Source organism: Echeneis naucrates, chromosome 10 (assembly GCF_900963305.1).
Source record: "Echeneis naucrates chromosome 10, fEcheNa1.1, whole genome shotgun sequence".
In the NCBI taxonomy this organism is placed as follows: Eukaryota; Metazoa; Chordata; class Actinopteri; order Carangiformes; family Echeneidae; genus Echeneis; species Echeneis naucrates.
The window spans coordinates 16,845,407-16,949,971 of record NC_042520.1 but is presented as its reverse complement, the minus strand read 5'-3'; the positions used below and the strand labels follow the sequence as shown (position 1 = coordinate 16,949,971).

General features: G+C 41.8%; 3 protein-coding genes across 15 annotated transcripts in view; 2 read left to right on the top strand and 1 right to left on the bottom strand.

The window, feature by feature from the left end:
- adrb2a (adrenoceptor beta 2, surface a) overlaps window positions 1–1,653 on the bottom strand; it is a 5,211-nt gene extending 3,558 nt beyond the window's left edge. For both annotated transcript variants that reach the window (XR_003841188.1, XM_029513120.1), the window contains exons 1-2: window positions 1,504–1,653; window positions 1–1,284 (exon numbers count right to left, since the gene is read on the bottom strand). The exon at window positions 1–1,284 is cut by the window's left edge. Coding sequence is in view for 1 of the 2 variants with exons in the window: in XM_029513120.1 (XP_029368980.1) it covers window positions 28–1,284 (1,257 nt within the window). In the remaining variant the exon portion in view is untranslated. The remainder of the gene's footprint in view (window positions 1,285–1,503) is intronic.
- A 38,029-nt stretch (window positions 1,654–39,682) lies between these two features.
- Window positions 39,683–43,281, top strand: il12ba (interleukin 12Ba). Of its 2 annotated transcripts, XM_029512775.1 has the most exons (9): window positions 39,683–39,818; window positions 40,034–40,413; window positions 41,000–41,096; window positions 41,192–41,470; window positions 41,630–41,735; window positions 42,075–42,316; window positions 42,431–42,600; window positions 42,778–42,899; window positions 43,213–43,281. In XM_029512775.1, the coding sequence occupies exons 3-9, from the start codon at window positions 41,000–41,002 to the stop codon at window positions 43,253–43,255; spliced, it is 1,059 nt and encodes a 352-aa protein (XP_029368635.1). In that variant the 5' UTR covers window positions 39,683–39,818; window positions 40,034–40,413; the 3' UTR covers window positions 43,256–43,281. The 2 variants fall into 2 exon arrangements, with proteins under 2 accessions (XP_029368635.1, XP_029368634.1); XM_029512774.1 differs by having other exon boundaries at window positions 39,691–40,413.
- A 7,825-nt stretch (window positions 43,282–51,106) lies between these two features.
- Window positions 51,107–104,181, top strand: ebf1a (EBF transcription factor 1a). Of its 11 annotated transcripts, none has more exons than XM_029512086.1 (17): window positions 51,107–51,240; window positions 52,168–52,324; window positions 53,379–53,442; window positions 54,118–54,173; window positions 55,431–55,504; window positions 57,006–57,074; window positions 79,616–79,697; window positions 80,243–80,384; window positions 82,783–82,913; window positions 84,431–84,557; window positions 91,787–91,875; window positions 95,270–95,335; window positions 95,916–96,078; window positions 97,285–97,464; window positions 99,454–99,651; window positions 99,866–99,929; window positions 101,152–104,181. In XM_029512086.1, the coding sequence occupies exons 1-16, from the start codon at window positions 51,107–51,109 to the stop codon at window positions 99,880–99,882; spliced, it is 1,749 nt and encodes a 582-aa protein (XP_029367946.1). In that variant the 3' UTR covers window positions 99,883–99,929; window positions 101,152–104,181. The 11 variants fall into 11 exon arrangements, with proteins under 11 accessions (XP_029367946.1, XP_029367940.1, XP_029367951.1 ...); XM_029512080.1 differs by having other exon boundaries at window positions 99,861–99,929; XM_029512091.1 differs by lacking the exon at window positions 99,866–99,929 and adding an exon at window positions 96,407–96,409 and having other exon boundaries at window positions 80,243–80,369; window positions 82,792–82,913; window positions 99,541–99,651; window positions 101,152–101,183.
- The last annotated feature ends 384 nt before the right edge of the window (window positions 104,182–104,565 follow it).

Genomic DNA, 104,565 nt, shown 5'->3' with positions numbered 1-104,565 from the left:
CAGATGGATTATCTCAGGGCTCCAAGTTTAAAGGTCAGATGTAACAGTCATTAAGCCTTTGTTGCAGTTTCCGTTAGGATCCGCTGCTCTGTCCACCACAGTGCAGACCCCAGCTTCTTTCCTCAGGCACCCTTCATTGGCATCCATTTCATTGGAGCTGTCTTTACTCCTTCCTTGCTGCTCACTCTGCCAGCTGTTCCTGCTGTAGACGTATCCATTCATGGGCCCCGCATTACTGAGGCGGCTCTTCTTCATGCAAAGGATTTCCTTGAATGCATACCTGAATTCAGGACTCCGGCAGTAAATGAGTGGGTTGAAGGCAGAGTTTGCGTAACCTATCCAGTTGAGTATCCTGAACGTGATTTCAATGTCCTCCACCTTCCATATGGCTACCACAACGTTGAGCAGAAAGAAAGGCAGCCAGCACAGAGTGAAGATCCCCATGATGATGCCCAGTGTCTTTAGCGCTTTGTGTTCACGCAGGCAAATCTTTGCTTTCTTTTGGGCACGCCCGTTATTGGCCTCCAGAGTTTTGAGGGTGCTGTTGTCATTATTATGAAAACGTCCAACACTTTGGTCTATTTTCTTCAGCTGGCGCTTGGCCTCCTGGAAAACTCGGCTGTAGACAAAAACCATGATGACTAAAGGGATGTAGAAGGAGACGATGGAGGAGGTGATGGCATAAGCCATGTTGGTGTAGAACTCGCAGCAACTACTGTTCTGGATACAATCCTTAGCTTCCTTATCATCTGATATCCACCACTTCATGTGGATGGGCAGGAATGATATCAAGGCTGCGATCACCCACACCAGCACAACCACTAAGCGAGCCTTGCACTTGGTCAGTATCGACTGGTAGTGGAAGGGTGATGTGATGGCTAAATAACGGTCTATAGCTATGACACACAAGGTCTCGATGCTTGCAGTCACACAGAGCACATCAGTCGCCGTCCAGAACTCACACCAGAAGCTACCAAAATGCCACGTCTTAAAGATAATATAACAGGCACCGAAAGGAACCACAATGAGACCCATGACCAGGTCAGCACAGGCAAGGGATGTGATGAAACAGTTGGTTACATTTTGCAGGCGCTGAAAACGGGCGATTGCTGTGATGACCAGGATGTTTCCAAAGACAATGCACAGGACGAGTAAGGACATGATCATGCCCAGCAGGATCATTACTGAGTCACTGAAACCCTCGTCATGTTTAGTTGGCTCTGATGTCAAGTTGTTTAAGTTGGCGCTTGCATTGAGGTACACTGGGGGGATTGTGCTTCCCATCTAAAGAGACCATATGTGGACAACACACAGTTGGAGATTTGAGAGGAAAACAATTTAAATACAAAAATGGCATGATTAAAAACAGAAGAAAACTAATGCTCTTTGCAAATAATAAAAGCAGCACTACCAACGATTACACAACCAACAACACAACAGGCTTCAGAAAGCACAGCTCAAAAAAACATGTGAAACAAGCCAAACAAACATAAAAGTACAAACCTTCACGGGTAGCTCTTTCCTACCTCCCCTATAAAACAGAAATGTGACTGTTCAGGTAGTTCCTGCAAAGTATTCAGTGTCACATGTCCCTCTTCTCTGTTTTCTAAATCGCCGTCTGCCTCACTCACTCAGTGCCTTGATTGAGCAGTGTTTCCTCTAATGTGTCTCCCAGGCTATTTGTCAGAGCCCTTATAATGTGCAGTGATGACATCATGCTCAGTGCTCAGCCAATCACACAGTCAGCCTGCGGAGGGTGCTGAGAGCTCCTGAGAGTTTGAACTCACAGTCCCTGTGGTTGCTGCTGCCGGGCTGCACTGAGAGACTGACACCTTTGGTCTTTCTTATCTTTTAAAAGCATACGGGAAATTATCTTCAGTATCTTGTCTACATACGCACAATCATTTTGGAGAATATGTTTTATCTTGTGTGAAATCCAAGCATTGAGGGAGTTAGGGTCAGGGTTAGGGTTAGTAACCCTAACCCTGACAGCTTTAGCTTGTTAGCATGGATCATATTAAAAACAGGTGAATCTTTCTCTGGCTCAGTGAGTAGTGAGGAGACAGTTGGAAGCAAAAATGATCCAACTGGAAAAATAAATCAAATTCAGTCTATTTGATCTCAGCTACTGGAAAGTTTAACAACTTCTATTTCCCTTGGCCTGACAAAACATCAGTGGTGTGGTTTTTCTATTATGATGCTTTAGTTGTTGAATATAAAAATGTTTCTGTTCTTGAAATTTATGTCTACCCTCCGCTCTGACAGTATGCCCTGTAGGAAGGAAACACAAATTCAACACTGCTTTAAAATAGAAAGGAGTTGTTTCTAGGATTAAGGACAAATTTACATTTTGTAAAACTTCCAATGTCCATGCAAAATCACTGATGTGCGGCTGTTCATGTTTCAGTTTATCTGAAATCTTATTCAAATTCTCTCAGACAGAATTATCTTTATCATCTGTGCCTTTATGAAGCAAATAAAGAGCCCCATAGGTACTGAAACAAAAGTATTGGTCAGAGTAGATTTCTATGCAAGCATAACTGACCATACATTTAAAGAGTTTGCACGTGAAGAAATCCATCTTCTTCAAAAGTGACACAACTTTCAGAGCATTTGGACCAGCCTAGAATACTTAACTGCCTTTGGAAATATTGCACCTCACACACTCATAGATTTACTCTGTAGGCCAACAGGTTAACCATTACTTGAGTTCTCACACCATGTTACTCAACACAGTCTAACAGGTGTGTGTTGTGGGTTTGTGGGTCTCAAACGTCATCATCTCAAGGACTGCAGACCTCACTCAAATCAGACGACAGGCGTACATTTAACATTTAATCAAATGTTGTCCCTCTGATGAGCCTCGTGCAGAGAGCTTTGTACTCATGGCTGGATTTATATGCCTTTAGCTAGCTCGAAATCACAATTTTATCTCATCCATGTTTACAACAGATTACTGCAGTAGAAGATCAATACTGTGCCAGACATCTGCCATCAATAGACAAACACTTCTGGTGTAAAAGTTTTGTTGGACTTCTCATAGTCTTACCGTCTCCAAACAGTTGTTCAAACGACATTTAGCTGAAACACAGTTTGTAGGAGGTAAAAGCTGTGAATAATACTGCCATTGTTATAGAGAGTGGTGGATAAAAAAAGCCTTCGAGATAAGTAGGTGTTGTCCGTTCTCTCGCTCTGTATGTGTGTGCTAACCTTTCTGAGAGAAGGGATGATAGTTTCCAGAGATCTGGCATCCAATGACTGGAAACACCACAGGCGCCGTGCTTCATCTGTGTGCTTCACAATGAGCTCTCACACTGCCCATATGACTGCTGACGCAACAACAAACTCAAAGAGTAGATCTATATGTTCTGATCTCAATGCTCAGCATTCAAGCACATGTTGTAGACTGTTTTTCTATATGCCTCTAGAAAGTTAAACTTGTCTCAACCCTCTCCTGGAGATGCATCCCACTACTCAGTCAAACACTCACTGGGCATGGATTTCTAATGATGGTGACTGATGGGTGACCTTTTCAATCTTCTGTGTAGTTACAAATGTTCCATGTGAGCTTATCTTGGCCGGTTTCCAAGAACATGGATATTCATGATCCCAGAATTAATTCAAATATTTTTATGACTTTGTGACCTTTTCTATTTGCAAAATTTGCACTTGTGAAATATCAAAATATTATCTATAAGTTTCCCTGAAATTCAGAGAAACCACCACTTTTCCGTAATTTGGGGCCGGTACCATTTTGCAACAGTGAGACTAAGATGAAGATGAAAATTGCCGTGTCATTTTAAGGCCTCTGGCCTTATCTTGTGTGCAACCTACTAGACAAACGAAACATGCTAAGCCTCAGTCTTGATAAAGTGCTAAGAATAGAAAACGGTCATCATGTTGTCCACACCCCTCAATGGACTGGGCACCTTTTGCAGGTTCAGCTGGACTTTGCAACCCAGAGACTAAATTTAAACATTTTCTTAATAATGAAAATGCTGTAGATTGACTGATTCTTTCTTAATTTGTCTAATTGATTAATCATAGTATCTGGTAAGGGTACAGTACTATACTAATCTAATGCTGCGTTCTTAAAATACACCTCAGTTAACTACTGTCCTTCTTAAACATCTCAATGGATAATTCTGACTAAGAGCTATAGATGTACCTTCAAGACAACATAAATGTAATATCTGGTGAGTGTCCTGTTTTGGAAAGTAGGAGGGTGCATGTTCGATTAATCATGACTGGTTTCCTCAGTCTGTGACATCTGTCTTCCTGTATCCTGTCAGTCCCAGGCAGAGCCAGTTCACATTTGAATAACACTCACTGCCTTGGATCATGTCTGCGCTGCAAGATATTGTACATAGCTCTTTTTTGTCAATCACAGTCACAATAAATCTATCTCCTCTCCTCACTACCTGCTCTTGAACTAACTTGCATGTCTTCATAGAAAGTTGTGATGTTGTTCATGCTGGCCCAGCCAATACCTCCCACTTTTGTCCCCTTATATTTTTCCTGTAATCCGAAAGAAACAATACCTGGAGGCATTGTTTGTCCAGGGAAAGTTTTCAGGATCGTGACAGGAAAGGAGGACCTAAGTACTCTCTTTCTATCTCACTAGTTTTCCCTAAATGTCAGTTCACTTTGCTGGCATTAGGTTGGCTTATTGCTGCATTATTGCATGGCTTTCACACTTACAGCTGCCATATCTAAATGCTAAGAGCTTCAGCTATTTTGTTTACAAGGCAAGAGGTTATAATGTGTCCTTTGAGCACAGTGAAGCAACTTCATCAGGGCAGACTGGAAATTACAGTGATAAATGGAGGGCAGACCTTTGCCAGTGCACGAGTAAAGAACTGATATTAAGTTAATCCAACCAAAAGTTAACAAACCATGAGTTTAGCTGTTTTTTTGGCTGAAGACAGCAGCTCTTCCAGGCCTTTAGCCAACAGCTATTAATGCATTAACATTTAGCATTAGCAAAAACTTCCAACTAGGTCCTTTAAATCACAAATCAAAAATCATTTATTTGTATATCATATCATAACAAAGTTACATCAAGGCACTACATGAAGAGCAGATCTAGAACAAACTCTTTATAAAATTGCTTCAGCCATTTTGTTTATTTGTTATTGATTGTGCCAGACAATGTAGATGTAGATACATTTTGATTAATGGGCAGTGTTACTTCACAAACCAAGTGTAAATCATTGACACCAGTTTTATTTCGTAATCAATCAATCAATCAATCAATCGACTAATAACACTGCTGTTAAATGTATACTTAACTAGTATTTACTGTGCTGCTGATACAGCATATATGGACCACTGGTACTAACAGTTAAAATGTACATGAAATAATCACTTCAAAAATGGCTGTATCAAATACATTTGTTTTCCATTAACAATGAAAATAACTGATGGCCTGAGCTGCACTGATCTTTTGTGTTGTGTTTTTAGCGGGCCGACGTGGCAGGATATGCAGGAGTAACAAGAGATGCCATGTCCCTGTCGCACTCTTTAAAAAGAAAAGAAATTTGTGTGTGGTATAATTTCTTTAATTTCAAAACTATGGAGAATTACATCATACTCTTACTTGACTGCAACTTTTAGCTACTAAACCCACATCTAGGTGTTCTAAATAGACAACATTAATTGCATAAGCAAAAGAATAACATGTACATCGGTGCTGCATTAAAATACATAATGATCATAGAAATTGTAGAAAATTTAATCAGAACGATAATATTTATTTCCATTTAACCAACGAGCTCACCTCCAGCTGTTTGCTAATGACTCCCGATGCCCGCGTGGTTCTTTTAACTGGACTCAAACAGCTTCAGAGTTATACTAGTTTACATTCCCATTTATTTACCGTGTACAAAGACTTAACCAACCCCTACGTTAGCATGAAACGACAAGTGCATGTCTGCTTAGCCTGCATGTACGGTAATTTGTTTCTAAGACAACAATATATTCCTGTATTTTAAATATCAAGCCAACACAAACACATTTTGTGCAAAATATCAATCAAACAGTGAGCTATATCGGCATGATACTCACCCATCATTTGCGTGGTATCGTCTCGTTGTGTGGAAAAGAAAATGGCTTCGTTCTGATTTCTAACTGAAGCGTGCCTCGCCAGGTGCCCGGATGTGAAAACAACACCCGCAGGTGTTGGATACCATTAACTCTGTAGTTCCCTCCACATGGATATGTTTTCTCAAAAGCACGGAGTTCATTGTATCAGAATCAACACCACATCCTCAACACTTCACTCTAAAATGGCCTAACACTAGGATTTTGAATCCAGTGATTTTGCTGTGCTGTATTTGCCTGCTGCTAACTAATCTTCTCATGTCCAATTTAATTTTAGTCCAGGCGAATCATGACCCTACTTAATTCATCAGAACAAAGCCTGTTCTCTTGGGATTAATCCAGAGAATGGACCACTAATTGGTTCTGTGGTAAAGGCCCCTTGAGGATTGTGGGTGAAGTCAGCCCAAACACAAATGGCTGTATGACCATCAAAGACCAAAAATGCTAAGCTTGCAATTGTTCTTGCTGCAGATGGAAATTATCCAAATTGGTATTACATTGGTTCAGGCATTGGGACAAATGACATAACACACTTTCAAACATGCAAACATTTCAATTAAATGGGACTATATATAACCTCAGCAGTTTAGGAAGTGGTATACAAGTTATTGTTCGCTCATTTTCTCCCTGGTAAAGTTCAGACGGAGGAAGAGGTTGCAAAAACACTTACTATACTGTTCAACGTTGTTTAAATTGTGGTCTCTACTCTGACCAATGTAACACACGTATTACACAAGAGCCTGCCATGTTATGATGTGTGAACACACTAAAAACACTGTAAATGAAATGTGCAAGACATGAATTTCCTCTTCTGCTCTCTCCTAATAGGGACCCTTCACCATTTACCTGTACGGCATTAAGATAATGAAAATAAAATCAATGCCAAAGTTCATTAAAGTCTAATGTAGTGCGCTGAAGAATGCAAAATCCAAAAGTCTTTCCATGCTCGGCAGACAAATGGCTCGTCTCATGAGAATGACTTCATTGCCTTGTGTTATTGATTGTGCCAGACAAAGGGAATCAGTCACAGATAGTACCATGTTTATTATTCGACATGTCTGAAAAGGTTAAAGGTTGAACACTGGGATTGACCCAATGACCTACTTGAATTACCTGAATTTCCTGTTGGAAGAAAGTGATTTGAGGATTCGCAAACAGGATTATTAGTGTGAATTAGGCAGTCAAGGCCTGAGCTGAATTATTACCTTTGCTTAACTCTTAAAGGAAGAAAAGTAATGCATTGCTGTGCTTGTGAGGATTTAATTAATGCATCTGTACAATTCAGCAAAAAAAAAAAAAGAAAAAAAAAGTCCCTTTAGACCTCTGGTCAGCAGTAACAGGAATAATAATCTGAAACACCAGTGATTCAGCCCTGGAATACTTTAATCCAAATAAAAATAAAGAAATAAACTTTTTTTTTTGTATAGCAGTGGTCCACGGTCATTTGGTTCCAGGCCGCACAAAAAGACTGAATCGAAAAAATATCTGAAAAGTCTGAGTCTGAAAGATGCTTTATTTTGAAAAAAAGACTAGATACAGCCGTTTGTGCCTCTGGACACATGACCGTGACTCTCCATTTGGTCACGTGATACAGTACAGCTAAAATTAAGAAAAAAAAAGACCTTCTGAAGAGCTTCTTTGGAAGGGGGGAGAAGGGGGGGGGTGACTCATTTTCTGTTAATGGTGGAAAGTAGTGATGGTCTGATGATATCAGAACAGTAAATAGAGATATGAATAAAAGAACAGCTGCTCTTATATAAACCTCTTTTATAAAACCAGTATATATTCATAGTATGTAAATAAGTATACTTCACCTTTCACTCTTTCCACACGACTTTGTATGTCACTGCATACTTTATACTTTATATGCTTTATTCCACAAAGAGTGATGTTATCATTTTTGATGTGTTAAAGTGCACTAATTTTACCTTTTGATTTTAAAATTTGTTTTCATATGGCAGTGGCATCACCTATAGTATCAAACTGGCTAACCGAGACAACAGAGAATGAGATTTCACACATGGAGATCTTTTTAATCTTCCCAGTTCTACGGTGTTTTTTTTCACTGGCGCCTTCAAACTTACTGTGGTTACTGTGATCAAATACAGAATAATGTGAACTTTTGGCCTTTGGGGGCTTTTTGAGAAAGGCATGTTAATCTTGTTACAGTATCTCTGGTTTTCTTTCTCACTGTAACTTTGGCTGGTACCCAAAGGTGGAAAAAGTACTCATATTCTGTACTTAAATAGAAATAGAGATACATGTGTAAAAAAAATACTCTTGTATTAAAGGGTAAAAGTAGAAGTACTGATTCAACTCCTTTACTCAAGTAAAAGAAGAAAGTAAAGGCTCTGAAATATACTTTCAAAGTAAAAGTAAAAAGTAAAAATACATTTTTGCAATTTATGAAACAAAATACATCTTTTGATAATTTCTGCTCCACTACATGTTCTCAGTTCTCTCTCTACCATCCCCTCACTCACTCGGCTTCTTCCCGCGGTTATCTGTCCCCCCCCATTCTTCTCCCTTTTTCCCTCTCTAGTTCGTCACGTCTTTTACGCATGCTTTTACATCGTGTCATCCGTGGAGGTTTAAAGAAAGAGAGAAATAACGAGCCTGTTTTTACAATGTAAGGAGTAGAAAGTACATATTTTTGTGTATAAATGTAAGGAGTAAAAGTAAAAAGTCGTCAGAAAAATAATTACTCAAGTAAAGTACAGATACCTGAAAAATCTACTTAAGTACAGTAACGAAGTACGTATACTTTGCTGAGTGTCACCTCTGCTGGTACCCAGCTTATATAAACAGTTGCCGCATTGAACAGTTTCTGTCCACTGAAGCCATGAGCTGGGAATCAGACATTCACAGCGAGCTCTTGGTGTGACAGAGACAGGAACAGAGCAGATCAGCTGTTATTTGATCTGTGCGTTTCGTTGGCAATATTTAAGCGGATGGATTTTTCTTGCTTTGACAGTTTTTGAATGAAAAATGATGCTCAGTAATTTATGAGTTGTTCATCATTCATTTATCACTGTGGGGTTAGAGTTACCCTTAGAATGTAGCACCCTCCTGTCGGACTCTGATGTGCAAAGGACAGCGTCAGTATCTGTGGGATAAAAGTTAAGATGCCACCATCGGTCTCGCTGGCCCACAGTCTAGTGTTTACAGCTTCAGATTATTAAAATTGACCTGCAGGAAGAAATGAAAAAGCCACATTTGAATTAACTTTGAAAGACTTCATGTCATAGTACCATCCACATGGCCCAACATTATCTTCTGATACTGCTTATAGTTAGTCTGTGTGTGTGTGTGTGTGTGTGTGCACATGCACAAGTCATTAAAGTGCCATGGTGTTTTTGCAGTGCTTTGCACAAAATTAATCTAAACTTTACAAACCCTGACCTTAAAGCTGTCCCATTATCTGATAGCTATTTAGATTTTTGTTTTTGGGTTGCTTTTTTTTGCAGCTCAGCAAGACTTACGTCGTGCAGAGACTTATTACCCTTACCCTAACCTTCCAAAGCCCCAGATTTACTGCAGCTCAACCATTATCAGACTCCAGACAGTTAAGAATAGTCTGTCCCGGCAGGTCAGGCCAGGCCACATATCAAATTAAAAGGTTGTACATCACAAAGGACTCCTGTTCTACACAATTAAGGGACATTTTCCAGCATATGACCAACTAAATGGTGATGAGGAAACATGAAGATCGAAAACATTATCTCACACACTCCATCTATTCACTCTTTTGAAGTCTTTTCTTTTTTTTTTTCCACAGTTGGTAACCAATGTGACTCCATTTAATATCAGTGTAGCATGTAATTGGCCACAGACTGCAGTCAGTGTGCTTATTTGATTCAAATGAAAAATAATGTGTCAAAAGAAGCATGACATGACATTAATCAAGTGAACTGGGAATATAACAAAAGTTAAGCGTTCTAAGAGAAGCCAAATGTTTAATATTGCTTTAAACATCTTGAATCCCTCACACTGTCATGTCACCTAAAGAAAATGGAGGGGATATTGTTTTGCTATAAAACCATTTCCCCCAGTGCTACATACATTGTGTGTCTTTATTACATAAAGCCTTTTCATTTCAACAGCTGTGGTGACAGCTCTTGACACACTGATGCAGCTGTCTTGGACGAGTCACAGCGCGCCGCACATTGAAGAACATCTGTGACATCCAAATGTGATTTACTAACCGGATTTAAACTGTTAAACTAAAGAACACTTCACTTGTGTTTCCAGGAGGATACATATTTTTACTCTAACATTCAAAAGAGAAAATAATCATATACTTAAGGCACCAGAATAAAGCAAATGATGTTGTTGAATGTGGAATGTGAATAGGATGAAAATAAGTATACAGTTGAGAATAACTTTGAATAAAGAGGAGAGAACTATTACATAATGGACATAATATTTTTCTTTCAAACTCCTGACATCTGCTTTAAGAACACAGCGAAGGAGATTGGCCATATGACAATAGATGTTTGCTCCCTTTCGCACACAGATTGAACTGCGTCGTGGGGATAGATGACACCTGAAACACAAACACATAAGACCCACACAAACTAATTTCTTTCCTCTATAGTATTGAAGAAATTGTCCATGTTGTTGCAATGATGTTGCAGTTCAATGTTTTATGGAAGAATAAGCCTGAACTTTGATCTTAAGGTGGAAAAAAAAAAACCTCAATCTATACCGAGGGGAATATCTTCAGTGTCCCATGAGGTGGCCTCCTTCTTTATCTAATCCGTGGTCATTACTGACAACTCTGCCTTTAGAGTGCTGTCTCCATGATCTTTTCACAGTGAGGTGCCACTGCCACTGAATCACTTTCCTGTCAAACATTTAGATCAAAATGAAGCACCAGGTCCTTCCATCCAAAAAAATATACGTTAACAAGAGCTGCAGAAGAAATTAAAAAACTTCATCGCAGTTTCCTATTTGCAAGTTATGTGCCGTGAAGCCTGCAGCAGCCTGAAACCTGAAAGTACATCAATGCAAATGAAATGGCTGCCGATGCCAAATGTCACTAACAGAACACAAGTTTGTGATGAGTGAAAAGGAGGATGTGCAAAGGGTGAGAGGAATGTCACCAAATATCCTTTTTCAGGGTCAAGAAAGGGACTGTGTGCAGATTGTTGAAGTGGACAGGGAACTCTATGTTCTACTTCATGTATTTGTGATTTTTTTTTTTCCCATACACAAGAGAACAATTGCAATTTGGTGGTTGAAAGCAATTTCCATTCAGACTAGCAGGAAAGTCCCTCTCCTCATTCTGCTCCTAAGCTTCTGTTAAGTCAATTTATACCAGTTCACATTCATATTATGCATACTGCAAGTCACATAAGGAAGACACATCAATATATTCCTAACTTTCTAATAATTCTGAGATCATTTATATGCTTTAATTTGAGCACACACATCTTAAATTACTTAAAGTTATCTTTTAATTGGTTTATTGTTGGTTTCACCTTGTGGCTCTACCCTCGTCATCTTGTCGGTCTGCTCACCTGGAGCTGCCTTCCACCTTGCTGAAGAGGCAAAGAGGGACTGTACTCCATATCCAGGAAGATTGGCAGGGGGGGAGCAAAGATTGGGTGGGTCATTAAAGGATATTAATTTTAAATGTTAGAATAGGGTTAGCGTTTGTTCAAATAACAAATAAATACATGTTGTAATTTACAAATAAGTTAATGATTTCTGTTTAAAAATAATCTGTAAAAATTATGTTTGTTTAATCTTAATTAAGTAATTAGTATTTTCTGTTTTATTGTACAGACCTATATACTAAAGCTTCAGTTGTTAAGTTTATTTGCTAGTTTTACTTGCTTTTCTGTTAAGTTGTTGGCCTTGTGTTATTCTTTTGGACCCATCTAATTTTTTTCTGTCAAGCACAAAGTTTGGAGTTTGCTTTCTCCATATTTCTTTATGTAGTATAACATTCACATTATGTCTTGGCGTCATTGGTCCATCATATGCAACAGTCAAAATATGACAAATCTTTACTACACTACACACTAATTTCACCATTATGCATAAATACTAACTCATGAAGTGGAAATAGCACATAAACAGACCCCCCCCCCCCCCCCTTTCAGCCCTTGAGGAAACTGTTGAACAGCTGATAAAAGCTGTTTCACTTCACTGACCCTGTCTGAGTAAAGTAAAGTAAGATAAATGAAACATATTTGTTCTCCTAGTGATGAACCCCTGTAATTTTTGCCTGAGAAGGATGGGGCAAGCCTACAGGGGGAAGCTAATTGTAGGCCATTATCTCACTAATGACTTTATGGCACAATAACACACCGTTACAATTGTACTATAGCAATAATTGGTTAAGCTAGACAGGACCTGTACCAATGGCTCTGCTTACATATCTGAGTGAACCCAACCATGGTGGTAAATTCCTTCTCATACTTCCTGTCTTAAAGAACACAGGTTTTTAATTTCCCTGTCAGGTTATGCAACTGTGCAAACCGAGAAAACAACTATGAAATCATTTTTTTAATTAGAGATGCCATCAATTAACCATTGACCATTCTGACCTGACACACAGACTAATACAGGGATTAGGGGTTAGGGTTAGGAAAACCGGGTTTTAAAAAGGTGAAACCTCAGCCAGGCAGCATATGGGCTCTGTGGGTCTGTGCACAAGATTTAAAAACCTTTATTGACTCTAAGTAGCTATTGTATAGCTGACCACCAGTGGGGAGATTCGGAGTCTGGCTTTTCTGTAACAATCTCAGCAGATTAATTTTGCAAGCCTCCTAAAACTCACTATCCAACAGAAAACAGAGAAGACAATAGGACAATCAACTTTGTATGAGCGCATTTTAACTAAAAAGAGCTTCAATCAGCCACATAGCCTACTTTGGCACAGGAAGACACCACCTTTTCTGCTATGTTCCACAGAAGAGAAATCAGTCTGCTAGACAGTCACAAACTAACAGGCAGCTGCCTTGTCATCTCTGTATTCAACATTAACTGTATCATGTGAAAATTTTGAGAAATGTTTGTAATGCATGCATGCAAAAATGCAAATAAAGGCCTCCAATGTATTCATTCATTTTCTACAGTTTCTACATCTGTTTCCGGGTTGCTGGAGCCAGTCCTAGCTTGCATTGGGCTGCAAATGACAACATTGTCCTAATATCTTGCTGGCTAGTGTTGTTTACCAAAACTGGAGATATGCCATACAGAATCACAGAGGAGCTGTAGAAAAAGGGGCTGCATGATGTGCAAATGTCCAAATTCTCCTGATTGTATCTTTAACTTTTGCATTAAAGGAGAGTGCAACTGAAATTTTCTACATTTGATATATATTTTCAAGCTTCTGTTGTTTTGATGCAGAGGCAGATATACAATTTTACGTTCACCTTTTTGGTATATCTGGTAACAAAGACGTCTATACCAAACTCAAATGACAAATGACAAATGACTGAAAAAAGAGCCCATGATTTGAAGAAATTGTTTCCTCCAAAAGCACACAGGAAGTGTTGATTGCTAATCTTAGGCTGCTAAACTATGTCACTGGGAGTGTTCTTTATTTTTTCCACTTCGCCCTCAGTTCTAGTTCCTCTTTTCTGCTGCCAGGAGACACACTGTTCAGCACTTATCAGATACCACCCAGAGGAAGAAGCAAATTGAGGTTGCATAACCACTAAGGAGCCATTGAGGTCAGTGACTTCAGTGAATTACAGCCACAGCTTGGCTGGTGTCAATCACCCTTGTTTTGTTGGTCACTGTAAATCCCAGTCCATCACTTCATAAACAGGTATACTAAAGACCTCACTGTTTAGTATATGTTTAGTGTATTTAGTCTGATACGCATCGCTCTGTGTGTTGATGCCCGGCACAGGGGCATCCTGAGGTAACTGAGTGATGGATGTTAGAAACCTGAACCTATGGACTAAGTGCACTTCACCCCAGATAAACATGTCAGTTTCTGAGCAGGCTACTGCTTGTTAAAGAACAAGAATGGAATAACATAGTAACAAGCTGGCCTCATCCGCAGACGTTTTTCTTCTTCAATAATACTCAGAGATTTATTGGGGAGTACTACAAAACAAAAGCACAATTTATAGTTAATACCATCGATCTAAGTCTCTTGTTTACTGAACGTCAAAGATTTGTAACATGCACTTTTTATTTACAACATGGAAATGTTTACTTGGGTGTTCGCTCAATGCTTCCCTCTTACATTGTGTTGTAATGACCTTTTACTTTCCGTGCTGTAGTTAAAACCAGCATAATGGATATTTTTACATTACCTACCGCATACAGATTCCAATGCCCAGTCCAATCAATTCTGCTCCCATAATTAATGGGGCTGCTTGAGCTGCTTCTCTTCTTATATAAAGATGCTCCTCAACAGTAATCTTATTGAATGTGCTTTAAAATTCCCTCACCCTTGCACAATATTTAATTATTTTGTTACACTCTGTTGATCCCATGAAAGCATCCCCTCTCATCATTTGCGTGGTCAAAGACCACAGTCAGAGACTGAAATGTGTCTGCATAGGTGATGAAGATTTAACACATTGCTCATGGACACTTCCAGAATGCAATTTAGGCACATGGTCTTAAGGGTAGATTGGCCCACCCATGACGCACACGTCCCTTCTTCATTACAAAAAGTGAGTGGACAGTAACATCAAGAAATGTACTTTCCATAATGATTCATAATATGTGATAAGGTTATATTTCTTGATGATGAGTCCACATTTGTATTGAGGGCAGTGAGGGCCACAATATGTTGGTACTTCTAAATATTCCCACAGCCAGTAATTGGCTCTGTGTGGATGTCTAAGTTACAGTAAGAATGAGGCTAATAGGAATGTAACTTGATTTGAAAGTCATACACCAGATTACTGGAAAAATACTAAATTTTACAGCTGCTGCAAGGTTTAGGAATCACTAAAATTATACAAGTTCATTCAGAAGTGAATGAACTGAATGAATCAGCAATATTCAGCTCATGGTGACAGAAAAATAAACCAAGGTCAGTCAGACTCATTAGCAATGGATTATGAGTGAGAACAGACACACACAGGATGCGCTTTCTAACGAAAACTACCACACCAGTGTGATGTAGGAAGGAAGCATCACACAGTGACATGACAGATAAGAACCACAGGGAAACCGTGTTTGAAGTGAAAAAAGCATTAAATTTGAACGGAGCTGAAAAGAAAACAGCCAACTGAGGAAATGCTGAGGAAATGTGAGCACATGTCAAGGGTTTCTTCAGTCTTAGATGAAGTACGAGTTACTTGTTCAGAGTTTTCCTTTATCATATATCACCATGTCAACTTATATTCATGCTCCATCACTTTGAATAACAAAATCTCATTTCCTCGTCTCTGCACCATTGCTCCCCTCGCCAGCTGATTGTCCCTGACATTAGGAAACAAAGCTGAGGACTCTTAAAACTCTTGGCTTTGGGCCAGGGTGACAATGTGTGTGTGTACATGAAAAACGTGTAGACGAAAGGTGAGTGTGAGAATGAGAAAAAAATCCAGGAGTTTGTTTTTTGCTTTCAGCTCTCAGGTAAACAAACATGTTTCAATAATTTTTTCATTCCTTGGGAAAGGAGATGAATACCCGTGGCTGCACGTTCGTACTACTTGAAGCTGTATTTGTCCGTTGCACGGTCTCATCTGGTTTGCACACTGATCATGGCATTGATTATTCTCCTTGTTTGGGGAGAGATAGGGTATGCTAGAAGCCTCACGTTAAAGTGACTGTAGCCAACAGTCTGGGTTATTGGAAACCTCATTTAGCAGAATGATGACGTACAACAGTTAGTACAAACGTTGATGTGCCTAAGAGTCGGAAATATTCACACGTGGGCATGCATATGCCAAGACACACACACGTCATAAATCTTCCCCTTAAGATCCCAGTTACCAGCTAATGTTAGCTCTGGAGAGGAGAATGGCAGTGGAACATTACATTAACCAGAGCCCAAGACAAGTTTTTAAAGTGGCCACTTCCCCATTGTCGGTCTATTCCATACACATACCGCAAAAAAATATAGTTTCACTATCATTGTGATATAATTTATTTATCTGGTACATTTCATCATTAGCAAACATCAAGTGCTTCACAAAAAAAAAAAAGGGCAAATCATTGATATAGTAAATCATCCAATAGATAGGAAACAAGGCTCAATAGCATACCTGGAAAATAACTGCTTCCTTCTGTCATAGGACATCAATTACCTGGGAGCATATTTCAAATAAGAAAGATTACTGCTGTGTGAAAAGACCTACGGGTCATGTTGTGTGTCACACATCTATCATTAATATAGTAATTCACACTTCAAGTTGCTTTAAGGGAAACCCTGCAACAGGTGTATCATAACTGTTCCAACATGTTGATTTAAAGTCTAGTCATCTCTCTTTGGGCTGAGTATTTAGGACAAGGTCTGAGTCAGAACTGACTTTGGACACTGGAAATACATTAAAAACCATAAAATATTAATAGTTAAAGTATCACAGCTTCCAAACCAAATACACACGGTGTTCAAATTATTAGGGGGTGAGCATATTGGCATTCATTTTCAGAAAAGCATCAGGCGTTAGTGTGAGTATTAAGTGCTACATTTATTGAGTCCTTATTCCAGGACAGGAGAGGAGCATATTAGAAACCGCAACACAGTCCTTCACAGGTAGTGGCAATTAGACATGTTAGGATTTCTAAGGAGGGGAGATGCCCTCAGAGGAAATAAGTCTTGAGAGACGCCCCTGCTCTGATTGTATCATGTTCCTCCATCTGGGAACCTCAGATGACAACAGTCTGGACTGCAATTGCCTTGTTTGCATGGATGGCAATGTCAAATGACATTCCTTGGGGAAAGCCAGGGCCAAGAAGCATAAGGCCGCATGATTGAGTACACAGTAATAAAAACACAACATGAGCACGACTAACAAAAATGCCTGTAAGAATGGCCATAATCACGGCTGGGTGATACAACAAAAAGAATACTCAGGCAGGATCGTTGAGCGTCACTGATGAGGTCTTTTATTGTTAAATCTCCAGCTCATGGCGAGCCTCCTCCACATCAACCAGCAGCAACCACCACTGATGACAAAATGAGGTCTTATAGCCAAATGAATAGGGAACAATCCATTTACCATTCTGACATGCTCACATTCTCCTGACAGACATTGTCTCTTTCCTAGTTACCCACATAATCTTACTGCTATATGCATATCGATGGTAACAACTACACCCTCATCCACAATCCCAGTACATGACAATAATAAAACACCCCGCACTAATTACCACTTGGGGCCCCCAGAACTATAAAAATGGTGCCTGTTGCCCAAACAGCCTGTTGAAAAAGAGACTGGTGAGTAACATTTCACTCACACTTACACACACGCACACACACACACACACACAAACACGAACACATCCTAATGTATTCCCAATGTACTGACACTTATGGTACAACATACATATTAGATTGCCACATTACTTCACATTACTTCTTCTTAGCGCTTCAATCACCACACAAACGCACATTAAATCTCATGTCCCTCTCTTGCAGGTGGAACCACCTACCAGCACATTTAAGATTTTAAAAGAAGCACCATAGATATAACTATATCTGTACCAAGTGTGCAAAAATGCAATCTGCAAACTGTCTTGTGGAAATGCAGTAAAGTGTAAATGCTTTAACCATATTGCCAGTTAAAATGCATGGTGCCACATCTATACCACCCTGCCCTAAACTCCAGGAGCAAAGTGCTCCTCGTTACAATGCCACTGCAGTGTCCAAATAATAAAAGCCAGACATAAGCTATCCTGTCTGTGGTTGAGAGAAGTGTGAAGATGGCACAAATTGTAAGAAAAAGCTGTTTTCCACAGTGATTTTCAAATTTTCTCATTAAGGCAGACAAATTGAGGTTTTGAGTAATTTTGTTATTTCTATGGTGCTATTACCAATTGCCTGTAACATATTGAAGAGGAGAAAGATAAGTCTTACCTTACCTCAGGTCATCTGGCTCTCCACAACTAAATACAACAAACATTAGGTGTTTTTAAGGCTTAACAGGCTCAGCCTCAGCCAACTAACATTCAGTCCCTCAAAAACTGCTTTGTGCCCTGCATTCTTTTTAAGGTGAGTCATTGACTACAATGAATGCATTGCAGAATGCTGCACAGTGAAAGCTGGAGACAAGAGCAACACTGTCTTAGAGCTTATTCTTGCAGGAAACAACTGCAGAGCCCTTTAGGTTGACACACTGTGGGGGAACACTATCATTTATACCACACTGATATGGTCAATACTGCTCTATGAAACAGCACTTTAATACTAATCGTAACCACACATCAGAAGGTGTGGCCTTTCCTCTTCCCCTCTCCCATTTCAAGATTCATCTCTCATCATTACAAACCCTGTCTGCACCCTGTCTGAGTTCTGACTTTTCAGGTCTGAGCATCGTTCCTAATCTAAAACAAACTGTTTTACTAATGAGCAGCTAGTTCTTTAAGATTTATGAGCACTAGGAGCCAGATGGGTTTTTTTGGTCTTTTTTTTTTTTTTTTTTTACAAACAGATGTTAGCTGCTTTAGATGTTAGCATAAATATGAGACACAAGCATTGCCAACATCCATGCTTCTTATGGGAACTTTGAATAAAGAAACAAAACAATCCATATTCATGAGGAGATTTAAGTCATTACTTGACTGTACATAGATGTTCTCAAAAGCACCCACAATAAATAATTGGTTTGCTATATAAATGTGGAGAATTCTAAGAATAATGGCACAGTAGTGCAGGAGACAGATGTATTTGTTTATTACACAACTTAGATCAATGGCTAATTGAAACAGGTTCTTTGAGTACAAATTTATACTCTGACTGTCAATCAGACTGTGAACAAGGTGTGGACAGTAGCACCTAGACCAAATGTGTGGAATGTCAAAACTATGAGAAAAAAGACACGTCTACTAAAAAAACTGTACTGATCACTGATCACTAATTATTACCAACAAAAACATCCTTTTAGTTACAAGCACCTTTTGTGCATCACTAAGTCTGAGACTGTTGGTTCACTGTGATTGACTGATGGCAGTTTCAGTCTTTTTTTTTTCTTTTTTCTTCAACAACTATTTAGCAATGGATGTTTCTTTTCTTTTAGATCTTAAGCGCAAGATATTTAAAGGTTACTGCTGGTGTACTTTGCCATGATCAACTTGTCTCTCACACATTCTTGAATTGTGAAAGCAGGTACCTGTCAACACGCCTCAGCTGCATATTCAGCATCAGTGAGCGGTGGCTAGATTTATGCGATTCCGGTATTTTCCCAAGTTGGTGTTTGTCATTCCGGAATGAAGTTGAGTTTTATGTAGAAGGACATCATAACTAAAAATTTAAATTAAATGCTTTTTATATCAATAAAAACAAAGAAATAAAGGCCTTACAATTAAGGTAGGTAATGAATATCACTATAACTGACTGTTTATCATATCTGGTAAATAATAAAATAATAATTAAGGGGATGAAATGGTAGCCATGAGGCATTTCGAAGCTTTAATACACCAAGCTAGGGTTACTATGAGGCCAGCGTTGTATTGTTATGTGTGCCATAACAGATCGTGTGAATGGTGTTCACCCTTTTGTTCAGCCATCATGTTCTCATTAATTTTTTCAAACCCATATTTCCTTTTGGCCATGGTCAGTTCCTCGACCCACCCTCTTTTCTGGCTGTCGTCATTCACATCCCCAACCAGGCCACAGTTCCTCTCTGGTGCAACCTTGTGAATGGTAAATACAATTTGAGCCTCTACAGTACTTACTCTGTATAACACACAAATGTGTCAAACGGTAACTAATTGTAAATCGTGACACATTTGGTTGTGTTAATCCTAAAACAATCCATACTGGTTTCACTCCATCCTTTTCTTGAACACTTGCACAAAAACAAAACAGACCTCATGGTACACGCCGCACCAAGTCAGCTAATTAGCAATTCAAAATGTGTGAACATGATGTACTGATAAAGGTCTTGGGTTTCAGGAAGCCTGTTAGCCAGGTGCAAAGTCCACACTGTCCTTTTCCGCAGGCCTGATCACATCATATCCTGCATAAAGTTGCCTAACAAAACTTAGAATTAGCTCATAATAATTAACTATCACTACTTGGAACTTTGCATCAGCTCATGGATGGATTACTGAAAGGGCCATAGCAGGCACAGGCCTGAACGAAACACAAAACTGTAGAGTAAAAAAAGACAAGAGGAATAAATTAAATGACTTGGGATGCAAAATTGTCACTGTGTATGAGGAGGGACCCTTTCCTTGTCTATAGTTGGGCGCCCCGTGTTTATCCATTCATCAATCTATGTATATATATATATATATATATATATATATATATATATATAGCTTTTCACCAATAATGCAGTTGTGGTATGGACAGTAAGCTCCTCAATCTTTGATATTCACAGACCTTTATCATATCCTCACTATCATCAAGGATAACATTTCATTACCTTCTTGCACCCAAATGAAGCATCTGTATTACCTTATAAATCAGAAAGACTAATTGTATCAGAGGAGCAGCAGATCAAATGACCTCTCTTCCTCAGGTACTGTACAATCTGTTTCATATATCGTTAACCTTTTCACTAGCTTCCTGGTAAATGTCACAGAGTGGAAATTGACAGTGATGTAGGAAACATTTGGTCAATACGAAGAACAATAGCTCTTTAACTGCGAATATAAACAGTTCTTACTAGTCAAAGCATCTTTAAGTATCTTTCAAAGTGCTGTACAAACACACTTCATTGTCATAAGATGACCAAACGTTTATTACAGCCATCAGAAATGCTGAAGGATGTATGATTTTGAATCTTGTGTTGTCTTTTGTCTTTTTTACATTATACTATAAATACCAATATCATATATATTATTCTGGTTAGTATTTGAAAACACAGACCAAAGTATTTCTATACTGTATCACATTTATGAATTGCAGCTATTAAGTTATGATTGGACAGACACCATTCAAAGCAGAGGTTTAGTAAACTATTCAGTAAATGTAAGTATTTCATTACATAGTAAGTGAAATCCATCAATTAATAATAATAACTAATAATAAACCCCTAAACTGATTCATAGATCTTCTTCTATGCCACTTTGTCACTCACTATCCCTTTACCATTTCTCAAGCCTACACTCATGCCTTTCAACAGATGGAAAAAACCTTTCCAGACTGTCCCCATTGGTGATTTAATTATCACAGCAACCCTGGCTGTTAGTGGAAGTACTCAGCTGGCACCCAAATAGTGTGCCAAATTCCTCTGTGGTGCTGGCTCCCCATGGCCCACCGTCCTTTCAACAACACGCAAAACTTGAACAGGAAAGAGAAGCAATATAGCTTTTGGTCGCATCTGTGCAGGAAGTGAGCACAAGTATAAGATCTGCCAGTGACGAGGTCTTGCTTACAGGACTGAATTACTCTGCCTCTCCTGATATGTGATAAGACTAATTTACAGCTATGATACTCAATTTGACCTCTAACTTTCCAAATGATGAAAAGTACATGGTCAGTTGCCAAACAAAAAATTCAATTTACAGAAAAAGAAATGTGGTTTTCTGCCATTTCTCTGACATTGTATGCTTAAACTCAAGGTAAAGTGTTGGTGACAGCAGTGTGTGTGAAAGTTTACCCAAAAACACAGACCAATGAATGTTCAGCTTTTAATGAGCTCTCAGCTCGTAGGGGTCCTGGGGGGCTTTGAGAGAGGAATTCATCGGTAGTGAGTTTGAGTGAGAGATAAAGGGGCCTGTTTTAGAGTGAAAAGTTCATCTACTGTGGAAAGAAGCACTGTTAAGGGAGATAGCAGAAAGAGAGAGAGAGATATGCATACTATGTACTCATTGCATAGATGTAGCCTGAACATGAGGTGACAACCAGCTGGTTCCTAAATTGAGTTCATGTGGAAAGTAACACTTGGCTTGTGTAGGTCAGCTGATGTACAAAGAACATCAAGTTCATAAGGAACATGAATACGTTTTTATAGTTTTGTTTGTGGGGCAGCACAGGGGCATAGTGGTTAGCGCTGTTGCCCCACAGCAAGAAGGTCATGGGTTCGGTTCACAGGCCTGAGGCTTTTCTGTGGGAAGTTTGCATGTTCTCCCTGTGCCTGTGTGGGTTTCCTCCCACCGTCCAAAGACATAATTTTTGGGTTAACTGGTGACTCTAAACTGTCTGTAGGTCTGAGTGTGAGTGGTTGTTGGTCTCTGTCTGTCTCTGTGTGTTGGCCCTGTGATGGACTGGTGACCTGTCCAGGGTGACCCCGCCCTCACCCAGTGAGAGCTGGGATTGGCCCCGGCACCCCCTGTGACTCAGAAACAAATAAGTGGTAGAAGATTAATGAATGAATTTGTGCTTTGTATGTACCTACAGAGATTATTATGTATAACCCACATCAAGTGTATGATACAATATTGGTACTGTTCAAAGTTCCTTGCTTGGAATCAATTCACATTGGAACAGTAGATTTTCAGTTTCTAACCTGCAAGCCCTGTGTACAAACAACATAAAGAATTTATTTCTCTCACAAAAAGAAGACTCTTGAATGAGCTTACAGAATGTCTACATTAATGCAAGCTCTTATTTAACGCTTGCTGATCCCATGTGACTCAAAGCCAGAAGGGGGGATGCTGGGGGTGTTGCACTGCCAACTACAAATACAAAAAGAATATCTAATAAACATTTCTATAAAACCTCTATTTACTATCTCACCAGGGGTTACACAACTCCAAATAGAGCAGATCTAGACCTTGCCTTTCTAATATTATCTACAGAGAACCAACAATTCCCACCAAGGAAAGCACTTGGCAAAAAGAAAGCAAAGCAAAGAAAAACTTTTTCAGAGGCAGGAACCGATAGCAGAACTGGACAGTGCATCTGTGAATCTGTGAATAGCTGTACAGAGAATCTGTACTTAGCTGTAGCCTGTCACGTGTCAAAGATGTTCTCCAAATTCCATTTGTGTAAATTTCCAAAAAAATGCTGCCATGGCATGGCCACGCCCACAAGAATGAGAAAAACTAAAGAGTCAATGGCTAGTGATCTACTTAGTTTCCAGAGATGATACTTAAGATGAGAAGATGATAAACTACAAAATGAAAACAAACAAACAATGTCAGACGGAGTCCTATTCCGAGATGTTAGAAGAAAAATCCTTTTAATTGATGTCTTGAGCTGGAACTGCTCAATCACTGCAGACCCTCCTGAAGGCACACCACTACTTCAACAAAGGTGCAACCTCAACTTTTGCACTGTAGTCACAGGTTTCTGAATGTTGATGCAACGCTGAGCCTATTCGAGCCTTTATATGTGTAGATAGATGGATAGATAGATAGATGAATAGATACAGTGCACAGTGAATGAAATCATGCTGCACTGACTCTGTGGTAGCATTAAAAGTAGACGTGCAAGTATTTACTAAAGGAAAAAGATAGCAGCAAATTTAAGTAGTGCAAATATTTCAAAAAGAGGCTGTAAATACATAAATGAGTGTCTGTGTGTAAGCGTGTCTGCCAGCTGATGCAAATTCTGCTCACATTCGTGCCCCCTGTTTTGGTGTTGGCATATCTATCTCTTTAGATGCCTCCATTTGAGTGGTGAATAGAGCTTAGCTCGCCGTTCCTGCGCACATGATGCTAGTCCATCGCCAGTGGACACCATGTTTCAATTAAATGAAACCTCGCACCCCAAGTCCTCCTGAGAGCTGGTGATTCAGACCAGCACAGCAAAGGGTCAAAATGATTCCCAGACAGACAGTATTTATACAATGGCTTCCTTTCCTCCTAAATACAGGAGGGCGTACTTGAGAAATTACACACAGTTTAGAGTTTAAAACCTGGACATCTGTGTATGTACATTTCTGATTTTACATTATCTTTTTAAATAGATATATAGTTACATAAGAATGAATTGGTCAGATGATTTTAGATTCACGTTTATGATCTACAGCTTCCATGAAAAAATACAACAAGAGTCTCAATGGAATGTCTTTTGTCCTTTCTGAATCATTACTCAAAGTAATTCATTGGTTCAGGGTTTGTATTAATTCAATGACAACAAAAGCAAGATTGAAAGGGCCAAGAAATGGCAATCTGAAACTTGGCACACATACAGCACAATGGTGTTTTTATGACTAAATGTTAATAATATTTTCCGCTGCAATCAAGTGACCTGAAACAAAGGCAGATCCCATCAGTTTGTCTCAGAGCTAATCGCCCCGCATTTGACCCTCCACATTATGTTTATTTTGGTTTGATTGGAAATGGTTTGATTTCAGAAGTCTTACATCAGTGGACTATTGATAAAAATATACCTGTTAGTCACCACCTCTTCCTGAAGGCTGGTTCAGAACACTATGTGAGCAGCCAGCTGGCAGGAACGGATAGCTGCAAACAGGTCTGGCTGGTCCGCTAAGTTCTTGCTCTCTGAAAACTGTGTACAACTAAAACAAAGCTTTTAGGAACGTTGCACCTCTGAAATATAAGAGCTCATATACACATTTCCATGCATGTACGTGCTATTTTAACTGTGGTGAATGTGACATAGTTTTCCAATTCATAAACAGCTGCAGATGCTAAGATGCAAATTTGAGTTTAAGGAAACACTGCATTGGAAGGCTGGATTTAATGAACCCACCTATTAACACATGCCTGAATGAAGTGCTCAAATTAGAGAGTGCTTCGGTAATTGCGATGCTCTTTTACCACATGCCGTCTTCCTTCACGTGTCAGGAATTGCTCAACGTCTATTCAACGTGAAGTTTCTTTCAATAACAAGTGGAGCCAAGAAGTTTTCCAAATTAGATCTGGAAAAAAACCTCAACCTTAGATTTGTGTGAGAGGGTTATCCTAACAGGTATGCTCATCTTTACAGATATGAATCATGAAAAGAAAGTTGGTTTAATGTGGATGTTTTAATCGCTAATAGCCAAGAGTACCCTTTGGTGTTTGTACAAGATGCTTAGTGATTCTATTCAGCTGCTGGCAATTTTGTGCCTCTGCGCACATTGTTATTGACGTAGTACAAACAGTACAGTAATGAGTGGAAACAGATCAGCTGTTTGGAAAAAATAAAATAAATACGCAGTGTGAGTGAGATTCCTTTTTGAGAGAATTTAGAGTATACTGCTGCTCTCCTTCATTCGGGCCATAATAATAAATAACATTTAGTGTCTGAAAAGTGCATGCCTGACCGGGTGATGGGATCCAGCAAAAAGTTTTTTCTTCAAATTGATATGCACAGTTGGATGTGGATGACGATGACTCATGGCTTTCTTTTTCACTCACCTTTATGGCTGCTTTGCCAGGTTGCTGTGCCTACATAACACACAGAAAAGGGGGAGGGAGGAGGAGGAGGCAGCTCAAACCTTGTCATTCTTCAGTTAGCGTGGGAGGCCAAAAGGGAAAATTACAAAAGAGAGATTCCCTGGGCAGACTCTCCGTGAAGAAGGTGTGGCCACTCCTTGTATTCCAGGGAAATACTCTTTTAGAGAAGCAGGACAAGAAACAAGGCATGATTAATGACTCTCCACCTGCCTGACTGCTGTATTGATGTTGCATTGTACACTGTCTCTTAAATAAGTTGCTGTGTCAAGCTATAAAACTAGTGAATGAGTCCATCTTTTTTTCTTGCCATAAACCCAGGATAGTAGCAATTAGCCAATTCCTGACAGGTTTTTTCAACTGAGTTTTTTTTTTTTTTTTCTTCAATGAAGAAATCAAAAGAAGCGGGACACTGAACAGTTACAATATTACGATCACTGACACGTGAGATGAGTAACATTGAGTACCGCATTACTGTGGTACCTGTCAGTGGGTGGGATATATTGTGCAGCAACATTTTGTCCTCACACCTGTCTGTGTGTGGTTGGCTGTGTTTGAAACAGGAAAAACTGTCAAACGGGAAGATGTAAGCAATTTTAACCAGGGCGAAACTGTGATAGTTCTGGTTTTGATTGTAAGAATAAACAGTGCATCACAGTCTGCTGTGTATAAGGCTGTGTAGCTGGCTGCAGACCAGTCAGGGTGTCCATGCTGACTGCTGTTCACCACCAAAACCATGTATTGCATTGCTGCAAACCGCCAAAAGGATATGAAATTATTAATCATTTCATCACCAAGGGCATATTCATAGCTTGTTTTGAAAGTCTGAATATTATTGAGTGTTTTGCTGTTCCACTTTGAAACGTTGCATAACACATTTCTACACAGACTTGACGTCATGAGAGCTCTGAAAAATCACAGTAGGTGCAAACTTATCATAGAGGCCATGCTCCTATCTGTCTGATGAATAGGAAGAACAGAAACGTGGGAGTAGTAACATTTAAACAACAGGTAGGCTGACAGTTACAGTTGCTGCTCAATTTCACAGCCATCGCATTTAAGTACAAAACCCAAACAATAGAAAATGTGTAACTGTCCTATGCTGCGCTGTTGATTCACTCTGTGGATGTTTTAACCCACACTGTTGACGGACACAGGGGGAAGCAACACTTTGTTTCCACAAAACTTTAGATTCATTACATTCTGGAAGACACATAGCTTTGAGTTTTGACATCTTCCCCTTATAATAATAATAGTAGTAATAATAATAGCATTCTAATGTGAGGTAGCTAAAAAAGTATGAAAGGACACAAAGGACACAAACAGTGAGAGACTCGGACAGGTTTTAAAGAAAGCACCTAGTCACATTTAGTTGGAAGACAAAGCAAAAGCACAAAGTTCCAATTTCCCCAACTGCTTGTTCCTTTCATCACAGTTTACAGACAAAATGTACGTGGCAGATCAAATAATCTGGATTGTCTCTTGGAATCTTCAAAATTTGTAACAATCAGACTTTGTTGTGTAAATAACTGCAATACTGGCTAAAACTAGATATAAAAAAACCTAGATTACCATGAAGTGGATGATTGTTTTATTGTTATTGCTCCAAGTGTTGGCTAACGTAGAACCCATCTATGTACTGCCCAGTGATAAACATTCAAAGAGCGAACATTTTTATCAATTAAGTGATTCTCTCATCTTCAACCGCTTATCCGGGGCCCAGGCCAGAGTGGAGATATAATCTCCCCACCTGGTCCTCGGCCTGCCCCGTGGTCTCCTCCCAGCTGGACATGCCAGGAACATCCCGGTGACATCCTTAACAGATGCCGGAACCACCTCAACTGGCTCCTTTCCACGCGAAGGAGCAGCGGCTCTACTCCGAGTTCCCGAACTTCTCACCCTATCTCTAAGGGAGACTCCAGCCACCCTCCTGAAGAAACCCATTTCAGCCGTTTGTAACCGCAATCTCATTCTTTCTGTCATGACCCATCGCTCATGACCATAGGTGGGGTAGGAACAAAGGTCGACCAGTAGATGGAGAGCCTTGCCTTCTGGCTCAGTTCCCTCTTCATCACAACAGTATGGTATAGCGAATGCATCCACCCCTGCTGCTCCGATTCTCCGGCTGATCTCATGCTCCATCTTACCCTCACTCGTGAACAAGACCCTGAGATACTTAAACTCCTTCACTTGAGGACTCATTTCCTACCCGGAGTTTGCATGCCACCAGTTTCCTGCTGAGAACCATGGCCTCCGATTTAGAGATGCTGATCATCCCAGCCGCTTCACACTCGGCTGCGAACTTGTCCAGTGACAGCTGGAGGTCATAGACCGATGGAGCCAATAGGACCACATCATCCGCAAAAAGCAGCGAAGCAAACCCAGCTCCCCGAACTGCAACCCTCACACCTCGATATCCTGTCCATGAAAATCACAAACAGGATTGGTGACAAAGCGCAGCCCTGGCGGAGGCCAACCCCCACCTGAAACAAGCCCGACTTATTGCCGAGAACTCGGACACAGCTCTCGCTTTGGGAATACAGAGATTGGATGGCCCTCAACAAGGCCCCACTCGCCCCATACTTTCACAGCACCTTCCACAACATATCCCGAGGAACCCAGTCATACGCCTTCTCCAAGTCCACAAAACACATGTAGACTGGATAGGCATACTCCCAGGCCCCCTCCAGGATACGTCCAAGAGTAAAGATCTGGTCTGTTGTTCCACGACCAGGACGGTCCCGCTCTGACCCTAAGAACTGAAGAAGCCTTTTGAATGAGAGGCCACACACCTTCAACCAAGATAAGAAGTCCAGTTGCTTCCTACTAAACACTCCAAGACTAAGATGACCTGGATAACCGAGAACCTTCATGGACATACTGCTTTTGTATATCAAGAGGACTGTTCTTATAAATGTATTTTCCAAAATTTGTAAAGCTAATATTCAGGTAAACATACAATTGTGTTTAACAATGTACCTGCCGCTTCTGTCAATCATTTTCTCTTTGAGTAAATTAATTCACTATTAATGAGTTTAATACAATGGCAGTCAAGCTTTTGCAAAGTTGTTTGTTAGATGACATGGTTACATTCGATTGCTGCTCAACCATCCCGGGAAATCCTTTGCTGAACTAATGAAGCAAAGCAACATTAGCACAGCATCAATGAATAGGTGACAGCTGTGAGAAAGCAGCTGTTAACTCTGTTCAACAGCGACAGATTGCCATGTCTTATAAAATAGCTACATTCCTACAGAAACTCTTTAATTTACTTGAAAATATAATCTGGTATTTAAAAATGTGGCTGTCCATCTTTTTATACAACTTGAAAAAAAAAAAAAAAAACTATAAACATTTTATGGCCACATTTCAACACATTTCATTCCAACATCTGGCGATCATTTGCTGCTGGTTTCTGAGGAGAATTTCACTTCTTCAATTTGTGGCTATAATCTCATTGCTTAAAAAAAATATGTTGGGTGGGTCACAAAAGCAGCTGACTGATGGTATTTCTCACATTTTACGCCATTCCTTATGTTTACAATATAATGGCGGACATGTAAATGCCTCATAAGAAACAGTGCAATCCTTAAAAATTGTTAAGAAGTTTCTTTTTCAAGAACTATAATTCCTATAAAAGCAATGTATATGAGGGGCGGCTGTACAAAAGGAAGGTTTATTTCCCACAAACTTATCCTAATTGAAAACTACACCACAACTGAAGAAAAGATAAACGTGGCCCACGAGCTGAATCTATCAGTGCAATTTTTGTATATAATGCTAATGAGCATGAACATTAGCTATAGCTTGCTGTTACAAATATATACACCTCTTAATTTCAAGCTAAGTGGTAGAAGGTGAAGTTGACTTTTTGCTTTTTTTCATATTTTGAGGCTTTTGCCACAGAAGTTTTCCCAATGAAGAAGGTGAACACTACACCATATATTCAACCCACTTATTAAGCACAGGTATTTCTATTTTTCCAGGATACATCCAGAGGCACACCTCGTTACAGTATGTGTGAAACCCTCTTTACTAGCCACTAGACCTATGGCTACTTACCTATCAAGCAGTGAACGAGAAGCCTCAGTTTTCCAAGTTTCCTTGCCAAGATTGAAGTTGATGAATAATGCAGCCTTTTAATTCTAAATTTTACTGGAAGGTGCATTAGCCGAACCTCTAATATTAGCATTGTGTTCCAGGGGAGAGCTCATATAATTATAGAATCTGATTGCTCTCCATCTCCACCATCATCTCTGACGTGTTGTTTACGAAATAGAAATCAAAGAGATAATAGACTACCATGCACCTGCTCACACACCTGCATATAAATGGGAATATTTAGCAAAATCAAAAATTGCATCCTAAAGAGCCTGTGAGTAGGGGAGACAACAAAGAGGTTGCTGCTTTCCATGCTTTCTTTCTTCATGTCACCATTCATCCTTCTATTTCCACAGCACATCTAATTAATGCAACAGCTAAATGGACTGATGCTAACTTTGTCAGCATATGACCTGGAACAAGAGTGAATTTATCATAAAAGCAGTCCCCTCTGAAGGCCAATATGCCAACCAGAGGTGGTTTTCATATTCAAAGTTTTATAGATCTGTGTAATGAAATACAGAGTTACAGCAAATTACTGTTTCTTATGATCAGCTTACAAAAATGGGCATAAATATCTAAACGAACAACAGAGCATGTGGAGAGTTTTACTGGGATGGCTTATTAGTGTTTTCTTTGTTTTTAATTATCATTATTAAGCTCATCTAGTCTGGTATGCAGATGATTGCACACCGTACATACATTTCTTTTGGCAAATGATGACGTAAGTAGGAGGTCTCAATATGTAATGCGTGAGTTCACTTTGGGAACTCAACAGTACACAGATGTTATTCTGTTGTAAGTGTATACTGTTCCCTGCAAAACTACAGTATAAAGAAAATGGAATGACTATTATGAGTCCATCTGAGTGTGAGATAGATTTCATTCGCTGCCTCGTCTCTGAGCTGAGCCACTCATCTGATACAGGATGTGTGCAGCAATTCTTCAAATTTGAGTTTTTATTTCCTGAGACTGATCTTGAAACTTGAGGTCAAATATAAAGTGTAAAGTGTGTTATATGTGGCCATATAAGTTATTTCTACAAATATAGTACATATGCCAGTTTATATCAAGTTCTCTGTGAATGTGAAGACCTTGACTTGGCCGACAACTGGACAAGTGGCAGCTTCTTTTTCAACAACAAGAACTGACTTGCAAAAAGCCTCAGAATGGACCTAATCAGTCCAGGTAAGAAACTCTGACATGATTAGTGGCCAGCATTACACATGTGTAAGCATGTGTGGGTTGGAGAGAATGGTAAGGCAAGGCTAAGGGCAAGGCAACCGGTCTTGAAGGAGGTTACAGTCCACAAAAGCCTCAGGTTTTCTGACAGTTTGTTCCACAGGTGAGGGACCTAAACACTAAAAGCTGCTACACCCTGTTTGGTTCTGGTTCTGCAAACAGTGAGTAAACTTATCCCAGAAGAAATGAGGAGTCTGGATGCCTTGTAGGGGACTAGGAGGCCCAAGACCATGAAGTGCTGTAAACACCAGCAGTAGGATTTTAACCATCCTTTGACTTACAGCAAGGCAGTGTAGTGATTTAAGAAGAGGTGTAATGTGTTCAAATGATACACGAGCAGTTCACCCTGAGAGGAAAAAACATCTGCAAGATAGTGTTATCATCTGATCCGGCAGTGAGTGATTTCATCAGTGTGCTAAGGCAGAGCATTGTAGGGGAAACCCCACCACTTGAGATTAAAGCTTCCAAAATATTCTTATTTCAACTGATTCATGTATTTTGAGACACGTTTGGGTGAATAACAATTGCAAAAAGTGCAGTAGGAAAAGGGATCAAATTAATTAATTAATTAATTAATAGAAATAATGACACAGAAATCAGCTGAAAAAGCAAACAGCAGAGTCCATGTAAGGCGAGAAAAATAAGTTCCCTTGAACTTGCATGAGTGATGACCATGGGAACATTTTTTCTTTGTTGTCGCTTGGCCTAAATATCCTAATTGTGGGAATTTTTTTTTTTTTATATGTTTACTTGTTCACCCTTAGTTTTACTTCCAAATTAAGTCAAAGTAAAAACCTGATAAAACATAAACATGTGAAATCATAAAATAAGCCCTTATGTAAATATCATTCTTTTGAAACCCCAGTGTGACAACTGCACAGTGCCTGGAAATAAAGGTGCAGAAAAACTATATTTAGGGACCTGGAACAGCCCTGGAAGGCTCTTTACAGAGATGCTTTATGGTCTTAATGTTCTTAATGTGTTCTTAAGGGGAGCAATTGGTATTGATGTCACTTGACAGATGCATAATTTCCTTGAAATTACATGTGTATACTATTAATTAGTTGTGCCTTTACAGAACCATTGAAATTTTTAATTATGCTTTGGTTAGCATAAACGGCGCTTATATTTAATTGGAAGGCTGGATATTTCAGAGGTTGACATGAAAATTCTGTGTTCTGGGCCTGTGCGTGTGGAGCAGCGTGTCCTCTCGTCTAAAGACATGCAGGTTTGGGTTAATTGGTGACTCCTAATTTCCTGTAGGCCTGAGTATGAGCATACATGGTTGTTTCTCTCTGTTTTACAGCTCTGTGGTAAAATGGCAACCTGTGTTAGATAATGGAATGGATGGAGCGATGGCAAACAATGAAATATTTTGTTGATGTACATTTACTAGAATTGAGATCTTGGGAGTTTTCTCTTCTGAATGTTCTTTTCTGTTGAATAGTAAAAACTTTACCACAACATTGCTACCAATGGCGTCAAAGTCTAGAAAACCATTTCAACACTGATCTGCTGCATCTGATCAGGTAGGAGCTAAAAATAGTCCAGTGTATGACAGGGAAACTTGAAACCACCAGAACACACACGCACACTGACACACAGTGACCTCAGTGATGCAGGAGTCTTACAGTAAAACTTTTAAAATGATTATTCACTTATTCACTTTCACTGATTCTGGATTATCATGAGGGAGGAAAGATTTTTTAAGAATTTTTTATAAATTCATTGAACCTTTTTGCTGCACTGGAACTGTAACAACAGGGCCAATCCTGTAATCCACAGGGTCACAGAATTATTCAAAAGGAGGGAGATCTCAAGATCTCAAGATCTTGAATCAACAACAAGTTCTTAAGATAAAAAAAAAGTAACATGAGGCTGGCGTTTTATATTTCTTTCAAAAAGCATTTTCTGTTGCAAATTAGTGATTTCTAGTTATTGGTGTTGCCTAGCTACTGATGTTTGGCGTGGGTAAACAAAAGCAGAATATATTCTCCACTCCTTAATGGCAAATTGTCTGTTTGTTTTGATGTCCTAAATTGTGCTTTTATATTTGCCACACCCATGGTTTACCATCATGACCTATTTGTTGCAAGTTGAATGAAAGGTTTAATAAAACAAAACCTCTCTCTCTTTACAAACTTATTCTAGATGAAATCAAAGAAGTTGCAAAAAAAAAAAGTAAGCTGCACATGTCACATGCAACAATTAATTCTTTCCTGGAAAGGCCTGAGTTTTCAAATAGTTTGGACATTATTCCATGTGAGTGTAGCATATAAGCTGTTGAACAGGCAAGAGAGATAAAACAATGCCATGGCCTACCGCTGCCTTTGAAGAGGCTTCCATGTTGGACATTAGGCATTCCACTGGCACGGCATCACAGGTCTACTTCTCACGTAACAGATAAAGTATGAACGGGACCGAAATAGCCCATTACCTTGATTGTGGTGGGCTTCACTACCGCCAATTATGTACCCCGTCTTTGATCACAAACGACTCCTGAATGTTTCTGAGATATGATAATCAAATGAAGAGTCTACCTGATCCTGCAGATTTATGTTACTGTCCTTCCCTCTGGCTGTCATACAAACCAAACTGTGGCATCGCTTTCAGATGTTTCGTAGATGACTACATTCACAGTTGCATATATACTGACTACAATGTTTGCCAAAGTTACACATCAGAGAGTTTTAATTTCATACTCAAAGTGCTTCATCTTTGTGTGTGTGTGTGTGTGTGTGTGTGTATGTCAGAGCTTATGTACTCATACTTTCACTATTCCTGTTTTGGTTTATTACCGTGCTGTTGTATCCACCTGCCATGGGATGGACTGGGACTAAACAACAACAACAACCGCCGCATGAAAACTGCATGGTGGCCACCATCTATCCTGGAGTACCAGTTCATTCCTTATTCAACTGCTCACCTCTTCCACATCTCCCTTATCTGGTTATAATACCAATTACCAGCTCATGCTGTGCTTGCACTTAGATCCTCTCTGGCTGTGCTCCCATCACCAGCCGTGACATAGAAACAGCAGAACAAATAAAAGTGAGCAAATTACAAGCTACAGATAAGATTACCCTGATGGTAACCAACAGCCTTGTGGAAAGCATCCACTGAAAAACACTTGTTGTCTTGGAGCAGTCCTTGGTGAACTGACAAGACATTATTTCCTTTCATTGGTAGGACTGCACATGCAACGAGTGTATGACATTGCTGTGGCACAGTGAGATTGTGGTGAAGCTCTTTAAATATAGAAGGGTTAGGTTTAGGGTCGTCCTTTGCCACTGTAAATCAGTGATGGGTAGCCTGTCGGAGAGAAAGGGTAGGTGGATGGACAACAGAATAGGAGGAAACACATGAATTTAACAAAAAATGAAAATGAAAAAAACAAAAACAAAAAGAGAGTAATAGTCACGTAGAGCTTGGCAACTTGCCCAACACTTGGAGATAACAAGCAGAGCAGAGGTTGAGTTGTTTAAAGCATTCATTCAGCTGAAGTCGCAGCTATGGCCAGATACGGAAAATAACTCTTCAAGGGAAGTGATGAGTGAGTCACTTAGATTATTTGTCCTCTTTAATTTTAAGTGTGCGCTCTTTATGCAAGCACACACACTAACACAAACAGTCAACGACCTCATGAGACAGTCTGATAAAGTTGTCAGACAGAAACAACAACATCTTGTGCAAAAATCAGCTCTTATGTTTTTTATGTGGCCATACCACCCACGGATAGAGACCAAAAAAGTTTTCTCCCACACACCACGGGCTCTTAAAAAGGAAAAACTATCCTCCCTGGAAATAAGGAGTTTAAATACAATGCCCCCCATGAAAATGTGTTTCTAATGTAATCTTGCACTGTTTTTAACACCGAATCAGTGTTGGAAGTATTTATTGTTTAGTATTAAGGAATGTAAATCCAATTATATCAATACCTGCCGTGGGATTTCATGTAAAGTACAAGATTCTTGTCATGTATTTGTTTTAATTAACAAATATTTGAAAGGGAGAAAGGTTACTAAATACTTTGTCTTCATTTCTCCTCCTCCTCAAGACAATTCAAAAATACCAATTATGATTTACAGGTTTTTATAAGATATCAATCATGGGAAAATGGTCCCTTCTCTTCTCTCTTTATGACAAAGATGTCAATGTGCACTTTCCCATAATAATCTCCTGCTTCTTGCATGCACAATAGAAAAATCAATGTCCATGTCCATTTTCTAGTGTTACTGTATTCTTGAGATGATTGTTCCCTTCCTCTAATCTTGTCCGCTGAGGAAATCATAACTCCTGCTTCAGAATCTTGAGACAAAAAAACAAAACAAAACAAAACTCTTTGTTATACACAAAAGGAGTCTTTGTAGCCCAACCATCAGGCCATTTGATAGACATTTTGATAGACACTGCTTTCTCTCAAACTGAAGCCTTCGCCTTACTTAAAAACAAAACAAAACATTGTTGTAACCATCAACTTTTTTGCCATGAAAACTCAGCCAAAACTTCAAAAAGGTACTCTTCTACAGTATTTGAGAGAAACTTTATAGGTAGCCTGAAAAAGGGTGATATAAATGTAATGCCAGAGTAAATCCATCCACCAACCCTTTCTCTCTGGCAGGCTACCCATCACTGATCCTGTTCTTCTGAGAGAGGATGATAAACTGTACAGCACCTGCCTATATTTTCCTGTGAGAGGGTGATAGAGCTTTTGGCGCTGTGGGACACCGGTTTCATTATTAACTCTTCATCCGTAGCAAAAGTCTCACATTAAAACTTAGTGAACTTGGTGAACTCACTGATGTTCTCCAAGGGTTTTATTATGTTCCCCTCTGCTTGAGTTCTACCGGGTAGTAATTTGATCTAAAGTCAAACATACACATTATATTGGGGAAGTAAAATGTATTGTGAGCTAAAGGCCTATTTAATAGACTTGGTTGATGCATCAAATCAGTCATACAAAGGACACAGAGGTTATAGTCTATAATTGCCAATTATTCAATGTGACATGTGGACATGCTTTTTTTTTTTTTTTTTTTTTACCCTGTTTGTTCAAGTGTGCCAGGGGGATTTATTTGCACATTTCCAGACCTACAATAAAACCACCATAATAATGATTACTGAATATCTTTTCTGTATCTTCGCCATGATTACAACATTGCACATGCTAACAGTGTTGGTTTAACAGTCGGCCCACTGTTCCACAAATTTTGTTCCTAACTGAAAAATTCAAATAACAATTTGTAGCCTTGATAGAAACCTTGAAATGTTGCCCAGATAAACATAGTTCACAGAGGATGAAGAATCCTGACCTTTAAGTCATATGGTCAGAATTTCAGTCTCAGGTTTACCCACAAAGTGTATTTGCGTTGTCATTGTGAACATGCAATCTGTTGCTGATTCATAACAAATTGATCAATGAAGAAGTAGTGCAGGCCTACCATCAACTCATCAGTGAGGGAAGGTCTTATGCTGAAAGCTTGTAGTATTCCAGTGACAATGGTGACCCCCCCTGAGTCACAAATTGTTTCAAGATTTGCATAAGCTCTTTTCAAGCAATGTGTGATGAAGCTGCTATCATGGCTGCAGGCTCTTAGTTGTGTTTTGAGATTAGCAGGATTACTGTCAATACCTAAAAATTTAAAAGAAAAAAAATAATAAAAGAAACGTGATAAAAATTGACATTTCGGAACAAAAAAAGATGGAGACATACTTTTGCGACAGCAAAGCAAACCAGTAAATATCAAGAGTGAATGTGTTCATTCAACTTGAAGCTGAAAATGTCCCATATGTGGGCTCAGAATACAGGGGTGAATGGAAATGAAATTGTCTGTATCTGCTATGACCAAACGCCTCTGGCTTTCACACTTGTGCGTAATACTGAAATTTCCACACTGGACAGTTAAACATCATTGTTATTAACACAATAAATCTGACATCATTGTGATGAGTAGTTCTCTGCTAGGAGGAATGTTAAGAGCAGGAACTACAGTACAGTATGTGACACTCCCCCTCACAGAACAGCTATGAATCTGCATTCAAATTCAGTTTCCATTTTCTCCACAAATATTTTAAGTATGTTTCCAGATATAATTTGCATAAACACAGACACATATATAGTCTTAATGGCTTCAAAAAGGCCAACCAAAACAAATTAAATGCCACAGAGGTCTATTCAGACTGAAAAAAAAAAGAAAAAAACCTTCCCACAGAATCACGCCAACCTCAGTCAATAAGAGAAGAAGCTGTGGATCAGGGTGCAGAATCCACCACTTTATATGATCTGACCTTTCTGTACCTCTATCAGCTCCTTTCCTTGTCTCACTCCACACACGTATACGCACACACATTACATCATCTCTGTCTTCTCCTATTTTCATTTGTTTCCTACTTTCCATCACTCACACACATGAGATCATAGTACTGATTTCACTCCAGCTGTTATGGTTTTTCAGGCATCTGGGAGACATTCCTGTGCACACCACAGATCACAGGCCCATGTAGAGCGTCCTGCCTAGCCATGTAATTCTCAACAGCTGCAGAACATCGAATTATGACATGAGCAAGGACATCAGCCACACTCAATTAAATTTCAATCTCCAAGAAGCCAAAGTGCTTATTAACCCCAGCATGAGGGATTTAATAGTGTTGGATAGTTTATGCTGACTGCACAATTGTGTACTCTTAAGTGTCACTTAAGAGTACTTCAACTCCTCCGTTGTCTACCTGACACATACTAGTAATCTTTTGGGGACATCAAGTGGTTGGACATACATACTACACACAAAATGTTCTGAAAAAAAAAAAAAGCAATTTATTTCCCACTAAAACCTACGAGCCTAAAAACTATGAATGAAAAATTCTCTGTAAAGAAAGTATGATATCAGTTCAAAAATAATGCTCAAAAAGATATTGTCAGAAAAGAAGAATGTTATTGGAAATGATTCTCAATTGTTTCCAAAGACTGAGACCAATTCATGGACAGAAGACATGACGAAGTTTAATACTGCACTCATGAGCAAAAGATTACTACACATCATTGACATCCAGGGCAAGAAGGCATGTACATTCCCTGATTCCTGTATTTATTCACATAAAGGAACACAGGCTGTGTACACATCTCCTCCAATTATTGCATGTAAGATCATCATATTTAACAGTAACAATCTAAGTTCCCCAGAAGGAACTTCTGTTCATTTTCAATGATGAAGCAGATTTACAACTCCTTGTCAACAACAAAACCACACAGTCAGAGTCTGAACTTTGACTACCAATTCAAAAACAACCACAACAACAGTACAGGTCATGAAACTCCAACCAAGTTTCACTGCATGATTATAACACATACACACACAAAGCCATTACTGATGATTTAGGTAATATAGAAGTTGCTATCAACGAAAGCACAAAGGTTTGCAGTTACAGTATACTTCTTTAGAAATGAATGAATTGTATGTGCACATGGTTGAATTTCCTTTTTCAGTTTGTGTGTACAATACCTGCATCATTAGTCATGGCTCAATTGTTAGTCTGTTATTTAACTAATGTGGGAAATTCACTTGGGAACAGGCAATAGGAAATCCAGTCTCTTACCTTTTTCTATCTCCGTGTCTTACTCTCAATTGCTTTCATTTTTATTATTCTTTTATACAAACTCCTCATCAAACTGTTTATTTTCTTCCCCTCCCTGGTTTTACTTTGTGGTTTCATTTCTCAGTGAAAATCTTCAGGCTGATGAACAGTGCCCTGGGCTCCGTGAGTTATAGCTTCCCTAAATGTAAAGGCAGGCCTGTCCCCTTGTGGTTAATATTTTTCCAGTATTTGATATCACACGTTGATTTTGTATGGCTATGATGGCTATGATATGTCACATGGGTTGGCAAACTATGACATGGCATGTAGACTAGGAGGTCTTGATGACAACTTTGTGATACTGTAATGATAAACAGCATTCTAGCATATTATCGAATGTTATCATAAGTATAAGACATAAGACCTAAACATAAGAAATATTAGAGTAGAGGCAGACTGGGTCTTTTCTATGTCATCTGAGAGCTCAAGCTATTAAAGCTTAGTGAAAAGGATAGAAATGGAAAATTAAACAAACAGAAGGAGCTGAAACAGAAACAGAAAATAGAAATCATCTAGTCATTGAAATAACTGATTCACTTACTACACTATATCAGTGTGTGCAATAAGCATGTTATCAGTTTTATTTATTACCAATCTGTAATGATTTAACACAATGACTGCTCAGCAGGAAATTGGAAAAACTATGGGCAGAAGTGTTATAATTCACACAAAAACACCCTGTTATGTACAGATATTGGGAGTACACTAACATCATTAACTGGAAAAAGCAGCTGACAAACACACACACACACACACACAAGAAAGCAAAATCTCCAGAGCTGCCTCTTCATGAAAATATCCCAACCTCACCTCTTTCCGTTTTGAGGACTATTGCAGCACAATGAATAGAAAGAGGACAAGAAAACCACCGAGAGCACAAGGTGGGAGACAGAAAACATTATCCAAATACCATTGGAGTATTATTGCAGCAATAAACATAAAGTGACCAAAACATATGTGCTGAAGAAAATAAGGTTGTTGATGCCAGACAGCCCACAATGACTAAAAATATCATTTCATATAATTTATTATGACTGAGTTGAGTATTTCAGAGGGTTATACTGCCATGAGAAAATCAAACAGTCCCTAAAATCAAGATTACAACTGATGGAGAACTGCTCATTTTTGTCCAATAACAAGTCTCCAATTAACGATTGCTAGGATCGCCATTTTATTGTGAAGATTTGACCGGAAGTGTTGTAGTCGTTGTTGCTGGCGGGCAATTAAAGGCCCGCGGAGGAAAAGTGCTTTTCCTGCAGGCCAAAGTATGTATCTACCTTTCAAAAATTCTTTTCATCCACCGTAATGAAACCCGGCATCGTGGGAATACAACGTATTTGTGTCATCAAATTTACCAGGTGACGTCCGGCACGTACTTTCTTGTAACATGATACCTAAATTAGGCAACTTCTTACCGGCTTCTCCTCCCTAGAAATGTTCGACTAGCTTACATGTTCGCAGATATATACATTTTAAGGGGAAAGTGCAACAGTGTGGCAGCAGTGTAGTGATTACAGCCCTGTGTAATGGGGATCAGCTCAGAGGTTTGGAATTGAACTGTTTTCAATTACAGCTGCATGCTGGCACAACATCAACAGGCCCGGAAAGTGAAATCGGTCGCACCCTGGGGACGCTACACAAACTAACAACAACAAAACAACAATACGCGTAAAGACCACAAATGCCCGGTAATATCCCTGCAGCAGCGCTTAGCGGAGTTTCGGGGGCCTGAAGAAAAAGGAGTAGTAGTGCAGTGATCCAAGTGGAAGTGAGTAAAAAGGTGCCTCAGTACCTCCTCTCATGTGGACGCGCGGCTCGAAAGCGAAGTCCTTCTGTGGCTTTCTATTTTGGGCCGAGCGGGAAATTTCTGCGCTGAGATGTGTCAGCCTGTCACTCACATAAAAGCGCAGGCACAAGCCGCATGATCTTCAGTTTGTGGACGTCGATGACAAGGTAAAATGACTTCTGACTCATCTTTTAATCGACCCCTTGTTTAATTGTAATTAAAAAAAAAAAAAAATGAGGAGCGTTTATCTGCAGGGTGAACTGTGTGATTTATCTGAAAAGTGAATCAGCTGCTCTCACTTTCATAGTGATATTGACAAGAAAACGTGATTTTCACGAGTATAAAAACACTGCAGATTTTCTATATAATTTTATCATCTCTGAATGCATTTTAAATTATTATTTTTTCCAAGTTAGGAAAACATGGTTAGAATTTCTTTCAACTTCAGTGTAGGCTTTAAGTTAGCCAGTGAATAATACTGAGTGTCCTGGTGACTTTAATTGATAATTTAAGTTAATGTTACTTTGACAATGTCAACGTTTATTTTTTTGCATTTGTAGCTTTAAATTATAGTAGTGACTTATTACAGCAGAAAAAGTGTCTCAAGATACAATGTCTTCAGTTTACATTTGACCTTCATCTCTGGCTTTATTTTGTTAAAAAAAACAAACAAACAAAAAAAAACCAACTTATTTCCTTTCCTCTACTTTCACCTCTCTCTCTCTCTCTCTCTGTCTTCTCGCTATCTTTCAGATGAAGATGAAGTTACTTGTTTGTATCATCATTGGGTCCTCATTTCTTCAAATCTACTGCCAAAATCCCAGGAACTCCTGGACTCTGCTCCCCAACAGTGTGTTTAATTAATTAATATATCAATTGTAACGGCAATAATATTACATTAATGTCTTTTAACATCTTTGTGTGTGTATGTGTGTCCTCTGCAAGTCCTTGTTGTTGAAGTTGATGGCTCTTTGGGGAAGCAAACCCTGAGCTGCTTGGCATCGCAGGAGGAGGTGATGAAGAGGGGTCAGTATATTGTTTGGAAGAAGAATGGAGTAGTTGAACCACAAAAGGGGAACTCGTATGTGGTGCAACTGGAGGAAAGCTTAGGAGGAGGCAGCTACACCTGCCACAGCAAGGATGGATCACTTTTAAATCACACGGTGGTCCTGATTCAAGAGGATGAAACCCAGAAGAGGAAGATTCTTGTTGAAACTGATGAAGGTACAGCCATCTTTAAGACTTCCTATTATGCTTTCACAATTAAACAGCAGCTGAAATTGGAAGCATTTTTTAAGCATTTCAATTGACTAGTCCCCACACATATGTTTTGTCTTGGTTCGTGTCTTTTCATTTTACCATGTTCATGACTTTTCCCATTAGGAGATTATTTGAAGTGCTCTGCTCAGAATTACAGTGGAACATTTCACTGTTCTTGGACCTGGCACAAAAGTCGTGTTGGCAAAGTAGCATTTATCAAAGCTTGGCGGTAAGTTCACAAACCACTGAAATGTTTTCTGTTACCCTCTCCAGTAATAACACAGTGGTCAGACTCATGTCAGAACTGAGACTACACAGCCACATCCATAAATATCTCCATAGGAAAGGAACCATAACAACGTACTTTTTCCAATCGTTTTTAAGGTCTCGGTCATACCTTGAGTACACACACACACACACACACACACACACACACACACACACACACACACACACACACATATATATATATATATACTTAAAAATGCTTTTGTTTTGACTGACAAAAGTTTTCTCTTCTGCAGTACTTTTAGTCACATGTTCCTTCACTTCCTTCTATTCTATGTAGCATTTCTGATGAAAATGAGACCTGGTGTTATGTGGACACAGATGTCCAGCGTTGGAGATGCTCCACAGGTCAGAGTAACTTCAGCTGTTCAGTAGACGAGAGTGGACACGGCATCTCCTGCATGGACGAGCAGCACTGTCCCTACGCTGAGGAGAGCCAGCAGATCTTCCTCACTATCTTTGTGAGGACTGAGCACTTCCTGGTGGAAAGCTACTCTAAACACTTTTACCTGTCTGAGATTGGTGAGACATTCCTTTGAGACATTTTCTGCACATAATCCAACGTTCTCTTTAATTTATTGATATTTATTTCTCTTCAAAGTTTTGACTGTTGTCTTTTGCGTTAACCCTTGACAGTGAAACCTGACAAGGTGAGAATCAGTAAAATCAACACAACGATGGTAGAGTGGAGTTACCCAAGCTCCTGGAACAGTCCCTACTCCTACTTCCCCCTCACTTTTCAGATTTTACAGCTAAGGAGGGGATGTAAAAGCTGCAACCCATGTGCTATCTCAAAACCGACAAAGGTAAGCGGAACCCACTAATTGGAATCAAAATCTTATATTAAAGACCTAAATCAGAAAACACAATATTTGCATCAAATGACTAGAAATCCCTAACTGCACACAGAAATTCATGGGGAAGGGTTAATAGTGACTGATATGGGGGAAAAAAATAATACACAATATTTTTTTTTTTGTTAGAACTGGAGAGTCCACTCTACTGACAGATGCCAGTTTCCCGTGAAACCCGCAGCCACAGCAGTTTGTGTTCGAGCTAAGGATGCTTTCTGTAACTCACAGTGGAGTGAGTGGAGCCACCTCAGGTCAGTATCTCCCAGCAGTTTATCAAGGGATGCAATTTTTTTTTTTTTTTAAACACTCTACCTGGTACACTGTGTGTTGTCTGTGTGTGACCTTTCCCCTCTAGTTTTTCCAAATATGCAATATAGCCTTGGTGTTTCAGCTTTGTACCTTTTCCTCTTGTTTTTAACTTCGTGGTGTCTATAAAAAAAAAAAGTCAGGGACTCCCATTCCTGTGGTGTGTATTTGATGGATAAATATTAACTTAAAATTCTGTTAAAATTAATGTTAGTTTTACACCTATCTTATTTCTCTATTACTTGTATTCCATTACAGATTGGGGAGAGGCAAGAAGAGCACAAAGCAGAGGCGTCAGTAAAAAAAAAAAAAAAGACATAACAAACCCAACAATGTCAACATTGGGCATCTCGAGTTTTATATTTATTTATATCTTATTTATATTATCTTATCTAAGAGAGATTTTATTTGAAACCATTGTTGATGAGAATGGGAGAAATACAATGAAATTTAACCAAATATTTGTTTATTGTGCATCCTTTTGCTGTCGAAAGGGTTAGTAGTGGAGAATATTTTTCACTATTTCGATCAGCCACTCCATCCATGTCCCAGCCTTAGTAACATACGAGTGGAAAGATCAAATAAGCTTTTCCAACTTGTGAGCCTTTGGTGCATATAGTGCCCCCTTGGTTATTCCTGACTTTCCTGTCTGTCTCATGCTGTGAATTTTGAAATAAAAGTGAAAAGTTACGAAAATGATCAAGATGTTGCAGCTGCAGTTTGCCGTAGCACCAACCTTTCTTTCATCCCTCTCTGTAACACTTAAGGCAACTTGTGATCTCCACTCAAAACAGGCTTTTACATTTTATAGAGAAGAGAAACTTCAATAATGGTTTCTATTTCACCAACAAACACCAGGTTTAAATGTCATCTACTCTTATGGTTTTTCCCTTATCAGCTAGGTGAGATTCTGGCTTTTGTTGGAAACTCCTCCTCCTTTACCATGAACCAAATCATGGGTCATTTTTGAACTGTTCTCGGGATGACAATGTGGCACTTGGCTTTTCCTCTTACATGGCAAGAGACACAACAAAGTTTTTATATTCTGTTTTCCCTCTATTTTGGTCTCACTCTCATTCTCCTGGGTGCTGTTATAGATTGGACAGATGTCCTGCCAAATCACAATTCTGAAACACACTGTCGTCCTGCATCTACTTCATATAATAAATATAAAAAAACATCAAAAACATCAGAAAAACTACAGCTTTTCCATTTGATCAGCTGGAAAACAAATCAGTAAAATGACAGACTATTAACTAAAGTTAGTTTTTAAATGGTATATACCATTGGTCTATACCATTTAGTTTTTCACTCCAAGTAAATCTACGATAAACGTAATGACAAAACTTCTCACTGTTTTGGTCATGGATTTGAAACACAAAAGCAAAACTCATATAGTGGGGGTTGGTGAGAGATGATCTTGATGAGGGTCAGTGGTCTAATTTACATCAGTTTTGGTGTCCTTGACATGATAAACTCTGACAACCACTGAAATAGACCGTTGAGACTTTTTGAACGCTGAGCTGAGCCATAAAGGCAGCTGAAATGTCTGCTGTTATTAACTCTGTGTGTGTGTGTGTGTGTGTGTGTGTGTGTGTGTTTCACAGTAATGACTAAAGCATTGGAAGTCATTACTTGCAGATAAAGGCAATATACTTAGTATTAGTGCCTAACGCACAACAATTTTGGGCTACTAATTCTTAAAAAATACAGCAGTGTTGACTTTGTAAATCCCATGTAAACTTTGATGAAGAGCAATTAAATTATGAGGCCAAATTAAAACAGTATTTTGGAGAGAAACAGGATCTACTATAGTATCATTGTATTATAATTTATTGGCCTACAGAGAAATTCCACCGTGTAGTTATTGGTAAACTGGATGCACACATGCATTTATTACCAAAATTCCATGTCACATGTAAGAAAAGCCCAAATAAACAACATGACAACCACACAATAGTGATCACCACTCTTCCCAGTACTGGTCTGTTACTTGCCTGGTCAGGAGATTGTGGTTAACCTTCTCATCACTTCCCTTTGATTAAAAGCAGAAGAGGTTTATTGATGTAAGCACTTTCAGGGCCAACATACCGCATACATTAAACTTTACGCCACTGACCTTCAATCTTTTAGTTAGTTTTTTTTTTTTTTTTAATGTTACAGAGCGCATTTGACACATTTTAGAGAAATGTGTCCACTTTTGACTTCCATTCCCCCTTCTTCCCATATGACTGGAACAGCATGACCCATGGTGGTGTGATGGTGTGGCACTGTGGACAATATATCCTGACATTATATTTCACTACATCTAAATCATGTTCATTAATTACATCTTTCATTTTGGAGTTGAATAATGCAATGTTATACTCCTGTATGTTCAACTATCAAATATTAAATAGTAATTGGGGCAGAGTGGCAACTCAACATTAGGGCTCTTAAAGATTTTTGGAGTTAATTATCCATTCATCTCGATTTCTTGGGACACATGAATTGACTTTTTTGTCTATGAAAATTGTAAAATTGTTAAAAATGCTCATTAGTTTTTTTCCCAGTCCAAATTCACATATACACATTATTTTTATATTATTATTTATATATTTAGAGTAAACACAAGAAACAACAAAAAATGGACCAGAGTCAGTGTTTAACTCCCTAAAAACAAACCTGCCCTATGTGCCCTGAAGATAATATCTAACTAGGCCAGTGAGCAGTGATAGCTAGTCTTTGGGGTCATCAGGCCCACGACACCTCCAGGAGGCTAGACAGTGATCACTGGTGTCCCAGAGTCACCCCCCTAATGCCAGCCATCATCGCTCCTCACATCAAGACAATTATCTCAAACAGAACTCCCGTCAACTACTCTGACCTCTCACCAACTGCACCAGTAAAAGCGGGGTGGGGATACAGACCTTGGCTCGGGTAGGGGGGAGAAATAGAAGAGGTGGAGATAAAAGTAGGGATGGGATACAGACCCTGCTTCGTGTAGGGGGCATGAAAGTATAGAGGGTGCAGGAGGTGGAGAACAAGCTAACTAGCAGATTCAGCAGAACAGTCCTATAATCAGTACAACCCTATATAAATTCATATAAGTTTAAGTAATTTATGGCAGTCAAAAGCATCAATTCCTAACATTGGTGGTTGGCATTTATGCCTGAAATATTTCTTAAATGATTCATCAACAGTATGTCTAACAGGAGAACATGGAGAAAAAAATTGATAAACTAAAGCAAGCATCAGTCCAACAATAGAGGTGATTGTTATATCAATTATTCTCATAACAATTTGCTTAATAGGGAAGTAACAGGGAATTAATAGGCCATAACCTTGGCTTCAGTATCATTATAACAATGTAGTCTGTGTTTCTGAACCATGTGGTTTCACAGAAACAACACACAGTATGTCTGATTAATATTGGCCAAAGGGTGCAAATGAAATGAGAATGCTGTCTTAAGCACAGATAAAATGGGATTTCCATTCCCAATGATGCCCTTTTGCTCCTATTGTTGGAGCTGACCAGATGTAATTTTGGGCATTGGGGAAAAAAGGAGAGGGAACATCTTCAGTTTAGTGCAAAATATATGATCAAAGTTTGATAAGGTAGGGCTATAAGACATTTGAACAATTGTGAGAAATGAACATATGGGGTGGTTGAAAAAGTTTTACTGTTTGGACTTTACACATTACTATGTCTAATTAACCAAAATAATGAGGGCTTTTTGATTACTTTTACCCTGACAAGTCACAAATGTGCCAGTTGCCTACATGTTTTACATTAAATGTTGTATTGTATATTAAATGGTATGGCAGGAAATACAGAAATTGTAAGGAATAAATACCAGGACCATTTTTTCCCTTAGGTTTTCTTCCAAACTTAGCTTTTATGACTTGATTATTGAATAACTGTCTGTTATTATATATATTTAATATTATAAAATATGTAATACAACAAAAAACAAACAGAAAAACCCTCTCAGAAAATCACATAACAAATGCAAATGGTGACTGATGACAGTGTTTCTTTCTGATGGACAACAACCCAAAGAAGTTGAACCCACCAGAATGAAGCCCCGGTCAGTTTGAGTCCTAAAACAAATACAAATACATAAAAAATAACAGTTTAATATTTCATTTTCGGTCATTTTTAAAGTTAAATGTGTGGCAGAATTTAAACTTTGGCCTTCGCTGAATATGGCAGGTTAAGTTTTCACCTCACACCTGTCATTGACCTGAAAACATGTAACTCAAATAAAAGAACTCTATTCACAAGCAAAAAAAAAACAACAAAAAAATAATAATAATAATTAATTACCAAGACTCTGCAAAATTTCCCTTAAGGATCAAGTGTCATCTGATGGAAGTTTTAGGGTTAAAATAGATCCATGCGATATGTTCTAACAGTTTACCTTCTAATGTTGCTTACAAGACCAATTACATTCCCAACTTGTTCTTCTCATGAATCTACATTCTCAGTGACCTTGTTCACAGTTGTTGACCACGTTAATTAATGGGCACAGAGAAACAGCAATTTGGACAGATGGCATTTATCTGCATGCTGCTTACTATGCAAGTGCTATATTTGAGAATAAAACTGATCTAGGTGGGAGTGTAGTGCACTTAGTCATGCAACGTGTCTGTGTGGCCGCTAGATGGCAAGATTGCGCCAGAAACTGCGGCGGGTAGGGCCGGTTTGTGGCTTGTGTGGCTCCTCCGGTGACCTGAAGTAAATGGATGAGGTCATCAATAGGACGTTATTCCAATCAGATATTTATTACAAGCTGCAAAAACTATTTGTCATTGTTAAGTGTGCACTGTATTTCAGTTTAGTTGTGATGAAATGTTTCCTCGCGTGCTTTAGAAACTGTTTAAATATACACACTCATGATAACGTTGTACTTTTATGTAGATATCAAAGAAATCACCGCTGCTGGTATCTTGTCTACATATTTAAATAGTTAACATCTATATTTGTCTCCTTTTATGTCGACTAGGGAGCATATTGTTAGACATAAGGCCCATTCTCATAAGCATATGCCAGATTTTTTAATACTAGTCATTTTTAAGAGCCTTCAATTCAATCGGGCCATTATTATCATCAGCTCAACCTTTTGATTTACGAGAACATCTGGTGGTGGTGCAGGAGGCGGACTGCTGCGCCCACAGCGCCTTTCTGATCACTTACTTCAAAATGTCTAATAGAGTTGTAACATAGAGGATTTATAATAGCCCTCCCATATGTGGACACACAATCGTGCACACGCGCACACGCACACACTCCTTCACATCATTTACACGGCCTGCGCATTCATGCTTGAGCTTAATAGCCGGAGATATATGCAAACCTTTATGTCTGGAGTTAGTAAATCACAGTATTAACATGTCTGGATCATTGGGTCCCAACTGACATCTCTGTTTTTGGACATTGAGGCGGTCATGTTTGGGCTAATAGCTTGTGTTGGGGTCTATATATACATGTATATCACCCCAGGGGCCTAGAGGGCCAGCGCTGGCCCGCATGCCGACCAAGGTAGACAGATCATGGCGAGAGAGTCGGCCACAATCAAACAAATGTGCTGAAGGATAACGCTGAACTTGTGTGTGTGTGTGTGTGTGTGTGTGTGTGTGTGTGTGTGTGTGTGTGAACCTGAAGCGGTGTGAATATGAGAGGCATTTAATCTCACGTTGCGTGTATTTATCACTATTTATTTTATCATGTAGGCTGACGTGGCTGCTCACATTTCTCCTCCCGCAGCAGGAGACATAAATAAACAGCTTTAGACAATGATGAGACGATTGCGATTGACCGTTTATGGCATTTCTCAAACTCAGCAACTGTTTGAAACTCCCACGTCTCAGTCTGAAGGATGCACAGCAGATGAGGACATCGATGTAATTTTTTGTTTATTTTTTTTTTTTAAGAAAAAATAAAATGAAAGTAAAGGTCGTTTTAGATTATATTGTAATAAAAAAATACAATTATATTGCCAAATTCAAATTTGAGCCAATTTTCTTGGAATTTTTAGACCTTAAGAGGCTTTTAATTGTGCAGTTTTATCAATGTGTAAATTAGCATCAAAGTGTCAAGCTGCTTCGGTTCAACAATTCTTGATAGAAATCTTAATTTTCAAAGATGCCCCCCCTTTGATAAGAAACGACCCTCTCATTCTTTTCATTTAATTATAATTAACCAAATAGTACTTATTGAACAGATGGCCCCCAGACAATTCAATTTGACAATTTAGAAATGACTTTGTAATGATGAGGGGAAACCAGGAACGATGCTGAACATGAGCAGTGCTGCAACATCCTCCTGCAAGACGGACTGAAAACAGTTTTCGTGCGTGTGAGCCCGGTTTCGTGCAACTGTGACCAACCATGCAATTTTTTTAACTCTCTTTTTGTCTCGTCTTGGTCTTGTGCAGTTATTTTTGAGTGACTATGATTTTTTTTTTGGACAGCGGGACAGAGCACAGTTTAGCTGTAATCCTCATATTTATGTTGGATTCAACACTTAGTCCCGCAAGATTTATGTAATGCATCTAATCAAAGCTAATTTCAAACCATCGGGCTGTAACAGAAGAAATGTGCACCGCGGCTGGCAGGCTTTTTGGTGAGCTGAAACTTTTCTTAAGCTCATAATCTGCCATAAATTGATACTCTGAATGAACACTTGGACTGTTTGGAAGAGTTGATCAGCTCCCGTGACAAAAATACAACATTTTAAGCCCACTCTATTTTCATATAAGTCAGTTTTGCACTTCCTCAAAGATGTTTCACGTCCGTGCGCAACGTGGAAAATGAAAATATGGATGTTCATTTGATGAATTTGATTTAATTTCACACATGTAGGCATCAGGAAATCTGCACACAAGCGGTGCAACTCTTCCTCAAAATGATATCCCAGTCCCCAAAGTGTAGCTGCACGTTTTTGTTTCACAAGAATGAGACAAAATGTGTTTTATCTGAAGTGCTCTTTAAAAATATAAATAAATGTATAGAACAATGGCCGGCTTCTGCCGCTTGTTGTATCGCAGATAGATGCGGGCACAGTTTGGGAGCTGCAGCAAACGGACCACTCTGCTGGGGGAAACCGGCTGGATCAAACAGACTGCATTTGATGTTTGATAGGCGACGATTCAATAATTGTAAACTTGAAGCACATGCACAGAAAAGCCACAGCGGACACGCACACACCGGTGACCCGTGAGCGCGCACCCTCAGCGCGCAGATCTCCGAAGAGTCCGGGGCGGGACAGCGCTCGGGACGAGGCGGGGACAGCAGGCAGGCAGGCGGGCAGCGTGCTGGTCGGGGTTGGTGGACAACTGATTGTCCGTGTCATTAACTGTTTTCGGGGGGAGGGGGGCGTTCCCTCTCTCCTAACAGGCCCCGCCTCCCACACCTACTAGTTCTCTCCTGTTTGGCATCCCAGAGAAGGTCCAAAGTGATTCCTCAGGGAAGAAAAGAGCGCAAAACAACCGAGCCGGAGCTGCCGAGGAGCGGAGCCGCTGCTGCCCAGGACTGCCTGCCTCTTAACTGCGCATTCATCTGAACAGAGGAGAGGACTTTGTAAATAAAGAGACGGAGGCTGAAACGTGTTTCATCGCCTGGTTCTTCTCTCTCACTTTGGACTGTTTGTTAGAAAACAGACGTTTTTTTGTTTGTTTGTTTGTTTTTTTTTTCTCTTTTTTTTCAGCTGCACCTTGATCCGGGGGACTGTCGCCAAACTCAGTACAGCCTCTCATCCTGTTCTTCCTCTTTCATCGCTCTCACGTTGTTCATCTTCACAGCTGCCGCTCCCCCCCAGCTCTCTCTCTCTCTCTCTCTCTCTCTCTCTTCTCCTTCTCCTTCTTCTCCTGGAGTCGCTGACATGAGGTGCAGCTAACCCTGGATGCTGACAGCTCCCCTTTTTCCTTCCACATGTGGCATCTTTTGTTTACTTTGAGAAACACGCGCAACTAAACGCCAAGTGAAATAGACCACGCCACTTTGCTCCTCTGACAGCGCGATCAAACAGAGGCAAGCGGAGGGGAGGCAGGAGGAGAGGAGAGCAAAAAAAAAAAAGAAAAAAGAAAAAAGGAGGGAGCCGAGGAGAGGAGGATAGAGAGAGAGGAGAGAGAGTGAGGGAGAGACAGCGACAGTGTGAAGGTGCGTTTTGATGTTTGGCATCCACGACAGCATCCACAGGAGTGGGAGTAGTATGAAAGAAGAGCCCATGGTGGCCGGGATGAACGCAGTTCGGACATGGATGCAGGGCGCCGGTGTGCTGGACGCCAACACAGCCGCCCAGAGGTGAGCCCGAGGCGGCCTTGGCGCTGCGCTGACACCGGGGCGTGGAGACCTGGGGGGGGGGGGGGGAGCAAGCTCCGATCTGCGGAGCTAAAGCTGCATCACTCTGGGCAGCACGCGCTCCCAGAGGACTCGAGATTTGCTGGATGACCTCTGTTCCTGCTGGCTTTCTAAGTTTTGCTGTTTTTTTTTTTTGTTTGTTTTTTTTTAGCTCCAAGTCCGATATGATTGAATGGTGCGTGAGGCTCAAAGTGGGTTAACACGTTTCTGGACGGGGAGCTCCGCTGTCCCAAAGCAGCTTTAGGCTTCCAGGGTTTAAATGTGACCTGAGGTTTTAACTTTGGTGTGAGCAAAGTGAGCTTCGAGTTTGTGTTTAGGGATTGTCAGCTCACTTCGGTGGTTCTTTCGCTTTTTTTTCTTCTTTTTTTTAATATATATTTAATGGTTGAGTACATGTAGCCTGGAAGTAATTTCCCAATGTTGAATTTATCATCCGATTTTTCTTACAAAATGAAATAAAAATAGACTGTCTTTAAATTTGCTTGGTAAGGTTTAAAATGAAAATAATTCCATAATCATTAACTCCAGGCCCACCCTGGGACAGAAATTGATCCGTCAAAATTAATCCTGGAATATAAATGAGTATATTTAATAGGTTTAAGCATATAGCTTAATATTTGATCAGATTTGTTTAATTGTTGCTGATTAAGCTGTGAAGCGCTTTTGTGCGCCGGAGAAGGAGGATTTAATTAAATTATAAGTGGCTACGGATTTTATCACAAACGGTGGTTGAAATTATAAACGAGCTTGGATTGTAAAAGCAAATCTTTCTCTTGTTTTTCCTATTTATTTATTTGTTTATCTATTTGAATTTTATTTATTTCAATCACCGTGGTTGTGAGCGTTGCTGGTCTGTGCTTGTGTCCGCAGCGGTGTGGGTCTTGCTCGGGCACACTTCGAGAAGCAGCCGCCCTCCAACCTCCGAAAGTCCAACTTCTTCCACTTCGTCCTGGCTCTTTACGACAGACAGGGTCAGCCGGTGGAAATAGAGAGAACAACCTTCGTTGACTTTGTAGAGAAGGAAAAGGTGAGTTTATAGAGTTTAAAAAATATTTCCACCGTGTGATAGTTTATAATAAAACTGTGGAAATAGGCGATGTATAAATAGCACCGGCTGATGACTGACACATTATTCTGGCCTGTTAAGTCGCGGTGATAAATTACCAGACGTGTGTTAACAAAGTGTCCAGACGCACACAGCAGGGATCACTGCTCCTGAAGACTTCCCTCTGTGATTTCTCCTCAAACACTTACACACTGAGAATTATTGTTGCTTTTCTTCACAATTACAGAACCTTTAAAATCCAGTACAGACTCACTTACACGAAGGTCTGAGTCAATTACATTAAAGAAACTTTTGCACCCAGTTGCCACAAAAGACACTGATTCCTATTTTTCATTGACAGCTGAGCACAGCGTGCTGCCTGTTCTTGCAGGTGCTGTCAGTCAGGATATTTCATTTTTTTTTTCCCCCCCATCAATATTCCTGTTTCATACGTCGATCAACTGTGATATTGATCTGTTTACAAGTAGCGTTAACAGCTTTTAAATGTTTGTTTTATTCATCTGCATTAACCTTGTATGGTTTATCGCTCGTTTATTAATAATAATTTGATCCAGACGTGCTCAGTATTATTAACATGTTCTAACACAAAGCCGTGATTTATGGGATATGGAAATAATAAAATCTATTATAAAATATATTTCATTATTATTATTATATGTTTTTCAAATGTCTGTAGCAGCATTAGACACATTTACAGTTTATGTTGATCTAATAAAGTTAGAAATGGCTGCATTTTGTCAAGAAAGTATTCTTTCAAAATATCAAATTATTAAAAAGGTGCTTTTACCGAACATATTTTGCGAAATAACATCAGGAAAAGTTGTTCAAGTTACAAACTGAAGCAAATTCCCTCTCTGGGAGTGAGGATGTTTTATCGAAGTTAAATGATTTCAGTGTTATCAGTAAGAGGGACGCAGCATGTCAGTAAACTAAAAATATCAAGTTGTGGAGGCGCAGTCCCAGGAGGAGATGGTCTGCTTGCTCCAACCGGGTCTGTTTGGTTTAATTATCCTAGGAAACGACGGGGGAAAAGACCAACAATGGGATCCATTATAGACTCCAGCTCCTCTACAGTAACGGTGAGTTTGAATTCCACATTTTTTATGGAGCAGTAACAAAGACAGCGAGTGAAGGATCCGCCAGAGCAAAGCGAGGAAACTCATGTTTTGTACGCTCATATCGCTGATCATTGTCTTTTATTTATTTATTTAACTGGACTGCTTTAGTGGAGATCAGTTATGTGTTTGGTAAAATGCTTTAAATACTGACACTCACACTTCCCCCTTTTATATCTTATTATTGTTGTTATTTCAATAATAATTATTATCGCTATTATTACTGTTATTTGATTAAATTAGTATTCTCTTGTGTGCGGTTCTATAAACCTCGAGGTAGACGAATAAAACGCTACCCATTCTGCTTTTACCCATTTAAAGTTTATGTTTACAGCACTGATTGAACATTTGAATAATTTAATTATGATTGATTTTAAATTAGAAAAAAAATGTGAATAAGTGAAGTTTTTAGAGAAAAAAAAATCAACTGAGTAAAGACACAAAATTTAATTGTCTAGTTTGAAGCCAACTGACAGCAAGAAATACTGAAAGTTATTAGTGGGAGTTTGGACTCATTTAGTTCTCTTGAAGTGTCTCACAGGGAAAGTCAAAGTGAATAAAACTTGTGATGTAAAATACCCCCGCTGATGTGACATGAAATCTGTGGGCTCCATGTTAACCACTTCTTTCTATCTGCAGGGATCAGGACAGAACAAGATTTGTACGTTCGTCTCATTGACTCGATGACTAAACAGGTAAGAGGCCCAGAATGAAACTCTGCATCACTTTGGTTGTTGTGTTGGTCTGAATGTGGCCCCCACCTCCAACTGCCCTCCTCCTCCTCCTCATCCCACCTCACCCCGCTGCATGCCTATGTCTGAGACCCTCAACTTCAGCACAGCGCAGCCACCTTGATAAATGACCTGTCTTACCTGTGGAATACATTTACAGAGGCCCAGAAAAGTAGAGGACATGTGTCCTCATACTCTGCTTTTGCACAGCAGCCAGTAAGTGGGGATGGTGTGCTTGTGGATGTGTGTGTTTTTACAAGCGTGTATAGATGTGTATGTGCAGTGTGTGACACTGTGTGATTGTGCCCATATAGTGTGTGAATATCTCAGTGAGGTGCAGGAGCAGTTGTGTTAGTGTGTGAGAGAGACAGTGATGCATGCCAGCTCACTCTTTGAGGACCTTGACCCTCATTTCCTCAATGTGAAACAGAACAAACTATCCCAGAGTGTCTTATGGCCAATTCAATCACACAAAGAAATACAGAACAGCACACGTGGGCTGGTGCACACTGAGGGAATTCTCTGTTAGGATGAATTAGATAACAAAGAAAATCAGCCTCTTGAATGCTGTTTTGATATCAGGTCTTTTGTTTTGCCAGTTCTGCCTCTAGTGCCATTAGGCTTGAAAAGAGTTTGCCTTAGAATGAAAGGAGTAGGAGGGGATGTTGTGCACATAGATGTGTGAATGTGTGTGTTTGCATGTTTATCGGTGTGTGTGTGAGTGCAGGGTGATCACAGCCCTGGAGAGCATGTTGAGTGGGGTTGGAGGGGTAACCAGACTAGATTTTTGGACGCTGTGCTGTATGGACCAGATGGTGCACTATACTCCAGTCTGGCAGTCCAACTGCTCACTGTACACTGCATATAAACACGCGTTCACACAAACACTAATGCACAGGCAGGACACACATGCGTGCATGGGCAAACATACGAACACACACACACACACACAAACAATTTCTCTGTTACTGTCTCTGTCAGAACAGAGCGTTCCTGTTCAGGAGGACTGGATTCCCACGATACACACATTTGCCAGATTGACAACACTGCTCCCAGATGAAAGACAAACACACACACACATACACGCACATACATTCACTCCTGTGCTTTTTATTTCTGCATTGTGGTTGACTTTTCTTTCTTCCGGCTTGCCACATTTTTCCCTTAAAAAGGAAAAAATAATATCCATTGGAATTTTTTCTTGTTTTTTTCTATTTTCAGGCGATTGTCTATGAGGGCCAGGATAAAAATCCAGAAATGTGTCGGGTTCTGTTGACCCATGAGATCATGTGCAGGTAAGGAAAAAACATACCAAGCTACAGCACTCTCTCTCTCTCCCCCTTTCTCTTCATATATCTGGCTATTTCTTTGTAGTGAAAATCAAGATGTATGTGTTTCTGACGGTGGAGGTGTCTCTGTTGGTTTAAAGAGGGGGCAAAGACATGAGGAGCACTGCCAAATTACAATAGAAATCTTATCATTTTCCTCAAAGTGGGTTGGTGAGATGGCGCCCTGGCCTATTTCTGTTGGTAGGCGTGTGTGTATGTGTCTGTATATATGTGTGTGCGCATCCCTCTCATGTTCAGCTAATTAGGACAAGGAAAAGCTCATTACTCAAACCCATCCTCCTTAGTCTGTGTATTACATGCAGTTTGCTGTGTCCTGACAGTGAGCTATGTGCAGAGAGGGACAGACTCAAATTACATATAAAATACAGACACTCACACACATTCATCCATGCACACTCACTCAAAAGTGGTAAGCAAGCAAAGCCCTCACAGGCTGTCGCGTACATTTAGAATCAATAAAAGCATCGCACAGCTTGTGATCGTCTCTCACAAACCAGCCGTCTTGAAATACATGGAGGGCAACATGTAGAAAAATGGCTGGTGGCAAAAGCATAGCCACTTCCTGGTTATCACACAAGGCAATTTAGACCACTTGTTTTCATATGGTGCAGGAAACGGTGGAGATCAGAAATCTGATCTGGCTCTCCAAGCCTCCTGTCCTGAGGGACCCAAGAAAGTATGGGGGGAGGGTCAATCTCTTGCCCCCCCCCCACCCCCACCATCTCACTCTCTTTTATGTCTTTTCCATCTCCTCCCACACACATGCACACAGGTACATCCGTACAGACACATGCAAACTGTACACACAGATGAGCAGACGATAAAGGAAAGTTTGATATGATGATACTTATGGGGGAATTGGGGAGGAGGTGGTGTCTCACATCACAATTTTACATTGTGTTGCAGTCAAGTGATTCAGAAAGGACTCGTCACATCAGTATGCAACCCCCTTCTACCGAGCATTCACTACTCCCCAGGTCCAGTGGGACCACTCTGTGACCCACTTCTGAGAGAGAGAGAGGCAGGATAGAGGGAGGGGACGAGCACTGAGGAAAAATAGAGAACATAAGATGTCTGGTTGTGTGATGTCTGACAGAAATGGAGCTAACCTGAGCCCTGGAGGCTAATTCAAGTTTATACTCAGCACCATTCATGCTCACTGTTTTTGCTCTTCTCCTCCAAACTTTCCCTAAAACCTTCCCTCTAATCTCACCTGCTGTAGCTCTAGACCCCAGGGTCTTACCTCCACAAGCCCAACAGAAATCCAATTCATGCTTTTTCTTAGACTCCACAAAAATCTCACGCCCCTTTCCTCCTCTCCTTCTTTCCTGTACACTCATCTGACTTCCTCTGCCTTTCTGAGTTGCACCTTATCTTGCTCTCTCTGTTGTTCACATCTCGGTGACTAACTCCCTCTTTGTCTCTGGTCCCCCCCTCTTCCCTGCAGTCGATGCTGCGATAAAAAGAGTTGTGGCAACAGGAACGAGACCCCATCAGACCCTGTCATCATCGACAGGTAAGCAAACTTTGGCCTTTGACCTCAACTGATGTCATCCTGCGCTGTCATCGCAGGCGCCAGCCTTGTTCCCAAACAAGAAGTGTGCACAGAATACACAGGTAGCAAATGTTGAAAGAAACACTACATTAAATCGCAAGAAGGGAACAGATGAAAGAAACTTTTGACGTGGTGTTTGACTGAGAGGATGTGACCTGCAGGTCTAATAAAGCACGCCATCGGTTGTCTAAATTCCAGTAACGATGCTCTATGTGAGCAAAATGTGTGAAACGGCAGTAAATAAAATCACGGTGGCATGTGTGTGATTTGGAGGAGCACAAGTTGAGTTGAACTTTGCTTCAAGTTATCAAACTGATGATTTTGCTGATATGCAGTTAGAGTTTCAGCTGGTTTGATGCTTAAGCATGTGTGCTGCCATTGAGGCTCATACGCTTTTTCTTTGAGTATACACTTATATCTGTCATGAAGTACTTCCGACCAATGCACCTGCTCACATGATTTATAGCCAGTTGTTTAAAAAAAAAAAAAACTGGCCTCATAGAGGCTGTGTATCAAACCTGTGGACAAACAGTGTGAGGGAAATTATTTGTTTATACTTGAGCTACTTGATTGCTGAAGCATGCAGATTTAAGGCTGCTCTGAACAAGACAAAAACAAGAGTACAAACTTACACTTGGAAAGAGTCGTAATTTCACTGATCCACTACTTTACGATCTTTAGTATCTTCAACAACGACTGCATCATCAGATAACTAGAAGTCAGTCGTAGGTTATTTAGGCATTATGTCTGACTTAAATTTGTCACAATCGAGTGTATTTGTGTGAGTGTTAATGAGGCAGTGACCTGTGCTATCTGATGAACACAGCTGTCCCGTTCTCGCTGCTGCTCTGTCAAAAGCTACTTTTTACCTGTGTGTGTGTGTGTGTGTGTGTGTGAGAGAGTGAGTGACTGAGTGAATGTGAGTGTGTGTATCTCTGTGTGCGTGCGCCACCCTTGTTACGCTCCAGTGAAGCGGAAGGCCTCACCTCAGCGCTCCCTGAGACAGCTGCACCCCACCACATGGCCTCAGACAACACGCCTGCCCATCACTCTGTGCCATATTTCTGATTTTTGTTTTCCTGTGTGCATACTTGTTGAGTTTCTCATCTGTGTGCCGTGCCTCCTCAGTCTTGTGCAGGGGGGCCGCGTCCTCGGTACCCAAACTTTTCCTTCAGCTTGCCATAGTTTTGAGCAGAGACGCCTCGGACAAAACATGCTGATCTCTGGCGTTGACAGTTTTCCCACATTGAGCATGTGTTGTGGCCGCCCGCTCGGCAGTATTCCCCTGGTACCTAATGGCTCAGGTGTGAGGGCAGCATTAACGAACAACAAATTAGAACAGGGGGAGGGAAAACAACAGCAATATCTCAGTTTTTCTCTCCAGCGAGCAGCACCCTTTCTGGACAGGAAAATAGGTCAGGTGAGAGGAGTGTGTTTGAAGAGGGGAGGGTGGGCGTGGGGGCTGGAGGGGTTGGTAGCTTGTTGTAAGGGGGGGAGTTTATACGTTTGCTCATTTAGTACCAATATATTCTTGGCAGTTGTAATAATCAGAGATTCATAAACAAACAAACAACTGTGAGGGTGAAACTGGCTCAATTACCACGAGTTCCCCTCCTTCAAATTCATAAAGAAATACCATCAGCAGCCCCTCTCCACCCTTGAAGTTATTTAGTTCGTTAAATAAGGGCTCGTTAGCCCTCTGCTGTTTCACAGAGATGATTAGATTTTACAGCCCTAATTAGCTGGGCTAGCTCTAACTCTTCTGGAAGAGTAATGGGTCTGATTGCCTAATTAGCTCTCTCTCGTTAAGATGGGAGAAACAGGCCACTGCAGCAAAACCGCAGGAATGAGGAAAAATAAAGTCAGCTAATGAGAAACTTATTTGATTGTTAGGAGAACAAATCTGATACAGAGGATCGGAGCACTGCTCTGGGTACTGTACTCGCGGGAGAATCGCTCTCACCCCTTCTGCGCATCTCGCCCCTTTTGAAAGGGGGAGTGTGTTTGAGCTTTACAGCATGTAAAAGGAGCAATATAGATTAGATTTAAATCATGAAGCATTTGTTTAGGGGAAAGAACAAAAGCACTTTAACGTTACTTCGATTTTTCCCTGAAATTAAAGAAAACATCGTGCGGAGTGTGTCCTGCTGTCTGAGTTTAAGGCTGTTATGGTTGAGGTGGCGTTCAGTTTTTCAAGCGGTGTTGTCGTCTCTGATTCCTGGACCATCTGATTCGAATCAGTCTGCGATGGCAGTTCATGCCATATTTTATGGATTTTTCCTCTGTGGATGTGGGCCCGTGGAAATTCAGAGACGTGACATGTTGTGTCTGTGCTTGACACTAGGCAGGGGAAGCAGCTGAAAGGTGAGACGATCCTGTGTCTTCCCTAGGGAAGCATGTGTGGTCCACTTTAGCCTCTTACAGAGGCAGGATAATCTGAGGGGAACCCTTAAGCCCTCTACCCACTGTCTCGAACTCCACCTCCACTTCTATCGTCCTCCATCACTCCTGGTTAGCATGAGGTTAACGATATGTAGCCACTGGTAGTCAGTCATAATTGGCTGGATGGGCCTCACATCACAAACACCTTTATTCTTACTCGTGCACACCTTCACTATCCTAACCTTTCTGTAATATTTCTATCGAATTAATCTCCTCATTGAACTGTTGTTAATTAGCACCCATGTAGTTCTGGACTAAACTCTCAATCCTAACCACATTGGGGGTATTACTGTCCCTCCGGCCCCATGTGTCCTACTACCACCTGTGTCCTGTAGCCTTTTTATTGCCCATCCAACTCCCCAAAGCCTGCCACAGGGTGTCCCCTAGGCAGCGAGAGTGTTTGTAAAGGAGGGAGAGAAACTCTCTGTGACCACAGATAAGGATCCACTGGCCTTGCATATCCCATAATCCCCATTTCCAGTCACACTGTCGGGAGGGGAGGGCGAGGGGTGTCAACTTTACTCACAATGTTATTTCAGGTTTATTGCTGGTTTTGAGTGTGTGCTTGTGTGTATTTGAGTTTGCACACACTCCTCGCAGCCTGCTGTTGATGTGGCCCATTTCCTTGCATGTGTGTCCATGCTTGTGTATCCGCGTTGATGCTGGTTATTTCCCCAGGAGTGTGTATGTGTTGATAGAGGCCATTTCCTGGCGAGTGTGTGTGTGTCTTGAGTGAAGAATGTCGGCCAGGAAGTGCTCCTCCCGGGGAGGATGATGTCATGGCCGACAGTTTCCTGTTCTGTGAGTTAGTGAAGCAGCCCAAGCCTCACAGTGGGTAGTTAGTCCATGTGGACTAGAAACACACTGGACAGTTTTGGGTCACCCCTCCACTGTGTCAGGTCTGCTCCTGGTCCAGTGTTAGACCAGATCACCTGACACATGTGGACGGAACAAATTAACTTTGCTGCTTAGAGTGTTTTGGGGCTTATTGCATATTGTAAGATAATGTATTGTTTTTAATCCCCCCTCCTTCTCCTCCATCTTTAGTGGGGAACCCCATCATTGTTTTGGTTGTTATGTTTAGATGCACTTCCTGGGGTGAAAGGTCATGTGTTGTCTTGGCTGGGCTAACGTGCGCTTGTGAATAATGTATGTCATTGACTTTATGTCAGCCCTGCCAGCCCCCCAAGCCGAGCCCACCCATGTTTAATTCATCCATCTCATTTATGTGTGTGTGTGTGTGTGACGACAAAACATGTATGTGTGTGTGTCATTTAGAGGCCCAGTCTGCACCTGTCCAGCCATTAGCCCCCTTCTCATTTGCATTTGATGCTAATGTGGTTTACTGGCAGCGGCTTCCGTCCCCGCAGTGTAGTTTCACTTTCATATCCATGACTGTGTTAGCGAGAAGGTGAAAACAAACTTACAGTAAAGATATCCAACACACTCCGGACTCTAATCTGCCTCGATCTGCAGGTGTCTGAATATTGAAGTTTTGGTTATTTGCTTATCTTGTCCACATCTTTGTCATTTGATTTCATGCAGGATTTTTCTTCCCCTTTTACTCCAGGTTTTTCCTCACAGTTGGTTTTCTGCTGTGTCTCTGACCACCTTTCACTGGCTTTACATTTCCTTTTTTGACAAATAGAAGCTACAAACAAAGTCACAAAACCCTGACAGCTACAGTGCCACTCATGCAGTGGATTAAAGTTGCTACTCTGCAGTTTTTTAACTTAGGATCTCCCTTTCTTGTTTTGGTGTTTCTCTTTTGGGAAGGAAAGCGCTTCACAGATTGTTCCATGATTTTTGGCACTTTAGGCCCATTTCAGTTTGGAAGGTGTATTCTATCACTGATGTGCTGCTTCTTTTTCTGCAGTCTTGGGAGGAGGAGGAATGGGGGGCAGCTGCATCAGATGTTATGGGCTTTGAAAAGGACTGGCCTTGAGCTGGTTGTGGTGTTTGCAGGGCTCAGGGGCAAAGAGGCAGAGATGCTGGCTCATCGATATGCAGGCAGAACTCCCCTCCCTCAGGTGCTGGCTGCCTCACAAATCTGCGTCACACTCATATAAGAACACACGCACACACAGGAACAAGGCACAGATGCGGCTCTCTCTCATCCTCAGATAAATTCATACACAATACACAAATACACATGCAGGCCCAAGAATCCACAGACAAATAAAAATATAACGTGCACATATATACAGACTCGCACATTGACCTGGAGCTCTCTGCATCTGTTTGGTTGTGTTCTCCTTTTTTTCCCCCGTGGTGCCCCCCCCCACCCGCCCAACGGGTTGGAGGAAAGCGTGGCCCCAGGGGACGGACTGCTGCGCTGATTGACAGCAGGGAGTTTGGAGGTCGAGGAGCCTCTAAAACAGCGCTGCCTCTTTCTCTCTCATCCAGACCTTCAGCACCCTCACCCCCAACTACTGGCTCACTTTCATTTGTGAACACACCAAGACCAAAAAAAAAAAAAAAACTGAAGAAAACACACAACAGTCCCAGCGTATACCTGTGTTTGTTTATACCAATATAAAATATGATATAACCACAAGTTGTCTTATGTTTTGTGATGAGGAAAAAATGTGGAGCACATTGGAAATAAGCATTTTTAATGCCCAAAATTTTAGTGTGTGTTACACTGTGTTTTAATTCTTTCCTTCAGTAAAATAAAACAGAGCTGCTATCACACTTTATAGGTAGTTAAGATAATGCTCCACAGCTGAATCCAGGTAGCAGTCAGTTTATTACAGCATATAAAATGCAATTTGTAAATGTCGTTACTGTGAAACACTCTGAGTTTCATGACGTGGGGGGGTAATTTTTTATTTTTTTTTGGCCGAGGTGACTGTAAATAGCACTGTTGTAGCTCTATTTTCACTGTAAACTGCTTTGTCATTACTGCTCGGCATTCCCTGCTTGGCCTGGCCTCTCTCCCTGGCCGTTCCTTCTGCCTTTGTGTCAGTGTTTGTTCTGTCCCAGAATGAAAGGTTTTGGCCAGCCAGAACTGACCCAAATGAGTAGCGTCCTACTTCTCTGAGAGCTATTTAAGACATTTTTGGTGTTGGCAATTGCAGGACAGAGAGATAGAGATAGAAGGGGAGTTAAATAGAATGAAGATATATTTACCATATGAAAGGTCTTGTGTATGACGTGTGTGTTTCTGTGTGCATGTGCGCACGTGCAGCGTTGCAAGTGAGTAAAGGGTAACGTTTTCCAGGATTTAGTCTGCGACTTGCCCTAGAAGATGCGCTCAATTTGCTTTTCAAATGAGGCGTGAAGAGCGCAAGCGTGTGCCTCTCGGTGTGATGCTGTACATTTGGACATGCATGGTTATGTGTGTGTGTGGCAGGGACAAGGGCTTTGTTTTCTTAATGCTCTGATGTGTGTGGACAGTCTAGGCCCACTAAGTGCTCTCACACAGCTGATGTGCTACACGGCTCCCCGTGTTGCTGCTCGTAATTGAATAGACACACCAGCTCCTCTCTTAGTGAAGGATACTCAGGCTTCCACTCCCAGCAGGCTGAGCCAGTGTGTCAAGCAGCATAGCTTCCAGCTACCCTGATGTCAGCCCCCACTGATGATTCATTGTTTACTTGATTATTTCTGCTAAGTGAGAACGCAGACAGCATGTTTCATGCCAGCTCCATACCCCCCAACCTGGCGTCTCACTTCCTACCAGCCAGTTTCCCTCCCAGACCCTCTTTTGGTACTTTACCTTGGAGCTATAGCCCAGGATGTAAGTCCAGGTGTCCAGGATGAGTGCTGATGACCTGCTGTGGCTGAGCAAGATGTATAGTCTGTTGATTGTTTTCCATCAATCTGTCCAGGAAGAATGGATCACTGGCCAGGCGCTGTGATCGGTGCTCTCAGTTTCACACACCACAATGGAAGGAAAACCTGCTCCACACTGGGGGAGGCAGGGAGGGAGTGATATGTAGTGTGATAGTGGTTGTGTGCCTCTACAGCATAGGAATGGGCCTCCTGATACTCAAGATATTGTGATTATTTTATGTCAGATGTTGCGGGTTGTTTCTGCAGGATAATTTGTAATCCTCTCTAAAATAAATTCAGCTGTCCTGTAGCTGCTACATTTCTACTGTTGTAAGAGGAACCATATCTTCACTCCCAAGTTCAACTTTTTCATATCTGTTCTTATATATGAATATTGTGACACTGAGCTTGACTAATTCGAGCTGTAACATTAAGAAATGAAAGGAGATCTTCAAGGAAGCATCTCTGCCATAATTAAACGTAAAGCAGGGACGTCAACTTGCAGACAATTATGGTCAACAGCATTGTTCGATCAAAGGGGATGATATATTCCTCCATTCCTAATATATTCTTTTTACTTTGCATTAATCATCAACAAATGAGACCCAAGCACATGTCACAGTTCCACTTCAAAAAGCTGAGCTGAATTTAAAGGCCTTTGTTTGTGTTTATGTAAGTGATGAGGGGAGACAAAGTAAGGCGTAGGCAATCGACTGAGACACTTTGTTGTTTTACACTGCCTCACCCCCTTTGTGTGTGTGCTGCGAACGCTGTTTGTTTGTTTGCCGAGTGGCTTGACCTCGTGGAGAAGAATGCTCACTCGTTTCCTTTCCTCCTATGTTTGTGTCTGTGATTTTCTCCATCTTTTCTTCTCTTGCTCCTTCTCTTTCGTCTATCTTGCTCTGTCTCTCTGCCCCTCTATCTATGTGACTTTTTCTTTGGTCCTCCCACTCAAAATTCCCAATTTAACTCAGAATTTTTTTTTACTTTACTTTTTTTTTTTTGGTTAATCACACTTGGAATCTTCCCCACGTTTGAACACTCTTCCTCGGGAGCGTGTTCTTCCTCGATCTCGAGCCACGCTAATTATCCCAGTTATTGGCTTCTCCAAAGCAGGAGCTGTGATTTACATGAGGTGACATTCAGTTCAAACACACAGACCCTCGCAACCTTTTCCTGGAAAACAATTAACAGTACTGCTCTCTCCTCTTCCTCCCTCCTGTACCCTCTTTTTTTTCTTGCTACACCACTCCCTCTCTCTCTTCCTCTGGCTATTGTCTTCACACAAATAGGGAAGATTTACTGCCAAAAGCGTGAGGGTGTGCAAGGAGAAGTGCAAATTCCGTAACAAGTGATTATTTGCTTGTTAATTGACACTTTTTCTTTTGGGTATAAATTCAGAGAAGAGTTTGTAAAAGTGTTTGAGTTAAACTTTGCCTTCACAGAATTTTATCTGATACCACTTAAAATTGTGCCACTGAGTTTACTCATCTCCTTCATGGATCTGCCACTGACCTTTGGAAATTCAAAATGTACCCCTTTACACATGCAGACACTTACACACAGACATATAGCCCCATGCACACACAAACACACACACGTTCAAACACAAAGACAAACTTGCAAGTGCAACGCTAATGAAGCGCATCTCTGTTCTGTCATGACGCCTGTGTTAGCATGACAAGATGTTTACACACACAATCACGGCCGCGCCTCTGATGTGGGTCGGGATGAAAGAGAGATGAGAGGACAGGAAAAAGAGGAGGCAGAGATGTGATGATGAGCGTCGGGTATGGACTGCTTTTTTTTTTTCTTTGACAGGAGGATCGGTGTAACGGTACCCCACTGAGAGAGAAGACTCAGAGATAGATAGACAGATAACAGCAAGAGAGAGAGAGAGAGAGATGTACCTGGAGGAAAATGTTCTGAAAAGGAGAGCGTTTTTTTTTTTTTCTGCAGAGGACTTCTCTGAACTCAACCACATTCTGAAATCTGGAGGAAAACAATTAGATCCACCCGTTTCCCCTTGTCCTGCAGTGTAGATTACAAATGAGCAAACCTGGCATTTATCACATTACTACAAACATTTATTAAAGCCGGTTCCCCTCTAAAGCTGCAGAGATAACAGTGGGTAATTGCAGAGACTGGCTCTATTAGTTAAGTATGCCTAATGTCACTGCCTCAGAGCATTAATGGACGCCGTAGTATTATGTTCCTGCGCTCATTACCACCCCACTCCCCTTCAAACAGATACACATACACACACGCACACATATTCACACTCCCTCTCCCCCCTCCATTGACCCTGCAGCAGGAGTCTGTGCCACTCTAATGAGAAATGGAAAACACTGCTCCACAAGCTCCAAGACACACACACATATACGGACACACACACACGCATCAGGAGCCATTTCAAGGGGACAGAGGGGTACAACAGTATAATCACACACGCCCAGGGAAACAATTGTGCCGTTATCAGAGTGATCACATTATAAAAGTTTAATAAACACCAAACGCCCTAATGGTGAATTAGCCTGCATCTGCCCTGTGTTGTGCCAGGCTATAATTAGTGATTTAACGGAGACAAAACAAATGTTTTTAGCCAGAGCTTTTCACAATCAACAGATTTTTAGTTGGACATAAATTATTGTGTTTGTCCAGGACTAAAAGAAAATCAGTGGCTCTGTGATGGTATTTGAGTTTTGTTTTCAGTTTGTGTTTCCTGATAGTGTGGGTTTTTTTTTGTTTTGTTTTGTTTTGTTTTGTTTTGTTTTTTTAATTCAGTGATATTGACTCGAAAGCACCACACATGCAGACAACCGCATAAAGACTGAACCACAGAGAGAAGAGTTTGGCTCAACCTTGGGTTTGGTTTCCTAAGTGGCACTTGAGATGTGTATGGAGAGAGGCGAATGAGTGCTTGAGATTGCTGAGGAGGAGTAGTAGAGAGGGAGGACAGCATGTAGGAGCGATGGAAAGAAGAAAACAAATAGAAATAGATGGTGAATGAAGTTAGTTAAGAGGAGGGAAAAAATGACTCTTCTCATTTTCTTCTGTGTCTATTTTGATGCCTATGTGTCTGCATTTGCATGCGGGCATTGACATTAAATCAATACCAATTTATAATTTACAATCAAAAGGACCTGTCACTTTTTACAGGGCCTCCATCCTCGCTCATTAATATTACATCAGGACCTAGACTCTCAGTGTGAAAGAGCAGGAGGGTGAGAAAACGGCTGAGGAGAGTGAATATGGCTTTGGTCCAGTGTGTGTGTGTGTGTGTGGAAAGGGGTATGTGGGCAGAGGGGGAGGAGGAGGGCATTTGCTGAGGTTGTAGAAAACATTGCTCCCAGCATACACAAATATGCAAACGCATACCCTGCCTATCTCGTGTGTGTGTGTGCGTGCATGCGTGTGCATTTGCATGTGTCCAACTGCTGTTGTATGTGTATGTTTGTGAGTGAGTGTGTGTGTGTGTGTGTGGTTGCCAGCTGAGTGACAGCTTAGTATTGATCTGTGGGAGGCCCTGGTGTCATTAGACCCAGTATGGACCAGCAGGCACACGTGGAGGTCAGGGCACAGAGTTTGTGTGTGTGTGTGTGGAGTGGGGGGCCAAGTTTTCAGTAGTGACAGACTCAAGCCTCTGAAAGAAAATCAATCTTGTCATAAGAGGAAGGTTTCCTCCAGTCTCCCTCTCTTCATCCTCTCATCCTTTCTCCGCTTTTCTCCTTTTTTCTTTTCTTTCTTCTCAGTTGGGAGATCATCCATAGACCCTCCATTTACTCTTTCATCACTCCTTTCTCCCCTGCCTTTTTTTTTAGGTTTGTGAGCATCTCTGTTTCTGCCCTAAACACACACTCATGCACAAATACACACACACACACACACACACACACACACACACACAAATAGCCTCAAATAGCAATCCTGGGTCAGGACAGGGGTTGCATGTGTGATGTGTGGATCAATCTGAGGGGTTATCCTGGCAAAAAGAAGCCATTAGTGACATAACTGATCCTGGATCAGGTCTCATTAACTAAAAGGGCATGAGGGCTGTGTGTCCAGATGAAAGAAATGACCCCAAACCAGGGCCAATTAACTCAGAGGTTCCAGACGAGGTGAATTGATGGCACGTGGTGTTTTGTTTATTCAAAGTTTGATTCAGAAAGAAACTGATAAGACTTTGTTTAATTGTGAATTTGGGCTGTCCTTCAGTTATTTATTATTAAGTATGAGCATACACATGTGCCTACACAGACACACATAGACAGACAGACACTCACACACACACATTGGGCAAGTATCCACCTGTTCTCCTCTCTTGCCTGAGGGGACTAGTATGGTAGATAACAGTTTGAGTGGGCCTGCTGCAAAACACTAATCAGACCTAACACTGCCTAATTAGCACAGAGTCCGCTGATTGGCTTACAGCAATAATTAACACAGGTGAGAATAATTAGCTCCCCATAGACCTGTGTGTGTATGTGTGTGTGTGTGTGTGTGTGTGTGAGGAGGATGTTATTATGCAGTCTTGGTCCCCAGTGAGACTGAGGAGGCAGAGAGAAGAATCAAACTCATTACTGAAACCAGGCCAACCTGTGTTAGGTGCTCTGCTTTCCCACACCCAGAGAATTAGCCACAGAGATCCACCTCCCATCTCTCCCATCCATCCCTCCCTCTTTCCCTCCCCTTGTGTGTGTGCCTACCACTATTTTCTTTCCATCCTTCTCTCTCTCCATTCCTTTTCCTTTAAACCCCCTCTGCCTTGCTGATGACGGAAGGTGTGTTTGAGGAATTTCACCGCTAGGTGAACCTTCTAAGATAAGATGAAACACAGACATGGGGCATCTTCCTATCATATTCTGTCTCTCCGGTGGTCTGCTTCTCTCTTTTATCTCCCGCCCAGCCCTTTTTCATTCTCTCCTCAGAGTAGTATGGACAAAACGGGGGGGAAATGTTGGCAGTCACCGTCTTCCTCCCCATATAAAAAGCTCCAGCATATAGCCTCTCGCTTCCCATAAAATTGTGTAGTGTACAGTCCATGAACTACTAGTTACTGCTTAGCTGTATATGCAAGGTATTGAATCATGCTTAGCCAACGCCTCATGTTGTTTCTGACTGAGGAGAGACAAAGAAAAAGGAAAAGAAAAGGGGGACAGTATTGTGCTGAAAGCTTGGCCGTTGAAAGCAGCATGGTGTCCTCCATCTCACTCTCCCAGGTTATTTTTACCAAACTGCTGTTTCTTTGATCAAGCCAACATCTGAGGGAAGAAGATGGGCACGCAGACATTGAGAGGGGGTTAATATTGGAACACAATTGACGGCTTGTCACTTTTAGCTCCAAGGCACCAACATCGCCAAGTAGTTAGTTGTGTTTCAGTGAGGATGATAGATGGGGGTTACACACACACACCTCAGAGATTTAATTTTTTATTTTTTTTTGCTAAATAAATAAGCAGCGACGATGTAAATTGGTGTTTTCCTGGAGTGTGCGGCTGCTTCTGGGATGTGTTTTTCATGTCAAGTCATTTTAGAGTGGTTTAGGAGTGCAGGATGTACTGATAATAAATTAACCCCTCTCCTTCCTCCCGAATCTGTGCACAAACACACAGATTTGCTCTGATACATTGATACATACACACCATGAGAAGAGTCGAATATTCACCTGACCACAGGTGTGCCGCAACATTAATGCGAAGCGCACTCAGGCTGACCCCCCCCCCCCAGCTCGCTGCCTACACCATTGTTCTCCACACACCAGGGCCCAGGGAGGTGCCAGGGGCAACATCAGCCTATAACCATAAACCAGGCAAGACACAGTGAGAGAGGAAAGCCTGTCGTTGGCTCACTGATCTCCAGTGTTGCGGTGACAAGCCTCCAGTGTTCACAAGATTTGTTTTCTGTTGTGTTTGCTCCTGGTAAATACTTGCCTCTCAAAACAGGCAGCTACTACCTCTATCACACATGAGGCTGTCAACACAACACTTGCCCGCACTGTACTCAACATCACAACGAGCTGTAGCTACGACACACACAGCCACACACAGCTAGAGATGTATGTATGTATGAGCAAAAGTGGATGTGCTCAAAAGGCAGCTAAATGCATATAAGATCTGTTAAAGCTGTGTTTATGGGCGCTGATAGCACTTTCTGCCTGTCTACATGCATGCATGCACACACACGCGCACACACACACACACACACACACACACACACACACACACACACACACACTCACACACTCACAAGCTGTACTTTTCCCCACTCTTATCATGCCTCCCTGACTAAAGAAACAAAATGAAAGAAGGTTGATTGAGGAAAAACAAGGAAGGTTGTTTTTTTCATATTTCCTGTTTCAATAATTAATATGCATGAGTTTTATGGCCGCTTAAGATGTGATCAATTATTCATTAACAGCATGTTAATTGCATCCACAGTCTTGAATATTTAACCAAACACTAAATCAATGGGGTCGAATGAGCAGCAATGTGGACATTTTATAAGCTTTGCCAAAAATGAGGTTAGGCTTTAATGAAAACGGTAGCAAACGGATGAAAAAGGGACACATGCAAAGAAAGAATCAACTCTGTGAGAGGTCGCTTGCGTTTAGAAAGCAGACAATATGAATAAATGCAAGGTTGTTGACTCGTAATAGTATAGTCAGTGACTCTTAGCCTTTTCTCCTGCTTTGTCTCTTTATTCTCATCTCTTCGTTTCTTAAATGGAGAGGATGTAATCTCTTCATCTCTTCCCACTGTAGCCAGCCTTTTTCACTCTCAAAGACTCCAGACTCCTTTGTCCTGGATTTATGTGTGTGTGTGTGTGTGTGTGTCTGTCTGTAGAGCTGTTGTGTGTGTGTGTGTGTGTGTTTGTGTGTCACAGCAGTGTCTGGACGGTGACATTTCTCTGCTTGGATAACCATCGCGCCCTCTGTCCCTCTGTCCCACCAGCCATGACGCAGGGTAATGTCACCTGTCAGTCTCAAACTCTCACTTACAAGCACTGCCCCCCCCAACACACACGTTCCCTAAACTCACCCGCCCCTCATCTGCAGAACACCACTACCAGTCCACCACCTTCTCACCCTGACCCTAAACTGCTGCTCCCCTGGACCTCACCTGGAAGACAAAGACTTCACCATCTCCCCTTTTCCGCCTCCTTTTGTCTCTCTCTTCCATACCTCATGTGATTCCATATCCTCCTGCTCTTTCACTGCCTTATATCCAAATGGCACCCCCCCACCCCCCCTCCCCCGTACATTTACCCCCAGGACACCAGAATATGGAATGGAAAGACCGCTTATATCGTGAATGGGAAAGTCAGGGGTGGGAAGTTGACTTTTTGCCTGGACCCTGGTGCTTTCTGCGCCTGTTTTCAATTACCCTCCCGACACAGGCGGGGTGGAGGTTTATGCGTTATATGGGAATGTAATTGACTATAACTGCCCTCTTAACATTAACCAGGTGTACTAGCTGAGTGTGTGAGATTAGGCCCCAGGTCTTGGTTGTAATGGTGTGTGTGGACCCAGTCTATACAGTTGTGTTGTTGGTGATGTATTTATGCCCTGCTCCAGTGAGGTGCTGCCCATTAGCACCACATTTAAATCTGCCATTTTTCCAGTGTGTATTGTTGTACGTGTGTTTCTGTGTGAGTGTACAACAACTGCTTGTCCCTTTGTGTCAGTCCCATCATGCATCTGCCTGTGTGTGCATATAAGCATGAGAGGGAAAGTTTAAAAAAAAAAAAAAAAAGAAAAGCAGGATACAGATCCAGCCTGCCTGGGGGGGGGGGGGGGGGGGGGGTGACTTTACAAGGACAAAGTCAAAATGGGCCCATTCACAAGCTTGACACACTGTGATTTGTATGTATAGTGTTGTGCAGTCTGTGGGGCTCTAGCCCAGGGGCTATCACAGACACCCAGACCGGTGCATGAGCAGGGGGAGGTAGAGGAGGCAAATGTGGAGTGTATGTAGAAGGAGAGGATTGTGTGTGTGTGTGTTGAGGTGGTCTGTGTGTGGTGGAAAGTGGAGCATCAACAGGCTGTCAATCAAGTCCCAGCCACAGCCTGTCACTCCTCGATAGAGCTCGTCCTGGGGAGAATGGGGAGTCCCTGGGACCCTGAGAGGAGAAAGGAGGAGGAGGTGCAGGAGGGGAGTTTGCGAAAGGAGGGAGGAGGTGGCTGTCTGTCTGTCTCAGTGACTCCAGCTTGATTTGATATTTGATACCGAGCATGTGGCATTTGAATGCAAATCTATTTTGATTGTCCCTGTGTCTGATAGAGTTAAGGGGAATCTATAGGGGATATGCTTGTATGCATTGTGTACCAGATGAGGGCTGGGTGGAGATACACACACATACAAAATAAGGTGGAGAATTATTCAGATGGATTATATTACACACCAATTCACTCGCATCAGGCAGGTTTGGTCTCACAGCAATATAAAGCTATTCAATTATAATAAATATAAAAGATAATGGGTCAGAGGTCATAGAACTGTTCTGCCTCATGATCCCTGCCTCTTTGCAGTTGAAATATTTTTCTTTACACCCAAAACTTGGCGCTGTGTGTATGCATCCTGTACATAGCTGTGTATGTTTGAAAATATGAGCTCTTGCAGGATAATTATTTTTCCTGCATGCCTGCGGTGGATTGCGTTTAAAAGCAAGCATGTCAAGTAGGTAGACAGACGGCCAGATAGATGGATGGATAAAGCTGGTATTACTGCAGTATGGAAATGTGAGGCTCAGTTCCCTCCCAATTAGAGAAGTGACTTCTGAAATGCCATAATACCCATTAATTAGCAAGCTGCTATTTTCTCAGTGATTTGGCTAATTAGTCTGCAAGGCTCTACACTATCTGGACCATTATTATTGGGTTGAAGCCATACAAACACACTCTCATACACACATATCCATGTTTGAGCCGACGCACAAACACCAGCATGCTCACATTTGCTTACATATTGTACAAGGGGAAGCGATACACCATTTCCCACAGTTGAGCAACCCTAATTTAAGTGACACCATTATATGCTTCAGTTGCAGCATAGCACAGCATGAGAGAGTTAATGGTGAAGAAGTGTATGTTGCTGCACAGTTGCAAACCAGTCTGTCTTCTTTAACTATCAGGTCCTCATAACATATGATTATATACAAACAGCTATACTACACCCTCCTCCTGTGAGAAACAGCAGAGAAATGTTTCAGCCCCTTGTAATGACTTTGTGTGTGTGTGTGTGTGTGTGTGTGTGTGTGTGTGTGTGTGTGTGTGTGCGTGTGTGTGTGTGGTGCTCTCTCAGCCTCGACAGTCCATCAGTGTCTCCCACTGGACAGACAGGCCACTGACACAGCACCATGAGGCCAGGAAACCTTTTCAATCACTCCCTCACTTTTCCCGCTCTGTCAGGTGGCAGAAAGGCGTGATTGATCTGTTGTTTCTTCATGGTGCTAAAGGAGTGGAAAGAAGTTGTGTTGGGTAGAGGGGGGCGGAAAGGGGTCTGGCATGTGTGACAACCACTTTCATAAGTTTATTAATCATCTTCATCAATAATGCAGCCCCGTCCCTGCTGTTGCTCGTCATGCAGCTTGTGTGTGTATGTGTGTGTTTGCTTCCATGCATGCGTGCAAGTGTGCGTTCACACTCCTTGCAGCCCGATGAACTTCATAAGTGTCCCATCACCACTTTAATCAAATTACTTATGAACCAAAATTGACAGTTTTCATTAATTATAAAGGATTATTCTAATTGCGATTCAAATTTATTCATTTAGAACAGACGGCATTCAGTAATGTTTCAGGAAATTTGCATATTAAATGGAGAGGGTAGGCTATTAGCTATGCTAATGTATGCATGATTCCTTATTTTGTGATTGGTGGGCCATATGTAGCAGGCTGGGGGTGTGCAGGTGAGAAATCTAGAAGGAGCTGTAATATGTTTGATAAACACAGAGGGATGCAAGGCCAAAACACACACGTGCACATTTACACACATGCATACTGCAGGAAACCATGCGTCTCTGTTCAGCATCAGTCTCCCTCAGTCTTTTCCTTGTCTCACACACATACAAACACTCCGGCTCACATTTTCTTGGGCTCCCCCACTCTCTGCTTCCATATTCCTCCCTCAAGACCCATTGGAAGGAGCAACTTTTTACCCCAGAACAAACACGGCACACTAATTAAGTTTCTGATTTCTGATCCTACTGCATTTAGAAACATAACCTTGAGCCTGTGTACAGTCACAGTCATAGTTATGATTTAATACGGTGCTTAAATGGAACAAAAAGAAAGAACTTTTGCAAGCGGCACATTCATTCCCACAATGTATGGGGCTGGTCCTGCGTTGACACAATGCTCTTTATCAAGCTATATATAGTTGATGCATTATGCATTAAGTTTAACATGTGCTTAAATCAACACTATTCAATATAAATACATCAGTCTTCAACTGAGGTAGAGGGGAGAACATTTAGGGTAAATGGCTGCACAGGGAGGCATGTGGGCAGGCATAAGCATGCAGTCACACACACACGGTCATACACACCCTTCGGCTGTGTGGCGGCGTCTACCCAGGCCGATGACAGGGCCATTATTCACTGGTCAGTCCCATGAGTGCAGGGTTTGGGCTGGACAGGGTAGCAGAGTGTCCCAGTGTGGCAGGACAGCGCTGAGGTGAGAGGGACCAGGTCCCTTCATTAATCCCATGGTTTGGAGGCCTGGAGCCCCTCTCTCTCTCTCTCTCTCTCACTCTCTTCCACTCTCTCTCTTTCTCTCCCTCTCTCTCTCTTTCTATTGCTCTCTCACTTGCTCTCTTTGTCTCTGTCTCCATCAGATTAATGGGCCAGGCCTGACAGAGGAAGTGTTTCAATCAGCACCGCCTGCCAACCTTGTCCATCACCCAGACAGCCTCTTATTCATCATGGCTCTGATGCACATGCACACAAATACACACACATGTGCAAATGTTTTTTCGGTTGCGTTTTTTCCCCAGTGCTCTGGTGCAAAGCCAGGCCACAAGTAGCAATGTTATCGGGCTACAAGTTGTTGAACGCACCTCGTACTTCCACTAATGCTGCTCCAGAGCAGCGGAGATCCCATTGCCTGTCAGTCAATGCTCCATGTACAATTTCTCGGTTGAATTTTGAATGATCCTTTTTGGATGAAATGGATGAAACACAATTGGTTAAGTGTCTCTGGGACTTCTGTCCCCAAGCTGAGACTGGAGTTTTGGCTCCGGGGAAAGCGAGGAGCGATCTCTCCCAAGTGGGGCCTCTCCCCGAGCGGCGAAGGCGCTGCATGCATTCCCCCTGACCCATCATATCCCTCCTCCTGGGTCCATTTGTTATGAGAAATATTTAACGATGGGGATGCATCTGGCTGACATGACATGCACACACATTGAGCAGATAGAGACAAGGAGGAGGATGGGACGATGCACAGAGCGAACTGGAAATGAATTTTTCAGCGCACTGAGATGTTCTATTTGAATAAATCATGATACTTAAGATAGACATGAGAGCAATATAGCAGTTTTCGCCACTACTTTAGAAGCACTCCTAAGGAATGGAGTGAAATGTGTGCGTGTGTATAGTGGGCTCTGTCTCTGTCATCCGCCCAATGTTTCTGTGTGTTCAATTTGTGATTTTGTGTATTTTCTCTTGTGTTGTGTTTTAGTCGAGGTTTCTATATTTGTATCAAGCTGTCCATCTGGCATCAACATGGCATGTGAGACTGGACGTTCCTCTCTGAGTACAGCCTAACTGGGCCACTGTTACAGCCTGGTGTCCGAAGCACAGGGCCAGTCCCAGAGACAGACCTGGTTCTGGATTATTAATGTCCCCCCCTGTGGAGCCAGGCCTCCTCCTCCACGCAGTGCCCCCCTACACGCCTGGGGTCAGCCTGCGTGGCTCCTGGTGCAAGGCCCCCCTCATAAATCTCCCTAAATTAGTGTGTGTGTGTGTGTGTGTGTGTGTGTGTTCTTCCACGCTTAAACACATACGGCAGGCAGGGAGACAGGTCACCACGAAAACAAGCCAGTCAGGCTCTTGGTTGAAGTGTCAGTGATGCATGGCGGAAAAAGCGAAAGAAAGAATTGCAGAGAGGAGGAAGAAAATGAGAAATGAAACACAAGAGGAGGAAAAGCAAATACACAAAACAGGAGTTGGGGAAGATATTTGATTCTCTGAGAGAGCTAGACTTCACTTCTAGTTCAGTTGCCTATTTATCACTCTGTTGTGTGTGTGTGTTTTTTTTTTTTTTTTTTGAGTAACATTATATTTGCTTACAAATATTCACAATTAATTTGAACTTGTCTCTGACTTCATTAGGATTGATTTCCTGAACAAATCTTAATTCTTAATTGCTAAAGTGCAGGATTCTCAATGTCTCTACCTGCCTAGATTAGTTCAACATGTCCCACGGTGGTAACAGGCATGGGGAAGTGCTGTTGTGTCACTTAGTTAACCCCCGAGACAAATGGCTCCCCTCTGGAGCACAGTGAATTACACACCTCATGAAGCATATTAGGAGCCAGACACAGTGCTTTTCTACAGGAGATGATCTGTACGGCAGAAATGGATGGAGGGAGAGGGAGAGGGGAAAACTGAGTTATGGCATCACCCACAGCCATTTTTACAGTGTGTCGGCATCAGAACAAAACAGAGAGAGCAGAAAGAGGAGGGGCAAAGCATAAAGAAATGAGGCTCAAAGATGTATAGCACAAAGTGTAACAAAAGGCTGAAAAGATGAATAAACTAGAAACATAGAGGACAATAAAACCACACTGTTCTAAAGTTATCCATGTTAAATTTGACAGGGAAAACAACACTTTACCTCATTTGTGGCTAATGTAGGAAAATTATTAGAAAATATAACAGAATTGTCCCTCGGAGGCTTCCATGCTGTTAGCTAATCGCTTAGACAATCTTTATCACTACAGTAATAATATTTAGATGCTACAGGGATTACTTAAAAGTTGTGTTATAATTGCTTTCCTTGTTTTGTTTTTTATGGGCAGGGGGTGATTCTGTGTTTAATTGCTCCAAAGTGACAAATAATGCCTGTTACGATATGATGAAAGTGTGAGATCATTAAATTACTACAGCAATCGGCTGCATGTGTTTATTCGTTCGTTTTTGCTGTTGCAAATTCATGCCACGAGGCTTCAAGAGGCCAAGCAGTTATTTACACAAATTCACTTCCACAACCATTCCTGGATTTGGGGGTAATTATGTGAGAGCGAAATGGTTTTATTTCATTTAATCCGGTCGGTGCAGCAATTTACACTGGTAATATTTGCAGCCGCAGAGTCTGCAGAGTAAAACCGCTTGAAATCAGCAAGAGTCTCAAGTGCAAAAAAGGTACGGAGGCAAGAATCAAAGCAAGAATCAATATAGTAGGTGATATTCTCTATTGACTGGAAATTGATTCTATGTGACGACTTTGGTTTTTTTCTTTAGTAAATTTTGTATCATAATCAGCATTTTGAAAGATTGTATGGAGGGTATGTAAAAAATTACTGAGAAATACTGAAATACCAAGCACAACAGATCAATGTGTCAGTAAATACTAAACTGACAAATTGTCTGCTCTGCTGTTTTGAAACCTGGTCTGAGCTAAAGATTTGCGCAAGAGGGCAGTGATTCCAAATCAGCGGTTACATAAAACCAATGTTGGTGTTGGTGTAACCAGGTTTACGCCAACACTGAAGCCACATGTTACCATTAAAGGATGTTATGGAAACTAGTTAGTGAGTGAGCAGTGTGAAAATAGAGAAAAGTAAATGATTAAACAATTCTTGCTCATCTCACAGGGATGTATCTAACCAAAAAAAAAATAGCTTAGCAGAGAGCTAAGCAGACAAGACCAAAATGACAGAATTGCAGGCAATTGAATAGTTTTCTGTCCATATTTACCAGTCAGCTGTTAATCAGATTATTCATAAATCCTTATGGTAATCTCTTTGCTATTGCATATCAACACACAGTGGCCCCCCACCCAAAAACAAACCAAACAAACAAACAAACCAAAACAACCTCACTCTGTTGAGCCATGAAAATGTGTGAAATGATTCCTGTCCCACAGCTCCTGCGGAGATGAGATAGAGCACAGAGGAATCAACATGCTGCAGTTTTGTAATGTTTCCATGTGGCTGATTCCAGACACCTTTACTCATGTAAATAATGAATCAGGTGATCCATGTGTGCAGGAGATCGAGGGGACATGCTGACATATGGCAGAGTGAATGAGGCGTGCTGTCTTTCTCGCTTGTTCGTCTTCCTTTTTTTTTTTTTTTGGATCAGTGTCTCATCACCATCTCACTCTTCTTTCTCCGCCATCACCTGCTATTTTTTCCCTTTACTCAAACTCTAATATTTAACCTGTTCATTTGGTCATCTCTGACTGACAGTGACCCTAACTTTCCTCCATCCATTTATCCATCATCCGTCCATCATGAATACCTCAGAGGGACAACGAGAAGGACAGCTGGGGAAAGAGCAGAGTTGATGAATTAAACAGGAGGTGCAGCGAGGAAGGTGGAGTACGTTGGACACGTGGATGTAGTCCACAGCTGTCTATGTGGTTGCTCTTTGACCCCAAGGAGATAAGAAAGTTAGGAGACCCTCAGTCTGTTGGGTCCAGCAGCCACTATAAGAAAAAAAAAAAAAAAAAGAAAACCTCCATCTCTCTTCTTTATGAATTATTGAGATATTGGCCTACAGCTTCTAAAATACGCAGGAGGGTGGTCTGTCTCTCCTTTCAGATTTCACATACTCTCCACATCATCCTTCTGTCTATCACTTTCTATCCCCTTCCCTCTTGCCCCTCTTACTGCACCCCATTCAGATTTAGTGTCTTGTATCAGAGAAATTGTAAATCAGAACACAAACAAAGCTTAAAGAAAAAAGAAAAGAAAGCACCAGAGAAAGACAGTTCGTTATTCACATCATAAGAGGCTTGCTGAAGAACTGCATGTACCACTAACCAGCTGTCATGCATTTAAAAGCTGTCAAAGATAAATTCACGAGTTCTTGTGTTACATCAGATGCTTGTAATGTGCCCAGCAGTAGGCTGGCCCTTGAAATGAGACAGAACTCTGGTCTGTCCATTTATCTTCTTTTGCTTTCTTGTTTTGTTTAGTTTTTTTTTTCTTTCTAGATCAAGAAATTGTCCGCGGCATGCTGCTGCTTACTGTGTTTCTCTTGACATGTTTCTGTGTGTGTATGCGTGTGTGTGTCATACGTTCACTTGTGCATGATTATATCTAAGGCAGTTGGCTCCAAACGCGCTGCCCAGTGCAGAATCCTCGCCATAACAAATGAACAGAGGGGAGAAAATAAGACATATGAAAGAAAAGCTGAGCAAAGGAGTGATTCTCTCTCTGGCTGGTGGAGATCTGTATTGTAAGCAGTTTCAGCTGTCAGCACTTCTTTGAGCTTCCTCAAAGGGAGGAGGAGGAGAAGGGAGGGGCCGGGAAATGTTGTAGTTTTATTTTCCCCCTTTTGAGGGTTCCTGTTTATTCGTACACGGTGCTGTTTATTTTCGCGGTTCATTTGATTTTTTTTTTCTTCCGGACTGACAGACAATACAGAAGAGAGAGGAAAGAGATGCACAGTACAGTAGTTTCAGTTAAAGAAGAAGTTGTCAGGCTTCAGCCTCAGGGTGGGGCTAGCTAGGGAATAAATTGTCAGCCGTCCCCTTTCTGGTTTTCAGGCCTCCGGTACCCCCCCACCCCAACCTCCCTTCCTCACACACACACACTCACAAGCTCTCCCCTTTACTCCTCCAACCCTCCCACCCTCATTAAGTATTGATGTGGGTAGCCATACTTGCCATCTCAGCCTATTAATAATGCATGGCAGGTGCTGTTGATGTGGTCTCTCACACTGAGATTGAGAGAGGCAGGAATGGCAACACTGTGCTGCATAGTAGCTACAGCACAACCTCCGTCACACAGCTCTGCAGCTGAGGTGGGGTGGGGGCTGGGGGCGGCTGCGTCTGCCCCTGCGAGTTTATGGAGAGCTGTGACAGCAACTTGGAGATGGATATACAAGGTAGCATCTTACTCAATATCCCGGAGCTGTTTTTACATAGAAAACTGTCTTTGTCATAAAGTGCTGATGGATGAGGGCGGGGTGGTGCATGAGCCCTGTCTGCCATGGCAGTTTTATTTGTTTTATTAGTGTTTTGTTTTTTATTAATGTGGCCTACATTGTGCTTATACTGACAGGCAGATGTTCTCTCTCAGTAGCTCATTGTTTCGCTCTCCCTTTCTGCATACGCAGGTTCTTCCTCAAGTTCTTTCTGAAGTGTAACCAGAACTGCCTGAAGAATGCAGGGAACCCTCGAGACATGAGGCGTTTTCAGGTGAGACACTGCAAATAGTGTTTAATGGACTCATGTAACTCAACAATCATTAAACATAACAACGGCACAACCCCCTTGTCACTGAAATATCCATTCCAATGTGCTCACTTTGTCTTCCCCTTGCATATTTGATGTCTATGACTAAATTCAACAAAATTCCAACCTACCCAACACCAGCTATCATAGTATCAACTGGGCTCTAGCATTGCAAGCAATATGGCAGCTCTTTTATACATATTAGGACTGGAACATTTCTTCCAGCACATTAGCGCATGAAAATAAATGTACATGTAAACATTTGCTCCAATCAGAAAAAGTGTTGCTACATAGATTTTACACACATTTACATACTTTTATTTGGTAAATGAACTATGATTGAGAATAATGGATCAAATTATATAGTGGAATGCCATAGAGAATGTCGTCGTGATGAACATACAAAGTACAATAAGTTTTGCTATCTATGTGCGATTTATGGTTTTAGATAGGTGACAGTGTTCTTGGTCTCAGATTTGTTGCTTCTCACCCACCTTTCCCTCTCTCAGGTGGTTGTGTCAACTACGGTGAGCGTGGAGGGTCATGTGCTGGCCGTGTCCGACAACATGTTTGTGCACAACAACTCCAAACACGGGCGCAGAGCCCGAAGGCTGGATCCCTCGGAAGGAACACCATCCTACCTGGAACATGGTATTCAAAGCAAGAACAAAATACCCAGACTCTTTCTCTCTCCGGTTGCCTCTTAGCTTCCCTTTGTCTACCTCGTTTTCTTTCTGTCTGTTCAGCTCCCCTCTCCCTTCAGCCCCTCTTCCCACCCCTCTGTCTGGCTTTGCACTCAACCCCTCTCTGTCTCCACTCTATCCCTCTCAAACCTGCTCTCTTGCTTTCTTTCTTATCTCTCTACTGCTTCCTCTCAGATTCTCACTTTCTTCTCTTGTAGGGTTTCTAACTCGCGCTTAGAGAGGAGAGAGTGGTAGCTAGTGAGTCTCTTGTCTCCCTTGTGGCTTGCTCCCCTCAGGTCTCTGCCTCTGGGCCCTCTACTCTGCCTCGCATAAGCACTATGTGTCTTATGAGGTCTGTTCTGCTTAAAGCCAACACTGGCTTTATTTCCTCGGAGACCCGCTTTTATCCTCCAGCCCTCCATCACTCCCCATCCCTCAGGTTTTCAAACACACCCATGCACACACACAAAAAAGCCTACACACACACACACACTCACACCCGCATGCACAGTCAGACCCAAACCTTTAATACTTAATAATGACATGTGCACATGATTTAGGAGCCTGCACTGATTCCCAAGTCCCTAATCCAGTTATTTTCTCATTTTGATTTCCCAGACATTGAATAAGAGAAACATATTTTTTTCTTTGAGGAAAGTCAACCTCAGGGATGATAATGACAAAAAAACTAAGAGGGGATTTGCATGATGGCCCACGGTAGATTGTATTAAGATTGAATGTTATGGATAAGTCTCTCTAATGTCTATTCTCCAGAGGTAGATGGACAACTTGTCCCTGTTACTGGTCTCACAGACAATTAGAAAAGTTCACAAAGATGGGACATATTGGAGACGTCAGTGAGTCTTGGATCTCACACAGAAAGAAGAGTGCTCGCTGTACGCTAGCAGATGTTCCATGTGTCAGAGAGATTTGTTTGGGAATTTCCTCTTCTCTGATTTTCTATTCTTGTGATGATGCGGGGTTAGAAGGAGGAACAACAGGAGTTCAAAAAACAAGACAGAAGAAGAGGGGGGAAATGGGGGGGTTTGGGGAAATGAGAGGAAGGGGTAAAAGTGCATGATAGTGTAAAGAAAAGATGAAATGATAAGAGGAAAGGAAGAAGTTTCTCCCTCGCTCTCACAGCCCCTCTCGTCTTCTCTTTCCAGTGTGTGTTGAGTTTGTGTGCAGGATACACAACTTTGGGGGCCCATTTCAGGCAGTAATAGATGAGCAGTGCATAGAGTTGAACAGATGGCATTGAGGAACACCCCAAAGTATAATCCTATCACATGGATTCACGTTCCACCATCTGGTTAATCCACACACACACACACACACACACACACACACACACACATAAACACACACATCCACACATGCACATGGAGCGCACATAATATCAGAGGCTGTGAAAAGGAGGCATCTTAGGCCATGATTACGGCCACAGATTGCTGCTCAGTGAACGTTGATCTCTGCAGGCGTATCGGGGGGCTAAATATCATTCCAGCTTGTTGGGGAGGATCAACAGAACAGGGAGTCAGGCAAAGAGCAAAGGCTAGGCTGCAGGGAAAAAAGTCAGCCTAGTCTAAAGTGGATTATGCTGCTTTACAGAATTACAGCATGTCTGACAAGCTGCATATCTGTTAAGGAGAGGAGATTTAGCTTGTATAAACATGTATTTTCCCAATGCTGTTCTTTTCTTCAATCACATCCAGTAATCTCCAAGTCCATAATACCAGCAGATAAGGTCAAAAAGCACATTGAATACCAGTTATTGAAAATGTTGTTTACTGCTGTTATTTCATGTGCTTTGTCCGATAAGATATAAAGAATATGCTTTTAAAGAAAAACACTGCAAGCTTATGAAACAAACATATTGAAAATTTAACAAGTAGGAGCTAAGGCTGTACAGCCGTGGCCTCAGTGGCAAGGCGCTCATATAGCCCCACAGATATATGTATGCAACAGACATCTGAGCAAGAGCTAAGTGTTTGCTTAATGAAGGCGGTGTATTCAGAGGGCAGAGCTACTGTTGGCTCTGTTCTGCTCCCCGGTCGCGTGGCCTTTGATCAGACACTCAGCACACCTGACATTTACACGCCCGCACGCTTTGCCACGTGTCATAAAACAAGCGCACTGCCGCTGCCCTCACACGCAGGGCAGGGGTGATGTTTAATAACGGGGTGCATATAATCACTCTGATTAGTATTCCTCACTCAGCCCCGACCCTTGGGAGAGAGGAGAGAGGTGATGTGTGTGTGTATGTGTGTAAAAGAAGAAGGGACTGTACATGGTAGCCACAAAGACTTTATGGGCTGTCATTAGGTCGGTTAACATCTAATCTATTTTGTTCGTGAATCTTGCAGCAACCCCCAGCATCAAAGCCATCAGCCCCAGTGAAGGCTGGACCACAGGGGGCGCAACAGTCATCATCATCGGGGACAACTTCTTTGACGGCCTGCAGGTCATCTTTGGAACCATGCTGGTCTGGAGTGAGGTTAGTCACCATCTGGTCACCTGAAAAACATGTGCATGTGTGCACCCTAACCACCTTTTAAAATATTAAAGAGGTGCCTTCTACTGAACTACACAGAAACAGTTTACATCCCCATTCTCCTTCTTCTGCTGAGCTGTGAACAACCAAAAAGAGCTGTTCCTTTCACAATGTTTTGTTTGAAAAATATAAAGATGTTAAAGTAACCTGAATCCAATGTGGTTTTGCAACAATTTGTTTGTTATCAACTCAAGCTGGCATTTGCTGCTCATTTGTAAAAACTTGTTAGTTCCATTGTGCTTTACATCATTGTAAATGAAAGCCATCTGAGGGTTTTAACTCATTCATCCAAAACAAGCAAAGATCTCATCATAGCCACTGGTAATAAACTTTTTTTTTTTTTTTTTGTTTCGATTTTATAAGCTAAAATTGTAGCGGGATTATTGACATAATAACCCATGCCTTAATTAATAATGAAAGCAATAGTTAATTTCAGGCCTGTAAAGGCCATCTGAGAAATATCTTTCAATCTGAAGAGCAGCCTCCTTTTTCATTTTCTCTCTGTGGCAGCTTTTATTTCGGCTCAGCTCTCCTCCTGTCTTTTATTATGTTAGTATCTGCCTCCTTGGAATATGTGCACACCGTACAGCATGAATCTCTTTGTAAGGAGCATCTGCCACATGACTAAAATGTAAATGCAGTGTATGTGTGAAATTGAAGGTCAGTAAGCTGCGCAGCTAAACAGCTTTCTCTTTAGTAAAGAAATAATTCTATAAAAAGCTCCTATATTATCTCGCTGAGAGGTGAGTGGGGCCAGACAATGGTAGAATGAAAGCCGAGCTAAGTGAGCAATGAAAGGGACAGTTAGTGCTCTACACACACGTCCACACACACTGAAACTACTGGCAGCAGCAGTGATAGCTTTTGAGCGCTGCTAGCTTTGAGTGCTAGTTCACTGTGGAAAACGAGCACTCAATGAGGGCTCATCTGTGCTTTGTCTTGTTATCGTTTTCCTTCAAAGACCCTTCAGCATGCACACACATGCACACACACACATACTGTATGTGGTGAGTGGTCTCATCAACCACACTAAGTGAGTCTGTTTAAGACATAGCCGTGCTTTAATGTGGCTAACGGAGGCTAGACGGTCTCAGCTGACAGACTCAGAGACAGGGGCAACAGAGACAGGCATATTATACATTTACTTATACTCTGTAATAGACGGTTGCAGGGGAAGCTGTGTTTTATTCATAAACAGATAACTGCTTTTGAACCCATCTTACAGAGTCCATGTCAGAACTGATAACCATACTAAGCCTCACAGTGACATTGCCTCGGGCTATGAAGCCACCTGAGAGCTTTAGCACTGACGCTCTCTTTTTGGGGGTGATTATACAAAGAGAGAAAGTCAAAAGCTGCAGAGGGAAAGTCTGAGGTGAGGGGAGAATAGTCCCCTGAGTGCATGTTTGGATGTAACGTTTCATTGCATTAATCTTAATGCCCCTTCTGCCTCTCCATAGCTGATCACCCCCCATGCCATTCGTGTGCAGACTCCACCCAGACACATCCCCGGGGTGGTGGAGGTCACACTGTCCTACAAATCTAAACAGTTCTGCAAAGGCACACCTGGACGCTTCATCTACACAGGTACTGCCCGTACTCAACACTTAGCAATGACACTAATTTACAGTGCAGTCTAAAGCTATAATCCAATTTATCTGCCAGCAGACAATAATCGAGTTTTACTGTCACTGATGCAATTTACTGATTGATTCAACTAACAACAACATATAGGCCTTTAGAGCATTTAAATATATATATATTATCACTAAAACTATTTTCCAAATTGTAGCTTGAAAGTTTTATTTTGCTTATGGCTACATTTGCAATATCTGCTAAAACCTGGTACAGTGTTCTCCAGTGCTCTCCCAGAAAATGTGCATGCTAAACAGGAACATGACTCGATAATTCGGTAAAAGAAAGCCCAATGATCGGATCAGGAAAAGCGTTTGCTCTCTTTTATGAAGCGGGTGAAGGTCAGTCTGGAGGTTTAACCTTTTGATTAGTGGGATTATTATGATTTAACCCTGTCAAGGAGGTGATTCAGAAAGGAAGAGGTCCATGCAGAGAGTGTGGTTTTTGAGTACAGTGGCATGAATACTGTTGGTTGTTATATCACTGCAGAGTTATGGCCATGTGGTGAAAGGAGCGGCAGGGAGAGTGAATGTGAAGCAGTGATTAACCAATGTGAGGCCACAGGTCCCGGGAGAGACTGTGAAGCACATAAATCTGTCTGTAATCTCAACCACTGATAGACTTAGGCCGTAAGCCCCGACAGGAATTGCCAACATTTGATAAAATCACAAATGAGAGCAAGCGTGTTCATTGTGTCGCCAGCATGCATTTCCTGCATCTCGTGTGTGTCCTAATTACTGTGACTGCACAAACCAATGTCCGTGCGTCATAATTATGACTCTGTGTTTGTGCGCTTATGGAAAAAGCTGTGATGAGCCATTTGTGTTAGTTTGTACCTATGTGTAATTGTACTACGAAGAACACACGTGTAAGTCGACAAGTAACTGCATTACTAAGACAGAGGGCAGATGGGTGGGCAGTCTTCGCCATGCCAGAGCTGTCCAACAGCCAGCACTCTGCCAGACTCACAGAGATGTGTGTATGTAAGTGTGTGTAGGTGTGTATGCGCACACACATATTACATTATGTGTGTGCGCAGGCTTTGAATGTGCCAGACATGTGGGAACCGTATGCATAATCGCCTTATCTCTTCCCAGCCCTCTTCTCTTTCACCTTGTCACATTCACTTATTCAAAACTTGCTTCTTTGAATGAATTCATCCCCTCTCCTCTCCTCTCCCCTCTCTCTCTATCTGCCTCTTGGCTTCTGTGGATGCACATAGAAGAATCTCAACAGGTGAGGGGTAGCAAGAGGTCATCCACTGGGAGCTGAACACACACTGTGATGCTGCTTGCCAAGCACTGGCACCTTCACAGTGACACAGTCAACCGTGTCGAGGCATAGATCCCAGTTTTACTCTTCACACACTTCACTTCAGCCACTGCTCTGTACCCTCAGCGGGTATTTGTATGTCTCCCAAAGCTCCTTTATCAGCCCTTTTTCCTAGTTTTACCTTATTCCAGTGCGGAGGAACCTGCTCGCATTTGATATCTTGAATGGAGAGGCAGAAAGCTACGGGAGGACAAGCAGAGCATTTGGATGAAAAAAAAAAAAAAAGCAATTGATGAGATTGAAGAGACAGAGAAGTGGATGAGAAAGCAGAGAGGGGGAGAGATGGGAAAGGATGGAGGGATGGAGGATTACCATGGGCCATGTTGCCCTCCTGGGTCTGTTTGGCACCAGTTTGAGCCCAGTTGCCAGTGGGTACTAATCATGGAGGATTGGCAGCACTGCGTGGCAGCTGGCAACTAGCACGTACACACACATCAACACAGTCCTACATTCACACACACACATTCATATACTGCTATATTACATGTGCACACAGGATCTCACACACACACGCACGCACACACTGAATTACATTGGGGACAGCTGGCATTGCTAATCAACTTCTGCTGAGGAGAGGAAAGCGAGCAGCTCACAGACCTAATTAAGTCAACACATACCCAATACTGCTGCTACTGCTACTTTGCAAACATACCCAACACACACACGCACACACACACATATGCCTGTACACATACACACATAACCCATCTATAGGCCTACACCCCCCTCCATCCAAAGCGGGATCATTGATACACCACAAACAGCCATTTCTGGGGTGTAAAAAAAAATCTACTGTAGTTTAGGATGGAGGAGACAAGTAAGCGACTTTTGGTACAGAGGAGATTCAGAGAGGAGCTATTACAGTAATGTGTCCTCTTCTGTCTCTGAGGACTCCTCTGCTATTAGACTTCAGAAAGCTCCAATTAGACTCATCAAAGGCAATTAAGCTCTCCAAAGATAAGAATAAAAGATTTTTTTTTCCTTCTCTGCTCTTCTTCTGTCTTTTTATCCCCTTATCCCCCTTCTCTTCTCTTCTCTGCCCTCTGCCTTACCCACCTCTGGGGCTGAGAGCTTTCCCTAATCTCTCTCTCTCTCTCTCTCATTATCATCAGGTCATTGCCCCCCCTCGCCGTACAAATGCAACTCTGTGTTTGGTTGTGTATCACCTTTTACTCGATTGCTGTCTTTGCGACATTCATCTGAAAAGCTCTCTCTTTTCTTTTCTCCAATGCAATATAGAGTGATAATACTCTCTGCCACTAGGACCTGTGTGTGTGTGTATGCGCATTGGGTGACACGGGGATACTGGCCATAGATTGGGGGAGTTGATGAATCACCCTTGTCGTTCAAAAGGCAATCCCTCCCTCCTCAGTATGCAGCCTTGTCTGCTTAGTGCTTCCACTACAGCCTCTGCTGATATTAAAAGGCTCTGCTGGCTCACATTAAGGCCAGCACCATGCACGCCGACACGCATCGGCACACACGCGCGCACAAACATTAGGGGTAGTTTTTCAGTGCTGAGTGCAGATTAGGTGTGTAGGAAACATCACTCAGTTGTGAGGAGGAGTAAGAACAGCAACGGAAAAGACAAAAGTCAAGAGCAGAATTTAAACCAGCTGCGATGCTGCTGACACCTCTCTCTGTCTCTCTGCTGCCTCTGAGCTCCAAATGAGTTTCAGGAGTGAAAGAAGTTATTGTCAGTTGTCTATCATTTTATACTCTGCAGACACTGCAGTGAAACACTCTAGGTGCTGTAAGCATGAACATGCTCTATAAAGTTCTGATTTATTTTAGCTCTAATTAAGTTGTTCCACACAGTGATGAAGTCACGCACATTGAGAACCATTGTTTTGCCTTGACATTTTAAAATTTGGAAACTACTTTGGGCTGATTTTGTTGGAGTAATGATTTTGGCGCAATTTGCGTGATAATCAGCCAGAGAGTCTGTTGCCTGTCTCACAGCATATATGAAGTTAGCATAGATTTGCATACATATTCTGCATTTGTGTGCACATGTGTTCCACCTACACTCATGCATGAGTGCATTCACACATCACAGACACGCAAATGCAGCTAGTAGTCATCTGGCAATAAAAGTGGGGTGCAGCCGAGAGCTGGTCAATTACTTGTCTTGCTCCTATTTGTGAATGCCGTCTTTTATTGAGCTTGGGTGGAGGCCTGCTGTTGATTAAAACGGCCGGTCTCCAGCTGGAGACAGGGCCAGCTGAGATAGCTGCACACATTCACATTTACTGCACACAGTCTTAACTGCGAGGAAATTCACACCTCTATTTGAGATTGAGATTAATTTTCTGCGCCATGTGGCTTGTCTTCCCTCTTTAGCATGCTCCCTTCTTATTACAGGAGCATCTGCTCCATGATGATGATGTAAATGGATTTCGAACGTAGATTATTTTATACCCTGCTGAAATGAGCGCCGTTCACCAAGCGGGAAGGTTTCTAATGTTTTCTTATATCTTAATTCAAGTATACACTTTGCATCCAGATTTTGTGAGAATTTGCATTCTGCCAGTGAGGATCCATGCTGTCAGGTATTGTTAACTGTCGACATGCACTTTTTGCAACAGATAATTAGAGCACAGATTGTTGTAGCTTCCACACCTCCATTGATTTGTATAATCTTGTAGCTCCCCCCACCTCGCCCTCCTTATTTCTCCCCTCCATTCTCTCCTCTTTCTCCTCCTCCCTCAGCCTTAGCCTCAGCCTTTTCCCTCCTCATAGGAGCAAAAAGCTCTACTCATCTGTTTTCTGTGTATGAATTTCCAGCCATGCATTAGTCTCCCTGACATGTTCAAGCGATGCTTTATTTAGCTTGTCGGATTCTGCAAATAAACGCAATCTTGGGGTTTATGGAAAAATGGATAAAAATTAAATTGTAAGGTATTGATCTGGATTGTGAGTAGTCGATGGGGGTGTTTTGTGTGTGTGTGTGTGTGTGTGTGTGTGTATGTGAGCAGTGGTGGTGATGAGGGGGGGCAGCTCTCATCTGTGTGAAGGTGGTGGTGGAGGAGGAGGGGGGGTGAAGCCGTAATTCAGGGCTATTGAACCCCCTGCCACTGGCGGCATCGATCGCCAGGCAGCGCTTATGAGATCACACCTGAGCACTGGAGACTGCAGAGGGGAGGGGAAGGGGGTGAGAAGGGGTTGGGTGGTGGTGGCGGGGGGGTGGGGACGGGGGGTATAGAGTGCCAAAGAGAAGGAAACATAAGGTTGTGATATGATCAGCTCCTTACCCACTGTCTGAAGGCCTGTTAAGGTGTTAACATCAAGACTCAGAGCCAATTACCTAACCCTGCAAGTATGCTACCAACTTACACCCCCAACGCGCACACACACGCACACACAAAGGGGAGAGAGGCAGGGCTACCGGACACTTGCTGTAGTTTCCCCTCCTCCTCCTCCTTCTCTCTTTCTCTCTTGTGTTTCTCTTTCTTCGGGTGACTCCACCACTCTGACCTCTCAATTATGCCCTCCCAACCCATCACCTCCTACCCTTTTCCACCCCAAACATCCACCCCATTTTACTCCTCCCCTGAAGCTCGTACCTCAAACACCCCTCCACCCTACCATCCTCTCAAGCTACTGCTACCCCCTCACCCCTTCATACACACTCCCCCTGCGGCTCTGTGGGTTATTATAGTGAAATATGAAGCGGTGTGGATTCTAGGCTTCATGAAATTTCCATGAGCATTGATCTGATCTGATGTGGGTGATTGCTAGGTGAATCCCTCCAGTCCAGGGCTGTTGCTCATCTATTCATTTATTTATGGCAGTTATGTTTTACTGGCTTTGATTTGCTCTTCTGGAGAGCGACAGCTAAGGATTATAAATATACCTGTATAGGAGTGTGTGCTTTGAATCCCGGAGTGTACCTGCACACCACTCCTCTTTCGAGGCAGGAGACGTTTTTTTTCTCCCAGCACTAATTCCTGTTTGAAATATGAAATATTGAGCATAGATAGAAGAGCATAAAATGCCAAGATAATCCCCAAAGAGACACAGCCAGGTAGTTAGTGGTGTGCGTTGTCCCCCACATACTCCTCCCCTGGTTTATGGTCCTTGAAAACGAGCAGAAACAATATCACTTCCTCTCTCAATTACCAAAATTGTCTCTTTATTTGTAATAGGGGGTATCTCTGTATGTCTTGGGGTTTTTATGCTATTGTTCACTCGAGGCTCATTTGGCACATTGTGAAGAACTGATAAAAAATTCATCATAAAAACAAAAGCCTTTGAGACGAAAGAGAGGATGTTGTCAGAACAATCCCCTCCTCAAACTGCAGACCTAATCCAGGGCAAATCCCTCTTAAGGCTTTAGAGAGATCAGAGAATAGGGAAGTAATGTCAAATATTTGTCCTCAGAAATAATTCATACTTTATTTGTTGCATGTGATCATCTCATTGTTTTGACTTATTTTATCAGTGGACCAGCTGTCCTGTAATGTGTGTCATTCCTCACAAAGTTGAGTCTGGCTCTGGCATCTCTACTTTCACTTTTTCCCCTCTGCCGTCTTTTCTTCCAGCTTTTCACCTTTCCTTCCTCTTGAGTCTTATGGATTACTGGAACAGCCCGCTGGGAGAGCTGTCCAAATACCTTTGTGTTGCCAAAACAGAGCATCACTCCTGCTCTTTTGCTCTCTTTCCCGTTTGTGTGTTTGAGTAAGTGGCTCAGGAGGCGCCATGGTGAAGTCACTAGAGGTCCAGCAAGACAGCTTGTACTCATAGCCTCTAGGGGCCTTTTTTCTGAGGGCCGCCTAGTCAGCCTGGCTGCTCAGATGTGAGGCGAGCAGGGCATCAGCCCTCAGGAAACGTCCAAGCTGCGACCCACAGGGGAAACAGAAGGACAGCACAGACTCATACGGGCAATCCTCATGCATAATGGCTCCCTTTCTTTCACTTTTTACATGCACACAAATACAAATACACACATCAAAGCCACATTTGCTGCCACAAACTCTTTACAGTAGCAGCATCTTACAGGCTTTGGCCCAGAAGAGCAGTGCAGAATGCTGCCCATAATGCTGCCCATGTATGTGCATTGACTACCAAGGCAACCCGCAAAGAGACAAGGGGTGTAAACAACAGAGAAAAGAGAGAGAGAGCGGGAGAGAGTACATTAGGAATGAATTATGTGGAGAGAGCACTTATCCAACAATCCTCCTCTGAAGTGTTTGTACTATAAGCCTCAGATCTTCATTGTATTTATTCTAATGTTTAAATATTCATGGTAAATCTTCTCATATTCAATTACCGTAGCACGACCACAGCATGCTGAGAGAGTGCTTTCTCCCTGCTGCCTGGATGATCTGACTCTGTGTGCATGTGTGAGAGTGTGTATGTGTGTGCGCGTGCGCGTGCATGTGAGTGCATGCAACTGTCTTTACGTGTGTGCGTGTGTGTGTTTAGCCTGTTCCCCGGAGCGATCAAGCCTTTGTTATATTGGAACCAGGCTCTGTAATTGCTTATATTAGTCGCTGATCAACGCAAGACCACGGGACACACACACATTCACACGAATACACCAACACATACACTCCTCATTCCTGACAGTCTTTTTATTAACCACCAAAGCAGGCGACAGAGAGAGATTCATTACATCACAGGCAAACAAAGACACACACCAGGCTTAATAGAGAACACCCACATTTCAGCGTCTTTAGTTTAATGTTGAGATATTCATATAAAAACTGTGCTTAATTCAGTCATTTCTATTGTCACTCCATTCTCCTGCTTTATCTCCCAGTTGCTCTTGAACAGTAGGTGTTTTCATTATTAAGAATCAAGCATTAAACCTTTTTTTTTCTCTGTCTCTCCCTGTCTGTGCTTAGCACTGAACGAGCCAACTATAGACTACGGCTTCCAGAGGTTACAGAAGGTCATCCCCAGACACCCTGGAGACCAAGAGAGATTACCCAAGGTACAGTGCCTCCATTCCTCTCATGTGTCAGCACTTATGTTGGTTGCCACATGCAATTATTTTCTAGGAATTTGTCTTTGTAACGGTGCCACAGACACATATTGACAACTTCTAGAGTTTCATAGTACATATGGTTATACGTGGCACAAGGTCAGCATGACCTTATATACAGGGGTTTGATTGTGTGTAACAGATAGTATCCTACGCAGGATACACTATGGAGCTTGCGCATAAACATTTATCTTATTTTCATGGTCATTTTCAGCTCAAACAAATACTTTATTTGCACCGCCAAGACACAAACAACTCTATTCATCCTTCCACTGTGTATAGGGTCATTTAGACTGGCAAAGTGGGAGAGGAAAGGGATAGATGGAGGGAGGAAAAGATAGAAAGAGAGGTAGGAAAGGAGGTAAAGGGGAGAGAGGAAGAGAGAGGCAGAAGCAGGTTAGGTGATCCATCATAGCTGTCCAGTCTTACCTCCTGCTGGGTCAGTGGATCGAAGTCAACCCCGGGTGGACTTTATTACTTCCAGCACACACATACACACAGGCACAGGCCAGTGTATAAACACACACACACATAGAAATACACATATACCCCTCTGTGTGAATGTGCATGCACACACATACACACAGTGTGGAAGGAAGTTACCATGAGGCAGAGATGGAGAGCCCAGGTAGATGCAGAAGGAAGACAGAGAAATCACTTGTCCTCTCTGTGTGTCATGTCTGGTGAATACAAGACCTGTCCTGGTGAGTTCTGGTCTTTAGCCTATCAACCCCCTGTATCTCTTTAAATATCTTTGTATCCATCCATCTCTTCTCTCCTCCTCTTCCTCCCTCACATGGTGTGTCTCTTTCTCTTCTAAATGAACAGTGGTAGCTGGCACTCCCGGTTGTTCATTTCAGCTGTATTGATTTGTGCCTTTATTGAGGTAATAACAGTTTGTTGACCACACTTCTCTCAACTGTTGGCCTCAATCATTACAGAGAGTGGGGCAGGAAAGGGGCACATATTGGCAACTTCTTGAGTAACAAATGTCTATTCACAGCTACTTTAGCAAAGCACCTTTTATCTGCTCTCCAGTCAATTATTCAGGCGGATTAAATTGACAGGGAATATAACATATAAGAATCCCCTTGCAAAATGTGCCACTTTGCAAGGGGATTCTTAATTAACCCTTACATCCATGCACACTAAAACAGGAAACAAGCAGGGTATCTGCCTTTGCCTGTTCCATCTCCGTGTGTTGTGGTAATGATCCAGTGTCCAGCTGAAAATAGCCCTCATACTGTGCTGTGGCTGATAGTTGGGCAGTCATAGTGAGGAGACACTGCCAGACTGCAGGGTGTTTAGTGAAGGCTGTACTTGTAGCTGGGGGTCTGGGGCCAACTAATGAGTGACCGCCCTGCCAGACGAGGCCAGGCTCTGCTCTGGATCAGGTTCCCCTTCCTGTTGACGTCTCTGTGGGCCTGACTTTACGGGAAGAGACCCTGCGCCCAGGAAATGGTCTCCCCTTACAGCATCAGAGCTAGGGAGGCAGCATGGCGCTAACCACATTTATCTGTTTATCAGAACGACTCTGGAGCGCTGCCTAATCATGTTTAGCCACTGGACAGATCCCTTTGCTAACGAGTGACTGATAGGTAGAGACAGGGCACAGGACCATGAGAGAGGGATTAATAGAGAAACAGAGGGAAGGGAAGAAGAAGAGGGAGGCAAGAGAAAGTAGTTTGGAGGCGCAGGTGAAAAGGAAAGAGATTAGAGGAGGAGATGCACAGACGGTAAGGAGTATAGGCCCTAAGGAGGATGAAGGGCTATGAGGCTCATGGCTGCTCAGACAGAGGCAAAAAAAAAAAAAGAAATTTAGATAAAGTGATGTGTCCTCCCTGAACACCATCACACTCCAGCTGTGGGTATGTTTGTGTCCTAATGCCTCACACTCTCCTCTTTTCCCCCCCTCCTTCCCACTCCCTTCCACCTCCTCCTCCTTTCCTTCTCTCCCTCCCTCCCTCCTTTCATCCATCCATCTATCTAGCAATCCCTGCGAGGCATGGGGCGTCGAGGAAAAGCAGAGAGAAGGAAACGAGGAGTGGAGCATACATACTAAAGAACCACTTACCTACCTAGGGCCTCTACATCTCTCAATCACCTCGAGCAGGCCTCCTCTCTGGTCTCCCCTCTTTCCGTCTCCCCCCTCCTCCCACCCTCTTGCCTCCCTCTCTGCTTCCCCCAGATAGTGCTAGTAATGGGAGGTTAACACAGAGGCAGCGCTCCCATTATTGAGTGAATTTAGCACCTCGGACAGCGCTCTACAATCTTTATTGCTTTGCTGACCCTCTCGTCATGTCCTCGGCGTGCTCGCCAGTCTCCACATGAGCATGGCTGTGTGTGCGCTCGTGCTTGTGTGTGTATGGTTATATGTGTGCGTGTGTGTGTGATATGAGGTCTGATTGAAAGGCGGTGTGTCATGGAACAGAGAGCACACATGCTCCAGGGCTTGTTCACAGCGAGGGATACACTCAGGAGGGTATAAGGCACAGCATGTGTGTGTGTGTGTGTGCGGATACGATGGAAGGAGGGTGAGAAAGAAACGAGGGGAAGGTTGGAGGGGAGGGGGCAGCAATTTTCTGGTTGTCGCGCCTCCAGCATATATCCTGGGCCCGGCACATTAACTTTTAAAAAGGGTTTCGTAGGGCTGTAGGTGTCTACATCACATACGAACATATAACGACTGCCTGGAGTCACACACTCATACACTCAGGGAAGGAAAAGAATAGAGAGGGAGAGAGGAGAGAAAGGAGGGTAAGCAGGAGAAAATGAGCGCCGAGAAACAGCAACACCACGCTAGGATAAATGTTTGATGTGGGAAATTCCACTTGGCGGTCTTCATCTGAGCAATGATGTCCTATATTTATCACACAAAGTGAATGCAGGACTATTCACTTGGATCATTACCAGGGTTAATACAGGGCAGGAGACGGGTGTGTCCCAGCAGACAAGGGGAGTTGTATAGCCGTCAACCTGATGATATGTTGTGTTAAATGAGATTGATGCGTGATCATGTGCAGTAGATTCATGATCCAGCTCTGACAGTAGGGAGGAGAAGATGTAGAAGATGGTTGACTGATAGAGAGATATAGACTCATGTTTTATTCACAGATAACGGTATCTTCCCTCTGCTCTCACAAACTGCCCCGTTAGTAACAAAGTGTCGGGACAGGCCCATTTCTCTTCTTCTCTCTTCCTCTGTCTGCCTCTTTCCCTTCTTGCAGTCACTGTACTGCATTCACAGCTTAATGTAAGAAGTGAAATGTAATAAAAGTGACTGAACTCTTTGAGCTGTCACAGTGATGATCAATCCCCTTTGTCTTTCTGTGCTTGATTGTAGGAGGTGATCTTAAAGAGAGCAGCAGACCTGGTAGAGGCCTTGTACGGGATGCCGCACAATAACCAGGTAAACACACAAACACACACACAAAGGAAAACATAACACAAGCATGTACCCAAACATCAATATGTTTTCTTCGATCGAATTATGTTTGCGGTTAGGACCGCTGGAAGCATCAAAGGCAGTGGCTCCGCTGGCCCCACAGCACCCTGCTGTGTTGATGCAAGATCTGGGACCCACAGAAAACACACATGGGAATATGTGAATGAGGAAGGGAGGAGAAGCACAGTGAAAACTAAACGGAGGATAAGAAGAGTCATATTAACACACTCTGAGACTGGGAGGAGGAGAAATAGGTGGAAAATGGAAGCAGGAAGGAAGAGAGGAAGAGGCAGACCAAAGATTTGATGAGTCTGTTAATGAGCCTTTCCTCCATTTACTGGAACCAATCCCACCACTCCCTGTGACCACTGATAAAAACCACTCAGCCTGCTAGGTTTACATGCACAATATCTCGACTGGCGATCTAGCATTCTTGTGGAAGCATAAAGTTGCATGAAGGACATATTTTCTCTTCTCTTCTGTTCTCTCCAATTCTCTCTGTTTCTCTTCTGACCACAACTCATTTTTTTTCCCTCATTGTCAGGAGATGATTCTGAAGCGAGCAGCAGATATCGCAGAGGCCCTGTATACAACTGTGCCACGAGGGCACAATCAGCTAGCCAGTCTTGGCAGCGGCTCTGTCCATGCTGGCATGATGGCTGTAAACTCCTTCACTGGGTCAGAGGTGGCACAAACAGCCAATCAGGGTGAGCAAACTCAAAAGGAAACAGTTCACAGTCTGCCGTCATGGGAAATGTGGCCATGATTTATTTGACTTTTTGTTTTTTTGTTTGGTTTGTTTTTGTATTTTCAGAGTAGATTGTAAAGATGAGCACTGAGATAGGGATATTTTTTTTCATGTGGGAAATTTCAAGAGGGTGATTTAGGAGCATGGAGCAGAGAAGGAAGATACTAAAACAGGGAGGGCGGGGGGGGAGACACAAGGAAAACTTGAGAGGAGGAAAGAACGAAGACAAGAGAATGAAGAATGGAAAAAAGGAGAGCCATGGATGGAGTGCGATGGAGAAATATGAGTGGGTCCTAGGGGTGTGTATATTAGACTGGGGTCGGCCCCTGTCTGACAGAGAGAGATGTGGTTGCAGTCAGTGGTGATTCATCACATGTATCAGGGGAAGGAGAGGAGAGTGGATGGATCAGCCACTGCATGTGTCTCGGTACTTCCAATGAATGTCCTCACCTTTTCTTTTGGCCTTCATCTTCACCTGTAAATATTCTGATATGAAACAAAAGCTATCAGCTGCTTGACTTCTTGCCTACTGTTCTCAAACTCGAAGGCAGATTAGAATAGGAATTGGTGGTTTTCTTATGATATCAGAGGAAACAACTATGGTAGTGAACTGTAGCCCTTGAGTCAGTAAAAAGTAGAAATTCCCGATGTTTGAGTCCAGCTGTTTTTTTCTCCAGTGTCAGCATGTTGGATCCGAGATGTATATTTATAGTCCCCTTTCCCTTGTGTCCTCCTTCTATTCACTGCCCCTGTAGAGCATAAGAGAGAAAGGTCCTGTCAGAAATACTGGCTTCATTCTTTATAAATTATAAGAACGCTGCAGAGGCCTTTTAGTGTTAATTGCCTTATCAATATATCTATTTAATTTTGGTGAAAGGCCAGTAAGGTTAAAGGCCTTTTTTTTTTTAAGGAGCTGGATTGTGGCTTGATTCCTCTCACATCACTCCTTCTTCACTGTGTTCATTGCTTTCTCGCTCTGCATATGCTGTCTCAGATTTTCCAAAAAAAAAAAAAAAAACTTTTGGCTGATACTGCTATGTCCATTAGTGGTGTGAGATAGAATATTTGGCAGTCCTGCATGAAGGCATGTTTGTTTTGTCTGCCATCTGCTATATCCCTAACACCTATTCTCTCTCTCTGTCTCCCTTTCTTTCCCTGTCCATAGGTTTCAGTAGGAGTACAAGCAGTGTGTCCCCTCATGGTTATGTCCCCAGCTCCACCCCCCAGCAGAGTAGCTACAGCTCTGTCTCCACTAGCATGAATGGCTACGCTAACTCTGGCATGGCAACCTTGGGCACTTCGCCCAACTTCCTCAATGGATCTGCAGGCAACTCTCCTTATGCTAGTGAGTAAACACACAGCTTCCTAGATCTGAAAGCTGGGATGGTGACACAGAAGGCAGAGAGGCCTTTAGAACATGAAAGAATAAGTCTCTGACAGGAATTGAGAAAGGGCGGTGGACACAAGTTGACACACATGGAGCCTTTCAGTTCAGCTGGCTCATCTGTTTCTATAAGAACAGAGTCAAACGCAAATCCCCACTTTATTGGCCAGGGGAACAGACCAAGTAGCACCCCCCGACACACACACACACACACGTCCCACCACCTCTGCTCTCTCACACACAGCACACACACATTCACCCTCTACATTAAAGACCCTTGATTAAATCAATAAACTAATTGCTAGAGAAGCAATTCCATTTCAGCTCTTTGATTCCTGGGTGTTAACAAGTATTTTAACAGGCTCATCGGCCCCACACAGACACTTTCAATCAATGGCCCCTCGGCCTGCCTTTGTAGGTCCAATTTTCATTAATTGATTAGTTAGGCCCCTTCATAAATGGATTATGACTTTATTGCGAGGATTTGTCAGGAAGAGCCATAAAAGCTAAGTGTTGGATAATAACAACAATAAAGGCAGAAGCAGATATCAGAGGGCAGGTGAAATACGACTTGGCTGATTGTAAAATCACTGAGGGGGAAAATGCTCTTAGTGTATTAGCAGACAAAAGACAAACCCAGAGAAGAAGAGGGATGGGGTGATGGGGTTTTGAGGATAATCTATTATTTTTGGTACACAGATTTCACGATGATTGTGACATACAGAAGGTGACAGTTTGTAGCAAGTGACCTCAGTTAATCCACCAAAAAACCTCAGAGAACAATGTGGAAATGAGACTGAGAATATTGCAGAGTTAAGACTGCAAGTCCAGGTCACTTCAGCATTAAAAAAAAACAAAAAACGGCCATGTCATTTGAGACCTCTGCTCTAAGTGCTAATTGCTAAGTGGAGGAAGCTATTGTGGTTTACCCACCTGTTTTATTCAACACTTCTGTCTCTGTAGAAACATCTCTACAACAATGATGTTGTTTTACACAGTTATGACATAGGGGTTGACTGAACAAATCCTCACTGTCCAATTGGTGAACAAGTAATGAGATTTTACGCACCAAATGGCAGTTTGCATGCAGTTAGCAGGTGTGTGAGCGTATTGATATTTTGGCCTTGAAGGAGATTCGGTGAGTATATTAAATGTAAGTGGTAAGAGATGCACAAAAAAAAAAAAAGAAGCTCATATAAAGATATTGTTTGTAACTGAAGCTAAAATATTGGCAATTAGCTCACTCGGTACGTTCACCAAGAACTATGAGTAGCTGCTACATCACCATCATCTACTTCAACCAAACAATTTTCAAATATCCGCAGATAATTTTGACTCTGCCACTTTCTGGTGTGAAGCCTTTAGCCTTCAGAGTATTACACACATGACAAGATGGATATAAACCTAAGTTCAATGAAACAATTAAACACAAACCAAAAATAGCAAGAAAGGCAGGCCATTTTGTTTGCACTGAACAAAATCTTTTGCATGATTACATGTGTTAAAGATGACTTGAAGAGCTGTTGCAAGTCGCCCAGGAGACTAATTATGGGTACAGCACCTGAAGTTTGTGAGATGTTTATTAAGTTGTTGGAAGCCCTGAGCATAGGATGACTCATCAAAACAGACTGATCAGAGGAGAGAAATGCTTGGAGCTGTTTTCAGTGCCAACTAAACACATTTTTGTCTTAGCTATGGAATATTTCATTGCAAGGTGAGCACTCAACAGCTAAAACAAAACAGCAAGTCCCAGCCAGCTGATCTGAGTCCAAAATATTATCCCTCCTGCCACTGCCCATTGACCAGTCCCTTTCTGTTCGTCCCGTCTGCCTGTCCTCTGCCCACGGCCTTCTCTCTAACCCTTTCCTCCCTCTCCTTCTTCCCTGATGCTCTCCCAATGACCCCCTCTCCTTAACCCCACCCCCTTCCTGTCCATATCTTTCCTCCCAGTTGTCCCATCCAGCCCCACAATGGCCTCATCGACCAGCCTCCCCTCCAACTGCAGCAGCTCCTCCGGCATCTTCTCCTTCTCTCCAGCCAACATGGTATCTGCCGCCGTCAAGCAGAAGAGCGCCTTTGCCCCCGTCGTTCGACCCCAGAACTCCCCTCCGCCTACGTGCACCAGCACCAATGCTAACAGTCTGCAAGGTAAGCCAGTAAAAAAGTATTATTGACATGGTATCAAATGAATCTGTGAAAGGCTTCAGGCTCGAGCTTTAATCTTGCTTTTATTCGCCCTCTTATGCTAACGAATTCTCACTTTTGCTCCCACGTCTTCCTCCAATCTGCCTTATCCCCCTTCCTCTTCACTCCCTGTTTTTCCTTTCTTTACCCTCCACTGTCCTTCTTCACTGTAGATCAGTCTTTTGTGGACTCTAGCAAGTACTCATCAGCCAGCTCTCTGCAGGGCCTGGCCTTCTCCTGAAGTACGTTGTCCCTCTCTTCTTTTTCTATGTTGTCTTTCCTCTCCACACTGTCTCACCGCTCATTTGAGAACATCAGCTTGTCCTGTCCTACCCTACCCTTCCTTCTGTTTTCTGTTTTTATTTGTCACTCTTGACTTGTCAGAGAGACAGCACACTACACCATATTTGTTCCATTTCCTGTTCTCACTTCCTGATTCCTGCCTTTGCTCCATTGGTGTCTCTGTAATGACGTGGTGGTGGTGGTGGCAAAGGTGGGGGTGTTTTGCCATCGAGTCATTCTGCGCTCCCATTTCCATTGAATGCAGCGCAGGGTCTGCTCGTCTAGGCAGGATGTTGTATGGTGTTGAGATCCTAAGAGGGAGAAATGATGGATGGGAATCTTTATCAGAGCCCCGAGCTAAGCACTTCCTCACTTCCTCTGTCGGCGTTGATGAGCGCTGACCACAGTGACCTGAGGGGTGGTGGCCACAGCAAGCAGATCACACTGACACACACACACACACACACACGTACCGTTCTGTTAATCCCAACAAGCCGGAGACACTTAGGAAATAACCAGGGAATTAGTGGATTGAAGAGGGAGGGGAATCAATAGAGAGCCAATATGTTATATGAAAAATTCCTCCTTGTGATGGCTTCTGTGTAAAAATGGGGTGGGGGGAAGGGGTGAGAAGGAGGTGGAAGTGAGGAGGTGAGGAGAGGCGCTCATATCACAGCAAAGCAAGATATAAAAATATGTTTCAAGCTTCCCATGATAGTCTTGTGTATTCCATGTTCGAGCGTTGAGCGCAATTTCGTCCCCTCTGTCATCCCATGTCACTCCGTCCTATTTATCATGTCTGAATTATGATCCGTGATGCACAATTGGCCTACACAATGCAACTGCTAACAATTAACAATGGCAGCTCTTGCGTGAAGCTATTCAGAGGACCTGCAAAAAGTTGAATAATGTTGGTACATGCCAAGTTAGCGGTGCAGCGTAGGAAAATGTTTTGATTTTGAGGCCTCGGAATGAAGAGATAATGAGAGAGAGTCGTCTTTGTTCGCCAGATGCTGGAGCACATATCTGTTATGTGACTGTTGTGATGACAGATGAAGCCCAGTAATCACATGACTGACCGTTCTCACTCTCTCTCTGTCTTTCTTTTTTTTTTTCTTTCCCTCTCTACCCCCATTTCCCATTTTCTGTCCCTTTTCCTCCCCCTCCTTTCCCACAAAGCAGCGATTCCCGGGATGATCGTTCCACCCATGTAGAGGATCTGGGATAGCTGGAGATTTGGGAATGTTGAGAGGAAAAGACACAGTAGCAGAGTCTGGCGAGTCTCTGTTATGCTCCGGAGCTGAACTGAAGGAAGTCAAGATAAGACGCAGGACTCTGTTAAACTCAGGCCTTTCCATTGGGATTTCATCTGAAGGGATAGAGGAGGAGGAAAAAAAGGGACAATATGAACCTTTGTGATGTTATTTCCCTCTTGGTTGAATTAGTGTAGCGTCTCTGACACCGCGTCGGATGGAGTGTATAGAGACTGATAGTTTGCCCACAGTGTGACACTGACCTCATGAAAAGAGCATTTATTTATCTCTATGTTTATGCCTGTAGGTTTGGGTTTGATTACTGGAGGCCCCATGTCGTCTTGCAATCCATAACTCACACAGACAACAGTGAAGTGTTGGTTTGGCCATGAAGTTTACGTAACCTCTGTCACAATAGAAGACGCCTTCCTTAGCTCAGCCGGCTCACTAAAACCACATAACAAAACGCTGGCCAAATGGAACCAGGGTCAACACCACAAAAAAAATAAAAAAATAAACAAAGAAAGACAGAGAAGAACAAAATCAACCCCTTAATTTTGCTGCTAATTATCCCATAGAACTGAAAATGGTGTATCAAAATCGCCCTATGCTATATTCAACATCAGAAACCATGCCTTTCTTTTTTGGTGTTTTTTTTTTTTTTTGGTTTGTTTGTTTTGTTTGTTCGGTTTGTTTGTTTGAATTTTAATAAAACTGTGAGGATTGAGCTGTTTGCAATATGCTTTTACTGCTTGTCATGTGAAGAAAAGGTGATGATTTAGCCAAATTGACATTTTGTCAGAGATTTTAGTGAAGACTTGAAAAGCCAGAGGATGTGTGCGTCCAGCCAGCACTGTACTGAAGGAGTCTAGCAAATATCAGAATAAATGTGTGATATATGTGATATATTTTTGTATATAACAAAAGAATTTGAATTTTTCATTTGACATTTCTTTTCTTTTCGCAATAGCTATAGTTTGAAATGTAAACATTAAATGTCTTAAGGCAGCTTCTCAGTACAGAAGATAGATTTACTGTGTGTTGTCAATATCTCATCTGCTAAACATGAGAAACATGGATTTGGATACAAAAAGGGGATTCCTGTAAAATATCCTATAAATAATGTATTTATCCCTTGTATTTGTACATTGCCTCTCACTCCTGTTTAGTTGTGTTGTGTAAGTTTAATACAGTAAGTGAACATATTTCACAGTGTTTTGTTTCATTACCTACTGTTGTCTCTCACTATTTAAATGTGACTTTTTTAAAACTTTTTTTGTTGGTTTGTTTTGTATGTTAATTGTTTTACATTGGTATACCATGCTTTCATTTGTTGATTCAAATAATGCCATTGTCTATTTTTGTATTATTTGTAAGTTAATAAAAAAAAAAATCTTTTTTTTCCTTATGAAAATGTTTATTGTATGGCAAAAAGTAGCATCTTATTCAGAGTATTTGGTTGAAGTAGATTTTTTAAGAATATATACACACATTAATATATACTGTAAATCTATATCTTTTTTTTTGTTTGGACTCTTTGAGGCTTTCAGATTGATCCTGTTGATAGTGATAATATGCATGGGTTCTTCTCTTGAGTGACACTTTCTTTTTGTGTGTGTGTGGAAACCAAGAGAACCAAGAGATTGCTCTGTTTCTTTCTTTGTGTTCCTCCTTTCCCCGCTCTGTTCTTTCTTTTCCTACGTTATTTATGCCTGCTTACATACTGTATCTATATACTCTTTCTTTTTTTCTGTCACTGTAATCTTTACCAGCAGTCTAGATGCCTTAACAATGCAAACCCATTCTTCATTCAATCACGTGTACAGTTTTATACCCGCAACACAACTGTCTATTGCCACAGAGGAATTCATGGGAACTTGGGGACAAAGCACAAACCCACTCTGGTGGTGAAGCCAGACTAGAATACAAAGAGCCATAATTCAACAATCACACACACCCCCATGTACTATAATACTACAGCAATGGCATGCTTTGAAGGACAGTCGAGGCTGAGAGCCCTGTCTCAGCTGTGCTCGTTGCACTTTAGTGTTCACAAAAACACTTTTGTGGGTTTTTTTTTTTTTTTTGTAGAATTTTATGATTTATTTATTTTTATTATTTTTCTTTATGAAATCATTTCAAGAGCATGAAGGTAATATTTCTCATTAACCACAGAATCATACCAGAGTGACGACACAGAGCTGTTTTAATTGTAGTACAAAGGGCGGCACAGTGAAGACGAGCACTGTCACAGCACAATTTTAATCTCACGAAGAGTTGTAGGTCTGACTCCAGTATCTGACAGTCGATCCCCCAGTTCTCTCCCTGTATCAGCCTTTGGACAATACGGCTTCATTACAAGCCAAACAGAACAAGAAGAAATGAGGGAGCATGAAAGGAAGCTCCTTGGCCCCTCAGCCATTTCTGTAGTCTTTTCTTTGTGTCTGCCGTGTGTCTTCAAGCTGTTGCTGGACATAGAATAGGGCTTTTCTCTCTGCTTTTCTTTTCTAGAGCCTGGTTTTGTTAAGTGGATAGAAAGGACCGTTTTAACAGAGGCGCCTGCTGACAGACGAGTGTTTTTCAGGCACTTGTGTGCCTGTGCTGGTCTGGGCTGGGGCGGGAGGGGCTGCACCATATCTGTTTCAAATGAACTACAGAGGTCTGTTGTCATACAATGGCTTCTTTGTTAGCAAAGTTCCATCATGAATATAAATATTGGTAATGGGTGACAAAGTTTTGTATTTAGGTAACAAACAACAAAAAAAGATGCAAACCAAATAGCTGGTGTCTATTTTTTCCTCTGTTTTGTCTTTGACCGCAAATACACTGAACAGCTCTATGATATAAGGGAAGAAAAAAATTCTACTGTATAGATTGTTATTGTTTTTGATGAAAATTGAGCTGTAAGATAACTTTTGGATTCTCACAATGTTGAATTAAAGTTACCTCTTGTCTGTGACTTGTTGTCATTTTGTTATTTTAAAATATGCCACATGCCACATACAGCTGAAGTCTTTGCCAATAAGTCAACCTGCAATAATCTTAAAACAATGTCTTTGGGAAAATGGGCTGCACAGTTGACATCACATGTTGGGATGAAAACCGTGCTGTGAAGCTCAAGGAACTCTTTCTAAACTCAGGTGATAAAACTCTGGCAGGAACAGACCAGCACAGCAGTGTAGAAGTCCTTGTGAAGCCTTGAAAGCGCCCCAAAAGTACAATGTGAGAGTTGATCAAACTGAACGCTCCTGGTCAGCAAGGTGACAAAAAACTGTGATGACACACACTATCTTGTGAACACAACACACTGTTCATCACTTGACTTATACCTCCCCTATAGTAG

Excerpts from the sequence above, each read along its gene's own strand:
- il12ba (XM_029512775.1), top strand. The coding sequence starts at position 41,000 with ATGAAGATGAAGTTACTTGTTTGTATCATCATTGGGTCCTCATTTCTT. Across the intron at positions 41,097-41,191 it reads CTGGACTCTGCTCCCCAACA|TCCTTGTTGTTGAAGTTGAT; the intron begins GTGTGTTTAATT and ends GTCCTCTGCAAG. Across the intron at positions 42,900-43,212 it reads AGTGAGTGGAGCCACCTCAG|ATTGGGGAGAGGCAAGAAGA; the intron begins GTCAGTATCTCC and ends ATTCCATTACAG.
- ebf1a (XM_029512080.1), top strand. The coding sequence starts at position 51,107 with ATGTTTGGCATCCACGACAGCATCCACAGGAGTGGGAGTAGTATGAAA. Across the intron at positions 80,385-82,782 it reads ACCATCCTACCTGGAACATG|CAACCCCCAGCATCAAAGCC; the intron begins GTATTCAAAGCA and ends TGAATCTTGCAG. Across the intron at positions 97,465-99,453 it reads AGGCAACTCTCCTTATGCTA|TTGTCCCATCCAGCCCCACA; the intron begins GTGAGTAAACAC and ends CTTTCCTCCCAG.